Genomic DNA, 143,236 nt, shown 5'->3' with positions numbered 1-143,236 from the left:
GAAAGAAACAACAACAGTGAAAAGGCCCGCAGTGAAAGAATTGGCTCCCAGTGATGGCCATGTGCAATTCCTGGAACCTGGGGTTTAGCCTATGATAAACAGCAGGGGAAAAGTGAACAGACAGAAAGTTAAAATCGTTCACCAGCTATCATTACAATAGAGTATTTAGGATTCCCCAAGTGAACTCAATATCGTTGCTGTGGGTGACCAGATAGTCTTCGGCATCCATTTGTCTCTCCTTCCCAGCACTGGGGACGGACACAAGCATGTGCCGCCACACCCAGTTGTGCTATGTGAGTTCTGCAAATCAGTCTCAGGTCCTCAGGTGTGTACAGCAAGCCCTTTACCAACTGAGCCACCTCCGCCCACCTGATACCATCAGTAGACCGTGATTTTTTTATGTCCAATTATGAAAGCAAATTGTAGCAGTATCAATGATCAAACCAAGGCCACATCACTGGAGAGCAGGAGTCTCCAACGGTCACACCAAACTACTGCACAAAATTCTGATGTGAACAAAATGACCTGGCGACATCTAAGTTAAACGCACACTTCATACCTGTTACCTCAACCCTTGCTTTTAAGGCTCCGTGGAGCCATTTTACAGGAGAAAACCCATTTGGTTTTTTCATTAAACAATACGTTCTATTAAAAGTATTTATCTACATGATTTTTTTGCCTCTATGTGGATAATAAGCACTCTGTGGGATGGAGATGCTTGCTAAATATTTTCTGGCTAGATGGATTAAATGAACATTGACGCTGGAGAACTGTAATGTTTCCTAACGCTGGCAGAATGAGCAGATTAATTTAAGCCTCTGTAAATTAAATAATGAGTTCTTTATGCACATTCATTTGTCATGCATCTGGAGTCCTGCTTGAATGTCTGGATCTTCTGTAGCTTCTCAGATCATCAGAACCAGCAAGGATTAATACTCAGAGGGATTCTTTAATCAGTGTGTTGCTACCTCCTCCCAGAGTTCCTCTCCTGAAATTCCTGAAAAGTGGTCCACTACCCTAGGTCCAGCAAATGCCATCTCTCTCCTGCAGACGATACCTATCCTCTGAGCCTGACCTCTGATACTAACTGGGCACTAATCAAGGGAAAAGGCTGAGCCAGCAACCATGATTCTCCAAGTCATAATGTGGTATCTTCTAGGCCCTGTACATAATGTATGATGGAGGGATGGTTTGGGCACTTGAGGCAAATTGCTGAGACCAAGGAGAAAAGATATAGTCCCATCACAGTTCCGAGCAAGGAAAAAAACTTCAATATATGCTACCATGTGGCTGGGATCCTCAGCTGAACTTTCAGAGACACAAAAGAGCCTGGAACTAAGATCTGGGAGACTGAGAACGGTCCTGCTGCCTAAGGGGAAGGGTCAGTGACTTCCACGGAAGAAGTGAGAAAAGTGACTAACAGAACATACCACATGCTCCCCTGTCAGTTACAGCACAACAGCTGGAACCGGGCCCAAAGAGCTGCAACAGAAGCCAGACTGTGACGGGTTGATGAAATCCTTACAAAATCTCAGACAAGATGAAAAAGTAGGTCAAGAAGCTAGGAACAACCAGGATAATAAAGGTAGATTTTTTTTTATTTGCTTGTTTCTATTTTAAGGATTAAAAAGAATTGAGTAATTACCTCATCCAAGAAACCCAAAACAGAAAAGAGCACAGTAATAGTAATGGAACAAAGACAGGGATGAGGTGAGGCCAGGTGGGATTAATCAATAAATAGTACCAAGCGCTTATCCTGTGCCAGACACTCTTCTTAGCTCTGGCAACACACCACACAGGCATAGTCCTGATATATAAAGCCTGGGTGTCAGTATAAATTTTGTCTTCCTTAGTTGTGAATAACAGAAAAGCCAACCAGAAAAGAAAAGGAGAACTGGTCAACCCATGCATCTGAAACCCTCCAGGCTTAACTGCCTCCAACAGAAACAGTCAAGATTCTGTTTCTGTCTGCCTTTCCCTCTCCTTCTCTCCTTCCTGCCTTCCTTTCTTCTTTTCCTTCTCTCAGTCTCTTTCTTTCTACTTTGTTTTCTGTTGACTTTGTAACCAGGCAGCTTTGTTCATGGACTTGCAAGGCTACCAGAAAAGGTGCTGAAGAGAAATAAAGAGTGGGTGTCTTTGACCGAAGGTTTAGGTGATACCAGCAAGCCACATCCCAAGTCGCCACACATGGTGGACAGGGAAACCGCTGTCATAAAAATGCTTGGATGAAGAAAATGTGGACGGCACCTCTGGCAGGCGTTCCATAGCGCAGGTCTCTGTGGCTGTCTCCATGTGTTCTGTAGTTCATAAAGAGCTGTCCTGTGGGTTTCCTACTGAATGGGGGCATGTTATGTTTGACAAGCCATTTAGTGCTTTCATTACATTGATAAATGGGTTTCTTGACTCCAGTGTTACAAAGAAGGATGAGGACTTTTAAGATGTTGATAATGTGACCAGAGTGACTCAATGGTGAGGGGCTGATGTGTCAAGGGTTTGCCCTAAGACTCTATTTTATGTCATGGAACCCCTTCTTACAATTGTAGTACTCTTATTAATGACTGGAGGTCCTCAAATATACCACCAAGGTCTTTGGGAACGTTCTTCTGCCTTAAAGTCCCTATACTCACACTTCAGACACTTAGGCCTGGATACCATGCAAGGGACAGTGCCTGCATCCAAGTCTGAGCCAGAGAAAGAAACATTGAAACCAAGTCTGAGCTCACTGTGTATCACAAAGCAGAGGCCTTCTGGCTCGTTTCTGCATCACCTCTTTTGGAAGCATGCTGAAGACCAGAGGAGGTAGTCAAGCAGCCCAGTGTAGGTCAAGGATTGTAGAGGAGGAAAAATGTCACTCAAGTTTAAAGGGTAAGACCCAGGCCTCAGAGTCTCATTATGGCACTAGAGAGGCTCAGACTCAATTCCATTGTGAATGTCACCCACTCTCTTCCTTACCTTTACAACTGAGAACTTGTAAAAATGGGGTCTCAAAAGTGCTGCAAAAAATAATTTTCTAAAACAAAAAAAAAAAACATGGTTACTCCTGTCATAAGCCCTTCCAAGGTGATGTTATTTCTTCTATTTTATAGGGAAGAAGCTGAGTTCCCAGCAACCACAAGGCATGGCAATAGAGTTGGAGAGGCAGAAAACACCTCAGTCTTTGTCAGGGATGATGCTTTTACTGATCCATTTGAAGGCAGTTTCCAGGAAGGAATGGGGGACATCGGTGCAGGGGTCACAGCTCTCTGGAGGTAGCTGAGGGCTTCCCACCAGCATCTGCTGTCATCCCCTTCTGCTGAGGACCAGTCATCAGATGTCTCACAAAGGAATATTTTCGGTGAATGTTGCGTAGTAAGGCAAAGGGTTCAGCATCTCTTTCTGGATAAGAAATTGCCTCCAGTCCCCTACCACCAGGGGAGACCCTTCCTTAAAGGAAGCCGACTATGTCATTTGCTTCCTGAATAAGCACATGCCGGGCCTGTGTGTTTGGCTTTGGTATTATAGGGTGGGAGATGGGACTTGGAAAAGCATCAGATGCGTTGTGGTGACGGGCACAAGGCACACACCCATTAGTAGGTTGTTGTCTGTGCTCTCATTCTTCTGGGCCACACTTCTGTCTCGGGGAGGGGTGGAGACTTGAGAAAGAGCAACCTGGACACTAGGAGTGAGGGGATCTCCCCCGTTTCCCCGCTATAGCATTTTTTTAATGTTAAATTTCTCGCAATTAACATCTGGGAAAGAATGTAAAAGTTGAATTTTTTTAAATCTTCAAATTTAAAAAAAAATGGATTTCTGAGCCAACTCAGCCACAAAAGGCCCAATTAAGAAACAGGCAAGAACATAGGTTACGGTGCCAAGTTTTAAAATCCCCTATTCAAAGAGACCAGCAAAAACTAAATTATAACCTCTTAGAAGTCAATAACTTACCAGCAATTTAAAATCCTATGTAAAGTAATATGTATGTAGAAGATTTATATTTGACTACAAAGAAAAGTCAACAAAGAATCAAAATGATATGTTTCCTTGAAAAATAGCACAGGACTGTAGACCAATCAATATTGGCCATGCACTGTCTCAATATTAGCATGTCCTATGTTCTAAGCAAAGGGCTACCCTCCTGTAAAGTGCCCTACTGGGCCTCATACCATCCACCCTCTGTCTCATCCAGTACCTCATAATCAAAAGTATCACAGATTCCTTCAGGCAGAGCTAAGGACTCCCTGCAATATTGGATGCTTCTCACAGGGGCAGCGGGACTCCCAGGAGCACTGTTGGGTGGAGTACAGACTTTGCAGAGCGGGTTTCAAGACTAGTTTTTGAAACAAGCGGGCAGATCAAAAAATAGAAGAGAAAACAAATAGACAGCATGGACTATGGAGCCAACTATCAGAACAGAGAGCTCTGTACAGGTAGAACCAACAATCCGCAAGTTGACAGAGAAGATCAGAGCCGAACTGGAGGAAAAAGAGTGAATTCTAGATTCCTGAGGTCACTTCCATTTGGACCTCAGAACATAGAGTGCCAGCTCAATAGTCCTACCATCCATGGGTGTAGGGAGTGTCTTCTCTAGGGCTAGCTGTGTCCCTGCAGAGAGGAAAAATAACAAACCTTCCACAGATTCTACCCTGAAATGCATTCCTATAATTTTGGTTCTCTGAAAACCTTTCAAAAAATATCTCATTCACTAGTGACAGCAAAAGAATTTTAAGCAGTCAAAGTCAATATAAAATGTGGACAAGTTTAGCAAATAGAAAATTGTTCCTAAGATTGCTAAATCAACACTTGGTGATGACTAGGAAGTGTTGGTCATTGAGAGCCTGGAAGAATGAGTCTCTTGATTATGGCAGATGGTTAAGAGTCAAAGCAAAGGCTGAATTCGCCCACCTACTTCCTTCTGGCCCTCCACTGGGTTTGCCATGGTTGAATTAGTAATTGAATCTGTGTGGATTGTTTGCTGGGATTGTATATTGAAATGAGGGTTAATTGCCAGCTAATCACATTCTTCACATTTTTTTTGTTATTTTTTTCTATCTGTAGATCTACGACTGCAAGACCAGTTGTGTAGTCTGCTACAAATGGCATAGCTGGAGAGATGGGGCTACCTAAGCCTTTGGAAGCTCGGAAAGCCATGTGTGAGGCCAGACACTGGACACTGAGATATTTACACTATTGGATTCTGTTTTTGCTTTGTTCTAATTGAAAGCAGCATTCCTCCATGGTCTCTGTTTCAGTTCTTGCTTCCAAGTTTCTGACTTGAGTTATTTTCCTGACTTCCCTCAATGATGGGTTGTAACTTGGGAGTTGTAAGCCAAAGTAAATCCTTTATTTCCAAGTTGCTTTCTGTCATGGTGTTTATCACAGCAAGAGAAGCAAACTGAACAATGAAACTGTGTATTTGCATTAGCACTAACAAGTACACCAGTAGGCATCTAAGCACCTACAGGTTACAGTCAGATGAGAGGTTTCATAAGCTTCTTTCTTTCATTAATTTACATCCCATCTAGTTAAAAATTAGAGCAATAAAAAGAACTTTGTGTTAATGTTAAAAATAGGTGAGAAAAAAACTTAGTTGCTGAGCTTGAATTAAATTAATTTTAACTAAGTCCTAATATTTTGATCCCCCAAATAAGAACTAGTAGCTATGTTAAAGCTCATGCTTTAAATAGCAAAGAACTTTCTATCCCCCACCTTGAAGGATGACTGACCCATGCTCAGAGTCTCCCTACCTGCTCCATTAGCCTGGGTAACCATGGCAAAGGTTAGAGTGCAGCCTACTTTCCCCCTCCTAAGTTATATGCAACTGGATCATCAAAGTGACCTTAATCCTCAAGGTCATTTATTAATAATTTTTTGAGTAAGGCTTTTGGGAGATGATTGGTCCACGAAGACATCTGTTCTCAAATTTAATAGATTAGTGAATTCGTGGGTCATTGCTTTTGGGCTAGCAAGGTTGCTCAGTGGGTAAAAGGAATTGCTTCTGAGTCTGGTGACCTACTTTAGGTACTCGGGACTTGCATGGTTGGAGAGAAGCAACTTTTTCAAGTTGTCTTTTGACTCTACATACTCAAGCATATACAATGCATGCATTGGTGTGTAAGTGCTAAACTGACTTTAGAAAATATTCATTTATTGTGGATTAACTTGTAATACCTGAAGAAGTCAGGAACTAGAAAGGAACCTTTAGAGGAAGAGAAAGTTCTTAAGGGAAGGGGGACAGTAGGACCAAAATGCTATGAAGAGACAACGGAAAATAACATGATAGGAAGGTTTAAGTAGGGAAAGGACTGGGAAATGAGGAGAGAGAGAGAAATGTAGAAAAGGAAGGGATAAACAACACAAAAGACCCTTGGAAAATCCATAAGGAACCTACTTTTTCATAAACTTCCTGGGATGTATTGTTTAAGAGTTTGAATGAGTTACTTTACATTTGCGGGAGAGCTGGGGCTGTGCTCCTCCTGGAAGCCATAGATTACCAAACAAAATCCCAGGGCCATGTGTGGGATATCTCTGCCTAATCTGACCAGAGGGGTCCCAAAGATTTCCAATACAATACAAGACTTTGTGATTGCTCTTGGTTGCCCAGAAGAATGTGACAGTAAGGCCCTATTGCCCAGAAGAACATCACAGTAGGACCCTATTGCCCAAGAGAACAGGACAGTAAGACTCATTGCCCAGAAGAACATGACAGTAAGACCCTATTGCCCAGGATAACATGACAGTAAGACCCTATTGTTCTGAAGAACAAGACAGTAAGACCCTATTGCTAAAGATGCCATGTGCTTTTGTCACGGGACACAGAAAAATCAAGCTGGCATTGACCTGGAAGCTCCCACCCCACGGTCTAGCTTTCATGAAGTCAGAAGGTGCCATGCAGGGTACTGGGGGAGAGAATCATCAACATCATCCACAGTCTTAGCTAGCTCTGGATCAAAGAAAGATGAAATATGTAGCAGGAATTCTAATTGTTCTTAATAATAAAACTTGGAGTCAGTTATCAGGGGTTGAAAGCTGAAGGATCAGAGAAGCAGAGCAGCCAGCCACTAGAGTTCTTACCTCTACCAATGCTCAGACCAAAGGGTCAATCCTGTCCCTACGAAACCTCAGACTGCTTCAGATTGACTGCATTGAGCTCCTGTCTCCTCCCACCTTATATTCCTCTCTGTCCAGCCATATCACTCCTGTCTCCACCTCCCTAGTGCTGGGATCAAAGGTGTGGGACCCCAAATGCTAGGATCAAAGGTGTGGGACCCCAAGTGCTGGGATCAACATTGTGTGAGCTGTTTCTTTTTTAGAATGGATTCATTTCTTATAGCCAGGGTGGCCTTGAACTAACAGAGATCTGTCTGCCTCTGTACCCTGAGTGCTGGGATTAAAGGTGTGTGCCACCACTGCCTGGCCTCTATGGCTAACTATTGTGACTAGCTCTGTGTTCTGATCCTCAGGCAAGCTTTATTTGTTAGATCATAAACAATATCACCACGTAATAATAGCTGGCCCAGCAAGACATGCCTATTGATGCAATTGTGGCACGAATATTTTGGGAGTAACCAACTATTTTCTGAGTGGATTTAAGGCCTGTTCAGCAAGATAGAACTCATGCCTGGTACTATAAACCACAGCCAAGAACCCATGGCTGGGACTGTCATGGGTCCTGAGGAAGAATCTATTACTATTACTTTGATACACAACATAGTGTGTCAGACTTCCTTCAGGATGCTTACTTCTATTCCCACAGATTAGTGCAGCTCTCAGCCTGCAGAGAGGCTAGGTGTCTTTTTGCGGTACATGATGGTTAATCCAGAGACTCACAAATTTTCAAACTTCAGAGACTAAGTGACTGTGGAGTGCTCAGCCCTAAATGGAATATCTATGTCATTATACATACTAAAAGAGGAGGGAGGAAGGGAGAGAAAAGAGAGGGAAGACAGAGGAGGGGAGAGAGGAGATACTCAGGGACCATCATAGAATAGGGAGAAGAAAAATTTGAAGCTACAGAAGTTGGTGTCAACTACTGAAAACAAACAAAACAATCTTTTGGCTGTGACAACCAGTTCACCTGTGTGTGATCTCACAGCAGCTGTGGTGACCTGGGCAAGATCAAGCCAGTTAACATCCCAGCATGGCTGGGGCTGGGGTGGGGGATCTCATCAGGCCCCAGCCCTAGCTAAGGAACTATTGGCAGTTTGGTGGCTGTTGGGTGCTAGGGTTATTTTTCTTCAGGTCTATGGCCCCAGTAGGCTTCCTTTGACCCCAGCGGATGACCCTACACCATGCACACACAGGAAACAACAATTTGACTCATTAGTTAAAAAATTAAAATTTTTTTAATGTAAGAGAAAAAAAAAGCTGGGAGAGTAAAGTAGGGTGATACACCATGGAGAGTTGGAAGAGAAGCATGGATGGTGGTATGATTAAAATACATTGCAGATGTATAAACACATACATACATGTATAGGAAAGTCTCCAAGAATAAAAAATAAATGGAGCTTTCTCTGCCATGTGCACCATCTCAGTGCTTTGCAGAGAATCCTCACCAACAAGAAGTCCCACAGCAGAGCCCAGCCCTAGTGGATGCATCTATAAAACACTCCCACATCTGGGGCTCAGGGAACATTGTGGATCAGGGAATGCAAAGATTTTATCAGTTGTGTTGATTGGTCTGTTTGAAAGGCTCCTAGCAGTGAGATCAGGACCTGTCCCTGGCGCTTATTTGGCTTTTGTGAACCTGTGCCCCCCACCTCCCCGTGCGGAATTACCTAGCCCAGCATTTATGCAGGGGGAGGAGCTGTGTCGTACCTCAACTTGATGAGTCATGCTTTATTCAGGCCCATGGGAGGCCTGCCCCTTTCTCAGTGGAGATGGAGGAGGTGTGGATGGGGAGGGGGTAGATGGGAATTGGTGGGGAAGGGAAGGGGATGAGAGGAAGGAGGGGAAACTGGTCATTATATAAAAAAAAAAAAAAAAAAAAAAAAAAAAAAAAAAGTAAGATAAACTTTTAAAAAGCCAGCGGATGAGGGACTCTGCTGTGAGACTGTCTCCTAGTAACACCAGAAGCTATACTCATAAAGTCTCACCAACAGAACCACACAATCCAGAACAAAGAGGACACCAACAGACAAGCCAAAGTGGACCAGGAAAGCCCATGAGGCCTCAACCCTACAAAGAAGTACAGGCAACTGAGGAGAGCTGGGAGAGGAAAGGCAGGCCTCCCCAGGGAAGAGCATGCCAACGGGCTGTCCGGTGCCAAATGGCAGCCCTGGAAACATATATACGGGTAATAGCGTATGAGGTCAACTGGTTATATTTATTAATATATATGTATGCACAAATGCACGCAATAACAACTAATGAAAAAGAGGTTATACTTTGAAGAAGAGCTAGGGAGGGTATGTGGGAGAGTTTGAGGGACTGAGGGAAAAGGAGAAACATTATAATTAAATTACAATCTCCAAAATAAAATGAAAAAAAAATTTAAAAAGCATCTCCAACTGACATAGAAGCTGACAGATAATAAAGTTCAGGCAGAATCTACTGGTGTTGGCTCACTGCAGTGGGACACCAAAATAAGAAGTTCCATATCAAAGGTGGCCTTTTACCTTCTGCCCTCTCAGACTCGAGAACCATTACCTGAGTAAACTTTTGTTCTTCACAAGGCGCACAGCTTGTGGTACTCAATTATAGTAACAGCTAAATAAAGAGCAGACTAAGACAGGTGTTGTGCATGTTCCTGCCTCAGGGAAGACGGAGAAAGGTGCACTGGGTGAACAAGTAAGATTTATGGAGACATCACAAGATCCTGAGGACAGGGAGGAGGAGGAGGAGAAGAGGATGGTCAGCGGACAAGACCACATGGAATGGGAAGTGGAGCTGGCTGTGAAGAGAACCACGGATGGGGCAAGCAGCTTGCTGTGCTCTGAGCTGTATGTGGGCACTAAATCACCCAGCACCTGACGCTGATGGGCCTGCCACTCACTTCCTTTCTTCTCGAGATTTGAGTAGCTCTGTTGCTTGGAAACTCACATAAAACACGAAGGAGAAGCCCTGCAAACCACCCTGTTCTAATACTATGCCCTGCTTTTATTGCCTTTATGGCTTTTCAAGGTGAAAGTCTATATTTATCCACATCTTTTTGCTTCCTCTGAAAAATTGCAGACAGCCTCAGAGAGGCTGTGAAGTTCCTCTTTCCTCTGCGGGGCCCTGTGCTCCCACCTGACCTATCAGAAGCAGCGCTTTGGAGCTGGGGTCCTTGGGACAATGCCCAGCCTAGGATCTGGAGATGATGGTGGCCGTGTCTGCCGTTCCTTTTGCCTCTTATATTCACTGTGCACCCTCAGACAGGAGAACCCTTTAGCGCTGAGTTCCACATAAATAACCAGTTTTCCCAGTGAATATACTGCCATTGTGAGAACCTTCCCTGAGACAAAGGCACGCCAGTCCCTGACTGCTTTCAACCGCCCACTCCTTTCTCTCCTTACTTAGGGGGGAAAAGCCGCTGTGGGAAAACCCACTTTGCAGGAATCCTACGGCTGAAGGGCCTTCTGGCTACTGCAGAGTGCTTTCCTTTGACAGGAAAATGAACAATTTGATAGTCTCTAAGAAAATAAAAGCAGTTCCTCACATTTTTTTTTTTCAGAAAACAGGAAAAACAGGAGAATTCTAGGGGGGAGCATATTTAAGTATTGCCATTGTGTGTGTGTGTGTGTGTGTGTGTGTGTGTGTGTGTGTGTGTGTGTGCTGAGAAGAGGGCATTTGCCTCTTCCGAATATTACAGGTAAGGATTCGTGACTATGCTCCTGTCTCGTGGGTCTGCTCCCCATTTCTCACAGACACAGGCTGATAAAGGGCAGATCCCCCAGAGGAGTGTCTCCACTGCTGTAAATCACGCAGGTGACTGCTCAAAAGGACACAAGGTTTCAGATAAGACATGGAGCTGGGAACTGCAATGATCTCTGCAGTCGTCAGCTCCATCGAAACTGTCCGTAAAGGGGGAAGTTTGCCCATCTCTATTGCTTTGTTTATGTAAAAGAGTAAGACATGCCCAAGGGGATGGTTTGAATGGGAACGGAAGGAAATCCTGCATGGTGTGAAGGGGATAGTGGTCCACAGAGGGGTGGAGAGATAGGATAGAAAGAGAAGAGGGGCAGTCTGAGCCCTATGAAGAAAAGTGAACTGGAAATGCAAGGGTGGAAGGAACAGCCTGATGTGAGAAGACTCTGAAGCTACCCGACAACATGGCGAAGTCCTGACCCCTCTGTCCACGCCATACTTGCACATCATACTGGCTTGTCCTGCGGGTGGACCACACAGTGGGGAGGGGCTCTTCTTCCTGCCCACTCTGCCTGAAGGAGGGCAGGGCCTCTGGGTGTCTTCAAGTGTTTGTCCAGCCCAAATCTTTGGCCAAATTTAGACACAGCATGGTAAAACTGTAGGGCCATGATTGGGACCATGGTCGTACAGCAGCAGAGACATGTGTTTGTATCCATGGCCCATGTCACCACCAAAGGCCACGTAGATGTCCCTGGTCTGGACTGCCCCCTGGGACCATGTTTATACCCAAGGGCTTCACGCAGCTGGCTGCAGCACTCCGGAGAAGAGGCCCTGTACCTCGCCTGGGAAGCACAACAGAGCAGCGCTTGTAGTGTGGCTGCAAGATGAGCATCCCCAGAGTGTGTGAGAGAGGAAGACCTGGCCCCATCCCTTTCTGGCTGCCACAGTGGTGAGCTAGCCAGGACACCGCTGTGTGAGAGTACACAGGTCCTTTGGACAGACACCTCAGTGCTCAGCGTCCTTCCGAGATCTAGTCTAAACACCACTGGTAATCACTGTACCGGAAAGTTCTAGAAATACAACCTTCCAGAATTAGACACCTTAACTTGTTCACTCACATGCCAATTCTGTACTTCTTTTTTAATTCATTCAGTGTTTTCTATCCCTCTAAAACCAGCACCCTGGAGCATCCCCCGCCCCACTAAAACCATCCCATCCACTGAATTGTCCTGACGCTATGGACCTGAACTGAGACCTACTTCCTACCTGCTGCATGACTCCAGTGTTCTTCGTCACTCTTCCCCATGACTAAGCCTCCCAATATCTCCCAGTCTATAAAGAGATTAGGTCTAGATTCTTTGGGCCAGAGTATAACCGTCAGTCGCTCTAGCCCTCTCTTCTCAAGCCAGCTTTATCCTTCGCCCTACAGGACAGCAGCAAGCAACTGCCTGTAAGATGTGACCAGTGATTACTGTCCCTAGTGCTCACCTCTTCGCATGGTCCTGCCTTACAGATTTAGGTTTTGTGACCAATACAACGGCAGAAATGAGAGCATGCCATTTCTGAGGTTAGGTTTAAAACGACTTGTTTCTTTGAAGGGATCGCTCTTTCTCTCAGTCTCTCTCTCTCCTCCTTCCTTTCTTCCTGCCTGCCTCCCTGCTCAGGGAATTCAGGTAGATGCCATGTTATGTAGTTAATGTATGGAAAGGTCCATATTAATGAGAAACAAGAGATAGAGATACCTCAGCCCACAGTAGCATAAGTGAACACAGCCACAACCCAGAACCTAATTATGACTTCACAAAGTCCATATTGTCCAGTCACCTGGTTAAGGCTCTGGGCTCCATGACTCTAGCCCTCTAGATGGTGTGAGTTTTCAAATACACATTACTAGGACTGTTTAATCAGAAACAAATAATGACACCATACATCACAAATGCAAGTGTCATCCTATCCTGTGTCCTTTCCCTACCACATCCACAGAACATCCCTACCAGTCACCATCACCCATGCAAGACTTAGTTAAATTCACACTGTGTGTCTCCTCCACATCCCTTTAGCGTATCTCTGCATGTGTGCAACACCTGACACTTACCTCCACTGTCACATTTGTCACGGTGCCCTGTGAGGCAGGCTGAGTCAGGACTCTGTAATAGAGGAGCATCTTAATCCCCACGCCTGCAAACAACCCTTTATATGGCAAAAGGGACTTTGTGAGGTGATTAAGTTAAGGATCCTGAGGAGATTGTTCTGCAAGATCTGGGTAAGTTCAATGTCATCACAAAGATCCTCAGAAAGAGGCAGAAGAAGAGAAGGCTGCAGAAGCAGTGTTGGAGGAAGAGGAAGCATCTCTAAGCTGGGAATGTAGGTGGCCATCAGAAATTAAAACAAGAAAATGAACGGTCCTTCAGAGTTGGCAGAAGGAGCACAGCTTCCTGGTATGAGGTTTAGTCGAATATGATCCATCTTGGATTTATGATTTCCAAAACTGTAAAAGAATATATAGGTGTTTGTATAAGCTGCTAAATAGGTGACAGTTTGCTCTACTAGGAATAGAAAACCCAAACACCTCTTTTCATTTGTTACCCCCCAAAAAACAAAACCCACAGATGCCACTGTTAACACCTTGAAAACTATGCTATTGGAAGAAATGTTTGCCCTATGTTAGTACTCAGGAGAACTGATCAGTTGGATAAATGAAATAATTTAAATCATCCAAACTGTGTCTTAAAGGCAGTCTCATTATCAGGATGACAGAGTGTTTTGAGGTGATTTCACTGTTGTGGGTTCAGACCTAAAGGTCTACATTGCTAGGCATTGTGAGCTCATGGAGCCACCACCATGATGCCTCATGTACAGAAACATCTTCAGGTGGTGCAGAACTCTATTCCATATTATAATTGGATGTAATTGCTCCCTTCAAGACATTTTGTCCCTGGCAAAATGTGACTCCTTTTCTTAGATCCAGACAGACACAGAAGTTCTGAATAAGAGTAAAAAATTCAAACATCAGTCTTTGAAACAAGAAAGAACATTGCAGGCCTTCCCAGGTGTAACTGCGTGGGCTTCTCTAATCTAGATCTTTCTTCCCTTAATGCCAAAGCTTAAAAACAGATGCTCAAATGCGGGCATCGCCTGAGGAAGAAATAGGGAGAAGAATGAAGGGCTGGGATCCAACTGGTGACCCCTGAATTTGTGGTCACCTGGATCTATTCTTACTAGGGCATGGTTACTCTGTCCTCAATTCATTGTGAGATCTTGGAAAAGCCTCATATTCTCAGCTCCTGAGCATCTTTATCTATATAAACAAGTGTTTGGTTGAGAATCATTCACAATTATATCCAACAAATATTTACTGTGCACCTGGCACATTACAGATAATGATGTAGGTGTTGAGATTAAACTTATAAACAAAAAACCTTGCTATTATGGATCCCAGAGTGGAAGTTAAACAACAAACAGAACAAAGTACAAAGGTATATAGCAAACATGATGGTGAATGCTGTGGGAAACTGTGAAACGATGAAGCTGAGGATTGAGAAGATGGCTCCGTGGTGAAGAATATTCGCTCTAAAGGCACCAGGACCTGAGTTTGAATCCCTAGCAACCACATCACAAGCTTAGTATGACTGTATGTCTATAGCCCAAGACTGGGGGCAGTAACTGGCGGATCCTGAGACGTGGAGAGTAATAGTGAAAGACACCTGATAGTCTGCTCTGGTCTCTACATGGACACTCACACATGGGCATGGGCACCTCCACATGCACCATACACACACACACACACACATACACGCACATATCACAACACACATACAAAAGCAAGGTGGTCTGTGAATATGCAGACAGAAGAAGATATGGAATGCTGTTTTCAGTAAGTGCTCAGAGAATTCATCATGAGGAGGTGAAGTTTGAATGGAGTACAGCGAAGGTAGAAGAACATCCAGGTCATTGGATGGAAGGTTTTCCAGGAGCAGAAGCAGCAATTGCAAATATCCCGAGACAAGAGCATACTTGTTGGGCATGTATACTTGAGGAATAGCAAGGGACCAACATTACTAAAAAGGATGTGAGCAAGAAGAAAGAGGTAAAGGCAAGATCAGAAGTGATTTTAGGGTGGAACTAGAAGCTGTGGACCAGCTCTGTCTGATAGAAATGCAGACCATGGCTGAGAAACACATACTCTATTTGATTCATGTTGCTAGAGAGATGGCTTGGTTCATTGGTTAAGAATATGTGGTGCTTTTGCGTGGGACTCAAGTTCAGATTCCAGTACCCATGTCAGAAGTTCCCAACAGCATCCAGCTCCAGCTCCAGGGGATCTGATGCCCTCCTTTGACTTCTGCAGGCGTATAGTCATGTGCATATAGTTACATACAGATGCGTATACAAACACACTCACATATTTTTTTTTAAATCAAATGAATATTTAAAAAATAAACTTTAAACTTCACACTCTGCTGGGTCACAGAAAAGACACAAAGTCAGGTGTCAGTGTTAGTTAAAATACTGACAATGTCTTATTCAGTAACTACTGGATATAGGGGGAAGGGCTGAGTTCTGCACAGATGGCTGTTGAAAAGAGAGACTGAAGATATGGCCGAGAAGGAGTGGGTGTGGGGGACTCAGCAGTCCAAGTTATTGTCTTAGCTAGGTTTTCTATTGCTGTGAAGAGACACCTTGACCACAACAACTCTTACAAAGGAAAACATCATTTCATTGAAATAACAGCTTACAGTTCAGAAGTTTAGTTCATTATCATCATGGCAGGGAGCATGGTGGCAGGCAGGCAGATATTGTTGGAGAAGGAACTGCTACGTCTTGATTCTGCAGGTGACAGGAAGTTGTCTGTCTTACTGGGTGTAGCTTGAGCATAGGAGACCTCAAAGCCAGCCCCCACAATGACACGTGTCCTCCAAAAAAGCCATACCTAATGTAACAAGGCCACACTTCCCATTAGTGCCACTCCCTTTGGGGACCATTTTCTTTCAAACCACCACAGTTTCAATGTTGGCTAATGTAAATACGACCAAGCCAATGGTGTTCACCAGCTTCAGTCACGGAAGTGAGGACTCGGTTCTGCAGCAGACTGTGAGAACAAGGTTGTACCCTTTCCACTCAGAATGCTGATGCAAGAGAATCAAAAGTTCAAGGCTACATGGAAATCCAGAAGAGGAGGGGGAGAAACAGGAGGCAAATGCCCCTGACTTGTAGAGACCCATATATATCTCAAAGAGTCAGGGGAAGTCCTAATCATAAACATTTAAATCAGAAAAGTGAGGTAAAGGGTTGAGTTTTTCCTGATAACGTTTTAAGGTTCTGACAATTATCAGGGACAAGGCTTGGGCTGCTGTTAATCCCACCAGGCAAAAATAAAACCTCTACCACAAATTTAAGCCACATTTGAAACAAGCTTTAGTTAGACACTTGCCAGGATGATGGACTCTGGCCAGGTCCTTTCCAGGATTCCCAGAAAATAGTCGTGAGCTATATTGGCCATGTGCTTACAAAAGCAAACCAACAAGGCCGTGTACTTCCCATCTTTGTCCAATCAGGGGCAAGCATACATCCTGATACTTATTGCTTACGTATGTCCTGCCTAAGTGTGATCCAGTGTAGTTGGAGCAACCAAACTTGTTTAGGGAAGTAGAAACCTGTGGCCTGTTATCTACAGGAACAACAGCCTCCAGTGTGTTAGGAAGTATCAGTCCTTGACCGAGGGGTTTACAGGTTACAGGCATTTTTGTTTTACAGATCTCTTAGATACAGTAAATAAAACTTAAAAACATAACCTTGGTTCTCACATTGCTAGATGCCACTTCAGAGTATGGTTGGTTCTCACAGTACAGGGCTTCATTATGAGATTCTGTGTGGGTCTCAGCCAGAGGAGACTTTTCCTGTTAATTTTTTATTTATTATTATTATTATTATTTTGGTTTACAAACTCAGTTCATCTCATATATCCTGAAAATGTGGACATCTGGGGCTGTGGAGTTCTGATTTGTCCTGCTATGCTGTGCAGGGGCAGGAACTGCATGAAGATGTTGGCTATACGATGCCTCTTTATGGGTCTAATTTTGTAATCTTATTTTTATTTCTTTTCCTCTGAGGAGGAATTCCCCATTGTAAAATCATCAATAACAATAGAACCTAGAAGCCCCCATAACTAGGAGGAACCTTCCAGCTTAGATCTATTCTGGGAATTAAAAATAACTGACCTGTATAAAAGCCTATAAAAGCGTGGGAGAGGCGTGGACACGCCTGTCTGTAACACATCTGACCAGGGCCAGTCATTTACATGACAGGAAAAGCAGGCCACACCTACCCAGTCACTGCACTTTAGAACAGTGAAGGATTTTGCTAGAAGGTTTGTTTGCTCTTCCCAACCTGACTGATTATAAAACCAGGTGTGTTCCCGTCTTTTAAAATAAGACTTTAGTTTTCAAACTTGTTTTTGCTTCACAGCAAAACTGAGAAGATGCCAGCTTCCCATACATTCTTGGCCCTGTGTGTGCACCCCTCTGTTTCCACATCCCCCCACCACGGTGGTACAGTCATTACAACTGATAAGGCTACACTGACACACCATGCAAAGTCCACATTATATGTGAAGGTTTGCTCTTGGTGCCATACCATCTATGGGTTTGGACGATTGTATAATGCCAAGGAGACACCACTACAGGATTACACGGAAATTTCACCTCTCTAAAAGTCCTCTGAGCTCCACTTATGGCTTTTCTTCCTCCTTATCTCTGTTAGCCATTCATCTGGTTCCTCCTTAGTTTTGCCTTTTCCAGCAGAGTGGGCTCCACACGGTTAGAATCATTCACTATGTTGTCCTTTCAGACAAGCTTCTTTCACTTGGCAGTAGCCATTGTGCAATTTCCCACCACCAGGGGTTGGTGATTCCTTCCTCTTTAGTACGGAGAACTGGGATCCTACCTGGACGTACCACAGCTCGCCCATTTATTTACTGGAAGACATCTTAGTCCTTTCCAAGGCCAAGCAATTTTTTTAATGGCCCTTTATAGCTTATGTTTTACCTTGCCATGACGTCTGATCCATCTAAAATTTATATAGCTAATTCCACCCTCTGTGGATTAATACTAACATGGCATATCTTTCTTCATCCATTTAGTTGTTATAGCTATATGTCCTTATATTTAGTAGGTTTCTCGTAGATAATATACTTATGCCTTGTTTTGCTTCACCCTGATAATGTCTTTTAATAGTGCATTTAAATTGTTAATGTTCAAAATAACTGTTAAGGCAGTTGGATCAGTAATTGTTGCTAGAAATTTTTTTAACAACATGTAGTCTTTTAGTTTAATTAAAAATACAAAGAATAAGCTATATTTGACTTTCATTTTCCTTCTATTATAAATATATATGTATACTACTTGCAAGCCATTTATAGTGGCAATAATTTTCCTCAACTTTTAGATTGAGAAATTTTGTTTCTGCTTCAGATTTGAAGAATTATATGATACAATACAGAATTGTAGTTGAATTTTTTCCTGTAAACTTTCAAGTGTTTCATTATTTTGAGCTCTAGGTTTTAAAGTCTCTATAAAGAAGATTAATATCAGTCTTACTTAGGTATCTACACAGATAAGTGTCTTCCTCTGGCCTCCCTCGGAGTGTTTTCCTCTAACTTAACTTTCTGTCCTCAAGTAGCATGTCTAAACATGATAGTCTTTTGTTTTAGGTTTTGTGGGGGTTTTTGGATTTTATGTGTATTTCCTCGGTTGGTTTGTGGGTGGGTTTTGTAGTTGTTTGTTTTGTTTTTGAATTCATCTTTTTGATCCTCTGAGATCCTCAAGGTCAGTGTAGGCAACAGGAGACACATTCCTAGATGCTGCCGTCAGTGGACTTCACGATGTGAGCAAATCCCTCTCTTTAAAGAATACTTGCAGTTTGTATGCACAGGGACCTGCAGTAGAGTCAGGGCTCTTTAGAGTCTTGACTTCTAGCTCCATACCTGAGGATAGCGAGCTGCCAAACTCAGATAATTAGTTCAGGGTTAAAGAGAAGGTACCTGCTGGATTGATCTTTTATGTCCCTACTCTGAGAGCTGAGCTTGCTTTGCTCTAGGCAAGGAGGCGGCCACGCTATCAGCAGTGCAGAGAAATGAAGGTGAGGACACCATTGGAGTCATGGGATCACTTCTGGGCACCAGTGCAATTTACTGTGTGTCTGAACTGCTGTCAGAGGGATTATTATGACTTGTGGCCAAATGTTCTAAGTAATAAACATAATTCTTAATTATTAAGAAGAGTGACTGATTGGCTAATAAATATGTAGGACATAAAAAATGATCACAATAATTAAGTAAAAGAAAAAGTTCTGTTGTATTTAGTACTTAGGAAGCGTATATTTATGTTTCTAAAATACATTCTGTGATTTTATTTATACTTTATCTTGTGTTATTTGGATTGTTTGTTTTAGTTTTTGGGGTTTTTTTTGTTTTGTTTTGTTTTGTTTTTGTTGTTAGTTGAAGCCTGGAAACCAGATGAAAGGCTATTAGCCATCCCACTAGTCAGATCCAGGGCTGGGCCAGTCTCTAGTTCTGACCAAGTTGTTGATGATGAGTGAGTACTAGTCACTGAATGTGCTTGCCTTCACGCACCTTCTCCCTGATTCTCTTGTCAGGGCATAAAGAGGGAGGCCTAAAGCAGAGCAGTCTCTACCGCTGAGACAACAGATGCTACGCTGTCCTAGACAGTGAGTCAATGAGAAAGAGACTTAACTTAGGACAACCAAAGAGGTTTCACATGGGGTGAATTGCATTGGTAAGGCTTTTGTTGTCCTAATAATTTACCTGACATGAGGGAAAAGGTATTTATGGCTCTGGTGGTATTTGGCCTGTCATAAGGAGAATATCACAGTGGCTTAAAGTAGAGACATCCAAGCATTTGCCCACAAAGATCTATCAAAACGCCATCACCTACCAAAATGGCGCCAACATTTCTAAACCCATACAGTGACAGATATCCCCAGAATTTAACCAATCAGTGAAAAAAAAAAGGCCAAAAATCAAATATTAGTGTCTAAACATCACGGTTTGGTAGTCATTGAAGGAGGATCCTGTTCCAGCCTCTCTGCAGAGGTTTTCAGTGACTCAGTAGAACCAGCGAGCCAGAGAGCAGAGCGAGCTGGCAGGAGTTCAGAATTTAAGATCTTCCAGCCTACAACTTACCACCCCAGAGAGCCCAGTGACTCAGAAAACAGTTCCGTTAAACCGTCACCTTAAAAGAAGCCATCCGTGGGCTCAGACTCAGATCAGGGCACTGCTCAGCCCTGATCAGAGACTCTTCCTCTCGACGCGCACCGCAATCAATACAGACTCAGCAGTAGACAGTGTGCAGAGCGTGAGAGACTTTGGAGCACTCTGTCACAGCCCCTCCTTCCAGGCGGAGGGATTTCTAGGGAAGCAGGCAGGGGCAGAGAGCGTGTAAGATCAGAGTTGGTGGACAACTCCGAGCAACTTTCAGACACAGCAGGACTGACGCACACGTGAACTCACAGGCCATGGCAGCACACGTGTGGCCGTACAGATCAAACATGACATCTCCCAGCCCTGAGAAAAGGAAATGGTCACAAAGTCCCACCCCTAACCAAGAAGCTATTTGCAACTGATACTTTCTGGGAGCCGGAAACCCAATTTTCTCCAGTGGCGTGACACTGGGTAAATCAACCGCACTCCAGGCAGACCCCATGACCAGGAGTAGTTGACTGTAGTTGGATTTTGTTTGTTGGTTTGTTTGTTTGTTTAACTATTTGGGGGCCTGCTACCAGCCCAGAAAGAAATACACAGAAATGGAAACTAATTTTTACTTATGAATGTCTGGCCTTAGCTTGGCTTGTTTCTAGCCAGCTTGTCTAACTTAACTTATCCTGTTTCTCTTTAACTACAGTTTGCCTCTGGCTTTGACCTTTCTTTATTCTATGTGTCTTTCTTTCCTTCTCACTCCATTGCTGGCTGTGTGGCTGACCCCAGCATCCTCCCCTCCTTCTCCTTTATTAGCTCCTCCCTCTTCTTTCTTTTCAGCCTAGATTTCTCCTCCTATTTATTCTCTCTACCTGGCAGCCCTGTCTGCCTCTCTCTCTCTCTCTCTCTCTCTCCAGCCCAGCTATTGGCCATTCAACTCTATTAGACCAATCAGGTGTCTTAGGTAAAGTAACACAGCAGTAGAGAGTGAAACAAATGTAACATAAAAGAATGCAACACATCTTTGCATCTTTAAACAAATATTCCATGGCATAAATGAATATAACACATCTTAAACTAATACTCCACAACAGTTGACCAAAGCAAAAGGGACTCTGCTCTTTTTGTTTTGCTTTGGTCTTTCTTTTCCTCCTTCTTTCCTTCCTTTCTCCCTTCTTTCCTTTCTTCTCTTTCTTTCATCAATTTGTTTTGCCTTTCTGTGTTAAAGAGAAAGAGAAACAGGAAGAGAGAGTACATGAAGTTTGTTGGGTAAAGAGGTGGGGAGGAGCTGGAGAGGGAAAGGAATATGATGAATATATATTTTATGAGAAATTTTTAATTAAAGAAGCTATTCAAGGAGACGGGTTCCTAGGGAGAAAGGAGAGGGTGATCACAGATCCTGCAGGTTAAAGGTTAGCTCACACACAGGACCTCACTGCCCTGGAGGAGGACTACGTGCTAAGGAGATGGATTAATAGGCTGAAATAATAGAACTCTGAGTAACAGAGGCCTTGTGCCTTTCTAGGTCAGAGCGTAAGATGAAAATACGTCTTCACACACCAGCTTCTGGAATTGATAAGAACACTGAAATGTCTTTAAAGATGTGTACATTTCAAAATTACAATAGATACATACACACATATACATACACATTAATGCATGTAGCCAGCAATCATGACAAACTGATTCCTCAACACTGATGGGCCAGAGGGAAAGTAAGATGAAAACAGACTGAACCAGAGTCAGGATGAGGTTTCGTTTTTGGCAAGTGGTGAGCGGGCTTTCACTCTGAAACCAAGGCCCACATCAAGCTCTCTGGTCCCAGCTGCTCACAGAGATAACAAACCACCATCTTCCCATCTGAGCAAGCGATATGCATGTCGCATGACAACGGCGCTACCACAAAGCCGCTGATGCTGACAGGCACATTGCCTCTGCATCAGGAATCTTTCCACAACACTGGCTGGCTGATCTGCAACCCTGATGGCTGACGTGACTCCCTGCCTCCCCCACCCCCTGCTCCAGAAGTCCCTCTGCCATACCCATCACCTCTGGACTTGCTTTTCTCTCTAGGAACTCTCCTGCCTCTGCAGCTAATTAGAGGGAAAGGTGGGATTCCAGCACAAATATAAAATCTGAATTCAAAATCTGACTCTCCCCCAACACACACATTCAAAGTAAGATTTCTTTTAGCTCAGGTTATCCATTCATCCGCATTCATCCGGGTGTATGACAGGCAGGTCTCCCACACAGAGTTGATAAGAGATTATAGATCTGCATGTATGATCTAGCTCTCTAAGCCGCAACTTAAAGTTGTACTGGGAATTAGAAGTAATACATGCAATTGCCTAGAATTGCTCAAAAATCGCAAGACACAAGAACACTAAAGGTTACAATGCTCTGTAGTTAGTGCCATGGTAAAAAATCACAGCCATTAAGGAGGGAAGGAGGCTTTCCTGCTCAGTGTTGAAGACAGAGTCTGTAGCTTTGGAGTCTTGGAACTAACTATTGTAGACCAGGCTGGCCTCGAACTCACAGAGATCCATCCACCTGCCTCTGCCGCCCAAGTGCTAGGATTAAAAGTATGCGCCACCACCACCCCAGCCAAACTTCCAAACTTTTAGGGGTGAATACGATACAATACATCAAGTTAAGTGCACAGACTTATGGGAACTCTGCTCCCGAGATCACACAGAACTGCATTCTTAATGCTTACTTGAGTACTAACACTAACTGTAATGTCTATCAGGCTCTGCTGATTATGTTAAGCACCATAAAACTAAGTCACATTTTGATCACATCTACCTTATTTTATTCTTATCTATTTCTTAAAATTTGAAATAGTAGATACCTCCCAAATTGCACACACACACACACACACACACACACACACACACGCATATTATAAAACAAACAAACAGACCCAGAAAAACCATAACTGCTTCTGTGACTAACCCCTGAGTTTTCTCAGCAAGCTGCACATCCGGCCTCTGCACCAGGGTCAAGCAGCAGTTGAAGGTAGGTTTTCTCATTCTTTTGCTTTTATTATGTCTCTTTAAGAAGCACATCTGGCCTTTAGTCTTCTGAACTTGCGGTAAATGGTATTTTGTCTGCCACTGGCTAAACAGTCAGGTCATCGCGCTGATGCGTGCTCTTGGAGTTCATTGGTTCTCTGCTGGGTGCTCTCCCACCAGACTGAGCAAGCTGTGGCAGCATTCACAAATAGTTTCAGCACTCAGAGACTGAGGCAAGAGGACCTTGGTGAGTTCGAGCCCAGCATGTCTTTTGTTTGTTTGTTTTTAACTCTTTGTGTATGGGTGCTTTGCTTGTATGCACGTCTGGGCATCATGTGCCTGCCCCGTGCAGACCGAGGCCTGAGGAGGAGGTTACATTCCCTGGAACTGGAGTTACAGGCGGTTGTGAGCCATCATGTAGGTACTAGCCATGGAACTCCGGTCCTTTGGAAGAGCGCCTCCGAGCTGCTGAATCATCTCTCCAGCTCCTCTTTGGCTAATTTTAATATGTTATCCTTGTCTCTGGAATTTTGGAGACATTTAATGTGTTTAGGTGTGTATCTTTCAGTTTCACATTGAAGATTATTAGGAGTCTGAGGATTTTAGTTTCTTTCATCAAGTTTTCAAATGCCTTGTTCACTATCTCCCTTTTCCATTTCCACTTGAAACCATAAGTAGCTGTCTACCTGCATCCTCTGCAGCCTCTACACTCGCTGCTCTATTTTCCATCTCTCGAAACCCCGGGCGGCATCCGTTTAATCATCCCACCCACTCCACTTCTTCTCCAGGTGCGGCCTTTTCCGCGGGTAAAGCCTACCAAGTGTTTAATGCTTAAGTTTTTGAAATACATTTTCTTTTTAGTCTCACCTTGAAACATAATATTTGTACTTGTTTATGAAGTGCAATGCTACATAACTCGGTATTTGTAAACAATATGTAAAAACCAGATCACAGCAATTAGTATGTCTGTCACCTCAAACACTCTCTTTTCTGTGTTAAGAGTCCATCTCTCTATTGTGTCAATTCTAGAAATATTGCTGTGTCCCTTTTCAGCTAGAATGAGTATAATTTCCCATTTGTATATAACTTGTTTTTAAACTGTCAAAACACAAGTATGCATGTCACTCGAGTATGGTGTTTCGATCCAGTATAGGTTAACCATTTCTGTTTCCTCAGACACCATGTCCTTGGGGTGAGCTCTTCCTTTTGAAGTGCACAGTGCATTCCTGGTGTCAGTAGTCAACTTTCCGTGCAGTAGCACACACTGGCTTCTTGCTCCTATCTGATGTAACTCGGCAGTCATCAGTCTACTGCTACCTGGCTGGCCTTCCTCCATCTACCCAACCCGCCCACAACCATTCTCTTCCAGCTTCTGAGAGCTCAACCTGTCTGGTCTGCACGTGAATGAGGTCCTGTGACCTTCTCTCTCTGTGCCTGGTTTATTTAACTTACTGTCATTAAGGTGGGACTTTGTAGGGTGTTTTTCCCTCCTTAAACTTGCATTTTCTTTATTTTTTTTAAAAAATTATTTATTTATTTATTATGTGTACGATATTCTGTATGTGTGTATGCCTGAAGGCCAGAAGAGGGCACCAGACCTCATTACAGATGGTTGTGAGCCACCGTGTGGTTGCTGGGAACTGAACTCAGGATCTTTGGAGGAGCAGGGAATGCTCTTAACCGCTGAGCCATCTCTCCAGCCCTAAACGTGCATTTTCTGTATAGTTTATTTCAATATAGCAACTGTAGAGATTTTAGTTTTAGATTCATCCTGACATTTCGGAGATATTTTACTGCTGATTTTAAATACTTCAGAGTAGGTATTAGCCTATGCTTTATATTCCTATCCTTTACAATTATTTAGCTATAAGGAACCTTGTGTTCACTACTTAAAGCCCATGACTGTAAGCAAGCCTCTATCACTCCGCCATAGACAAATAATAAAAACCCAGAGACAGATATTGAGGTTCAAGCTAAAGATCAGAAAAGCAAAGCAGTCCAGCCACTAGAGAGTTCTTACCTCTACGAAAGGCCCAGACAAGGGGCGATCCTGTCCTCACTGTGACTGTAGACTGCAATGCTTTCACCAAACCTCTCCTGCAACTGTCTCCTTCTGCCTTGCCCCTCTCTCCACCCAGCCATATCCCTCCTGTCTCCACCTCCCTAGTGCTGGGATGAAAAGCATGGGATGCCAAGTGCTGGGATCACCTTTGTGTGAGCTCTGTTTCTCTTTTACACAGATTCAATCTTGTGTAGCCTAGGGTGGCCTTGAGTCCTGGGATTAAAGGTGTGCAATACCACTGCCTGGCCTCTAGTGGCTTAGCTCTGCACTCTGATCTTCAGACAAGCTTTATTTATTAAAACACAAATAAAATATGCTGTCCTCCACATACCTGAGTCAGAGTCCAACTCTTGGTCTCCATGTCTTTCTCCTGACAAGGAGTCTGGTGACAATCGGTCATCTTTTGACTACAAACTTCATGCTTTTAAATTAAAAGAGTTTGTCATTATTTTTTACCTTTGAAAATTTTTGCCTATTGCAATAGTTTTTGGAGAATATCCAAAAGTTAAACCTTTGGATAAGGGACAAGACTATAAAAAAGGTTTTCTTCTTGATGCCATCTGCCAGGAAATATAAACACTCCCTACTCGGGAACAGATGGAGTCTTGGGGCAGTTTTGGGGAACTGTGTATGTGAGTACGGACTCTGTCGAGGACATGAGGGGAGACAGCCTGGGTTTCAGTGGCAAGTTTTCAATGATGGAGAAGTTGCGTGGCAATTTCAGTTTGTTCCCTCTCATGGCTAAATCTTGGCTCATTGGCTACTCTCAAACTAGCCTGCATTCCTCACTGACTTGTGGCTAAGAGTCACACATTGTTGTGGGAGCACATTTTGCTCCTTTAGCCAATAGCCTTTAAGACACCAACCCACTGGGGCATGGTCTCTTATACTTTAAAAAACTGTGTGCTCTTTCTTTTGCTTTTGGCTCCCGTTTTGGCTGTTAGACTCCCTGTTTTTTGTTTGTGATGAGAGGACTGTTGTTTGGGATGGTGATCTGTAAGTTCAAAAAAAGGTGGGGGATAATAATAGTGGGTAATAGATTGAATACTTGTGAGCCATTATTTATGGATAATTTACATTGGTATAGTTTTTGTATATTGATGCAAGTTTAAATTATATTTGTTACTTTTGTTTACATTATTTGTACATATATACAAAGTTATTTTGTCAGATTGTATATATGCATGTTTCTACCTCAGTTTAGGACATTTTGTATATTGATACAACTTTTAGGGTACATTTTCTTATTATTATAGGTCAATAGTTGTTCATGTTTGTTTTTTGATCAATTAGGTTCTTTAGATACATAGAGATTGTATTCTGTCTAGATAGGTATTCTTCAACCACTTCAAGGATCTGTGGAACATGGCATTTAAATAACTTAGGGTTCTGTTGACATGAGACATGATTGCTTCTGACAGCACCAATCTATTCCCAAGAGAATGTTGAGCACCGAAGATACTCCACTGGGAGCTTGTTTTCTTCTTGGCAAAACTGGCCTTTGGGCAAGGAACTGACAATGCCTCAACCACTGACAAAATACATGATATGCAGAAATGGATAAGCAGGACTGTCAAATCTTGCCAAGACAGGGTAAAACGGTTTTGAAAATTTTCCTGCCTCTGAAAATGGTCTGTAAGTTACACTAGGCCTTAGCCAAAGTTGGTTGCTTCAACATTGCAAAATAAGACTTTGGGTGATTGCTCAGGTAGCTAATTGTCTCTGTCATATATTGTTTGCTTTGGAAGCTACTTGATTGTACTTCCTGCCTGCTCAAGTAATATTATCTCCCTTCTCAGGCCTTTGATGGGTTTGAAGATTATATAGTCATAGTTACTGTACTTTTATGATCTAGCCAAGCCATTTCCTATACAAGACTTAGACTCCATATGATAGAATGTTTATTAAAACATTTAGCATATGTTCCTTACTCAATATTGTTTATGCTGGATATAATTCTAATTATACTTGATATCTGTTCCTAGTGTATATAGTTTTGTATTGGTTTTGGAATTCTCTTATTTAAACAAAAAGAGGAGGTGCTGCAGAAGCACATTCTGCTCCTTTAGCCAATAGCCCTTAAGATACCAGCCCACTGGGGCATGGTCCCTTACACTTTAAAAAGCAGCAGGAACCATGCGCACTCTCTCTCTTGCTTCCGGCTCCCATTCCAGCTGCTAAACTCTCTGTTTCCTGTTTGTGACGAGAGGGCTGTTTGGGATGGTGACCTGTAAGTTTTTCCCCTTAAATAAACAACCCTTTTTATTATAAGTAATTCTTAACTGGTGTGGGATTGTTTTGCGGCTTCGCCACATCATTGCAACCCTTGCAGTAAAGTGTGGGCCTTCTGTATTCTGTAAACGTTCTAGGCTGAGTCACCTAAGCAGTGCTCATCTATCTCATGTGACAAACCCATCTTGCACTGGGCTTGCTTTCAGACATACAGCTGGCCTTCCCCTCGTGCGGTGTGATGGAGCAGCATCCTAAGCATCCCAGGTATTGCAGTGTTCGCAGGGTCTTAACCGGTATCGGCAAGCTCTTTTGAGTTGGAAGCACAGGGTCCATTTTCAGCTCAGCATTAATCTTGCCTGATGAAACATTCTATTGTCTGATGCATAGTTCTTGGAAGGGCGGACATTTAGGAAACATGGTTGAGCAACTTGCAACCATCTGCATTAGTTTCCAAAGGCTCTTGTCTTAGGGTGACTATTGCCACGTTGGAACACCATGATCAAAGAAACTTGGGGAGGAAAGGGTTTATTTGGGTTATACTTCCACTGCACTGTTCATCATTAGAGGAAGTCAGGACAGGAATTCACACAGGGCAGGATCCTGGAGCCAGGAACTGATGCAGAGGCCATGGAGGGGTACTTGCTTACTGGCTCGCCCAGCCTGCTTTCTTATAGAACTGAGGACTACCAGCCCACAATGGGCTGGGCCCTTTCCCACTGAAGCCCAATTAAGGAAATGCTCTACAGGCTTGCCAATAGCCAGGTCTTGTGGAGGCTTCCTCAATGAAACATCCTCTTCTCCGACAACCGTAACTGTGTCAAGTTGACACAAAGGCAGCCAGTATAGCTGCTTTGTTGAAAACACCTCAACCCGGGTTCCCTAAAATCATGCTTATATCACTTCCCATCTGAAATGAGGCGTTGGCAAAGTCAGGCTCCTCCCGGCCTTTCTAGGAATGGCTCTGTCCTGGTGCCTCTAGCAGGTTCTTGTTGGGGCTGCCAGTCTCTGGTTTGTGGCAGCGACACATCACCTCTACCCCTACTGATGCTCTTTGCCCTCATATTCTCACCCTCCTCTCTATTTCCTTCTGCACTTTGCAAGGACACCAGCACGACTTGGCCAGCTTGACGGCCAATGGTTCTTCTCTCAACTGATTACACCTACAATGACAATATCCAAAAGAACTCATATCCCGTGGTAGTATGGGAGATTTTAATCTTCCAAATAGGTTTGAGTCATACCATTTCAGAAAGTGGAAATTTCTATCTTTGGACCATATTTTGATGTCCCGTTTTAAACTTTCATTAAGCATTACTATAAATAGAAGCTGAATGACTGTCACTGTTCCATATACTAAGCCTGTGATTAAAAACATCACCCCATTTGGTTAAATTTTTTTTCCTAGAATCGAGTGGTTTTTTTTTTAAAAAAAAACTTTTCTCTGAATAACTTGAAAGTTTTATTTTTGAGTTGATGAAAATCATATGTCTAATTACATGTTTCTTATTTTTGTCAGGAAGCTTAAGAATTTGGAGATTCGTTAATTTTAATAACTTTGCACGGTGCCATAACCACATATGTGTGTATTTTTACTTAACTTCCAGTGTTAATGCTTTATTTTCATTCTGCTGTGTGTAAACAGCTTTTAAAATTGGTTCTTATTAAAAGTCACTCCTAATTCTCTGTGTGTGTGTGTGGGGGAAGCTGGCAGTAAGTAAGAGAATGACTGTTTCTCCCTCATTCACAGCCAAGTTTTGTTATCCCAGCAGTTTTGTCAGTGATGACGAACCAAAGATTAGAATCCATCAGGACCGGAGGCAGAACATGTGGGGGACTCGAATAATATAGAGGGCAACGGGGGGTTCATACACTTCATTCTTGAGAAAATCAAATCCATCTACTTCCTTCAATGATGGGGGCGATGAGAAAAATAACAGGGAATCTATGTAATAAAAATAAAAGACACCCAGAAAAGCAGAAAAATAAATAAGAGGGTCACTGAGAAGTGTACTAAAAGTACCAAGAAATGGGAGTGAGACCTGCAGAGCGCTGGGTGGGGAAGAAGCTGTTAAACACGAGGACGATGTGACTCAGTGGATAAAGGTCTTGCTGTAAAGCCTGATTACCCAAGTTCAGTCTCTGGGACGGGAGGTGGAGTTTTTCTTCAGACTGCTGGTCAGCTCTGTCCTACTAGCTGCTCCCAAATAACCACATGGAGACTTCTTATTAATTATGAAACCTCAGGCATACATTCGACCCACCTTGCACTCTGTTTTACCTGAGATAAAGTTCCAATCCCTAGAAGCTGAACATTTGCCTCCTGAAGAGGCCAATTTGGATGCCAAGATTGTGATGCAATTATTGTTCCATGGGACCACGTAATGGGAGGAGAGAGCTGATGTCAGCATCTATGACCTCTGTGTGTGCTCACTAACACTCCCCCTGCATCGCCTTTTCCCTCCTGCCTCCCTAAATGTAAATGTCCCCCTACATCTCTAGTGGGAAACAGTGACATGGAGTGAAAATGACCGCAAAGAAGATGCAAGGCTTGGATCCCAAATGATGAAGACCACCCCGCTTGCTTTTTCAAGATGTAGATGAACAAATGGAAATGAAAAAAAAGTAAGAAAGAAGCTTTATAAAATGCAGGTAGTCTTCAATTTTCATTTTGAAAAGAGCTACGGTCATATTCCTGGGAAATCTAATGGAAACTCTCTCCTAAGACTTTGGGATCCTTAGACATTTCTACGGTTGGCTGACGAGAGAATGAAAATTCTTCATAAAAGAAGAAATGAGATGCAGTTTAAGCAATATTAGGTGTTAGCAGAGCAGTGGCTAACAAACACTGAAAGGAAACGGATGCCTTGCCTAAGTTGTCTCTCCTATGCAGCGGCAAGGAGAGTGCTGCTCACATAAGCAAGAACTGAATAATCGTAGCACTTACGAACTTCTGAAAATGCAACCAGGAAAACATGAAGAAAACGAAGGATGCATTCTGATCGTGGCTGCCTCACTCCTGGCAGAGGTCGTGCATGAATATATGGGTGTTTTGTCTGTATGTACATCTGCACTCCAGATGAGGGCATTGGATCCCATGGGACTACAGTTATAGACAGTTGTGAGCCACCATGTGGATGCTGGGAATTGCACTCAGGACCTCTGGAAGAGCAGACAGGGCTTTTAACTGTTGAGCCATCTCTCCAGCCCTCTCAACATTCTTCTTAAAGTGGACCAACAATCTGCTTGATTCTTAGCCTTCTTCCTGTCCATCTACAGGGTGACAGAGCCCACACATACATCCTCACTCTCCACATCCACAAACTCATTGTCACTGTACTGATTCCTCGGGGATGACTTCACTATCCCCATGTATCCAAACTTACGTCGGTCTTCACAAGAAGTCCAGGATTTTCAGTATGCTCAGAAGTTCTTGGGTTTTCCCCCCACATCTAATCTATTGTTTTTCTTTAAGACTTATTTTACTGGTGTAGGTGTTTTGCCTATATGTATGTTTGTGTACCATACATATGCTTTGTGCCCTTGAAGGCCAGGAACTAGCCTAGATCCCCAGGAACTGAAGTCACAGATGGTGTGAGCCACCATACACGTTCTGGGAATGGAAGCCAGGTCCTCCAGAAGAGCAGCAAGTGTTCTTAACAGCTGAGCTCTCTCTCTCCAGCACCAATGTTTGCTTTAAAAAAATATGTGTGTCATGTGCTAGGGGAACGGAAGCATGACTGGAGCTGAGTTACACAACTGGTTGCAAGCCATCTGCTGTAGGTGCCAGGAACCAAACCCTTTGCAAGGGAAGTGCACACCCTTGATAGTAACCCGTCATTTTTTTTATTGCTACCGCACTGGCTCAAGATTCTACTGCAACTTGCCTGAATTACTGCATTGATTTGATTAGTCTCTCTCCAAATTTGTTCCCTATGATGTATCCTTGAGAGAGTAGCCAAAATCATCCTTTAAAAATATACTAGGTCATATTACTCATCTGCTCAAAATTCTCCAACAGTTGCCCACTTCAGAATGAAAGCGAAGGCCGTGCAGAGCCTACAAACCCTACGTCATCTGTCCCTAGTTCCAGGGTCATCTTCAGCCTTCCCCCTAGTAATCCTCTAGTGTTTAATCCAGCCACACCAGCATCCTTGCTACTTCTTCCATCAGAAATCCACAGATTAGTGCTTAGCAGGTGCTGAGGAGATTAAGAGGGATGGAGGAATGAGAAAAAGCTTGCCAGTGGCTGCTGTATCAATCAGGGTTATTACCGTGCAGAGCTGACAGGATGAATACGTTATGAAGAGGGGGTGCATTGGAATGGCTTTTATGGTAGGGTTAGGTAGTCCCACAATGGCTGTATGCATGCTGGGCAGGCTGAGCACAGGCTGTTTGTTAGGATAAGTGCATTGGCTCTGATGGTCTTCACTCGAGCGGCTCTTCCTGCCACTTGACCAGCCCTGCCTGCTGTCATCAGAGGACTCCTCACCTCCTCCTATCCACCCCTGCTGCCCTTCCCTTTGTCTCTACACAGGCTTTCCAACTTCCCCTCCTACACCAATGGCTCCTAAGATTCTGTATCACCACGTAATATTCAAAGTAGCATTTCCAACTCTATGTTGTCATTCACGCCTAGAAAGCCTCGTGTTTGGCTCCAAACCAAACTATCTTTCTCACTGGAAAACTTTGTATTCCAGTGGTTGCGTCTGTGTTTGAAACAACCACCACCACATCTTTAATCCAGGAAGTGATAACTGCCTTGGGCTCCCTCCTCTTCCTCCTCCGCATGCAACTGTTTGCCTCGCTTTGCCTATTTTCTCTCCCAAGACTCTTCAGCTGCTTCCTGTCTCATTTAAGACGCTGCCCCCAGCTTCGAACATAGTCACAGACTCTTAACACAGCTTCCACTCAAATTCATTTCTTGATAACTTCCACAAAAGGAATTTCTGTAGATAATAATAGTAGCTAACATTAGCTCCGTGCTTATAATAGGACACATACTATTCTGAGTGTCTCCTGCCTATTTTAATCTGGGCTGCCACTCACACGCATTGTTACACAACTGGTATTTCTTAAATTTTAATGCCGAGGTCAAAGAGATTCGGAGAGGTTAAATAACTTTGCAGTTCATAGACCTAACTCGGAAGCGGTAATGCCGGGACTCTGGGTCTCTGTGACTTCTGAGGTCCTGCCTTCCATTTGTCTCCTTTGCGACAATGAATTTATCATATTCCGTCTTACAATCTTTACCTCTCTCCCATTGCCTTTTCCTTCCCACCCCACTCTCCAATTGTTGGGTGACTCTCTATGGACCTATCACCCATGCACCCATTTATGTATTTTCTTTTATTAAAAACATATTTTTTCATAAAATATATTCTGCTCCCCCCTCCCCCAACTCCTCCCAGAGTCTTCCCACTTTCCCACTTACCCAAATCATATCCTTTCTTTTTATTTTGTTTCATTAGAAAACAAACAGGCAACTAAAAAAAATAATAACAGGATAAAATAAAAAAGAAGAATAAGACAAAACAAATAAATAGGGGAAAAAAAAGAAGCAAAGAAAAAAACACAAGAAATACATACAAATGCTGGGAAAAATACATAGAAATCCCATAAAGACACAAGACACAAGGACAGAAACCAAAATATCTTAGCAAAAGACCTGTAGGTGAAAAAAAAAAAAAAAAAAACAACACTCCAAAAATAGCAGTGAGTTCCTTTTGTGTTGTCAGTCTCCCGCCAGGGCACGGGCCTGCCCTTAACCGTGGTTTGTAAACCCAAGTGAGACTGTGGGAGGAAACTAATTTCCCTTTGCACGTGGTTATCAATTGGAGATTGCCCTGGGGTTGGGGATTGGGAGTTTGTATCTGCCAGCACCCACTTGGCTTAGACCTAGAGCACCATTTATTAATCTATTTACCAGCTGCTTCTAATGGGCATTTGCGGACCTGTGTGCAACTGTCTTCGGTGTGACCGTGTGGGGAGGCCAAAGGTCTACAGGTGCCCTGCCCACATTTTTGTTTGTCACAGTCTCTCTTTGGCCTGGAACTAGCAAAGGAGCCCAAGCTAAGCTGGCCAGCAAGCTTTAGGGATACTTCTAGCTCTACCTTCTGAGTTAGGGCTGAACCTGATGCCACTATGCCTGGCTTTTTTTTTTTTTTTTTTTTTTTTTTTCTGCTGGTGAGAAATCTGTTGTCATCTTTGTGGTTCATTTTTCTTAAAATGGGACTAATTTCTAGAACATTTTCTGAGATTTTTACAGTTCACAATCAAGCACTTTCCTGCTTGAGCTATCTGGAGAAAATGCTCCATAAAGGTCCTTCTTCTTCAGCTCTCTGTACTACAGTTGTTCTCAGCCCCCTTCTCCTACTAGGTCCCCCTAACAGCTAAGAGAAGGGTGGGAGGAGGAAGTGACTGAGTAGGGCTGACACCAACCTCCTCAGGTGCAGACACACAAAACTGTCTTTAGCTTTTCTTTGCTAAAATCCCATAGTTGCTTTATGGATCTAACAGAAAGAAGCGAAGGCTAAACAGCGCTTTGTAGAGTATACAGTGGTCGGTACACGGAGAGGCCAGTGACCCTCCGATGGAGTTAGGCTCTTTTTCCAACAAGAAAACAGGAGCCCCTAAGCAAAGTACACCACACAAATGTTCACAGTGAAGAGGAAGCGGAGCCCTACAAAATAGGAACTTGGCCTGGGAAATCTCCTGAAATCATTGTTGCTAACGGCCGGCTCACGCACTTCAGCGGGGCTATCCACAAGAAAATGGTGTGAGGTCTAAAACCTCCACTGTACTGATTTTCCCGGGAGGGGCCCCTCCTTTCTGCTCCCGGGAAGTTTTGAGCCATTGGCAACCGTTCTCCTCGGAATCCCAGCGGATTCGGTCCTTTTCTTCTCGGTCTCTGCCTCTCCACCCCCCTGCGCCCCCATCTCCCGAGACCCCTGGGGCCACGGTGGACTACAACTCCCGGCGTGCCGCGCGCGCCCGGCGTTTCTCTGGGCTCCGCGCGTGGCGGCCACCGAGCGGCTGGGCGGGAGGTAAGTGATGGGCTCACAGGCCGTCTTGGGAACACGCCCGCCCTCCCTCCTCTCCAGGATGAAAGGAACCAGTGAGCACCAGGATAAGGACAAAAACAAAACAAAACAAAACCATCCAAATTACCCTCAGACGCCCGCCCCGCGGTCCCTGTGTGTTCGGCGCCCCGCGGGCGTGCACTTTGTCACCTGGAGTGGAGCGGGGCAGAGCTGGCGGGACGGGACGGGGTGCTAGGCTCGGCGCCACACCCCTAGGAGCTCCCACCCAAGGCAGACCGCCCGGCTCTCCCTCCGAATCTCAGCAGAAACTTTCCCCTCTGTCCCCCGCGCCACCGCGAGTTGCTTAGCCGACCGCTGGCCAGGAGGACGCCCGTCCTTTGCCCTGGAGACGCCCTTCGGGACGCGTGCAGCCCTGCCCTCGGGGACGTCGGTGCAGCACGGGACCAGGCAGAAGGTTCCTACAGTACAGCCTGGCTTTCCTGGGCCGCCTGTGCTTCCTGGAGGTGGGTGCCGGTCAGTATAGAAGCCGTCTCTCAAAGTACCTAGTCGCCCGTCCTTCCTGACTGGCCTCCCCTCCCCCACCCGAGGGCGCTTTCAAGTGGCCCCCAAAGTTGTCGGTTCCAGAATCCTGAGGCCAGGCTATCAAAAGTTACCTTAGTACAGATGTACTGCCTTAGAAAGTCTCGTTTGGGCGCCCCCCCCACACACACACATACACACACCACACCACAACACGTTTTATAATCACAAAACACACCACTTGCAAACAGCACACAACTCACGCGTGCTTCCCCTCACACAAAAACAATGTTAACATACAGGTCCTTATCAGAGCAAATGGCTAACGTGCTTGTTAGAGTGTGCAAAGATGAGAGGGTGAAACACACACGCACACACACACTCACAAATGTCAACTTATTTCCAAAGTTATAAAGTAACTGGTCGGTGAAACCTTTTACCATCAGTTAGGACACCTTTGTGGCTCACTCTTGATGAAGTGGGACCAATTTCCTGTAACACTTCCAGAAAGACATCTATTTAACAGGCAGACGTTTGATCACATCAGGCAGGAAGAGGAGGATGGCCTTGTTTATGTGAAGGGGAAGGGGCTTGGAGAAACTTCAGAGAGCCTTCCTCCTGCGAGTGTACCTGGGGAAGACTCAGGGTTCCTCCATCTTTCCCTTGGAGAGTGGCTCAGACAGAGCTGCCATGAGAACTGTTTTTGAGCTGTGCCCCTGGCTCCCCTGCCCACCAGACTTGCAATTCAAATTCAGTCCCTTTGGCTATAGTGGAAAGTAGGTTTCACATCAAGTCCCAAAGTGTGGATCTGTTGGTGAGTTAGCGCTCCATCGCCTTGGTTTTGGCCTATCGTGATGAGACACACACAGAGAAATACTGAGCACTTACAATTCGCCCTTGAAAATTTATGGCCGCTTTTGTAGTGAGGCAGTGGCAAAGTCCAGGAAAGAGAGCCTTTGAAATACTTCTCAGTTGTGATCCTTTGGGAAGCTGAAAACTTCTAAAGCCACTCCTGAAACCAGGTGTGTGTGGGGGTGGGGTGACTTAGGAATTCAGGACCCAAGTTTATATCATACATGTTGACCTTTGATCTCTGAATGTCCTTATGAGTTAGTAAAGCAGAGGCAGACCGCTTTCTCCTCACTTCTGCCTAAAATCGACATATCACATATGACCAAGGATTCTCAGGGTCCTTGGAAGGAACTTGAATTCTCCCTCTTTTGAGTGGATTTTGTTAGTTTGTTTTGTCCTTGTCTTTTGGCTTGGGTTTTTGTTGCGGGGAGGGTGTTGAAGATTGGTGATTATCTTGAACTAAAAGTGTCGAAATGTTGATTGGCGTGTGTTTACCACTCATGTACAAATGCTTATGAGTCTTATGGGACAGGAATACCCCCACCCCACCATCCCAGCAGCAGTTCCCAGACAATCCAGGACCCTGTAAGATTGGCCAGGTAACAATTGGAAACTCGCCCTTTGCTCTACCACTAATTTCCCTCCTGAGTTGGAATGATGGTGGTAGGTTGGAATATCTTTATTATATGTGACTTGGGCAATACCAAGTGCTCATGGGCTAGAAGTGTTGGCTGAGTTGGGGGGGAGGGTGGGTAAGCTTTATTTTTATGCAGCTGAGCTAAACCATTAAAATTAAACCTTGCTGGAGTGTGTTTTCTTTTGTAGAATAAGATTCGGTTTGGGTTGGCTTGGGTTGCCTTCCTCGGGTGGACTGTGAACGTTATTTTCAGGAACGCTGGTGTTCTGTTATATGTGCTCTTGGAAAGATGCTGCTTCCTACGTCGTGGAGTGAAGGGATTTGCTGCCCGCCAGAGCTTTCCTTAGCCTCACAAAGAGATTACTTAAAAGCCAGCTCTGGGAACTTTGTCCACGCCTCTGTTAGGAAAAAAAGACTAACGCAGGACGGCAGCTTCTGAGTGTTCACTGTGTGCAGCCCGTAAGCCCTGGGTTTTCTCTGATTTTTCCCACAGGGAGAAAATGAAACAGTTTTCAACATGGCATGGCTACGCAGAACAACAGTCAAGATCTGTGTGGCAACAGGGAAAGGGAGGGAGAAAACAACAGGCTACGTAGACTGCTTCTTTTTCCTTGTGCAAGATGTGTGCAAAGAGAGTTCTGCCTGTTTGGAAGTGGTGGTCATTCTCTTGCACTAATTGTGCTGAAGGTAGTTGGCCAAAGTGAACAGGCACGCTGTAGCTTTAAAAAGTCAGCCATGAACCAGAAAGCAGTTGCGGCTTGTGTGTGATTCCTAACGTCATGTTGGCTGAGAGCCAGCCTGGTTTTATTTCACTGTGTCAAATTGTACCTCCTTATTGAATTCCTTTGCCAGAGAAAACATTGGGGTTTCTTTGGCTGTTCTTGATAAGCCTATAAAAATGATAGGTTTTAGTTGATTCTAGGTAGGTTTTCTTCTTACTCTTTCAGGGGAAAAAGAAAAGAAAAGCAAAATAACAGTAGTGATAATAAGACAATGTAGTGTGCTGTCGCAGAGTGCCGCCGTGAGTTGTTTTGTTTTGTTTCTGGGATGCTTAGCAAATGGTGAATGTACAATAGTTCCCAAGCAAAGTGCCATTCTCATAGCTGGAGCAGCAGCACGCCCTCCCTGTCTACTCTGACTGTGGATGCATGCGATAGCTATGTGTGTATTAAGTGCTGGGTTTCTTTAGCAGCGATCTGAGCGACTTAGCAACTGGAAGTTTGTGTGTGTGTGTGTGTGTGTGTGTGTGTGTGTGTGTGTGTGTGTCGGGAGTGGAGATTATCCCACGCCTGCAATGTTGTTTGCTAATCATCCACTTTGGGAAGAACGATAGCATCTTGTGACTGTATTGAATGATGTTCTTGCCATGTCACAGTAACCCCTGGAGGAGGAGTACCAAAGTCTAAAGTGATTAGAGAGGAAGTGTATTTAATTTATGGCTTCAGCTGAATAAGAAGAAACTCTGGACCAGGCTTTTTGTTTTGATTTTTCTTTTTTTTAAAACAGCCCTCTCCCCCATTTTGCTAATTGCATGTGAGTTGTGAGGGCTTTTATTTTTTCACATGTTCCTCATCCGATAAATGTAAAGACAGTCATGGGTGTTACTGTATCTCAAATGTTTTGATGATTGTATGTAAATCTGATGGGCTGCCTCCCCTCCCCTCCCATCACCCTTTCTGTGCTAAGCTATCTGATTTGGGGTGTGTGTGTGTGTGTGTGTGTGTGTGTGTGTGTGAGAGAGAGAGAGAGAGAGAGAGAGAGAGAGAGAGAGAGAGAAAGCACTCTCTGCTTTAAATCAGTATGGCCATCTCCCAGAGTTTTGATGAGAATATGAGGAAGCAAAACACTTTCTGACAAAAGCTTGAATTAATTCTTTTCTGCATTTCATTGATAGCTAGAAGCAAGGGGACTGAACAAACAAAAAACAAAAAAGAAGAAAGGAAGGAAGGAAGGAAGGAAGGAAGGAAGGAAGGAAGGAAGGAAGGAAGGAAGGAAAAAACACAGCCCACACTGGGAGGGGGCCAGAAAGAGAGGATGGTTTTCCCCAGTTTGAGTCCGAGTTGCAGTGTCTTCAGGAACCTGGGCGCCTTCAGGATCCCAGCCCCAGTTTGGAAGGAGGCTTCAGTTCCATTTGCACCTTCTTGCTGTCAAGATGGGGAGGGCACTGAAAATGAAAGCACCCAGCCCATCACCCAGTCCTTCGAGCTCTCTCTCCAGTCACTGGGGACTGGAGATTTAAACAAGCATCAGGGGACCGGTGTGAAGCTGTAAAAGGGACCATTCGGTTTCTAGTTGAGAATATGTATTCTCTCACTTTCTAAGAATTAAACCCAAGCTTTTCTCCCGTATTGATTAGTTGCGGAAGTAAAGGAACCCTGCAAGCCTTCCCATGCTCTCTGTTGACATGGACAACAAGGAACATGGCTGTGTCGGTGTCAAAAAGTAAGTGAGGCCCGCATCTGAGTTCTGCTTCTGCCAACAACACAGGGACCTGGTTCTGGTGTTGTTCTTATCTACTGTAGTACAGCATTTGGGGGGGGGGGGTCCGTTCGTCTACAGTGGCCACCAGCTACCTGTCCCCCTTTAACTCCAGTCTGTAGTCCAGCTCTCTGACAAATGGGAGCTTTTGGAGTCAAGGCGTGTGGAAGGCTGATGGTGTCAAGCTCTGGATCAGAGGCTTGAGGAGTTAAAGCGCAGGTGGGGGCAGAAAGTAGAGCCTGAGGTTTGTGTTTGTTTTAATACCGCCACCTCCAACTTCAAAGCTAACAGTGACAGTGTGTGTCGGGGGAGGGGGTGTTGCTTTGGTCAGGTGCTAAGATTAACAACTTCTCTGCCTGATTGTTTAATTTTTCCTTGAAGGTGGACTACTTCGGTGCATATAGAGGAGGTCTCTTTGAATACTCTCCTCACAGTGGCACTCCGATTATGTTTGCTGTCTAAGGGTTATGTGTCCTATTCTTCTTAGGAACATATAGGGGATTGTGTGACTCACCATTTCCAGAACATAGGAAAAGCTAACTTGCAGGACATCTGTGGCTCCATTGTGCTCCTTGGGGAATTATATTGAAACGGTAACCATCTTGGTTACAAGGGGACAGAAGCTTCCAGGAGGGTGTCAACCATATCCTTTCTGTCCTTTTGTTCAACATCTTGTCCACAGAAGCCATGATAGACGAACACGGAGGTGTGTGCTGTAGTTTTATGAGTAGAATGTATGTTTCAATTCACAGCAACATTAGATTAAAATTAACTTAATAAAATCTCTTTAAAAAAAAAAAAAACAATTCCAGAAACTGAGGCATCCCTGGAGTGCTGACATCTTTCCCGTTAGGTGTGAGCCAGAGAAGTGGGCGGGCCACGGGGGCACCTGCTCTTTAGGGGTGGGACTTGTGAGAAGTGAGCTATAGTATCAGCTGTGGTGGGAACATTCTCGACTCGCTTGTCCAAAAGGGTAGCCATCAGTTCAGTGTGGCTGCTAATGACTTGGAATATGACTAGTGTACCCGATGAAACTCTTCTCACTTCATCTCTGTCGCTGTAAAGGGGACAACCGTAGTCAAACCTAGTAGTGAAAGCCTGGAGAGGCAGCTGCTCGGGAGGCTGACACAGATAGAAGACCCAACATGGGTTCTAGAGCGAGTCTGAGGCCAGCTTGAGCTACTTAGTGTGGCCCTGTCTCAAAAACAGAAGGGAAAAGAAGAAGGCAGAGGCAGCCCAGTGGTAGAGTGCTCACCTAGCAAGTGTGAAGCCCTAGATTTGATCCCCATCAATAATAAGAAAAAAACTTCATTGAAATATAATGTATGTATATAGCAAATTGCCTGTGCTTAAGAGATAAATTTGGGTAAGTTTTAGCATTTTTTGTACCTGTCAAGCTACTGCTACCATTGACATAATGAACAGACGCCTCATCTCCACTCTCCTCTTACCCTTAGCAGTTTCCCCTTTCTGTTTCCTGCGTCCATATCCCCAGGCAACCATGGATAAGATAGCAGTCATTGTAAACTCGTTTGACTTTGCTAGAATTTTGCGTCAGTGAGTGTACTTTGTACATATATAATATGCATATAAAACACCTACTTATCTAGATTGGTATCACAATATAGTCTGTAGTTTATGCGTATTACTGTATTACTGGCTCATTATCTTTTTTTTGATTCAGTGTCTCACTATGACACCATTGCTTGCTGGAACTTGTGTAAACTCGCCTCTTTCTCCCAAGTGCTGGGATTAAAGGCATGCACTACCGTACTCAGCTTAGTTCATTGCTTTTTACTACAGAGTATTATTTTATTACCTAGGCACACAAATATTTATCCAACTACATGGTGACAGAGAATGGAGTTGTTTCCATTTTTGTAGGTAGTATCCAAAATGAAGTTGCTTTGATTGTTCATGTTCAGGTCTTTATGTGAATAGGTGCTTTATTCCATTTTGTATGTACGTAGGAAGGGATTAGAGTGCTTGGATATATGATAGGTATATGTTAAACTTTGTAGCAAGTCTTTTCCAAATCCATTACTACCAACAGTGCATACCTCAGCCGTCGCATTTCCCCCATGAAATCTTCCCTATTAGAGACAGTGATGAGGGTTTCACTCTCGTTTCCCTAATGCCTTTTGATGTCTTCTCTGATGTTGATTTGATATCCGTGTATCTTCTTGGGTGAACTGTTGTTGAAATCTTTCACCTCAATTTTTATTGGCTTTTGTTCATATTTGTTGTGTAGAATTTCTGTGTACTCTGAATACATATTTTATTGGATTAGTATTTTTTTCAAATTTGCACCACAAAATTTCTATGTATTATAAACACAACAAGTTCTTTATTATGACATGTTTGTGGCTTGTTTTATTATTTTCCTTTAAAGTGTTTGAAATTGAAAAAAGTCTTTAATTTTGCTGTAGTCCTACTTATTTCTTTCTTTTGTGGATAGTGCTTTGGGTGTCATAGTTAAAAATTCATAGACCAAAGTCTTGGCAACTTTCTTCTAAAAGTTTGATAATTTTAGCCTTAGGGATTTAGAACTATGATGTTTAAGTTAGTTGGGTTTTTTAAAAAAATGATTTATTTTATATGTATGTACATGAATGTATGGGTATGTGAACGTGCATGCAGGTGCCTGTGGAGACCAAAAGAAGGTGTGGGATCCCCTGCAGCTGGAGTTCCAGGCTGTTGAGAGTTGCCCAATGTGGGTGCTGGGAACCAAACCCAGGTCCTCTGTAAGAACAGTAAACACTCTTAATCACTGAGGCATCTCTAAAACCGCTCAAATTCATTTTCATTTGGATAGTGAAATAAATATTAACATGTTTTGTTTGTGTGTATGTGCGTGTATGTGACTGTGATGGTGATTTTTTTTTAACTATAGATAGCCAAATTATCTAGCACCGTTTGTTCAAATGCTTCTAATTGATTCTGTGTGTGGGTCTATCACTATCTATTCGCTGATTGTTTACATATATGTGTACCAATGTAGAACCGCATTGAAAACTGGAGCTTTGATAACTATGGCCTCAGATTAGGTAGTGTTAACTAACTTTGCTCTTCGTTTCCATGGTTTCTTTATATTTCCTTCTGATTTTAGAATTGTCTATCTACCCCCCAGAGGGCGGGAAGAAAGCAAGGAAGGAAGGGAGGGAGTGAGGGAAGAAAGAAGGAAAGAAACCTAGTGGTATTTACATTGGGAAAACCTGGTGATGTTTTAATTAGTACTTGCACAAACTGGTTTGGGGAGGACTGATACCGTGAGCACAGTGTGTCTCTCCATTCACCTGGCTCTTTAACTTCTCCTCAATGCTGCATAGACTTGGGAATGTCCGTCTTTTTGCCTGGTGTGTCCCTAGATCTTTCTTGTTTTTATGATACAATGGTTGTTGTTGCTGTACAAATTGTCAGCGCTTTGTTGTTAGTCTGTAGAGCTAGAGTTGATTCTGTGTGGTCTTATTTTCTACAACTTCACTGAACTTATTTCTAATCACTTTTTTTAGTAGAGTCCGCAACATTTTAGAATCTGGGCTGTCATTCCTTGTCCTTAAATACGGTTTTACTTACTGTCCTCGAGCTTCATGTTTTGTTTATATTTCCTTCCATTTTGTTAAGTAAATTCTCTGGCAGATGATTAAAACGTGATAATGGTAGACACTCTTGTTTTATCCTTTATTTTACTGTGTCTCTTATCCTTTTTATCCCATAGACAAGTGTTTTTTATCCTGTCACCTGCTTTTAAGATTTTTTTTTTTAATTTGTGTTCTACTTTGATTATGAGGCTTGAGTGACGTTTTGTTTCTTGTTCTTGGGGCTTGTTTTCTTTTTTAGGTCTGTGAGTCTAGTTTTCATTACATTTGGAGCAATATTTAACCATTATTATTCCAAAAAATGCCCCTTTTCCCATTTCTGTATGTGTTTGACTACTTGATATTTTTCATAATTCCCTGATATGCTGCTCATTTTTCAGTGTTTCCCCTGTTTGCTTTAAGCAGCTTCTGCTGCTGCATATTTAATTTTTCTCAATTTTATCTCTTAAAATTCTAATCTCTTGTTTAAAATATTTAGGTATATTTTTATTCATAAAATATATTCATCATCCCTAAAAATTAATGTTGAAGTTGTGTGTGTTTATGTTCCATGTCTTAACATATTTAACCTTTTCTCTAGCTTGCTGATATGCAGAATATGGACATAAAACTTTAATTATTTGAATTAATTACTCAATTTTAACTGGCTAGTATTTGGTAAATTTTTGATTAGATGGTAGGCGGTGTGGATTTTACTCTGGTCAGTGCTGGATTTTTCCTAAATTTATGTAATTATTTGATGTAGATTCCTGGGTGCTGTTTTCTTGAAAACCGTTTATCCTTTCAAGTCTCTCCTTCTCAGTTTTCTGAGCCAGGACCAAAGCTGCATTTGATCTAGGTCTGTTTCCTGGCCTTTTACTGAAGCAAGACCCTCCTTTGTACTATTCCGGTGCTCCTGAGTCATGATATCTTCCTAGCTGACAGGTTAGAAAAGGCACTATTTTGCCCATACATGCTCTCCGATTATTTTTTTTCCTCTAGTCCTGGGTGAATTTTTTGCCTCAGCCTCAGAAAGTTCTACAGAAATACTGATGAGAATTTTGCTGAACACTCCAGGGAAACCCTCTGCAAGTCTTTTGAGTTAGTCTCTACATGTCTTTCTCTCCTAACTGTCCAGAATGCTTACTGAAAACCCTCTTCAGAATCTAAGTCAATGGTCTTACCTTTCTTCTTTCCCTTCTTTCAGGGCATGATTCTTTAGGGACTGTGGCCAATTTTTTGAGTGACATATTACTTTATATTGTCTGCTTGTTCAGTTGTCTTATAAGAGAAGAAGAATGAATGTGGCCTTCATTGTCCACTTGGACTGGAAGTAGGCATTTCATTCAACCCGCATGGCCACAGACGACCATCTGTAACACTCGAGACGGAAGACTTAGGGTATCATGTAGACTCTCTAAAGTCATGAAACATCAAGTCTTAAGGATGTAGCTGTGCACTATAAGACGTCTGTAGCATCTGCAGCCTCTGCTAGTGGTATCTATTATACCTAATCTCCATCATGGCAATCAAGCGTGCCTCTGGATACTGTCAAAAGTTTGCCAAAGCACAAACTCATCCCTTACTGGTAGCTGAAGTCATTCTAAGCAAACCTGTACTTTAGAGATATGTGATGTTTGCTGGTGCACAGACTCATTCCTTATGGGGAGTTGAAGTCATTTTAAGCAAGCCTGTACTTGAGGGTATGTGATGCTGTAAATTCTAGGCATCGCTACTCATTTACATTTTGGATACTGGTCCTTTCTACTTAAAACTGTAAAAGGACCATACATTTTAAAACTATTTCAACCTGGTGAGTTCTTTGTCTTCTTTCTTTTGCTTCTTGCTTTATATATTACAGAAGAAAGAGAGACGGAAGAAGAAAGTAAATGTTGTAAAATATTAACAAATTGGAGAATCTCGGTAAAAGATATATGAGATATTTGCACTGTTCTTCAGTTTTCTTGAAGTCTGAAATTACTTTTTAAAAACCACGTTGTGAGAAGGAAGAAAGTCAGGAAAGAAGATATGTCTCCCTTAGGAAAAAGCAGCCCTCAACCCATGGCAAGAAGCCAGAGGCCAGCAAGCCTGACACTGCAGGTTGTGCCTGAGACTTTGAATCGAGTCAATATGTTCAGGACACTTGGATGGCTCCTTGATTTTGCTTCTTAGCTATCAGAAGAATAACGCTCACTTAATTTATTCCCGCTTTGATTGTCTTGACAATAAAGGAAAGGTTGGAGTTGCAAGGTTCAAAAGAAAGCATGTGTGTAATGAATTACTCAGCGAATTGCGATGGCATTGTGTTCCAAGTCAGACAGCATCACAGTACCTACTGTGAGTCATGCCTTGTGCTGTCTTCACAAATATTGTTCCATCTAATTACTGCAGTGTTTGATATTTAAATATGTTACAGCGTTTAACATGACTAACCAGGGGCCAGAAAAGTAACTACGTGAAATAGTTTTTATTTGAAAGTCACTTGGGAAAGTGGCAGATCTGAGATCTGAACTCAGCTGTTTGACATCCAGGATAGCTCCTTTTCCTCCCAGGCAGGTGCTGAGCTACAACACTCCCATAGGCTGGAGTGAGTCCGGTTGTAGGCATTTTGAACCGGGTTCTTTGTCTTGGCTAGAAGAGGGGAGGGTTGAAACTCCAATTTCAGGTCTTTGGTTTTTTAGGCATATTGACCTAAAAGAGAAAGGATACACACTAAAACATATTCTTGATATTTTAAGACATTTTCCTTCTGCTTATTCATTATTCACTATGTGTGGTACTGTTTCACACAAGGACGTTTTCATGTGATACCCTAATAGTTTTAAACAAACACCATAGAAGAGTTCTCTTCCTTGCTTGCTTCTTGCATTCACTCCTACTAAAATCTGTCATAGTTCACATTTTGGGGTGACTTCTGTTGTGGTTCAGCCACAAGGGGTTCGTACGTTCCAGGTTAGGGTGTGTGCGGGTTAGAAATGTTAGGTAGGAGAAATAGAGATATGAAAGAAACAGAAACGTAGGCTAGAACCAAGAGGGCAACTCAGTGAGGACTGAATTTGCCTGCATTTAATTTTCATATGCTCTTATATCCCAGAACAAAAGTTGGGGGGGGGGAGCAGAAGGCAAAAGGCTGCTTTAACATAACACGAAGGACAACCAGAACAGTTACTAGCTCCAGTACTTGGGATATCAAGCCACTATTTCCTGAGTAAAGTACTTGGTGTTTTGGGTAGGATATGCAGTGAACCCACCCTAGACCAAGTATCCTGTAGGCAGCCACTCCCTACGTCAAACCTCCTATTTTAAAATAAAGGAGAATAGACCTGAATTCTCTGACCTTTGGTCAGGGTGGAGGGGATCCACCTCTATCTTAACATCTAAAACACCAAGTAACCACACCTGGGTCAGGGTGTACAGCCACGCCTGTTGTCAACAACTTTGAAAGAGCAAAAATCAGCTCAAACTCTGTGACCTCCAGTCAAGGAGGAGCAGGACTCACGTCTGTGGGTCCCCACAAAAAATCTCTCAAACTTGATCCACAGAACTGTTTGATTTCTAATATGGACCCTTGTTAAGACTTTGGTGATTTCGTGTCTGTGCCAATTAGATGTTGGCATGACAACAACCAAAGCTTCGATCCCACTTGAACGCTCTCTGAAGGGCAAGAGGAAATGGGTTTTATGTTTGAGATCTTCAACAGTAAAAACACAGAGCTGTATGATAAACAAACAGAAAACTAGCCCCAGCAGAGCACTCACTCCCCAGAATATGATGTTTATATGGCTCGTTAGCATGGGAGGAGGTACTCAGGATGATCTGTGACCAAGAAAATGCAAATCAAGTCACAATCACAAACTCATTCACTTGGCAAATGTTTAAAAATATGAAACTATCAGTCATTATGAAGGGTATGGATCGCTCAGACAGTGGTGCTCCAGAGTGGAGGTGTCTTTGGAAGAGAATTCTTCATTATTTTCTAGCAAATACTGTATATCTCAGCAGTTGTGTGTCTGTGTGTGTGTGTATGTATATATGTATGTATGTATGTGTGTATGTATGTTGTCCTGTAGGAATAAATTTTGAGCCACTCAAGTACTTTAAAATTTTTCTAGAGGACATTTGTGAAACAGATGAAAAAAATTTTAGTAATGTATTTTATTTAACTATGTTATCAACATAACATTATTGAGGTATTTTACGTTTTTGGCTTGTGTTTTATAAACCTATTATGTAACTTTTACTTTTTGTATCTCCAGTTGAACACAAGTTTTTCTTGTTTGGTCTGCATTTGGAGTTCACATAATTTACAGTTGGGAATGCTGTAATCGCATTTCCAACTCCGGAAGTACTGGTGTGCTATTGTTCTTCCGCCAGGCTGTGGGCTTCCCGTGTCTGTCAGTGTCTGCCCCATCACAGAGTTAAAAATACCTCATCCTAGTTAAGATTTATTCACTGATAATTGTAATTAAACATTTGCTGAAGATATTCAGAAGGGGGCATTTAGCTGCTCCTTTAGAAACAGGTGAGTAGGGTCCTTAAAGTCTGTAAGAAAGAGGAAAGGATTTGAGTGACATAAGCAAAAGCCTGGGCGGAGGAAATCGAGGCTGTTGTTTGCTTGGGTTTCAGTACAAATCAGGGCTGCTGGGATCAAACCTCTGGATGCTAAGCTAAAAGAATTCAGAACAGACAGGAAGTTTAATGAGTTATTTGCTTCCCAGCACTCTTAGTCACGTGACCGTGCCGCAGCTAAGTGCATTCAGCCCTAGTTTTACTGGAATATTTTTAAACTAAAACTGTCTTGTCAACCTTTGAGGCATTCTTTCCTTTCCTCTAGCCAGATGTCTGCTTGTTGATATGATGGGGGAGAGGGGAAATGGAGAGGAAGCTACAGCTCCTTTAGTGGCTTCCTTCTTAGGTTTCTCATAAGCAAGGAGATCAATATTAATTTATTAGAACCAAAGTTAAATTACTTTTAGCCGAAGGCTATTTTAAAACATGGGCATGGAGTAGGGTAATTTGATTTAAAAATAAGTCATAAAAATAAAGTCAGTACAAAATAAGAGTACATTTCTGAGTGCAAAAATAAGTAACGTTTAGAAATAGTTTCACAAAAAGCAATGTGACAGATATATTGTCATAATCACTAGCCAGGATCTAAAGTGCCTTTTTTTTTCCCTCCTAAACTGAAGGATAGATGTGATGGTTTGAAAAACTTGTGAGATTCATATAGACTATATTTATCCAAAGTGTCCTTGGCAAGCCTTTCACTTGTGTGCCAAATACCTGAGAAATACAAGCTCACAAACAAGAGGGGTTTATCTGGAGTCATGTAGCCGAGAGGTTTCGGTCACAGTCACCTGTCTCCGTGAGGGAAGACACAGCATCGTGGTGATGAGCGTGCTCAATGGCGAAGTCTGTCAACACCTGGTGACTAAGTAGAGTCAGGAAGAGTGCAGGACAAGATTTAACTTTCCGTGACACCCCCTCACTGACCAGCTTCCCCTGACTAGGCCCACTCCTTAATGCAATCATGCCAGCAATGCCATCAAATTATGGACCCATCAACAGATTATTTCAGTGGCTGCTCTCAGCAGCCAGTCACTTTGTATGGTTCATCACATGAGCCTCTGGGAAATGGTGTCCTTCACCTCAAATCAAAGTCCTCCACCTCTACTCCCCAGAGGCTCACAGCCATCCCATAATAAAAGATGCACCCAGTCAAATTCAGGGAAGACCGAAGTCTTGACAGTTTCAACACTGTTCAAAAGTTTAAGTCCAAAATTTCCTGAGACTTGATGTAACCCTTAACCTGTGAGCCCCCATGAACATAACTTGAAAATTGTATTCTTATAATAAGCAGTGGCCCAGGAGAGAGTCGTAGTTAAAGAATGAGGTATTTGGAGACTAGAGATAAATGAAACCAAAGTAAAACCAAAGCTTGGTAGGGCAGATGTCAAGTCTGTAATTTGTTCAAGGTAGAAGGATGCTGAGATCCGAAGAGCTCAGGCAGTCTTGCCCCGTTCTCCTGCCAACACAGGCCACATGGCCCATCTCTTGACCTTGTACCACTTGCTACCACAGCTCTTCTGGAAGACATTCATCAACTTCTTGGGATGTCCCTTGTACCTTCTTCATGCATTTCCCTCTCTGGAGCTGCCCACAGGGGGTCCAGTCCAGCCATGCACTTCCTGTTCCCCAGAAGGCTCTATGGTTCTACGGTCCTACTTGTCTGCCAAACCAATGAGGCACAGTGACATGAGAGTCAGTCTCCTGTTCAGGAAGCAGCCAGCTGTCTTGGACTGTGATGGCTGTGGCCTTTGAACCTCAGGAAACTGTACCCTACATCCACTGGTGCAGAAAGGATGCCCTCGGGTTAATCACTTCTCAAGGGAAAGTCTGTCAGACGAATCTACATCTTGTACCAGTGACCGTGCTTTCTCCTCACCTAGTGTCCGCAAGGCTTCTTTCTTACTGCTCCGGACAATGTACTTGGTTTCTTTTTAGCGCCTGATCTCTAACAACTACCATTTCTTGGGTCCCAACACTAAATGCACGCCTTTTCTGGGCAATCTACAGGCATTTCAAATCCATCCACTCTGCTTTTGCTCCCAATTTTCAATGTGGCCCTTCCTAGTAAATCGTAGCCTTGTAACAGCATTGGTGCTAAATGGCTGTAAGATATCCTTCCCTGGATTAGTTAGTCCATTGTCTTTAAATTCAGCCTCCTGTAAAGTCTCAAGGCACAAACAAGATGCAGACAATTCTTTGCTAGAAAATAGCCTGAAGGTAACTAATCTAAGTAGTTACTCCCCTAGTCTGAGACCACGATTTCCTCAGATGATTGCAGTAAGTTCACACTCCCATTCTTTCTCCCCTCCTCGTTCCTCTTCCACTCTCCTCAAAATGTGGCTCTGATAGCTCACCCCTTCCTAGATGGTTTGCTGACTTCCTAGTATGGAATCCTCAGTGTGGTCTCCAGGATATCGTCCAGGATATTGCCATGGCTCCTTGGCTGACTGCATCCCTACCACAGAGCTTGGAATGAATAATCTTCTCCTGAATTCTTTATACATTTAATGGCCTTTTAAACTCCCTAGGACTACTGTGTCACAGCACAGCATTCATGTCTTCCTTAGCTGTTGTATAATCTGCGGCTTCCGTCTGCAGCATGCTGTTGATCTGTGACCGCCCTGAAACGCTGCAGGGTACGTAAGGCTTGCTATGCCTTTTACTCCCAAATGCATTTCTAGTTGGAGAATGGAGGCCTTTGTCCCATAGGGTGTCTGTTAAACTCATGGGAATTTGCCACAGGAGCAGGAAGCCTTTGAAGGGTTTGATCAGGGAAACAGTGTGATCCGCTGGACCCTCTGGGAACTGCCGTGGATGAGGTTTAGACGGTGCTCCTGAAACAAGTATGAATGAGGGAGAGTCCCCGAAACTGCAGAGCCTTGCTTCTCCCTGAACCCAGGGGAAGGGCTACCCAGGCCTCTCAACATGCCTGATTTTCATCTCTTTAGTCGCTGTCATTCATTCTGAACAGTGCTGACTGACTTCCTTCAGCGCAGGCTTGACACTGAGAATAATACGGTGAGGACTGGCTACGTTCAGATGTGTGTCTCTGCCCCACAACTCCTTAACCCAGCATGGAGGGCGCTACAATGAATGAAGTATTGGGTTTGGGAGCAGATTATAAATTAGGTACTTCCTGGTGTCAGGAAGTGCCTTAACACAGAGGCAGCCCCTGAATTGCATGGAGTGGCACGGATTCGTCAGGCAGAGAGAGTCAGAAGGGGTCAGGACAGAATGCAGCAGAGAAGCATGCTCTATGAGAAATGGCCTTTTCTCTGTGTTAGAGACACATTGTAAAGTAAATATTCACACTGAATTGCAGAAGGAATATTAAACAATAGCCCACCAAAAGTGACTGGGCCACTCTAAATGTCTCTAAGTTAAACAATGTTTGTGGGAACCATTTTCATTAAAAGTCAAATACTTTACTGAGAAATCATTGGCTACTCCAGTATGAGTAATGATCACAAGAAACTAAGACACAGAAGAAGCATCATGAGTCCTTCTGTGGGTAGATTGGGATAGGCCCTGAGGGAAGTGAGTAGCAGGGTCCTAGTGAGCTGGCTCAGATGGGTCCTAGAGGGCTAAGCAGTGTAGCCTGTCGATCCCTGCATTTGTGCCACACTCTGACACCTTGGATCTGTGTTTTGCAGTTCCATGGAAAATGGAAGGCCTCCCGATCCTGCAGACTGGGCTGTGATGGACGTCGTCAATTATTTCCGAACAGCAGGATTTGAGGAGCAAGCCAGTGCTTTCCAGGAACAGGTAACTGAGACTGCAGAAACACAGGATGTCAGTTCCCTCTGTTCACACTGAGCAGGGAATGAAGAGGGAGCCCAGAGAGCAGTGAGGGGGCCGAGAGGCGCCTAGACAGCAAGGAGGAGGGCGAGAGTGGCAGCTGGTGGTTCCTCCTCCAAGAGGAAAGTCAGCAGCTGAAGCACAGCTGCAGAGAGGCAGCCTTAGCTCATCTCCCTCTGAGCCCTCCGAAGGACTGGTCATGTTCACGGTAGAAGGTTCAGTCGTGTCTTTGCTGGAAACTCTGGAGGAAGCAGGCAGCAGGGAGGGAGGGAGGCAGGCTCTGGAGAGACACAGCACTCTCCACCACAACCGGCTCCAGTTCCCAAGGGACTGCTCAGCACGTGATTTGCTTTACAGGTGCTCATCAAGGTAGAGCGTAGGGTACAGAGTCCAGTTCAGGTTCATGAAGGGGGGGCAAGTTACTGGAGTTCTTTGAGGCTTTGCTTCCCATCTTCAGCATGAGATTGTCCATAGCTGGTTGTCAGAAATGTTGTTCTGACAGTTTAAAGGAAAGAGGTACAAATTGCCCCCCCCCCCTTTAGCACAGCGTTGATGTTAAAAATGTTAATTTCTCTCTCTTGGGCCAGGGGTTGAGATTAGAGACAGGGAGAGCAGGTGTCTCTTCCCTCAGTGATTGAAGACTATCGAGCAGGCTGAGCCAGCATTGCAGGAATGGCCCTTGTAGAGGCAGATGGGGGAGAACTTGTCCACCCATCAGAACACAAAGCTCCTATCCCTCTTGCGACAGAAGCTGTAGTTTTCTAGGTATTAACTTCATTGTCCCATAATCCAGTTGAGAAAATTAGAAACTGAAGAGTGCGTCTGGCTACCTAGTCTGCACCCCTTCATCAGTGCACAGCAAATTCAGATAAAGGAACCTTTTAAATGCCACCTTCGCCTGTCTCTTCAGGCAATATTTCCTTCAAACTTGATCCTCATACATATGTCATTTTTCGCTAGTTTGGAAAAATTGCCGAAGTAGAGCTTAAATGACTTTACACCCACTAGGCTAATTAAAATTAGAAAGAGAGTCGGTGCCAAGTGTGCCTGTGTAGCAAAGTAGGGTGCCCTGCACTGCTGGGGAGAGTGTACAATCAACACATCCACCAAGATCCAGTGTACAATCAACACATCCACCAAGATCCAGTATTCAATCAACATATCCACCAAGATCCAGCGCTTTCACCCCTGGGTATACCAAAGGAAAATGAGAGCATGTCTGTAAGAAGATTCGCCTAAAACTGTTGTTAGCAGCTTTTTCCAAAGTTTGCAAAAATTGGAAACCTGGGTTTGCAATTATATACAAAAGGAGTATGCACACTGAGGTTCATACATAATGGAATATCACACGGTAATGCAAACAAATGAGTTCCTGATGCATACAGAAGTGTAGATGAGTCCCAGTAAAACTACCCTAAATGAGAAGAGCATTACATAACCGAGTTCTTGCTGAGTGGGGCCATGTTAGATTTTTCAGACTGCTCAAACAGATCAGTAGTTGAATTAAAAAAAAAATCAGTGCTTGAGTGTGAATAGGTAGAGGTGGGGAATGATTTGTGAAGGGATCTGAGGGGAACTTTTGGCGATGCCAACATTCAGTATGCTGATAAAGTCTAGATAAAGTGTGTATGCATGTGTGCATGTGAGGGTGTGTGTGTGTGTGTATACATATGTGAGTGCATGCTGATAAAGTCTAGAATTATAGGCAGTGTGTGCACATGTGTGAGTGTGAATGTGTGTGTGTACATATGTGAGTGCATGCTGCTAAAGTCTAGAATTATAGGCAGTGTGTGTATGTGCGTGTGTATGCATACGTGTGTGTGTGTGTGTGTGTGTGTGTGTGTGTATCTCAAGGGTTAGTGTATTGGTTACTTTCATGATACTATGATAAGACACAATGACCGAGACAGCTTACAGAAGGAAGAATTTATTGGGCTATGGTTCCAAAGGGGTAAAAGGGTAAGAGTCCACCATGGTGAATCCGCATGTCAGCATGGATCAGACATGGTGGCAGGAACAGGTACCTAATACTTCCCATCCTGAACCACACACACAAAGCAGAGAGAGAGCAAAATGGAAGCAGGAAGAGACTATAAGCTTGCAAAGCTTGCCCACAGTGGCATGCTTCGTCCAACAAGGCCACATCTCCTAACCCTCCCCAAACAGCACTACAAACCAGGGATCAAGTGTCTAAACACCTGGGCCTATGGGAGACATTCCCACTCAGACCGCCCCAGCTAGGACAGGAGGGATGTATAGCACCGTGTCATGATCCGGCTGTGGGCTCTAGGTATCTGCATTGGTCTCTGCATATACTCTGGCTGGTGAAAAGTGTTCATATTTTCATGTTCCATGACCTATACATTTTATATCAGAAAGAAAAGAACTGTAAGAATACTAAACAGTGACATAAAACTCAAGTGCCTGGGGAGGATGTATTTTTAATGAAGTTAAGTTTAGAAAGTTTAAATTATAGGCTTTAAGAGGTAGTAGATATTCACAGAAGATATTTTCCTCATGTCTGAAAATGTTTATATTAAAAACCTAGTGGAAAACAACAGCTTGAGTTGGAAAGTAGAAGCTAATCAACTAGAGCATATTTTATTTTGCTTTTTAATAGTATAATGTCCATTTGTGTCATTGAAATTGAGTAGCTCGCTTCTAAAATTAAATTTAAGTAATATTGTAAAAGGTTCACAAAAAAAAGGGCTCAGTTAAAAGGTCTCCTGGCCAGGTTCCCAGAGGACCAGAAGCCTTTCCAGGTTGCATTTTTGCTCAGATTCCTCCCAGACATTCCATGTGAGGAGACGGCATGGTCCCCGGGCCTTACATGTGAGGACACGGCATGGTCCCCAGGCCTTACAGATTCCATACACAGCCTTGCAAAGGAGAGTGGCCACCACAGAGCTTGGCCAGGCAGTGGCATTTTCTCTCAGGGATGACCTCATTCTGGCACTGGAGACACTGAGATGTAAATTGGAACATTTCATTGAGACGTCCCCACACCATCACTGTATCTAGTCTGCCAACTGTGGAGCTTCATAAACGAATTCCCAGAAGATAGAGCAAGTCCTGAAATTCAAGCTCCTTCATCCATGGGAAGGTAGTGCAGTGGGTAAGGAGAGGCCCTTGAACTGGACTCTGGAGGTGACTTTCTTTTCTGGAGCTCTTTCTCCTGTTCTGACATTTTCATTCCCATTGAAGGAATTACACTTCACTGAGTAATATTCACTGAATAAGCCAGGATGGTCTGTCATGCCATGCTGTGATATGTTCCTGGGCACTGAGGCAGGCCCTCTAATGGATTTACCTGCTTCTTCCACCCACATCCCACGTCCAGCCTCTCCCAGACACTTACCCCCAAGTCAGCACTCACTAGTTACATCCTGAAGTGAACACTGAAGGTCGTCTCCAGACTAAAGCTATGTCTTTTTCAGGTACATGGCCAGATCACAGCAGCCAAGAAAACCATGTTAAAATAGCTTTAAAGTCTCCCCAGGGCGAGGCTTGTCTTGCCATTTGACAGGAGCCGTGTAAGACAAAGAGCAACCACTAACCGGCCCTTGAAAAGAGCAGATCCAGGATGGGCAACCCAGTTGCCGATGATTAGGAGATCATTGTTTCAGGGCCGATTCCTACAGTTGGATGTTAGAGTTCCCCGTCACACCTGCAGTGAATGAAAACCTAGCGCGGTTTGGGATGATGTTAGGAGTCAAGGCCGCTGGGAGGAAACCAGGCATAGATGAGATCCTAAGGGCAGAGCCTTTAGTGCATCTCGTAGAGCTGAGGAGATGCACTAGGCTGCTCTGTCCACCCTCACAGAAGGCTTTACACAAAGGTGGCTGGTCACCTCTTCTCCTCATTCTATATCCCCTGCTGCCACTTAGCACTTAGAGCTATTAAGTTTCCCTGTGGTTCGGTATTTCCATCAGGTTCTCTGACAAGCCTAGCTTGAGCCAGAGGCACTAGAAGGGAGTCTAAGTCACTGTCCGCTCCACCATCGTGACCAAGTGTGTCTAAGCCACTGCCTCATCTACCATCATGACTGACTGTGTTTAAGCCACTGCTTGCCCCACCATTATGACCGAGTGTGTCTAAGCCACTGCCCACACCACCATCATGACCTAGTGTGGGTTCAGGCTGCATTGGTAGCTTCTGTGTGACTAGGAATGTTGTTCTCCCTGGGGCCAGCTTGTGACTTCTGTCATTAGGCTGACGCTCTTCAACACCTGGGGACTTCAGCTGGACTCATTAGCATGGGTCCGCAAGGGAATCCATTGGTTAGTGACAGTGGGATAGAAGGCAGTGATGACTGCATGCCAGCGCCGTCTCGCCCATAGACAGATAAAGAGCCTGTTTTCCCAAGTATCTTAGTAACAGACGTGAGTGGGGGGTCGTGACCCCTGGTTTATTTTCTCCTGATTTCTTCATGCTCACTGTTGATCCTGGGACACTTGCTTTGGTAGGACTCAGATCTAAATAGAGTGTTGAGTTCAACAGTAGAACATTGCCTAAGCTCCTACTTGGAGTCCGAGGTACCGTCTTGAGACAGGTCCTCCTGAACTGGACTTCCAATGGCATAGAACAAGATGAGAAAGACACTTTTGGCATAGTGATTTTTTTTGAAATTAGTGTTTAAAAAAATAACTGATGCTTACCCACCATGGGCATGGGTTGCATGGTTTTTTAAATCCAAGTATGTCAAGAATTTTACTTTCTTCAGAGCCTTTCAGAGACTGTGTTGACTAATCTCAGCAAAAATACCTCCACCTACCTCAGAACGTTATGATGGGATTCACTTTGTCAAACGCTAAAGGCAACACTGTCTGGTTCAAGCAATGCCTTCTGTCTTGACAGTGGCATTGTCTGAGGCTCTTCACCACTCAAGCTGGAGCTAGTCACAGGTCACAAAGACAGTCCCTCCAAGGGTGCTCAGTTACGTCGCTTCTGTCTCTGTCTCTCTGACTCAAGTGTACTCATAGTATGGAAGGAGAAGATGCAAGAGCCTTGACATTCAGTCACTGCCATGTGGTGCAGAGTCCCCGTTCTTATGAGTAAGTGAGTGATGTCAGGGATTTTATTTCAGGAACACTGTGTATCTCTGAGATCACTTTCCCCCTCAGAATATCAGGACACAATAACGTGCAACTCAAGAGTGGCTAATTGGCTATCCTCCGTTACCTTCCCCTTAGCCACAAAAACAGCCTCTTATCTGAAATACCCATCCGGTGAAGTCGATTTGAAACCTGAAGACTGGACTTTCTTTTCAGCTGGCTCATTGTTGCTAGCATGGATCAAATTTTTGAGGGTGCCATCTCAATAAAGATGAACAGAACTTGGTATTGCTGCATGTTGTCAGATACACTTCCCACCTAGAAAGGGGTAGCTAAGTGGGAAACCCATCATAGCAACACTGAGCTCAGTGCCCAGAGGCATGCAAATGCAGTGCCTCTGGATTCAGGATTCTCAGCAAACCAGGGACAAGGCCAGCTTTCGTGGAGCTTCAAGCATTGCCAGCCCTGGAGCCCCGCTGTGAAATGTGTCAGAAAACCATGAGTGCCAGAGTGTCTGAGTGAAACGTGAGCTTCTCCAGCTCCTTGACAAAGTCAGCTCTGCATCAGCCCAATTAAAACCTCACACCTTAGAAAAGACTTTATTCACCTTAGCATTTTGTAATAATAGCACTGAAAATACTCAAGGTACTCTGGTGCTTGGTATTTCTTAGCAGTTGGGGGAACTCTGGAATGCTTAAAATATTCTATGGTATGATCAATTTATAGGGGATACGGCAACTCCCTTCAGTTCATAAAACATGGTTTTTTGGTTTTTTTTGTTTTTTTTTTTTTTTTAGGACAGAGTTTCTCTGTGTGGCCCTGGATGTCCTGGAACTCACACTGTAGACCAGGCTGGCCTTGAACTCACAGAGATCCACCTGCCTCTGTCTCCCCTCCCTGAGTGCTGGGATTAATTTTTTAAAAGTTAAAATGCAAGCAAAAGAGTAATGCTAATAGAAGTAGCCAAAGGGAATTAATTGAAGGCAAAACTGGTCATGAAAACTACTTAAAGTGCATTTATTAACGTAGAATAAACCAAAGCACCCCGGTCAGCTGTTTGAGACAAAACAGCTGGAAAACGGTGGAGGGGCATTGAGTTACTTGTTTGGTGATTTCCAGTGTTGTGACAACACCCACTAAAATAAGGATAAAAGTATTAAAGCAATAGTTACAGCAAGCATTACTTTAACAAAGCCACTAAAAACCATCACAGTCAGGAGAACCTCCTGAAGAAAGTCCATAATATTCTGTGCAGAAGAAAGACCAAACACAAAGGCAGAGGGGATTATGAAACAATATTCTTCGTCTTGGCAACTCCAAGACACTTGTATTAAGGGGTGTTGAGCAGATTGGCAAGAGATGGGACTGAAAAGCAAGCAGTGGATGGGAAAAACTTTGGTTCCCCTAGCAAAAAGAGGCACTAGGGATCCACTGAGGGGCACAAATCCCACATGGAAGGATAGATGAGTGTAAGGGTTGGGATTGGGTGCCCGACCCCACCTGTATGCTTGAACACTTAGACCTAAGCTGTTTGGTGGCACTGTTTGGGGAATTGTGGCACCTTTGGGAAGCAGCTGAGAAAAGTCACCATTAGGAATGGGGGGAGGAGACCAGCGATGAGAGGTTTTCTAGAGTCTCGGAAGGGGATGGCTTTATGAAGAACGAGCTAATCAACAAATTCAAAATCTCTCAAAAAGTCATGTCCTGGTGAGGTCTGAAGTTGCCCAGTGGGTTTCAGGGGTGCAGGTGAGGAGAGCGTGGAGAACCCTTCCTACTGAGTGGTGAGAGGCATGCAGACAGTGTGGGGAGAAGCAGACACTGGAAGGTCATGTAGGGTGTGTGCTCTCTTCTGAGACAGGAAATCTAGACTAATATTCAGGAAGTGGCTGAAAGAATTCGATGGATTAAAATGGCAGGGAAAGGAGAACAGTTAAATGAAGCTGAGCTCCCCAGGCTGTGGGAAGGGAGGATTTCAGCACTGCTCGTGGAGAAGCCAGTATGTGGAGAGACTGGCACTTTGCGTCCAATGATAGGAATAGAAAATGGTACAGCCGCTCTGGAAACCTGGTGGCTCTCCAGGAAATTAGGCATAGAGTTGTCATGACTTGGCAGTTTTTCAAAATTAAATTAAGGGAAGAGCTCAGATGCCTGCACTTGTGCAAGGCTATGGCCACATCATTCACAGCGACCAGGCAGAAATGACCCAAAAGCCATGAACGCATAAACAGATAAATAAAACATGGTATGTGCATAAAATGGACTACTATTCATCAATAAAAAGGGCTGAAGGTCAGATACAACACGAATGAATTTTGAGAACTTGCTAAGTAATATTTATATAATTCATCTATATGAAACATCTGAAGTAGGCATTCATAGATCCACAGGCAGATTAGTGGTCACCAGGAGCTGAGTCTCCTCTAATGAATATAAAGTTTATGGCTGGAATGACAGAAAACATTTAAAAGTAGGTAGTGATGATTACTGAACAACCTGGTAAGATGGTTAACGTTGCATATTTTAAATGATATAAAACTTAATTTAAAAATTAAACATTTGCGCTTTTAGGTATTATTAATTGGGGAGTGTATTGTATATGATATGGGGGGCACATGCCAGAGCACATATGTGGAGGTTAATGATAACCTTAGGGAGTCAATTGTCTCCACCCACCTTTACTGGATTCCAGGGATGAAACTCACTCACCAAGGTCTGGGGAAAGTGCATTTACCTGCCAAGTCATCTACCAGCCTATAACAGATATTTTAATACAATACAAATTTCTAATGTAATCTTAACCATATGTGATGGCTCAGTTGGTTAACATTTTCAAAAATTTTATTTTAAAAATATGAAGGAATGATCAAGACAGGGCTGTTCTGAACTGCGTTTGAGACATTGGTGATGGTTAATTTTCTGTGTTAACTTGACCAAACTAAGGGATGCCCAGATAGCTAAAGCAGCGTGACGGTCTGGGTGTATCTACAGGAGCGTTCGTGGAGGAGATTACATTTGAATCAGTGCGCTAGAGAACCGTAATCTCCCCAGTGTGGGCAGGCGTCATCTGAGCCCAGGGTGGCACTAGTAGACCAGTAGTCGAGTGTCCTAGTTATACCCTCAGCTGTCAACCTTCCAGAGTCTGAAGTCCGCTGAGAAATAAGTCTCACTTGATTGTCCTTATCAGGTTGGTCTGTGGGCTTGTCTACCAGGGCTGTCTTGATCCGTAATTGCTTTAGGAGGCCCCAGCCATGTGGGCAGCATCGTTCTCTGCACAGGTAGTCTTGGACTATTCAAGGAAAGCAGCTGAGCCGCACCTGTGAGCAAGTCCCCAGCAGCCTTCCCCCAGGGTCTCTGCTTCAAGCTCTACTGCCTCGGTTCCGGCCTTGACTTCTTTAGTGATGAACCCTGCTCTGGAATTGTAAGCCACATACACTTTCCTGTCCTACGTTGTTGCTATTCGTCAGAAAGTTTTATCACAGCAACGGAAAGGAAACCAGAGCATGGAGGAAGAATGAGTTTACCCTGTGTGGTCTGAGGTATCTGTCTTCTCCATCAAACACTGCAGCTGTTAGTTCTCAGGCGTTAGGAGGCTGACCATGACTTGCATCAGCACCCCCACCTAACCACCTCCCACCTCAACCATTTTCAGGTCCCCAGACTTTTGAATTAATGCCACAGGTTTCCTTGGCAACCCAGGTACATATTAGACCTAACTTATCAGCCCACATTTGGCTCATTTCCTTGGAGGATCCAATGCAGTCTGTCTTTGGGAGACATTTAGAAACTTCCGGACAGTTTCTCTTTTTGTTTGTTTTGTTTAACTAAGCAGGAAACAGATTCTGCTTGAAGTGAAATGGAAGGGGCAGAGGTTCAGTCCGAAACTAGAGAACAGCAGGAATGGTTAAGAATGAGCACCAAGGAGCATGGGAAGGAGATGATGAAAACTGAATCCTCTCTCTCCACTGGTCCAGCCTGGCTGAGGCTGTGCAGTGGGTCGTCTTCATGGTTCTGTCCTGTTATTGTCAGCAGCACTGGTCTAGGAGTCACAGGTGCAGCATTGCCAGCTTCTCCTGGCTTGGGCGCTTGTGGCATGGGCCGTAAGAAGGCTGTAAGCCTCCGAAGGCTACTTTAGAGGGTTAGTGAAAGAATGGCTCCCAATCAGCCGTAGGCTTCACAGAGACGGCTGTGGAAGGGACCAAGAAGAGTGCAGCACATGGAGTTGAAATGAAAGGTTGATTTATGAGTGCTTAGTTATTGTGTGTGTGTGTGTGTGTGTGTGTGTGTGTGTGTGTGTCTCCAGGTTTTGTAGTGCCCATCTCAGATTCCCACCTCTCTGACACGAAGGCAGGCCCAGCATCCGCTGAGAGTCACTGGCTGGAAGTGATGACCTCATAGTCACCCCACAGTGAGCAGCAGAGGCAGGGTGTGGGCGTGGTGGCATGAGAAGGACCCACACACTGAGGAGGAATTTCCCCACCAAAAGAGGTTTCACTTCAAGAACCATGTGAGGAAATTCAAAGCTGTAAACTTGAAAGATTGACCATCTTCCTTTCTGAAGTTGTATGGAAAGTCTACAAAAATCTCAACCCTTGGTGGGGCAAGGCTGTCTGAAGGAACATGGTGAACTATTACAAAGTACTGGGGGTACCTATGAATGCCTCCTCCTCTGATATCAAAAGGGCTTTCCACAACTTGGCTCTGCAAGTACATCCAGACAAGAACCCAGGAGACAAGGAAGCAGCAGAGGAGAAATTCAAGCAAATAGCAGAAGCCTATCGCGTCTTGTCTGATGCCAAGAGTAGAAAGGACTACGACAGGTCTAGATGGAGCCGTACCAAAGTAGAAATCAGGGGCAGTGGCCATACCAAAGGGGAAATCAGAGGTGATGCCAGAGACAAGACCCATTTGGAGGATGAAGTGTGCTTGCGGAGGGCACGCCGCGCCTTCCAGAAGGTCACTGAAGATGAAGACCTCTTCTCAGGAGACCATTTGTTCTCTCGTCCCATGGCTCGGTCCAGAAGAGCCTCGTCCCCGTTCTTCAGTGTCACCCCCATCATGGACACGGGATTTTCTACTTTTGTGCCCCTAGGATCGAGACTTGGTTCTGCTGCCTCCGAGACATTTGTACCATATGTAAGCCATGGAATGGGGAAGTTCAGGCTGGTCACCACTTGTAGCCAGATAGTGAACGGTAAGAGAGTTGTCACAAAGAAAGTCGTAGAGAACGTGAGAGGACCAATGAGAAGAGAAAATGACCGCCTACTTCGACAGACCCCTTCACGTGGTTGGTAAGAACTGCCATTGTATTCTTCACCATGAATTGCAAAGGAGATTGGTGTGTCTTGACACCCATCAAAGATGGTTGGGATCTGAGGTCGAATGGCACAGACAGAGGTCTGCCTAGCCCAAAGCCCTCCTCCCCGTGGAGGGGAGTCTTGGGCCAGATGTTAATACAGCCAGGAGCAGAGCTGACCTTGCAGCCTGTCTTCTCACTCAGTAAGGGGTGGGGGACAGACACACTGCACTGGAAGGCAGAATCCCAGGGCTCTTCCACTGTTGTCCCTCTGCCCCTCGCTGTTTGCCACCCAGTGACCTTCTTGGTGACTCTTCCTTTTCTTTCCCTAGCCTTTTTTTTCCTCTCTCTCTGTCTCTCCATCTCTCTGTCTCTGTCTCTGTCTCTGTCTCTGTCTCTGTCTCTGTCTCTCTCTCTCTCTCGTCGCATGTCACCTCCCTCCCTATGCATTTCCCATGGTTCATATGATCAAGTTCAACTCAAGGAGTTATCTACCCACAGATCAATGCTGACAGAGAGTCAAGGGTTAAGGGTTTTACATCCGTGTCATACATTGGCTGCTGAGCACATGTCTGGAATCGTGTTCTCTGAGTCCTTCAGCAGTGCAGTTCAGTCGCTGCTTCCCTCATCTTACGGACAAGGAGATGAGGCTTAAAGAGATAGCGGCGTGTCCCATCCCTGCCTAATACCCAGTAAAGTAATTGGCTCTGTCCCCCTTGATCTATAAATCTGGGGCCTCAGTTCAATTGGAAATTAAGACCTATCATCTCTATACCGTGTTTCAATGCATCAGGACTTGCTAGAACTTATTAAGTAGACAGACTTTTTAACGTTCTGGCCCAACAGGAATTTGGAGTTTGCTTGTGTGTGAAGACAGGAAAGAAACACTGTAGCCAGTTAAGCTAGAAAATGCTCGCCCATTAACACAGAAATCCCAGGGTGTGAATTATATCTTTGTTCTCGCTTTAATTGTGATATATTTACAAACTCTCGTTTGTTGGTTGGGTCTGCTGAGCCAGAGTCTGCTGGTTGCATTGCACCCTTCCAGTCTATATTAATAAACTGCTGGGATCTGGGTGAGTTCCTCCTCAGAAACACTTCTGATGAAGTCTACAGTTTCCAGTCAGTGCTGATTAGCAAAAATTGGGTTTCATGCAATTATAATCTATTATGGAAGTTAAATAACAAATTATTAGCTCTTTTAATCAAGGGACTTTCTCATTGGTGGGATTTTGATGAAGCAAATGTTCTTATGCAGGTCTTGAAAATTTTAATCTTGGTGAATTTTCTCACTCTAAGTGGAATACGCTTGCATCCTTCTGGCAAAGACGCAGAAAGGAAGCAAAGGTGGACATGAATTCAGAAGGCACTAGTGCCATCATCTGCTAAGAAACCACCCACTGTTTGGAGTGGGGTGTATGAGACTCTGTGCAGCTGAGGGTCCAAGGTTGCTAACGTGTTGCTAGGTTCATTATTCAGAAAAGGGCCTGTGTGCATATAAGGGTGTCAAGCTGCCAAATGTACACTAGAAGGATGTGGACAGAGATCAACCAAATAGAATCCCTGGTTGCTAAATTATTGCCTGCCCCCTAAGTTGTGGTAGGATTCAGATTGCTGCCTGTCCGACCAGAAGCTCACAGTCGCCCAGTACTGCATTCTGCCCTCGGAGCAGCTGGCGTCAGGGTTAAAGGGGAAACCCTGTGAGCAGGGGACAGTACATTTCAGCACTTGCCCAGTGACTGTCTCCAGATGGGTCCTTCTACCCGCTGCTCTGAGGTGAACTGCACTGTGCCTGGGGAACAGAGGGGAAATCATCAAATTGGAACATAAAACATGATCTTCCGTTTTGTCTGAAGGAAAATCCAGATCTCAGCATTTTCATAGACACTTGGCAGAAACGCTGAGTCGCAGGGGGATTCTGGCCAGCACTGATTCCTTCTTTCCACAATTCACGCTCGGTTAGTAAAGGAAGCTTGCTTGTGTAGACATGAAAACAGGCTCTGAGCGCAGAGGTGCCTGTTGGAAGCAGAGGGTTCTGTCGATGGAGCAGGGCTCAGTGCCCTCTCATCCGGGGCAGAGGCTGAGCTCTGAGGTCACCAGATATTAGAGAGACGTGGTCACATAGTGTCCTGGGTCCTGCTGGGCTCACATACTGCCCTCTGCTCTGCTCCTGGGGTTTCTTTGGCGACCACAACTCCTCTCAAGCAAGTTCACCTCAAAATAGTTAACAGGCAACTTGAACTCTTACAGGTGTTGTTGATGGGTAATCTCTCACTGAAGCAGTGACGGGAGGGGGTAGAGAGAGACTTCAAGGTCTAAGCTTTAGGATTGGTCAATTCCCATGTTTGTAATTTCCAACTGCCCTGAAGCAGCTGCTTTTTCATGCGCGGTGAAATCAGCATGAGACGTTTAGTAGCTGAAAAATAAATGATCCCCAAAGTCAACGTCGCTGTGAGACAGCCAGAAGCAGTTCCTTGTTCTGCTGTTTCATGAACGTGGCTGACAGTGAAATGAGTGCGGAGAGCACAGGAAGTGAGAAAGACAAGGAAGCGTGTCCTGCGTAGCTCAAGGAGTGCATACAGGAAGTGGAGTTGCGTTCCCACATCTCCCAGGAGGAGGCAGGCGCAAGGGCTGCAGAGTGGGAAATTCTCTAGCCCGTTTGACCTGCTGCTGTTTCTCTACACTCTTAGAGTTCAACACGTTTTCTCCACAGCCTGGCAAGGTCCAGGAGAGTAGGGAGCAATGGCTTCCCTAGAGGGTGGCGTAAAGAGGGTCACAGTTTTATGTGGTCACTGCAGTGTCCCCTTGTCTCACCAACCCAGGTGAACAAAACTCTTAAGCACAGACACACAGTTTCTTCTATGAGCAATAACAAAAGCAGGGCCACAGCTAACATTCTTGGAGCTTCCTTTCCATAAATTGAAAGCGCCCTCTCCATTCAGACCATTCTCATCTCTTTTGTGAGAAGCCCATTTTAATTTCCTCCTTTGTTGTCTCCAAAATACCTGAAGGACCCAAGGGATGGGCTGTAAAGCACCAGGGGAAGGGGATTGGCAGCTGGAAGGGTTCTAACCTTCACAGCGGTGTTCCTGATCTGTTGAGCAGCAGTGTGGTGGAGAGCCTCAGTGTGGGAAGACAGTGCTTTTCAGATTGAGGGAGGACCAAAAGAGAGACTCTCCCAAAGGGCGAGCCCTGTTTACTATTGCCTGCTATTGTAACTAGCAAGATTTCCAGAAACCTTTGAGTCTAGACTTCATTAGGCCATCTCGATAACAAACATTTAATTATGACATTAAGCAGAGGGGGCTGGGACTAGGGTTTGGGGGTAGAGTGCTGGCCCCTATGCTAATGCCCTTAAAGCCCTGGTTTCCTTCAGAGGGGAGATGGGGAGACAGAAGGAAAGTGGACAAAGACTGTGAACAGACAAGATTTCAAATTCCGTGTCCCTCTTCCCTAATTCTGTGTCAAGCAGTAAACTTTTGCTCAGTCCTTGCTTCGCCTATAGATTAAGATGATAATCCCTGGCTGTTGTAGTCTATAGGGTTGTTTGGGAACTTAAGTATTTAGGGAACTCTGGAAAATTTTGATATATTTTATGGATGGCACACGTCCTTCTCCCTTTCAGAAGGAACCTCTCTGATCTTCTCTGATCCGTGCGGTGGGTACGTACTATTACAATCTTGCCCCTGAGTTTCTTAAGATTTGTGATAGGATCTTGAAAACAAGATCAGCTGTAGATTGTGTTTAATCTCAAAACAGACGGTGTTTTGAAGGAGAAGATGGAAGACATGATAGCAGATGCTATTTTGGTACGATTGCAGTAGTTTCCAGCTGGAGACAAGTGTGTAACTCCTGCCTTCGCCCTTCCCTGTATCTTCACTACCAAGAGCTCTGGGCCTACTCACACACTGGCTTTCCTCTCTGTTTCCATTCTAGGAAATTGATGGAAAATCCCTGCTCTTGATGACAAGAAATGACGTGTTGACAGGACTTCAGTTAAAATTGGGGCCCGCTCTGAAAATCTATGAGTATCATGTTAAACCTCTTCAGACCAAGCATTTAAAGAACAGCTCTTCATAGTAAAGTGAAACTGAGGTCTCAGTCCTCAAAACAAAATACACAATGATGTCATTTAGTTTCATGTTGTGAGACTTCACAAACAGAATACATACATACATGTGTATATGTAAAGAATTTCGATCCAACAAAGTGTTATCCTATTGGATAGACTAGGCAGTCCATCAGCTGGCTGGCTCAGCCCGGAGGAGCAAAGACAGAATGTATGTAAGATGGTTGTCCTTGTCAAGCCAAGACATCATTGGCTCTGAGGTACCCTTCCCCTGGGGAGCTTTGAAATCACAAGAATTTTCTTTGTTTCATAATAGATTGTTTTCCACCAACTCCTTAAAAACAAGGATGGCTGTAGAATGAGTGGTTTGGGTTGTAGACTTAGAAATGAGAGCAAACAAAACTCCATGGGGAGGGGAGGAGAGGGAGGGAGTGCTGCCTCCCTTGAGTTGCTCTGCTCCTAGACGTCTGTTCCATGGATGGAATTGCCAACACCCTTTTTTTGTAGAGGGTTCTCCACTTGACCTTCTTAAAGTTTCACAGAAACGTTCTGTGCTGTGTGTGAAGCGAACATGCACCAGGCTCCCTTTCGGAGTAGAACTCTCTCTGAGAAGAGAGACATGCTATGCACTGGAGACATCCTTGTAATCTACTCACTGTCACGGGGGCGGGGGAGGGGGGCTGGGGTGTGTATTTCCTGCTTACGTTGGTTGCTGAAGAAAACATTTAGGGGCTTTGGATTTTTTTTTGTTTGTTTGTTTGGTTTTGCTTTTTACTTTATGGTTTGTATTTATAATTTCTTTCTGAAGCGATTTGCCAAGAGTTAATAGATCCCAAAGCTTTGTTAATAGTACAGAATATTTTTATATATACATATATATTCCTCCATGATTCTGTAATATTTTTTTAATTGTCCTATACTGTGTTTGGTCCCTGGTTTGAGTACTTGTCTTTCAGAACTTGAAAAAGTGAGCTTGCTACATCTCTGTTCAAAGAGACACTTATTGAGTGATGTTTGTCCATACTTGTTGAGTTGATGCTTTGTGATTGCAATAAAACACTGCTTCAGTTCACCAATACGTCCTTGGTTTCTTCTCATTTGGTCCCTTCCTTGAGGATTAAAGATTAACAATGTCTCCTTGAAAACACAGAGAGGAAGTTAAGTTTTAAAAAGAAAACTTGGAGTGAATGAAATAGCTTGGTGGGTAAAGTTCTTGCCATCAAACCTGAGAACTTGAGTTCAAGCCCTGGGATGCACACACACACACACACACACACACACACACACACACAAATAATAAATTTAATTTTTTAAATAAAGTTAAATTATGTAGACTATTATATAAGTTGAACCTCATATAAGCTAAATCACCCCAACAGATCTCATTCTTTCTTATAGTCCATCCAGTAATCAATTTTAGGTGGTATTTTAGCCAAGGATTGCTTACTTGCCTATCACAATCATGATTTGACATACAGCTTAGCAGGGAGTCCCTGGACCTCTGAGTTTGCTTGCTCTTCCTATTTTAAAGACTAGCCATAAGGACCATTTCTCTGAAGAACATAACATCTATTTATTTTTAATTTTATATGTAAATTTATGTTTTGTCTACATGTGTATCTGGGTATTGTGTGTACGCCTGGTTCCCACAGAAGCCAAAAGATCACATGGAGTTACAGATTGTTGTGAGCCATGTGAGTCCCAGGAATCAGACCCCAGTACTCCAGAAGAGCAGCCTGTGATCTTAACTGCTGAGCCGTCTCTCCAGCGCTAAGAACATAAAATCTAAAGATGAGCATGACGGGACCTAGACAATGGAATAGTTCAAAATTAAAGATGCATCCGAGACCTAGACAACGGGATAGTTCCAAATTCAAAGACACATACAAGACCTAGACAGTAGGATAGTTCCAAGTTCAAAGGTGCATCTGAGACCTAGTCAATTGGATAGTTCCAAATTCAAAGACGCATCCAGGCTGCAGTGCAGCTCAGTTGGTTGAGTGCCTGGTGCCTGCCTGGATTCCCAGAACCACCTAATCTGGGCGTGGGAGCACATACTTGTAATCCTAGCCCTTGGAGGCAGACAGATCAAGAGATTGAGCCAGTCTGAGATACACAATGAGTTTGAGGCTGATCTGGATTGAGGACACCTTATCTCAAATAAACAAACAAAAAAAATCACATTTTAAATTGCTGCAATTAAAGGGGTTATGGGGTATGTAGAACTTAAATGTTTTGGTTTGCACTATTAACAGGAAAAGCGAGGACAAAAGGCACATTTTCTAGTCCCAGACTCTCACCCAAGACAGGGGTATGATAGGCACTGGGGAAGGTGACAGAGGCAGGTCAGACACAGCCTGCAGGGACCTGGATGAGAGGTGGGAGAATGGGAGGAAGAGCTCTGTTACGGCTTTTATGAAGGGTTAGCTCGAGGAATGTGCAGACCTCCTCTGTTCCAACACCTCTGGGTTAGCTGGAAACAGGTCCCTTGGGAGTGCTGAGGACTGCCCACCTCCCCCTCGTTACCGTTGGGGCAGTAAGATGCACGTCTACTCTGTGCAGAGACTAACTGTGTGACTAACTGTGCAGAGAAGGGAGGCGGGGGTGACGCCGCGCTGTTGGCGAGTCCAGGTGCATAGCTTCTCCTGTCTCTTAGCTCCATCACTGTTAGGGCAAAATTGTTTTCTGAGACATTGTCGTCACCACACGACCTCCAAACGGCAGAGGGAAAGAGGAAGCAAAGGAGCAGGACAGAGGTTCTCAACCTTCCTAATGCTGCGATTCTTTAATACGGTTCCACATGTTGTGGTGACCCCAACTATAAAATTATTTTGATGCTACTTCATAACTGTAACTTTGCTACTCTTAGGACTCCTAATGTCAATATCTGATCTGTGACCCACAGGCTGAGAACCTCTGTTCTAGGGCATTTCTCCTGCCTCGTCTTACATCTTGCTGACCAGAACCCACTCTCATGGCCCATTCATAAGCTGCAAAAACACTAAATATTCTTTTCCTGAGAGCCTGTGAGGCGAGTTAAGAGCCCACGCCTCATTACTGTTACAGAACTGAAATCGAGTTTTTATGTAATCAATAAAATCTGACCCCGGGTGGTCTCTCTATATAATGAACTACACCTTAACTCTGTTTATGGGCAAATTGTAACCTAGACCAAAGAAGCCCATAGTAACTAAGCAACTGAGCCCCAGCCACTCCCAAACTGAAGGTCAAATCCCTGACAAAGCGTCACACCAAACTGGAGCAACTGGGTAGCCTCTGTATGCGATTTCCTTTCTGGTTATGAAAATGGTTCCTCATCGTAAGAAGTCATGGCTTCATGACTTCATTGATGCATTGATGCCAGTTTCGAGAACCTGTTTCTTGCTCAAGCTTCGTTAAATTTCAGGGATTGTTCTCCTTTTAATGCATATGAGGAATAAGGGGCATGTGGGAACAACATGCAGTTACTACCATCAGTGGGTCACTAAACACTCAAAGCAAATGATACAACATATGGGCTTTTAACTCTGTTTGTCTCCGGGTTGAACTTGGCATACACTAACTCAGCCTCAGCATAGAATTTCCCTGTGTGTGTTGAGGGCAGGGGGGTGGTTGAAAGGGAAATAGAAAAATATGAAAAGCACCCCTCAGCTGATAACAACTTTCACACAAAATCAGTAAGTTAAAGCTTGCCTGCTGTTCTCACGCACTGAAGGAAGGACCCGTAGCAGGCAGACTGATGAAGGAACACTGCAGCAATAACAGCTCAGGTGTTCTGTGCCTCTCCACCTAGCGGCGATCACCATCACTGAAATGGGTTAGCAGACATTCCGCCAGTGGGAGCTTTGGTTCCTCACTCTGGATCTCCATGAGAGTGGCCTTGATCTACAAGGAGTCACAAACGTGTTTGCTGTACGGAAGCACGTACCATGTATTCGGTGGGAAAGTGCTTGCCTGGATGCCAGTAGAGTTTATGGTAAAAACGCGTGAGATCAGATGCATGGGGATTAATTTGAACCACACAGGCAGACAGGATACCAGAATCGGGGATTCAAGGAAGTCCCTGTGGTTTTGCTCCCACCTCACCCCCAACACGACATTTGAATGTTGAGTTCAAGCCCTACAAATTAGATGTAGTGGGCTGATTTAAAGTCTAGGTCCCAGGCTGGCCACTGTTCAGTGGAATCTAAACTGACACATACTTTTCTTTAGCCAAAGCATGTGTACAGTGCGTGTGTGTGTGTGTATGTGTGTGTGTGTAAATGATATTGGGACACTTCCAATGGGGCTGGAATTTCCAGTGTGTTAATACCTTCCATTTTAGCTCGACACTTTGGCAGTAATTGTCTGGATTCCAAAGGCATTTGAGTTTTAGACACTAACTCTCTCCCAACACTATTTTAATAACACAAAAAGCACAGAACCTTTTTTGATTAAGTTAATTTAGGAGTTAGAGATAGCAAGCCAATTTAATTGAAAAGAAGCACCCTGGCATATTGCACCAGAGCATGCAGCAGGCATGGGCCTTATTTTAAAAGAAATTTTAATTAAAGCATAATTATATAATTTCCCTATTCCCTTTCCTCCCCAAGCCCTCATGAGAATCAGTTTTGGTAGTGGACATGGATGTAGAGAAAAAGAGGGCAATTGCTGACATGGTCTTCATTTTATTTTTAGCAAACACCTTACATGAATATAGTTTTGTTTTGTTTGTTTGTTTTTTTCTTTGTGCTTGGAGTCTAGTATATGTTGTCAGGAATGCAAATAATCCTTTTACTGCGTTAGTGAAATTTATTTTTGGGGAAATTTAATTTGCAAAAGTCTAATAAGCCACTGCTGCCCAACCCACTCCCAGATTTGGAAGCCGAATGAGAAAAGTACTCACTGGTGGTGATTCACAGTCATTGCAAGTGGGATCTGCAGGGGCCAGACCTGGGCCCGGAGCCATGAAGCGATTTTTCTATAATGATGTGGGGGATGAAGTTAAATGTTCAAAGAGCTGACTGATTCAGGACCGAAATGCCTCATAGGAAAAACTTGTTCATTCTGCTTCTAAACGGGGAAGAGGAACCCCAGGAAGGGGAGAAGGCACATTGCACACAACTAGCAAACAGCTTGTTAGCTTCATACAGGAGTTCCATAGACAATTAGAAAACCCGAGGATCATTTCTGGCCTATTGTGGCACTGTGATGTTGAAAAATAATGAAATCCAAGTCCATTTGGTGATCGCGCCAATTTGCCTCTCAGAATCACACGGAGGCAACGACCCCAGGGGAGAGTTGGGTATAGACTAGTGGTGACGTCCAGAGATGAAGCACCCTGCACGTAAGGTCACCGAAGTCTTTGGCTACCCACCAGGAGGTAACTAAACTCTTCACCTCACTCAGGCAAGGGTTTTACAGTTTTCCTTAGGGAAGAATCAGGAAAGCTTGGGATAGGAAGCCTTCTCCAGTTAGAAAATGCTCCCTCTTCTGCAGAGTATGATCACAGGCCGGTCCATCTCCTTGGCAGGAGCCGACAGGTGAGGTTGGTAAGGAAGTTTGGGCAGAAGCCAGGATTGTGCTGGGCAGGCTTGAGCCGGAATCCAGCCCCACCACTCACTTGACACAGGTCACGAGTACATGGTGAATAATGCTAAATGCACCTCTCACTGGCCGGGAAGCCAGACAGATCTGTGCACCCACAGAGAAGGGAGAATGGGCAGTGAGGTGGGGATGCTCTATCTCAGGCACCACCCATGGGGCACCGTGGCTTGGAGACGTTAAGCTTCCAGAGAAGTGAGATTAAGCAATGAAAATAAACTTTCTACAGGGACCCCAGGTCTAGCAAGGCGACCACATTAAACATCATCTTTGTCAATCAAAGGCAGCAGAGACCTTTGGTAAACTGCGATTCAGATACTTTTCTCAATGGATTGCACTCAGCTTTTACAAACTGGAAGCCAACTGTTTTGGAAATCAATACTACAGGCCTTGTGGGATCATTTTGAGGAGCAGCCGGGGAAGTTCAGCAAATAGGCAGCAAATTCCTGCCTTGAAGAGTTGGTGTTTGGGGTGGCATTCTCTCTACCGTGCCCAAGCCCAGTGACTTCAGGTAAGACCCCTGTATGCTGTGGAGGGAAAGTACAGGAACTGTAACAGGAAGACTTGAGCTTCCACTGGCGTCCTCAGGCAGCCTTTCAGCTGGAGCTGAGGCACCATACCATGCTAAGGACATGCAGAACCCTAGTCCTTACTGCAGGCAGCCATGGGTCCAACCAATCAGGATCACCAGGACAGCCACTGGGGAACCTGGCAGTCCTAACAAGGCTCTCATGAGGTCAGTGGGGAGGTGCAGGAGATCACCCTAAGCAGTCTTTGGAACCAGACACAAAGGTGCACTCAAAATAACAGTTTTCTTACTAAGATTCCCCCTCACTTCAGGCCTAAAACCATCACAGAATTAGCAAGCAGGTGCTTAGCCCGGCCACTGCCTCTTTGGTGCACACCAACATTGCTGAGAATTCAAATAGTTTTCCTCCTTTTAGACTGTTGGGATAGTTGTGTTTCAGTCTTCATGGGGCACATAAACCAAAAACAAACGAAACCAAGCCAAAAATGCATCATTTAAGTTCCTTCTCAGAGTGTTGCAGCCAGTTAAAGGAAACATGGAGAAGAAAGCTGCGCATCAGTTTGTGCTAGGCTCCAGGATCTGGGGGAGGTCATTTGAGGCCCTGGGAAATTGAAGGGTATCTCGTCTCCAGTCTGAAGTGAGCCTTTAAAATGCATTCGTGAAGTTAATGAAAGAGAGGCTTTGTGAGACCTTTCTGATCTTAATGAAGATGAAGGGGTGTGGGTCAACAGCAAACAGCCAGAACATTGTGAAAATTGAACAGCCGGATGAAATGTTTTCATTAATTTGAGCCAATTTGTTTGACATTGGCCTGCTTAATTATCTGTTTGGGTAGACTTCTGTAAAGAGATGTTGATGCTGAGGTAATGTCTCCCAGCCATCAAAAAGTCTGTGTATTTTCCGTTTTCTATGGTGTATGCAGAATGAAGACTTAATGAACACAGGCTTAACCCACCCACAGCTTAAAAAGGCAGACTTTTAGAGATGCAAGTTCCCAATAGAAAAGAGATAGTGAATTAAAATTGGAGACCTGGCTTCTGGCCTCGGGTCCACTTCTAACTTGTTTACGAGTTTGCTTGTACAGGTCTCTGAGCTCCCCCTCCCCCAACATATCTAAAATAAATAACTACAAGTCTGCTTCTAGGCCCAAATTCTATTCTGTTCTAAGGATGCGATGATCCGGGCGTTGTGGATCCCTGCTCTCCACCAGTCAGCTGTCACTCAATGGTACATCACATTCCACAGAATAAGAGTTCTAAGAATTTGCTTTGATTATGGCTCTCCGTGTACCATGCTAGGAACAATTGCTTCCCTTGAAAAGTGCCAACTTTGCTGATTGCACGATCCTGTAACTTAAAGTCTAAATCATTCCCATTGTGCTCTCTGGCCAAGGGTTCCCCTGGGCGTTTACAATCTAGACTTTTCTAAGGGGCAAGGTAAATAGAGCCTTCTCATTATCAGTTAGGTTACCAAACCCAAGTGCTCTGCCTACTTGGAGGAAAACCTCACATAAGTCAGGGGTTTGGAGGCCATGTTTATCCCAGGACAGCACCCTGTCTTCACAGGGTGTCAGCTCCAGATTGGTACCCCATTTGCACCTCTATCAGGGTCCTTCCATCACTATTGCACATGCAGCATTGTGATGGCATCAAGGTGACAGAGCTGATAGGTCATATGGTCACTTATAAACAGCCTCATTGCCTTTCAGTGGGACCCTTCTGGAAGCCCCTGAACTGTGGTGCCAGCTGAGTCCCTGTGACCAGGAAATGCTCATGTATCTCATGTATCCATTTTAGTCAAGATAAATCACTGCCCCCTTTTAAATGAGAAGAGTTTGGTCTGTTTGACTTGCCACCAAATTACTATTAGCCAACATAGAGTCCCACTCAATGTTAATCTCTCCTGCTGGGAGGTAGTATTTTTATTACTGACAGTTACTGGTCATGGAAAGCCAGAGTCCATGCTGTTGAACTCAAATGTAGCTAGATATTGACTGTGAAATGCTCCCAGAAAATACACAGAGACTTGGGTGAGGCCACTTCCTTTGGCCACAGGCAATTTCTATAGAGGGTTTTGATGATTAGACACCAGGGACCAAAAGTTCCAGTACTGGAGAGAATAAGTTCTTTGGTCTCAACTAGGTAGTCGTTCCATCATCTTTAGCAGGCTTTTTCTTTCCATTTCATGACCATGGGACCTTATCACACCCTAAGGATGAAGATGGCAGAGCAGGGGTCATAGACCTGAGTTTTGGCATCATATCTAAGTTGCCAGTCAGTCTGGGACAGCCTATCTCTGTGCTTCTTAAGGAAACAAAATGTCCTTTCTCCTGAACGCACTCAGAGCTATCCATCTGCGTGGAATCAAAGTCGTTCTAACTCAGGAACCAGCACAGATAACCCTGTTCCCAGGTGTCCTATGAAATAAGTACAGTTATCAGTCCCATCTCGCTTAATACAGGGTAGAAAAAAAGGGGGAAGTCAGTTTATGAAAATAAAGGATGACATGAAGTTACTCGGAGAAGGAAGGGAGTTACTTTTCCAAGTCTTTCGCCACGGATGGGATTTAGATGGTATAGATGGTAGAGATCAAGCCTCAGCAGGAACCCCAAGCCTCGAGTGTTGGCTGCTGCACTGACCACCTTCCCAAACACCACCATCATCTTCCCTGGTCCTGCGTGGAAGCCCTTGAGATGGGGCCAGTGAAGGATATGGAGAGAAAATGGGGGTGTGTGGGTAGCTTTGCTCAGAGGAACGTATCTGTATCCTTCCAGAGCAACCCAATCGACAGTACGATACAGTTGACTTCACTGATGCTTACAGTTCAGGTCTGCCCACTTGATTACAACTGAAAGGACTAGGCAATACAACAAGCCGGTTTGTAATATCCTCCATTGCTGTGGCTGTGTGGCATCCAAGGGAAGGGAAATGCAATTATGTTTGAAACAGGCAAAGACTTCTTTCTCGGGGGGCCTTCTGCCCTGACATGGGCTTCCGCTTCTGAAATCCCTCCTTGTTTGGTTGTGAAGGTCCCATGAGCGTTCAGTGTGGCATGGCACTCTCCCTGTCCATCCGTTTGATCTGTGCTCTTTCGGAGGGGGCACAGAACAGCTGGTCGCCAGCTCCCAGCGTCTTATAAGTTACTACTCCGGAGACCTTTCACCTCTCACCTGACCCGCCCAGACTGCTGAAGACTTCACACTTGGGTCTCACAACTGTAGAAAGAAGGCTGGCATTGATTACATTCAGTAAATACTTACATTGAAATTTCTATATGTCAGACACAAATATTACCATCATCTTTATAAACCTCAATTTATCTAATCCTCAAAAGACTTATGGAGTAGGCTCTATTGTCAACCCTATTTCACAGGTGAGAATTGCTTCAGTGGTTGTCACCCTTCCTAATGCTGAGACCCTTTAATACAGTTCCTTATGCCGTGGTGACCCCAAGCATAAAATTATTTTTGTAGCCACTTCATAGCTGTAATTTTGCTACTGTTATGAATTGTAATATGACTATCTGTGCATCCCAGTGGTCTTAGGGGACCCCTGTGAAAATGTCATTCAATTTCAAAGGATTCGTGACCCACAGGTTGAGAACCACTGGGCTATCACAAGGCAGAAGCAGGATTTTACTGAGTTATCTTAACCAGTAACCACCCTGGCTATGATTTGGATAAGTGTCTCCAAAGGAGTTTGGTCCCAGGATGGTGTATTGGAAGCAGTGGAGCCTTGCAGAGCGGGGACCCTGTGGGACAGTCCTAGGTTACTAGGCCATACCCTCCAAACAGATTACAGAGGCACATTTTTTCCTCTTTCTCTTTGCTTCTGGGCTGTGGCATAATATCCTCTGTGTGCTCCCCCTTGTTAGGATGCATCATCCCCACAAGAGGCCCAAAGGAAAGCGGCCCCCTGGGCTCTCTTAAACCTTTAGCTGGAATAAATCTTCGTCCTTTAAAGTTAATTGCCTCAAGTGTTTCTTTACAGTGATCGAAATCTAACACCAGCAGCACCCAAGGCACAAGAGGGACAAAGGTGGATGAAGCAATTTATCAACAATACTGAGAGTTACACAGAAACATTTCTAAAAGCTGTAGAGTTTAAAGGGATTGCTGGAGAGATGGCTCAGTGGGGAAGAGCCCAGGCTGTTCTTCCAGAGGACCCAGGTTCGGTTCCCAGGACAGCTTACAACTGTAACTCCAGTCCCATGGATCCAGTGCCCTTTTCTGGCCTCTGTGGAAACCAAGTATACGCATGGTGCACAGATAGGCATTTGGGCAAAGCCTTCATGCACATAAAATAAAACTAAAAAAAAATTAAAAAACTAAAGGGACATTTAAAAAGAGAGGAAAGCATTGGGAAATATTTGTGTACACCCTAAAGATGTGTCTCAGCCTAAGGAGTCTTCTGACTTGTTTAATAAAGAGCCGAATGGCCGATATTTAGGCAGCAGAGAAGGGGGATTTCTGGGAATACAGAGGAAGAGGAGGAGGAATCTAGGCACTCGGGATTCACCAGTCAGACACAGGGAGAGCAGGATGTGTAAGACAGAGACAGGTAACAAGCCGCCTGGCAGAACGTAGATTAAAAATCATGGGTTAATTAAGTTATAAGAGCTAGGGGAAAGCGTAAGCTAAAGGCCAAGCTTTCATAATTAATAAGTCTCTGTCATTATGTGCAGGCTGGTGGCCCCGACAAGAAAGCACCACTGCAGGGGAGTGGTGTAGACTGTTCATTACACGGGTTTTACCTCTGGGTTTCCAAAGCTGTCATTTGTAAGCTTCGTGGAATATGTGCAATGGTAGTGTAAGCCGACCGATGGGAAGCTAACCCGTCAAGTCTGTATCCATGCCTAAGCCATCACTTACATGTCTGTTCCTCTGATCATGAGAGCAATAGGTACGTACACAGTGGGAAGAATCAGAAGAGCACACCTCCCAAAGCCGATCTCATCCCTGAGTCCCGCTACCCAGAAGTCTCGTGTGTTCTATCTGTCTTCCCATGTGCATATCCATCCATCTGTCTGTTGACTGGCTTATAAAAAGTGGCTCTTCACATCAGAGGGAGACACATTATTCACGGAAAAACAATATATGATGGAGGTGGGTCTTGTATCTTATCTGTTGCTTTCATTGGTTAATAATAAAGAAACTGCCTTGGCCCTCATAGGACAGAAAATTAGGTAGGCGGAGTAGACAGAAGAGAATGCTGGGAAAAAGAAGCTGAGTCAGGGAGTCGCCATGATTCTCCCACTCCAGACAGACGCAGGTTAAGATCCTCCCTGGTAAGCCAGCTCGTGGGCTACATAGAATATTAGAAATGGGTTAGAACAATATGTAAGAGCTAGCCAATAAGAAGCTGGAACTTAGCCGGGCCAGGCAGTGTTTAATAGAATACAGTTTCCATGTAATTATTTCAGGGCATAACCTAGCCATGCGGGCGGCCGGGTGCCAGGGATGCAGCCCCGCTGCTCCTAATTCAACAAATATATACTTATTTTAATGCCCCAGTATGTGCTAAGTGTTCTCCTAGGGTTGTAAAAATCATAAAAGCAATACAGCATTGTTATAAAAACATTATTAGGCCAGAAATAAATCATCAATAATATATACCAGAGGGTTTTTTTTTTTTTTAGTTTTTCGAGACAGGGTTTCTCTGTAGCTTTTGGAGCCTGTCCTGGCACTAGCTCTTGTAGACCAGGCTGGCCTAGAACTCACAGAGATCTGCCTGCCTCTGCCTCCTGAGTGCTGGGATTAAAGGCGTGCGCCACCACGGCCCAGCTCAGAGGGTTTTTTTTTTTAAAGAATGCAGAAATGTTCTTGTCTTTATTCATGCTAAATGGTAGAGGAACTTAAAAGCATAATTTTTATTTTCAATAATTTTTATTAATTATTTGAGAATTTTATACAATATATTTTGATCATATTCATCTCCCATCCAAATTCATCTCGGAATCCCAGGTCTTCCTCACTTGCCCAACTTCATGTTCTCTCTCTCTCTCTCTCTCTCTCTCTCTCTCTCTCTCTCTCTCTCTCTCTTTCTCTCTCTCTCTCCCTTTCTCTCATTGGGGCCAGTTTGGGTTTATCTGATTACTTCTAGGCACGGAAACTGTCCTATTGACGTAGTAGGTGCCACACCCTTAAACAAAGTTTAATGTCCCTCTTCCAGCAGCAACTGAAAGCCAGAACCTCCTCAGCTAGGGTAGGAGCTTCATTCTGTCTGCCTGCCAGAGTTCCTAAGACCACAAACGTTCAGTCAGTTGAAGTCACCATGGTGTCCTCTCATGTGACTGTGTTATATTTTCTGTACTACCCAGACTCAGTAGGCTGACAACAGCGTTTGCTCCTCGAGTCAATCAAGGTGGTGCCACCACTGTTTCATGATTACTTTATTAGTGATCTGATTCTAAAGACCGACTCTAAGGCAGACAGAACAAAGAACAGAAAGGATAATTATCACTGTGATTCTTCCAACACTGCCCAGAGAGTTTTCAGGAAACTTGCCACAGCCATGGAGCGTGCTGTACCTGGAACACGGAGATCCACAAAATGCCTTGTTTAACTAGGAACAAAGAAAGAATTGTTTCACACAGAAGAAAGCAATCAGTCCTCAGTTGAATTTTCTTGTAGGTCAGCACACAGTGATCTCCAGCATCACAACTGACTGGATCCACAATGTCACAGCCTTGAAGACAGCTTCCTCTTGACTGTCCCAGTAATTTTGCCGTAGGGATTGTCGAGTGGCAGCAAAACCTGTAAAAGAACCACAGAGAAACTTCAGGGATTTGAGGACAGCGTTCCCCTTTCTAAGATCCAGGATTAAAGCAAGGATGTTATGGGTTGTCATGGACGAAACTGAGTACTGGGCAGTAAAATTACCTCAAGTCCAGCAGTGCCAGGTTTCCCTTCAATAGTCAATGAGTTGATGTTTCGAAAAATATAGGAATTTTGAGAGTGTTCTATGCTGTTTTGGGCTATCATATATATGTATCAATGTGTATATGTGTATGATATTCATGTATTTGTTCGTGTGTGTGTGTGTGTGCGCACACGCGCTTGCACATGCATGTAAGAACTGGGAAGGGGGTTGTGTGTGTCACACTACTCTTGTGGGGGTCAGAAGGACATTTTGTGTAGTTGCATCTCTCTTGTACCTTTATATGGGTCCCAGGGTTCTAACTCAGGTCACCAGGGCCTGTGTATCCAGTGCTTTTCCTGCCAAGCCATCTTCCAGACCTCCACCTTGTTTTTTGAGACAGCGTCTCTCACTGAACTTAGAGCTCATCAATTTAGCAAGGCTGGCTGGCCAGTGAGCTCCAGGGGTCCTATGGCCCCCACTTCCTCAGTGCTGGAATTATTGACGCATGTCACAGCTGACGCATGTCACAGCTGGCACGTGTTACAGCATGTGGCTGTTTACATGGGTGCTGGGGAACCAAGCTTGGGTCCCCATGCTTACTCAGCAAGTGGTTTACTAACCAAGCCACTTCACCTGCCCCCAAGAAGCATGTTGTTTGTGTGTTAGCCATTATGATATAGTTCTAAATGCACTATACAGTCCTGCCTTTTAAAAGGCAGTGAACAAATTTGACCTTTTTAGACTACTCACTTTGGATATCATTGGTTTTAGCTCTAAAGCAGCAGCCATTCCCTGCACATCACCTGAGGGCCACAGGGCTGGCAGTGTAATACTAAACAGATCCAGACAGCTGGGTGACTGAAGCCAGCCCCCTCAGTGTGAGCACACTGCTCAGGCACAGGTTGTTTTATTATTATTATTATTATTATTATTATTATTATTATTATTATTATTATTATTATTACTGCAGAGAACTCAGGGCTTCCTATTTCCCGGTCCTGCTGGGATCTAGGAAGGGTCATCTTCTGCAGCTTCTTTTTATATTCCTCACTGCAACTTCCGAGCCCCTCCACAAAGACTCATCCACGTCCAGCTCTGGTGGGGATGCATACAGTCCTAAGACTCAGGGGACCCCTCAGAAACCCTCTCGACTTCACTGGGAGCCATTCATCAGATCCTTTTCTGTTTGGAACTCATTGTTTGCCTCTGGCAGACATGGTCCAGACTGTTTTCTATCCCCACCTTTTAGCGAGTAATCACACCAAAAAGTGTTCTGTCCTCGTTCACAAGTGAGGCTCATTGCCATTTTCCCTTCCTTAAGGTAAATAGAGCTGTCTGTCCTTTCAGCTCAATGAACTTGGGGCCAGACTTTCCCTCTCCTGTCATCCAGGGCCCTCTACCATTTCTTATAAGGTACGTAAGCCTCATGCCTGTTTTCCAGCGCCCGGGCAAGCATCCGCCGCCGCGGCTGGTGGTGCAGAGCCAGCGGAGCCCACCAGCACTGTTTGCAAAAGAGAAATCAGGTGTCTGGTCAGAGGGGTTGAAAGTCTCCTGGGTCAGAAGCCCCAGAGTGTAAGAGCTCCTCTTCTGTTAACCTTGTGCGTCCACGCATGTGGGGTGCATTAGCAGGGACGGTCTCTTCGCTACCCCCGCACATACAGTAAACGCAGTTCCCCAAAATGATGCTGCAGATGACTCAAAGTGCCAATCACTGAAAATGTCCATGGTGCAGGGTCAGTTCTGATCTCCCAGGAAGTGACCGCGGAGGCCACCAATCAGAGCTCCTGGCTGCCTCGCAGGACAATCTGATTGTCACGGCTAAAAAGAAGTCAGAGCGGTGTATCTCCTGAAACAAGGGTTCCCTTTGAAAAACACGAATTTCTTAGTCTTGCCATCTGTAGCACAAACACACTTTCATCTCTCCCAAGTGTATTGTGCGCTCCCGAATTGGCTATTTAATCAAAAGGTGGGCGCAATAAAAGAGAATGAAAATACAATCTTGCCTTCTCCTCATCGCCTGGCGGTGGAAGAATAAAGCAGCTGCGACCTTCCATGCCACTTCCCAAGGAGATCTCAGAGCTGTTTCCTTGGGCACACCCTGTTCCTTCTCTTTGTTCCCCCTGCAACTTACAGCTCTCCTCTATAATCACTCATCCACTTCTAGAGTGCTCAGCCTCGGGCCCTGAAAGACCCGGCGCTGAAGAGGGTTCTAATCAGTGCCGGCTATAAATACTCCCCACAGCCAGCAGCTGCTACAGGTTTTAGGCGGTGATATTGTCCCCAGTTGACGAGGAAACTGAAAGACGATGAGGCAGAAATATGCTTCCGGTGTTTTGAAAGCCCTCTTACCTCTTCCTTGTTGATCAGTCCCATTTTGGACATGTCGATGTTAAAGTAGTGGATGTTGGGGAGGCTGATTTCCATCTCCTCTATCTGGAATCCACAAGAGCATATGTTATGCTTGGCACTGGAGAGTCCCTCCCTTCCTCCGTCTTCCTGTGACCATGGTTGTATCTTTAAGGTGCTCTCCCATGCTCCTCTGCTGCCCGTCACTGTATCACCATCCCCCACTAGTCTTCTTATGAGACAGGTGGCAGGCCTGTTCTTCTCCCCTCAGTATAAAAACTCGGAAAAGCTCAGGCTCCCAGGATTATCCCTAACATTGATAGGCCCTAGGATAAGTGTAAAACTGCAAACCCATATACATGGCAAAGGTTGAGTGAACTCTGCCTTTCTGATTTACAAAAATACTTTTGCTAAGCCTATAAGGCCAGGTTGTGATTTAATATTCTGACCCTTTGTGGTACTGTGCCAGGACTTGGGAAAAGCCAGCCCCAGGCCTTGGGCCAAACTATCTTCTTTCATGGATCATACGGATGGATATTCTCCTGGTACGACAAGCCACATCCATTTCTCTTGCCCCTAAGAATATGCACCTCAGTGGCAGAAGCCTCCAAGGACAAAGTGGGTCTCTAGGAGAGATGTGCCCAAGCCTCCAGGCTATTGGGTAAAAAAAAAAAATCCTGGGGCAGCCATGAGCCCGTTAAGAGCTCGCTGCCTTAGCTTTTCCAGCTCTGCCCGGAGCAGGCAGCAGAAGGCATGAAGTACTAGGCCAAGGTAGAGAAGTCCCTCTGGTTCAGGCGATGCTTCTTTCCCTTCATTCCACATGGCCTTAGCCATACTTCTATAACTTCATTCCACGGGACTCCTGGCCTGTGGTCTGTCATGCTTTCTATCGTACTGCTACCAGTGATGACTCCAGAATGCAAATCCTGCCATGCTGTACTTTGCTGTAACAACCCAGTGACCTTCGGTGGCTCTCCAAATAAAGCATAGACTATAAATAAGCCTAGAAATGTCCTCTTGACTCATTGCCACCGTATGCCTGCACACAGGAAAATACTTCCTTCCTAGCATGCCACAGATGGCTGGCCCTTGACAGTAAATGTCTATGTCGTACTATCTCCTGTCTCTGCATTGGTGCTGCTGCTCCTGCACCCTTGAGTATAAACCCAGATTACTCTTGCTTGTTTCTGAAGACTTAGCACACCCCTTTCCTTCTAGAAAATCTGTCTGGTACTGCCCCTTATACCTGAGTTAGACTCTCTTCCCCCATATGTCCATACTAGCCTATTGCCAATATATTTTTAAACTTCCTTGTTTTCTTTGTTCAATTAATGATGGATTCTTAGAGTATAGGGACAATGTCTAGCTTATCCTTGTATCCCTTGAGTCCTGCTAGAGGCACAATGTCGAGAGATATCAATAGATAGATAGATGGATGGGTGGGTGGATAGATGGATGGGTGGGTGGGTGGGTGTATAGATGGATGGGTGGGTGGGTGTATAGATGGATAGGTGGGGTGGGTGGGTGTATAGATGGATAGGTGGGGTGGGTGGGTGTATAGATGGATAGGTGGGTGGGTAGATAAATGGATGGGTGGGTGGGTGGATGGATGGGTGGGTGGGTGGGTGTATAGATGGATGGGTGGGTGGGTGGATGGGTGGGAGGAAGGAAGGAAGGAAGGAAGGAAGGAAGGAAGGAAGGAGTAAATCTCTCTACATCTATCACTCATATCTTGAAACGTAAAACCTCTGTCTAGTTATCTCTCCCTCAAGGCATGGAAGTGGCCTGAATTTGAAGTTTAAGTCTGCGGTAGGCTGAGGAAGCTCAAAGAATTTTCAGCAGACCTGAAGCCCTGTGGCAGCGGCCTGTGTTTTTAGGCTGAACAGATTTTTCCATTTTCTGCTCTTCTCACTTGCTATAACAAGCTTTTGAACAACAACAGATGTCACTTCTCATGTGTCTTCCACTTTCCTATTTTAACACTCCACTCTTCCTCGGAGCTGACAGGAGACACAGTTTCTCTCCATCCTCAGAAGGGCAAGTGACAAAGCATACCTCAGGAACCTGGTTCAGGGACAGCACTTGTATGTCATAGAGTGTCTTCTGCACGGAAGGTGAGTATTCGCCTTTGTCGTAGGGCCCAGCAAATTTCTGCAGGACGATGTCCCGGACAGTGCCCCTAGAACACAGGGTGGGAGAAGACTGAAGGAGCTGGTTGAATCTGTTAGGAATGCATTATACAGCTAAGAAGTAGAAAACCCAAAGTAGAAGTACCCAAAAACCATTGAATGGATGGTTTTAGAAAGGATTATTCTTCTGTAATGCCAAAATGAAAATAAGCAAAATTCACTTCACATCTCCCTCTTGTGTGCTCTCGCTCTCTCTCTCTCTCTCTCTCTCTCTCTCTCTCTCTCTCTCTCTCACACACACACACACACACACACACATGCACACTAAGCACCTAACTGTTCTCACAGAGTGATACCAATGCCAAATAGCATTTCAGCATCAATCATCTACCATGTATGCAGACTGTGTATGAAGGAACACACATCCAAACTCACAGCCTCTCCAGGCTTTGCAGGGCTATATCCTTGAACTATTGCCTCAGGGGTCTTAGTGTCATCCTATAAGCCAAACACCGATGTGATTAAAATCCACAAATCTCTAATGCAGTTGAGGGGTGATTATCCCCCATTTAGAGATGATGACTCTGAGCTCACAACTTAAACCATCTCCTCTGAGTCCTTTGTCTTTAGTGGGAGGCCTGGAGCTCTCCCCTGCTTGGCACCTTCAATCCGAGTATCTTCTCAGCATTGATACAGAAGGCTCCAGCTACCCAGGGAGAGCTCTAGAGCGAAAAGAGGACTAGGGTGAGGCTCTTCTTCAAGCACTTAAAAGCCTGTCGCATAATAAAAAGAGCAGATAAGAACTCCAGTGGGAGGATGCTCTGTGCAGAAGGAACAGATTCCAGCTCATCTAGGGGTAGAAGTGTCTAAGGATTAGCGGTTCAGCAAAGAAATGAGGTCTGAGTGTTCAGAAGCCTACAATCCCTTGTCAGAGACAGCATAAAACTCACACATTTACACGGTCTGTGTGTGTGTATATCTGTCTTCCTGTGTATGTGTCTGTGTGCCTGTGTGTGTGTGCCTGTGTGTGTGTCTGTGTGCCTGCATGTATGTCTGTCTATGTGCCTGTGTGTGTGTCTGTGTGCCTGCATGTATGTCTGTCTATGTGCCTGTGTGTGAGGCTGTGTGTGTCTGTGTGCCTGTGTATGTGCCTCTGTGTGAGTGTCTGTCTGTGTGCCTGTGTGAGACTGTGTGTATCTCTGTGTGTGTTTGTGTGTGTGTGTGTCTGTGTGCCTGTGTGTGTGAGGCTGTGTCTCTGTGTACCTGTGTGTGTCTGTGTGTCTGTCTGTATGCCTGTGTCTGTGTGTGTCTCTGTGTGTTTGTGTGTATGTGTCTGTGTGCATATCCATGTATGCAGACGCATATATACGTGTAAGCATCCATCTGGAGCACAGAGGTCAGCCTCAGGTGCCTTTGTCAGACACTCACCATTTTTTTTTCCTTTAAGACCAGGTCTTTGATATTTACCTGGAATTTTCCACTTATTCAGTCAGGCTGGATGTCCCGCGAGCTGCATGGATGCGCCTGGCTCCATCTCCCCACCGCTGGGTTACAACTACACACCTTGATGCCAGCCTTTTACGTGTGAGTTCTGATGCTCAGATGCAGATCCCCATGCTTGCCGTACAAATACTTTACTGAATGAGCTCTCTCCTTAACCCCATTAACAAAACACTTATAGGAATATCAGAGAACTTGGAGCTTAGCCTGTGAGTGACCAGTTGTCACCATTTCCCCAAAACCAAGGGGTTTCCTGGAACATACAAGTTTCAGTATTGAAACCAAGAAAGTCTCTGGCAAGCTGGAAGGGATTGAAAGCTTGGGTCAGGGCTTCTGTATTGCTGGAAGGCTGGAGGTCATCTTCATTGATGGAGTGCAGCAGCAGAAATGTCACTTGGGATGTTGTTAGCAATGCAAATCCTCCCAGGGGCCCAGGGGTGAGCCCAGTGACCTTTATTCTAATAATGTCTGGAGTAATTCCACGGCACACTAATGACTGAGAGCCTCTGATACAATCTGACAAAGGGAGCCTGGGAAGATAGCTTGCCATATGCGCATAGGGATCTAAGTCCCATCTCCGGCACCCACATTAAAAGCTGCAAATTATGCTGCATGCTTAACTCCAGCCCTGAGGAGAACACAGGAAGATCCTGGGCTAGCCAGCAAGCCCAGCCTAACAAGCAAGTCCGAGGCCCTGTAAGAGACGGTCACAAACACTGAGGTGAATAACGCCTGGGAAAAGCCACCTCAAGTTGTTGTCTGGCCTCCACATGCGCATGCATACAGGTGCATGCACACTTACACACACACACACACAAACACACACACACACGGGGGTGGGGTTTCAGAAGAACTAGGAAGTTGAGTTGACAAGCTGCTAAGTTTCTTCTTTGACCCAAGACTCCATTAACCTGGCCCAGTCCTAGCTCCCAGTGCTGGCTTCTCATACCACGTAGCCTCAAAGTCCACGTCCCTTCTCTGGTAGCGCCACTTGCAGTAGACTTGAGTGGCAAAACATCGGTCCTTCACCTCGGGGAGCGTGGTAAACTGGTCCTTGATGAATCCTTCAAATCCCGACTGGGTTGTTTTCAAGACCTTGAGGTCTTTGATCCCAGAGTGGATGACTGGAGGTCCTGTTTCAGACAGAAGGGGAGGGAGGGTGAGCACCAGCAGAACGGTGTCGCTACCGATAACTACAACAGCCGTGAAGATCCTGGCTGTAGAAACACACACACTGTCTCTCCATCTTCTCGTGTCCTGGGATTCCTTCCCTATGGATTTCCAGGCTCTCAGCCCTCTCCTGCCCGAGGAGAAGAGAAGATCCAAGGATATACCCATCCATGTTGGACTGGTTTCCTCCCGGGGACCTGTGAGGACATCTCAGCCAAATCACCTTACAAATCACAAGGTGCCTGCCATTCCAACATCAGTGGCTCTGACATGAGTTGGTGGGATCCTCAGGAGTCTGTCTGTCTTTCCTGCAATGTGTCCTCCTGGTTGATCTACAGTGCCTGGTGACAGGCTTCACTACACCCTGAGAACACTTGATGCCCTGGGGGATATAAGCTCAGCAAAGACCAGACAGCTTTAGGAGTGAACAATAGTGTGGACCTGACTGAGATCAAAGAGAGGAAAAATAAGGTTGCTGATGCAGGCATTGACCTGTATCGTCAATGATATCCATTGTTATCAGTTGATACCCATGGAGACTTCTGGCTTTAGGCTGAAGCTGCTTCGTGGGTATCAGGGGTTGGAGAAAGGATAAAAATGATGAAAGGGATGGCTTGCCACCTTCCCTCAAAGGGGCTGGATGGTGGATAAGCACATTTGGAGGATGCAGCTTACTGCGTGCCAAGTAGTGCTAGCTCAGGACCTGTGGCAGCATCCTATTACAGAAGCATCTAGGGCCTTCTAAGAGACTGGAACTTTTGCTGGGCCTCATCATGGCCAGAGTGCAGAATGCACACTGATGTCACTCAAGACTTACGACTGCTGCCCTACTGGGTACTCAGCCCGTTTGTTTAACCTGCTTCTCACAAAAACAGCATAACAACCAACCTTACTTGCCTTGAATTTCCCAGGTAATCTACTTTTACAACCTAGGCTGATGTATAGCTTTAATCTGAAACTGGACCCACGCCCTGAGCAGAGAGCAATCGATGTGTGTTATAACTCTCACTTGCTGAAAATAGTAAATAGAGCAAAAGCAGCCCTATGAAATAGCAATCAGCCATAAAGAGTGAGCGCAGCACACAGATACGGCTTGATAACACTGTTTGTTGTCTGGGTCAGCTGGGGTCAGTAGAGCCTCATTCCTTCCAGAACTCTGTTGAAGATTTCTGAAAAGCATCCTTCATCCCTTCCCCATGCCATTCCTTCCAAATCATCAATAAACACAGAGTAAAAGCCCTTTGTTAGGGACACATGGTCAGCTGGGTTGACAAGACAGGCAGGCAGGCAGGCAGATTCAGATTTATACAACAGACAGAAGAGACAAGGAGAGAGAAGTAGAGAATTCAGATCTGGCTTTGCTCCTGGTCAGACTACACCCAGAGGAAGCCTTGGATTCCTTTTCCTTGATGCCACAGTGACTGACCTTGGGTTCTCACGAATGCATTTAAGCCATGCAAGGACCCAGATGACAGAGGCTTTGCACAGAGTGAGGGAGGGGGCGTTCTTCATCTTTACATATAGAAAAGAACTGTAGGTCTAGCAGTGTAGTGGGACCTAGATAGCACACGGCACTGACACACTGGGAAGGAAGATTTCCTCCCAGGAGAAGTCGTGGCTGGCAACAGAAGCCAGGCAGAGCAGCCTTCTTCCTGAGCAAGCTCTCAGAAGGTGAGGGAGTTTGGATGGACAGCCGGAAGTTCATTACTGAGAAATCTGCAGAACTGCAAACTCCATAGTGAATACCAGCATGACTTTATTTGTGTGTGTAGCTGGTGAGGACAGAGGACATTTAGGGAGCATTTGAAAACCCCTGAAGTCCCATAGCACGATTTATTTATTTATTTATTTTGGTTTTCCAAGACAGGGTTTCTCTGTGGCTTTGGAGCTTGTCCTGGAACTAGCTCTTGTAGACCAGGCTGGCCTCAAACTCACAGAGATCTGCCTGCCTCTGCCTCCTTAGTGCTGGGATTAAAGGCGTGCGCCACACCACCGCCCAGCTCCATAACATGATTCTTAAGGCTACTTCTTTTCAGTCTCTAAGTTGGTCCTGACAGATGGCTATCCTTCATGGCCTGTCTAGTCAAAAAGTCAAAAGTCAGAGTTTCTGGGCATCACTATATGTTCTTAGTAAAGGGAGAAGAAAATTCATAGTCCACAATTAAGTCTAGAAGCCCCACGTCTATAATTTCAATGCTTGGAAGGCTGAGGCAGGACAATTGCCACAAGTTAGAAGCCAGCCTGAGCTACAACTGGAGTTATATAGCAAGAAGGGTCGGAGACACCAACCAAGCTCTCCAAAACTGCCCTGGTTTTCCTTACCACCTGTGTGGCTTCAATCGCTGTGACTCACTCCGGAGCCAGACAAGCACTGCCTATACCGATATTTTCAAAGCTGCACGCGTCCTGCCATCAGGAAGCAATGGCCGGAAGATTAGTGGTAGATCAGCTGATTCTCCCTCCGATGTTCTGATTAAATAGAGCGTTCTGTATAGCATGTCCTAGGATAAACCGGCTTGACAGAAAACTTCAACTTTTACAAGTTCTGATCGGATGCTGTCCTTGAAGACAGACCAAGAGGAAGCTGCGCCTTCAGCTGCCCAGGTTTGTCTGATTTCATTTTTTTTTTTTTGTTCTTTTTCTTTGGTTCTTGTTACTGAAGCACCCAGGGTCTTTTGCATGGTAGGCAGGTGCTCCACCCCCACACTGCGTCCCCAGCCCAGATTCTCAACCTATAAAGACACTGGTCCCACACAGACAGTGTCTAACTGTAGTTTGTCTGCCTCAAACCCTGGAGAACCACACCTGTGTCAAGGAGCGAGAACACAACAATGGACTCTCTTTCTTGCCTAGACAGTGGACTTCCTCCAGTGTTGCCGTGAGCCTTCTCTACACCCTTCATTTCTCACACTCCAGGTAGCAAAGGAGAGGAAAAAAGGCCTCGACTTTGGCCCAACCCATCCAGTTTCTAAGCTTTTGGTTGATGCCTTCCCAAGGTGTTTTCTCACTGTGTCCTCAGAAGTCTACAGAGTAAATGTTTCTATGCGGCAGACTTCCCTTTCTGTGCTCACCATCGCACACTAAGAAGTGGGCAGAGGTGAGGTTTAAATTCAGCAGCACGCCATGAGATTCCGTGTGTTATCCCCCGCCCCCCAGCTCATTCTCCATCTGTGCCGTGTTTCTCCTTCCGGAAGCTCTCTTTGCCTCCTTTCAGTACTTCAAGCGGGTTTCCCAGGAGACCAGAGGGTACCCTGCTCCCATCCACAGAGGCTTTGGAGGCCTCCGCCTCTGAAAAACATCTCCATCATCCGTTGAATGTTAAAGCATCACTTTCTGAAATGGCTCCTTGCATCTTGATAGGATTTTTATCCCTTAAACTTTTACAGGGACTACAGAGATGACTTGGCCGCTAAGAATGATTATTGCCCCAGCAGAGGACCCGTTCAGTCCCCAGCCCCCATGTGGTTGGCTCACAACTACCTCTAACTCCAGCTCCAGAGGGGTTTGATGCTTCTGGCCTCAGTGGGTACCTGTGCTTGTGTGTACATGCTCAACAGAGACACATACAGTATCCGTAATTTTAAGGATAAAGAGATAAATCTTTCAAAGGACAAATTTCCTGTGAGTTTCCATGAAATAGCGACTCTGGTCATTACAAATATCCAGACTGCATCCCACGGCCACTCCTCTGAGAAACTCAAAGAAATGAAACAGAATATGGCGGCCTGGAGTGAAAACAAATAGTAGAAGCCTTTGAAGGAGGATGAAGAGGTGAAGGGAGAGATGGACTAATGGTCACTCTCCCTATCTTCCAGGGCAGCTGCCTTTCATCCCCAGCATCTACTTTGGCTCCTCCCATAATCTTACTCAGAAAAGGGTGGTGCTGGGTTGTGTGCAGGGTGGTATCGCACGTCTAGAATCCCCAGTCTTGGCATTCAAATTCCCTACATTTAGTCCTAGCAACTCCCTACCATGGCACTCTCCCTCTGCATGAAAACTGTGCCCCTGGAGGAAGCACATCACCCCTCCATATCTTAATTTCCTCATCTGTGAAATGGAGACGGCAGCCATCCTTGGGCTTTGGAGTTGACATGCACCTCAGGTAGAGAACAGGAGGCCCCACAGAGCAGCCACTGTGTACAAAACACACTGTGAAAGGCAACGCGGTGGTCTTTTCACCGCTGGCTTTTCCACGCCCGCGTTAACCACCTGTCTAAGTCCTGCACCCTACGGGCTCCCCGGACTCTGAAAGCAAAGACCTCCATCCTTGTTCCACTAGCCCTGTGACAGCCCTGGCTAGCTACCTTGAAATGGTTTCTTTTCTTAGCAGACTCTGGAAACAGAGAAAGCCCTTGCATTTTCAAATGTGGTTTGGCATCGGATTCCTTACAGAATAGACGTCTTCTGTTCTCATGGACAATGAACCGCTCCCAGTTTGGTCAGAGCGGAAGCCAGTTCCTCCGATGCCCTCCACCACTGGGTGAACACCATCAACAAAAACTACCGTCTTTGAGGTTTGAAAGAATCTTTCCTCCTTGGCCCATGTTAGACATGCTGGATGAAATCAGGGCGCTTATTTTATCTTCTCTGTTGGCAGTGCCCCAGCCCGCTGAGCACTGGGAAAAACCTGAGGCTTTCAAATTCATGGGGCCATCAACTAAAAATACACTTCCACACACACTCTAAAAGGATCCCAATTTAGAGCCACAAGAAGTAATTCCACCAGAAGCAGTGTCCTTCTCTGGGTACCATCCGAGGAGAGGACTTAACCAGCCCACACTTCCCCGCCTCGGTCGTGGGTAACGCCACAAGAAGAGTTCACGTTGCACAAGGGCTACAACAAAATCTCTTTAGCTCCCAGTGTCCTCCTACACACTCAGCAAATGGTGTTTTTTTTTTTTCTCGGAGAAGCATGCGCCAACCCTTTAAGCTCTCTAAGGGAAAGGAACTCACTGTGAGTTAATAGAAAACAAGCCCAATTCCTTACCTACGCATCGGGTGTCAAAAGTCACAAAGCTTTACTGATTCTGAGGGGGGAGAATTCCTGTCATGAAGAAGATAATTGCTTCCACAGTTAACGCCTCCAAAAATGGACAAAAATAGCTGAAAGGGAGATATTTTAAAACTATATTAAATCATTCTACTATGAAACCGCAAACTTGAAAAGGGCTGAGGAAAAGCAAAGATCAACTAAATAATGTTTGCCTCTGTAGAGCCTTCTGCTCTCCCAAGAATCTTCAAAACCCCGGCTGTGCAATTCCAGCAGGGTTGGGGTGCTACAGAAGAGAGAGAGGATGTCACCAGCAGAGGGCTAACTTGACTTTAGTTTGACTGGGTGATGAGGAAGGCGACTTTAGGACCTTGTGTCTACTAAGAACTTCTCCTATGGAAGGACCGGAGGAAAGACTTCAACCCAAGGGTCAAAGGATGAAAGCAGGTGTCTCAGTGCTTCTCACTTGACCTGCTTACCTCTCCGGCTGACTCTCACTTGACCGCTTGTCTAACTTCTCAGAGAAGGAAGAATATAATTAATTTTCCAGCAACACCAGATCTAAGGCATCCAAGACTCAGCAGGCTTCTCAGACTGTTCAGGTCAGCAGGAGGGAGTGCAGTCGACCAGGTGAAACCCATTAGTTCTCTTGGGGAGGATCCCTTTGGAGTCACGTGGATGAGTGTGTGTCTGAGCACCTGTGCTGGGGGAGGGAGGATTCTTATCGTCCTAGCAAGCCCACACACCATAGGGGTTTGTAACACTGGCCTTCACTGGGGAAGTTGGAGCATATGAGTTAATGATAATTTTCTCAGTTAAACCTACACAAGGCCATGGCTTCTTTTTTTTCTTTTTAGTGTGTGTATGTATGTGTGTGTTTATGTGTGTGTGTGTGCATGTGAGTGGGTGAGTGTATGCCCCTCTGTGCATGTGTACAATGTCCAGAATAGGATGTCATGTGTCTGTTTCTAACATTCTCCACGTAATTGCCTTGAGACAGGCTCTCTCTGGAAGCTCTCCATTTTGACTGGGCTGCCTGACCTGCGAAAGCTCTCGGGATCAGAATATCTTTCCCTCCAAGTACTGAAGTCCCATGCACAAGCATCCACGCAATGGGCACTATGGATTCAAACCAAGTCTTTTTTTTTTTTTTTTTTTTTTTTTTTTTTTGATTTTTTGAGACAGGGTTTCTCCGTAGCTTTTGATTCCTGTCCTGGAACTAGCTCTTATAGACCAGGCTGGTCTCGAACTCACAGAGATCCGCCTGCCTCTGCCTCCCGAGTGCTGGGATTAAAGGCGTGCGCCACCACCGCCCAGCTCAAACCAAGTCTTCATGCCTTTACAGCAGGAGTTCTTAGCCACGGAGTCATCTCTCCTTGGGTGTTGCTTATGAAGATGATTATAACAGAAATTCCTGCCATAATTTCTTCCATTTTAATACTTAGATAATAAGCAAATTAGGAGTTGGACTTTCCCACAAAAAGATCATACACCTCTAGTCTCAAAGGAGAGACTCAAATAGTTTCACCTGAAGAACCCTGTGTGGACACACAGCTGCGTCCATGCACGTGGGGACTTGAACTCATTTACTGCATAGCTGTCCCTTTACTCCAGCCCTGCCAGTCCTGCAGGATATCGGAGCGGCATGAGCTCCAGATCAGTCGATTGGAACTTCTGGGCAGACTGCCACAGGGTTATCTGTTCCCAGAAGCGCTGTCGCCATCTACAAAGACAAAAGACTTGAACTGCTTCTGAGGCTGCTCTTTCTGCTGTGTGGTGAGAGCCACAGCGTTAGAACATGGGCAGCAGCGGCGGCCTTCTGATCAGAACTCAGGCAGGTTCTGACTCCCGGCCTGCAGCTGGTAAGAGAACGCGGCTTTCCCTAATCACAGTAGCGTCCTGGACTCAGCTACTGGTACCTTCCGCATCCACTCTCCTGCCCGAGAATATCTTTGTAGAAATCACCAAGGATGTTTACCAACTCCCGAATTCCTCTTTTGCTATCTTTTAACCTAGATTTCTTAACCTTTCTGTGGCAGATAGCACATCTATTTCATCTTCTGCTTGAACACTCAGTGAGACCACACATGGCCTCCCTCCTTGAGGCATGACTGTCAGAGTCTTGCAAGAGGAAATGTTGGGGCCCTTTATGACCTGGTTCTTATGTCTGAGGGGTCTTGCCTCTTTTTCTCTTCCAGTGTCTTTACATCTCCTACTTATCCAAATAGCTATTTATTATCAAGGTGACCTCCCCCCCCCCTCCAAATAGGAAGTAACAAAATAAGGTTACCTAGGATTCTGTCTGAGTTGTATCACCTCTAGCCCAATAACAAACCAGGCGTGGAGGAGGAAGCCGTGTGCTGAGCTGTTACATATCGTTACATATCGGTCTCTTTGCAGCACTTCTTGCTACCCCGTAACTAGCCTAATAAAAATGAGGTTCTCTTCTACTTCTACGACACCACCTTCTCCAGACACCCCCTTCCTCTGTCTCTCAGACCAGCCTTCTGCCCTAGTCTTAAATTAAGGAATCTTCCCTGGGCCCTCTTACCTCCTCTTTTTTTTTTTTTTTTTTTTTTTTTTTTTTTTTTTTTTTTTTTTACAGCTGAACTGCATCTGGGACCAAGCCACCAGGCACTCCTGTGTGGGACTATCTTCATCAGATTATTTGAAGCCGGAAGACCCATCCTAAATGTGGGCAGCGCATACTGGTGGCAGCTCACATAAAAGGACATGGAAGAAGGAAACCTCTGCCCTTGGCTTGCTTGCCTTCGCTCTTGTTGGCAAGCGCACCGATGCCGTGAACTTAGGCACTCTTACAGCGGTATTTGAACGAGGTTCTTGGGGCTTCCAACCAGTGGCTCTCTGGGAGCCCTCCAGGTCTTCAGAGCCAGTCTAAACAGCCGAGACATCCAACCTTACAGGCTCAGCAACTAACTACAAGATTCTTGGGCTCTTCGGTGTGAGACCACAACCGCTGGACTACCTGGACTGTAATCTGTAAGTCAATCTACTAAATTACCATTTGATATATACATATTTATCCTACCAGTTTTGTTCCTTTACAGAACCTGGTCAATATGCTTTATATGATATCTCTATTTTCTGGAACTATTTCCTTTGCTGGGTTTCATATATCTATTGTCCACCCGTTGATGGTCCCCAAATCTATGTCCCTCTTCGCAATCTAAAACAGACCATCTTTATCCTCCACACTTTATTCATGGGTATATTCTCTCTAGTGCCGGTCCTTCCATTGTAAATCCGACTTTGATAACGCCTTCCATTCAGCCTCCACCTCCACTCAACCCCTGGCACACTGGTTACATTGCATAAAGGCCTCACACAGGGACTGACAATAAGCTGCCGGCCTGCACATCTCCTCCTGCCTCTCCTGCCTCATTCATCTCTATAACAAACCCCCAGGCGTCTCACGACAGGCTGCCTTTCCAGCCTGCTCAGCACACTCTGGTCAAAACTGCTGAGCAAAGCGAATCCACAATGTAAGGGAGGAAAGCTTTGTGTGGCTCAGTGTATCACGGGGTTTCAGCCCATGATGGCTGAGAGAGCATAGCAGAACAGAGACATTGCGGGGTAGAGGGAGCGTGGAGCAGAAGCTGCATGTGTGGCAGCTGCCCCGGAATCAAAGAGCAGGTCAGAATCAAGAGCTGGTCGCCTACTTCTGCCAGCGAAGTCCTACTTCTTAAATATGCCAGAGGCTCCCAAAATAGCCCCAGCAGCTGGGAAACAAACAAACATTCAAAATGAACATCTGACAAAGACCTTACAGATTTACACACACACACACTCATTTACTCATTTGACTATGAGAGACCTCTACTTTTCTGTCGTCAAGCTAAATAATAATAATTATGGCTACTATTTAAGAAGTTCCTATATGCCAGATACTATACCTACAGCTTTAATAAAGTCAATATAGTAACCATCTCCTTTATTTCTCTGGACGACTGTAGAGGTGGACCTCAGATTGTTATACTGCAAGTAAAAACCCACTGAAGACCCGTGACTCACTGGCTCACAATCATACTATTAACTAGTGGAGCTCAACTTCGAACACAGCCTATCCTGACTCTAAGACCTCTCTGGCCTTAACTAGAGATTCAGTTGATAGGAATTAGAATGTGTTCTATGTTTTATCATGCAAACTGCCTTTAAGTTAGACTATATATGTCATTCCAGCACAGGAGACCCCCTCAGCGACCCCCAAGGAATCAGACTCACTGGACTTAGTTCTGTTCTACAATTGTTTTGCTTGTTCAACAATGAAATCACTATCTGTCCTATGTGAGCGTCAGGAGCTCAGCATACCCTAGCCCCCTCTTTCGCTCCTCTCTGGAGCCTGCTTCTCTAAGAACCTCTGCTTCTCAGGCAGACCCTTCCTCTTTCATGGCCAGCAAAATGCAAATCATTTTTGCAAAGTCAGTGGAAACATTTCCTCTCTTCTGCCAAAGCCTTCTACATTACCCTGGGAAGAGCTGAGTTATGGAATGTGTCTGCTCCATTGCGATGCCTCTAATCCCTCAACCGTGGATTTTAGCCTTTCAGGGTGTGATGAATTTGTTTACAGGTGTATCTCCAATAGTGAAATCTGCCACAGGTTCTCTGAGGTCAGGAAAAGTCCTGCACATCCCCTCACCTTTTGTGCAGGTAATACGTCTTCACAGTCTCCTTGCTTAGTAGATAGTGCATGAGTGAGGGACCCAATGCTCTTGAATGAATGACATCTCCGCGAGTACATTTAGTTTTAATCAGCCTGCTCAAGTCTACTTCTGGTTGTTTCTAGTCTCTGAAAGTGAGGTGAAGAAGGGGATAAAGAGTGTGCTAAGTTCCCAAAGGCCTCTGAAAAGCAGCCGAGAGTTATGCCGACCAATCGAGTGGCCTCCAGCCACCTGTTGTCAGTCAGCACTTGTAATCTAGCAAACGTGACCCAGGCTGTATTGCTAACACCACTGTGTACATGACTTTGGAGGCTTGCTATTTCAACGAGTGAATAACATTTGGAATTAAGCTAAATTTATTATTAAAAATATTTCTCCTTGTTTTCTCTTCGGTTTCCTAAAGTGAAGATTAAAAGACTTTAAAACTATTTAAAAAAAAAAAGAAAAGTTAAGCAGAGCTGGCTTAGACTTTAAAATTTCATGAGAGTTGTCAGTGTGGCTTAGGAAGAAAATGTTGGGCGTGAGTTAGGATATGTTTCGCGTTTTTGCTTCTAAATTCACACATCAGAAAGGAAGGAGGAAAGCGACTCAGAATGAGGGAAAAGAAAAGAAGACAGGGAGGAAAGACAAGACGGAGGGCAAGTTGTTTTGGATAACAGCTCCGAGAGAGAGTTTTGCCACATGACTAAGCTTTTGGTGATCAAGTCATCTTTTCAGTTAACACAATGTTTCAAATTTTTCTATAAATAATTTTAGAGATAATATCCAAATGTTGAGTCAGACTTAGCTGTATCTAGTCTTAACTCAAATAGTTAGAAATTTTAAGGGATAAAGAAGATAAAAAATGAAATAGAAACATGTAGCTATAAATATTCTCCATTCCGCTGGTCTCCCTGGACCGGTTTCTCTCCACCCACCAGGTCCTGCTCACTAGCTCCTGCAGTCGCTTATAAAATAACAATTCTGAGGCTTAATATTAATTAAATACTCTTTGATCTATTAGCTCAGGCTTATTATTAACTAACTCTTACATCTTAAATGAACCCATTTCTATTATTTTGTATTTTACCACGAGGCTTCATGGTACTTACCTCTTGCTTCATGGGCAGCTACATGGCAACTCTGACTCTGCCTTCTTTCCTCCTCTATCTCTGTTTACATTTCCTGAATTGCTATATTCTGCCCTGCCATAGGCCAAATCAGCTTCTTTATTAACCAATGGCAATAAAACATATTCACAGTATACAGAGGGGACTCTCATATCAGAAACAGGAAAGTTCAAAGTCAACACTGAATCCTTAATGACTACTATGGCTCCTGTTGAGATAGCTGTTTCTTCCAGCTTTGGTGCTATGCTTCAAAGTTCTCATGTTTTGAAGAGATTAAATAATCTGAATTGATTATCTAATTCTGCTTCTGACAACCTCAACAAATCAATAGAATACCAGTTTTGGGACCCTTATTCGCTCAGATTAATTATTGGTACTAATAAGGACTATGTTATAAGAATGTTTCATAGTTAGATTTAAATTTTAAATTTCTTGCTAAATACAATTATGTAATAGTCATTGCAATTTTAAATGAGACTCATTGTAAGAAGATTATGATACTATTAGGGTTTTATTATGCAAATAAAATGTCAGGGAAACATTAGTAATTTCAAATATTGGTTACTATCACTATTTCATGATACTGTACCAAAAATAGTAGTCAGAAAATTTGGAAATTTGCATCCTTGTCATTTCCAGCCTTTACTCCCCCCCACCCCATGTTTCACTTCAAAACTGGGTCATGCGAAATTTCTGCCACTCAAACTCCAACCTTTGTAGCAGAAAGACTCACTTTCTTCGCTACCTTTCAGCAAAAGGCAGATAACCTTGTAAAGTACAATCCAAAGGCACAATGTTCGGTCCAGTGTCAGATTTAAACAGTTTACAAACCTCTACCATTTTCCTCTGTGTCAGTAAAGAGAATTGCTATGGGCCAGAGAAGCAAAGCCATCAACAAAAGACGCCTGATGTCTCTTGCACAATAAAACCACAGAAACTGGCTCCTTACCATTCCTCATCTGCTCCACCTCGCAAAAGTGTGTTCCTGTGGGAGTGTGGATGAACGCGTGGACATGCTTGACTCCATTCTGAAAGGGAGGACAAAGTGGTTCCCAGTCACACTCCAGCACAAACCACCATAGCAATTTCTTTCAATACACTGGAAACATATGTGACGGAACCTTTTCCAAACGCTTCCAGGGGACCTCTTCTACATAGACGTGGGCTCGGGTGACATGGTTAAAAGAAGAAAGGAAGTGTTCACAGATGTTCATAGCAAAGGCCTCTATGCTCTTTATCTGTACAAAGGAACAAACAAAAGAAACACTGGTAATGTCCATTTAAAAATGTCCCGTTTAAAAGACCTGGGCTGATTTAATTGTTTCGCTAATTTTTGAGGTAGCCGCTCACTGACAACATAACTAGGTACCTTGAACGCATGATCTTTCTGCCTATGCCTCATTCTGAGATTATAAACCTCTATATCTGGCTTACAGCATATTTTGTTTCATTTGTTTAAGGTACGGCTTCTCTGTGTAGCCCAGGCAAGGATCAAGCTCATGGTGGTCCTCCCAAAGGCTGGGATTACAGGCATCCACTGGCAAACCCAGCCAAAAGTAATTGCCAAATGCTCACAGGGGGCTTTTTCCTGATCAGTGATTTCTTCCAATGAGAGAAACACAGAATTAGAATCTCAGGAGATGAAATAGTCCGGTCCTGTTTTTCCTCCACTATTCCTGGGTGTGCTCATGGATTCTGATCACCTAGGAGACTCTATCTTGTCATTTTTTATTTTTAAATATTTTTGTTATTTTTATTATATATGTCTTGCCTGCATACACGTGTGTGCACTATGTTCATGGCTGGTGCCACAGAGACTGGAAGGGGGTGTTAGAGCCCCTGGAACTGGCGTTCCAGGTGTTGTGAGCCATGTGGGCGCTAGAAGTGGAGCCAGTGTTCTCTGGAAGATCACCCAGTCTTTTGGCAGATGAGCCACCTCCCCAGAACGGTTCTGTGTTTAAAAGAAGCCTGCTTTGCATGCCAGGAGACACTGGAAGATAAACAAAAAGCAACTTACATCCAGAATCTTCTCTCAATGTGTTTGTAATGCTGGAGCTTATCATGAGGTTTGCAAATGGGCTCCAGTGTTCCCTAAGAAGGTCTTTAGGAGTGTCTGTGTGAGCATTTCCATAAGGGGAAGAAGACCCACCCTGAATGTGGGTGAGCCCATCCCATCTCCTGGGATCCCAGAATAAATGAAAAGGTAAAAGCAAACTGAATGCCAGTTTCCCCTCTCTGCTTCCTGACCACACAGAGGATGCCTAACTGCATATACACCTGTTACCAAGACTTCCTACAGTGATGGGCTATCAGCAGTTCTCAACCTGTGGGTCGAGACCCTTTGGGGGTCACCTAAGACCATTGAAAACCATAGATATTTACCTTACAATTCATAACAGTAGCAGAATAACAGTTATAAGGTGGCAACAGAAATTAATTTCATGGCTGGGATCAACACGACATAAGGAACTTTATTAAAGGGTCGCAGCATCAGGAAGGTTGAGAACCTCTGAATTATACAAGCTAAAATAAGCCCTTTGTCTTTCAGCTGCTCCCCCCGCGCCCTGGAGCATGGGGTATTTTGTTGCAGCAATCGGGAAACTAAAACAGGAAGCACAAACTTTTGGACAGTAGATTCTGCTGTTAAATATTGATCTTATGATCAATATTCTCTTTTACTGTACCACAATGCCCTTTCTGCTACAAACGCACAGTCTAAAAGTGATAGGACTCAAAGAAAAGCACACAAAAAAAAAATGCTAAATTTAGTCTGAAATTCTCCCACGGCCTTGGCTCGCCCATAGCTCCAATGTGAGGTTAATTTGCCCAGGAGCTTTCTTCCTACCTAATGAGATAAATCAAAAGAATAAAATGAAACAAGCTTTTCTGTAAGCCTGAGAATTTTAGGGCAGAAAGGAAAAATTTAAAAATGGCATATATGTAAAAATAGGTTAAAAGGAAATGAGAGCTTAAAATAAGCAAGTTCCACCCCTGTGCGAGCTTGCACTGAATTTGCACCAAGAAGCAGCAAGTGTTGAAGCACGATTGTACCCCTTTGAGCTTCGCCAGGACATGCACTGTGTTCTTGATGGTGTCTGTAGGGATGATGTCAGAGTTATCACCACGTAGGTAATCCTTTTTGGATCTCAGGGTCAACTGCACCGAAGTGGCCACCTCTTTGATGCTGTGGTATTTTCCATCCCTGTGAATATGGAGAACTTTGACCATGTCCTTCCCATAGCCAGTTCTGACAAATTCCACTTCGTCATTCTGTAACGAAAATATAATTATCTGATTGAAGAAGGCTAATAAGGTTAAAGATGTCCCTTTAGTTTTTCATTTTATCAGACAAAACACTCGTGAAAGCGAAATCACATTCAGCCTTGGCAGACTGGCGTTTTGTAGGGAGAAAGAGGTTCCTGAGAAACAGAACATACCTGGTTACCCCGAGGACAGACAGGCACATGGTTCTCTTGATAACTATTTTAAGCATTTACTTTGTTTTGACTCTGTGCATGTGGGAGAGTTTGTGCAGGTGCCCGTGGAATCCAGAGGTGTCCGATCCCCTGAAGCCAGAGTTACAGGCAGTTAGGAACCACCTACTGTGGATGCTAGCGATTAAACTCTAGTCCTCTGCAAGAGCAGTATGTACCCTTAACCACTCTGCCTCTCTCCAGACCCTCTTGAAAATATTTTTTAAAACAGTAATAACAGAAGTTCCCAGGTCACAGCCCCCCACTTCTCTGCAATGCAACCTCTCCTTGTAACAGCTTTGGATACTGATATCTTACAGACGGTGGACCAAAATGAAGTGTCTCGCCCCCTTCCCAGGGTTAGTAAAGGCAGAGTTTGTACACGTACTCAGACCTGTTGACTCTAAACTATGTAGTGGGCCCCATGGAAACCAGCTTTTTTCTAGAGCATTCCATGGCTGTGTTACCTGGAAATAATCCCATGCCCACCCCATCCATTTTTAAAAACAGTGATATTTCTGAGAAAATGCTCTGTGATAATGGAAACAATTTGAGCACTGCTTTTTCTGTTTGTGGCCAGGAAGGAGCAGGGTAATCAGTAATAGCACCCAGAATGCCTCCAGGACGCAGAGCCAGGGCCACCTGACTGCGAGCAGAGCTCAGCCTCTGGTGGAGAGACGTGCAACCAAAGGCGGGCGACGCAGTCATGAAGGCCTGCGTTTGAGGCTTAGCTAGTGAAGACGTCCTTTTCTGTGGCTGGCGTGCACCAAACCTGCTGCTGGGTGTTTGTGAGGAGAGGCAGCAGGGAGTGATGGGTCAGAAAACCCTAGAGTTACGAGTATGGATACTGAATATGAATGTGGTAATGAAAGTGGTAAGAACAAATGCAAAGAACAAAAACAGGCAAGAAACCCCTCCTGTTTGTCTAATTTAGGATGCCAAGCACTGCCAAGAGTCACCGCATGAGGAGTCACCAGTCCCTCTGAAGAGATTGTAGAAATAGCGGCCAACATCAAACATAGCTCTTGCTTCCTTAATGGACATGAAGAACAAGAGGCCATCTCAGATCTTGGAGATGTAGCCAGATGGGGCAAGCTCTTGTTCACTTAACATATACAAAAGTTCAGGGTGTCTGGATTGAATCCTGCCTATCCAGGAGGATGGGGGACTCTTAGAGATGCACCCCTAAAATCTATGAACCAACTTTGGGAAAACATCTTCAAAACAAGGGTCCGTAAGGTGCTGGGGGAGGTGGCTCGTTTGACAGACTGCTCTAGGCTTCATCCTCAGCACCCCGTAAGTGGGCAGGGTAGTGCACGTCTGCAATCATAGCACTTGGGAAGTGGAAGCAGCAGGATGGGGAGTTCAAGGTCATGCTAGGCTCGTTAGGCAGGTCAAGCTCAGCCTGAGAAGCAGGAGAGAATGTTAAAGAAGTATTCACATGGAGAAGAGGAAGCCAGTAAGAAACGTAAAGAACTCGGGGTTCTTCAAAAGACTGCAGTAGTGGCAGAGAGGAAGCTGTTGTGTTGTTACAGAAGCATTGGGCTCTGTCCAGACCCCAGCTCCACCTTGCCACTTGTAGCTTGGTGGCTTGTGACAAGTGATTGAATGTCACTGAGCTTCCCTGTCTCCATCTGCACCAATGGGGATAACCACTGCACCCTACAGGGGGCGCTGGTGACTCTGCCAGCTCCAGCTCTGTTTCCAGTGGAAACAGTACCCATGGCAGGCAGTTGGATGCAGCTGCAGCAGGGATGATGTTGGTTAAGTCTACTGACTTGGGAAGGAGAGCACTTTTGACACCAGAGTGTCTTGAGTCTCAGGAATTCTATCTAGGGGAAGAAAGAACATGGCTGCTTGAGCCCTTGTGATAGATAGCACTATGGTGGCTGCCCAGGACCAAAATCCCTGAGCTGATTAATCATCTCTATTAGGGACCTCCTACACTTCCTACACCTCCTAGTCCTTGGCCTCATCTTCTGCCCTTGCATATCCAAGACTCGGTAGCTTAGCTTGTGAGGACGCGGGGAGTCTAGCAGACACGCAGTGGTCCTGCGACACTCCTGCCTGTACCACCAAACCCTGCTTACACTCTTCTTCTGCTATTCTGAACTCAGTGTGGACCGGATGCTTCCTCTGCCTGTAAACCTCGCCTCTTTTCCAAACCGCCCCTTTCTTCTCACTCCCTGACTACGCCAACCTCTTCACCTGCCTTATTTCTTCCTGGCATCCTCCATGTCTTCGCTGTTATTTCCTCCAGATAATCTGTCTTAGTCCTTCAAACACAGAGTAGGTGGCTCCTTTGATGTATTCTTAAGACCCTAGATATGGTCTCTGAATCTTTATCAAATTGTATTGCAAGTGCCTCTTTTTGTATGATTCATTCCAAAGCCATAAACTATGAAAGCAGGAGAAAGTTCTATCTTGGTTACCATGGCAACTCCAGCACTCAGCACATTGCTTGGATCTTAAATAGGAACTTGATAAATGTGTCATGAATGAATGGATAGTGCTACTAACCACCTCCGCTGCTTGCATGATGACATAGAATAGTTAATGAAAACACACAAAAGATTCCAATACAGGAAGAGTGGGCTCAGTTCTGATGCCACCATCAAAAAATAGTCCCCTTCCTGAGAAAACAGGAAGAGAAGCATGAACCTTAGATTCAGACGGCCCATGCCAACTGCCAGCTACAGGGACGTGGGCAAGTACTTGTCTGTTTCATCCCTCCCCTTTTCCATCTATAAAATGGGATAACGGCAGCACCTGTTACGTGTCATTGTGAGGTTGAAAGTGGCTGCTCAAAACAGCTGGCATGTAGTATTCAGTGAATGTCAGTTATCGGGCAGCCAGTGTGTCCAGAAGGAATAGCTGCAATGTTCTGATATCTGTTTCACCCTTGTTCCTTTTTTTTAATATAAAGACAATGATGAGAATCAGGTCACATAGGTACTCACCAATCTGAGCTGTTTATATCTACAGATAAAACCATACCCCACCAATATAAATTGAACTTTGGGTGAATCCTAATTGAATAGACACATGAAGGAACATGTCTAAATGAGGTGTGTATTTCCCTTTACCCATGTATGAGCATTCTCCGCCATACACATTTCTCCGTGCCTTCTTTTGATATCAACATTGACACACGAGTGCCAACATGTACCAGATACGGAGTGAATGCTCCCTACTTTCTGGATTTGGAACAAGGTGAAAACAGGTTTATTTCTCTAGCTACACGGCTAAGAATTAACTTCAAGTCTCTGTGGTTTTAAATGCCAATCAGTACCAGTCCTCACTCCCTAGAATGCCCTGTCTTTATAAATCTCTGTTCTGTTCACACCGGTCCTTGCCCTAAAACATGGGCTCTCCTCTGTAAACTCACAAGCACTAACACTGAGCTTCCTCATTGCACGCTCGTTCTTCCTCGTTCACATATGCACATGTCTTAGTGTTCCCAGCGCCAGCATCTTGAAGGTTAGCGTGGACCACCTCTCTGTGTGGCACGGCACTGAATAATGACCTATACACTGCCATGAATGACTTGTCCAAGAAACAAGATTCGTCATTTTGCAGACTATTTTGGAAATTTGGGTCATTTTTAGTTCAATAAGGGAAAATCTGTTTTCACTTACTTCCAAGAAACTTAACAAGGCAACTTCAAGTTCTTCTCAAGTTCCGGAGGAGGAAGAAGGTAGTGCGCAAGCTTACCACACGAGTCTATGTTTTCCTCAGAGGAATTTGTAGCCAGGACTGGAGATGTGGCTGAGCAGTTATAGCACTGGCTACTCTTTCAGAAGACCCAGGTGCGAGTCTCAGCACCCACGTGGTGGCTCACAACTATCTGTAACTCTAATTTCAGGTGATCTGATGCCCTCTTCTGACTTCTGTAAGTACCAGGCACACACACTGTGCACATAAATGCAAACAAACAAACAAAAGAGTCATATACACAAAACAAAAATAAATTTTACAAAAAATAAGAATTCTTTTTTTTTCTTTGTTCTTNTCATTTCTTGATGGTTAGGCAGAATTTTTATTATTTTCCTGAAATTTACAGGGTAGTTTGTTTTTTGGTTTTTCGAGACAGGGTTTCTCTGTGGTTTTGGAGCCTGTCCTGGAACTAGCTCTTGTAGACCAGGCTGGTCTCGAACTCACAGAGATCCGCCTGCCTCTGCCTCCCAAGTGCTGGGATTAAAGGCATGTGCCACCACCGCCCGGCTAAAAATAAGAATTCTTACATGGGAAAATGAGATTGCCTTATGGAACTTAGGAGGTCAAATCATTTTCAGACAATAAAGTAAGACAGACCCTTGTGGAACCACACATGAACCTTCTTATTGGATATTATCTGGAGTTATAATAGTCCAGCAAAATTTATAACAACAAAACCCTTCTCTCTCTCTCTCTCTCTCTCTCTCTCTCTCTCTCTCTCTCTCTCTCTCTCTCCTTTTCAGAGCCCGATTTTTCGCAGTTCCTTTCAGCTTTCTTCAGGCTTCTATGCTTTATTCTACTCTGCCGCGCTTCAGTCACTGGAATTCTTTATTCTGTTGCCACGGGAAGACACTTTAATTGAGGTTGTTGCTACTGTTGTTGTGAATTTTAGCTCTTTACAATATCCAAAAGTAAAGGTTGATGTAGCACGCACGTCTGTTTACATCTTCATAGGATTAGATTTAATGACAGGAAAGCAACTGTGAGAACGGTAGGCAAAGCAAGAAGAGATTTTCATCAATTTAAATCAACTAGAGCTTTCTCTTGAGTCTCAGAGTTAGTATAAGGACCCTCTCTACCTTTCACAAGAGAGAGAGAAAAAATGTTTGCTATTTTGCATCTAAATACTATAATTCAGTTATGCTGTGGCACATAAGAATTATAGATAAGAAAATCAATCTCTATCTCTCCTCTCTTTCCCCCCTTTTCCTCCCACTCTCCCTCCTCCCACTCTCTCTCCTCCCATTCCCCCTCCTCCTCTATCCCTCTTTTCCTCTCTGCCTATTTCCTTGAAATCTGCCAAGGAGAGTCTTCAAATCCTCTAGGTTTCTCTTTCCTTGAATGTTTTCGTGGGCATTTGCGAATATAAAATCTTCAAGGAGCGGAAGGAATGCTGGCCTAATATGAGAAAAACAAGCACTCATATGAACTGTGCTAGTGTCCCCTTCGTGGGCCTCAATACATACAAATGATAAGACCAATAATACCAAGTGATGGTCTTAGAAGCAGCCGGTGTGGCAGTGGCGGGGAATGTACGTGTCTGTGTGTTTGCTTTATGTTTGTTTTGTCTTGCTGCATGGAATTTACTAAATGCATGACGAGACTGTACCGCTTGACCCTGAAGAGTGATTTAGCGATCATGAGGGAGGCGTGCAGCCCGTTCAGAGCTGACCCTCGTGGATGTTTCAATAGGAGAATACAGTCTCACTGCATATTCATGGTGAAAAGGAAGGGTAACTGACCCATGACTCACTGCAACTCCAATGCGGGTGCTCAGTTACTTTCATTCTTTTGCCCGGCACGAAAAGTACCAAGAGAAATGTCTCGGGGGAGGAAACCTGGAAGAAGGGGTCCAGGAACTTCTAGAATAGGGGTGAGAACCATCGCAATACAGAATTGGTAGCGGTATCTGATACAGACTGGAAGGAGATGTGTTGAACCTTATACACTGAAAGTACCAGGACGAGGCTTGCAACAACCATGTGCTGTGGGCCTGATACATGGCAGGAAGTGTGTGCGTGTGGTTCCCTCTAATTCTCCACTAGAGCCCCAGGAATACATATTGGAGTCCATTATTGAATAAGGAAGCCACCGGGACCAGTCAGGTAACCTCAGGATACACCGTCAGGGGATAGAGAGACAAACTAAGAGCCATATGTCATCAAAGGACAGGTTTTTTTTTTTTTAACCCTTTATCACAATCCCTTAGTCTGCTTGGCAGTCCTCTTTGGAGGTGAACTCATGAGTGAGAGGAAGAACACACTAATCTTGACAGGGAGAGAACTGGCCATGCTATCAGACGCCCACAGCGGCGTAGCATTTTATCCTCTAACTCTCCACCCGCTGCACCTGACATCTTTCCTCAGCCTCACAACAAACAGCTCCGCGAGCTGGCAGCCAGGAATCCGTCCTGTAAAATAAATGGGCTCCTAGATGTGAAAAAGCTGCCCGAGAGGCACGGGGGCAGACTGGGAATGGAGACTGGACCGTCCTAAGCAGAAGCTCACCAATCTCAAGATGTGTCCCTTCCCACAACATCCTTTTAACTGCCAGAGACTCTGAACTCAGCTGGATTCTGTTGGCACGGGTGTGTGGATGCATGAGGAGAATTCAGTGGTACCAAGCACTCTCTGGAGCAGTCAGCGGGCTGTGCCTTCAGCACCAGGCACTGGCCATTCGAGGCGAATGTTGACTTTCACCTGAGTTGGGACCAGGAAAAGCAGCAATGATGCAAGCCTACTAGCAGCCATTTAAACACCATCGTCCCCAGGAGCTGCTGGCTTTAGTCTATATGGAAGAGAGAGGAAATACCTGTGCTGGAAAGAAAGTGGGAAGGGACCAGAAGTCACTGTCACCGTCCCTCTGGTCTCTGAGAGGCCTCTGTGAGGGGACAGGTGAGTCCCAGTTTCCAGAAAGACAGCAGATGCTCATGAGGTGAAAACCACACAGCTGCTGAGATGCAGAAGCCATGTGGGATGCAGACAGCCGGGTTCTCTTCCCTCCAGCTGCCTCCCAGACTTGCAAACATGGGTAGTGAGATTCTGAGGGCGGAGTTTTCCCTGCTACTTTATTGGTTTCTTTCATTAGCTTTAATTCATTGTTTCTTTTAAAGTATTTTTCAGATTTATTTATGTTTATTTTGTGCATATGAATGTTTTGCCTGCGTGTATATATGTTCAGCACATGCACTCCTGTTACAGAGGTCATGGGATCCCCTACAACTGCAGTTACGGAGAGTTGTGAGCCACCATGTGGATGCTGGGAACTGTAGCCAGGTCCTCTGTAAGAGCAGCATGTGCTCTTAGCCACTGAGCTGCCTTTCTGTCCCAACACTTCAAGTTTGCCCATTCATTTCCATCCACTTTGTGTGTTCACAGAGCTATACTGACTTAGATTTGTGTAGGTGGAAAACCGTGTGACACGCTTAGGAACACAAGGGTGGACAAGGCAGACAGTGTTCCACCCTTGTAGGAACGCTGTGGAAGAGCATTCTCCTATGAAAAATCAAAAAGCCAACACTCTGGGCTTTTTAGGTGGTGTTCAGCGACTCGGTTCTGTCGTTATTGCATAAGAGAAACTTCATACAATCCATACAGCAATGGGTACAGCTGTGTGACAGTAAACCTTTATAAAAACAGTCAGTGGACCAGATTTAGGAGTTTCCCGCCTGTATCCAGGAACTTCTAGAATGGGGAAGACGCAAAAAAGAAGCAAGCAGGTAGTCATACAGTGTGTTAATCATGCTTTTTTTTTTGGGGGGGGGGGTTCAAGACAGGGTTTCTCTGTGGTTTTGGAGCCTGTCCTGGAACTAGCTCTTGTAGACCAGGCTGGTCTCGAACTCCCAGAGATCCGCCTGCCTCTGCCTCCCGAGTGCTGGGATTAAAGGCGTGCACCACCGCCACCACCGCCCAGCTTAATCATGCTTAAAGGAAGCTGTAGAGTGAGCTCTGCTGACCTGTTGTGGGGACGCCAAAGCCAGAGTGGGGGAAGCTTCCGGTAGAAACTGGCATTCCAAAGCAGCATGGAGGGTGATTGGAACTAGCCTGATCCACATATCAACTCTGCCACTGAAGATGCTCTCCTTAACCACGCCCTTCATAAGCTTTTCTTGGCCTGTGTTTTCTTGACTTGTCTCTTTTTATCAACAATTCAAAGCCTCTTCCTTTACTCACACTGCAAGCATCGACTTTCCTCCTGTCTGCCACACTCTAGACTCCTCTCAGTCTGTCAGCAGACTTCAAAACTCTGTTCAGAGAGAAAGCTATCCTTAAACAGACACATCTCATGGGATGTAGCTCATACTTCAAAACATAAATAAAGCCAGCAGCTTGACTCACGGGAGCCCTAGCAGATGGCTGTATTGCCACCAAGTCTGCAGCTGCCAGAGGCTGAAAAGCCCCAACTTTATTCTTGTACCTTAAATTTTTTGTCACAGACAAATTTGCAAGAAATGTGAAGTACAGCCCAAAGGGAAAAGTATACACCGGTAGGACAGTATCAACAATGAGCGGCAAAGTCAGCCCCAATGCCTAACCTGCCCATACAAACGAGTAGAATTAGATGCAAGGTGCAAGATGATACACTTAATGTTTTGACAGAAATGGACAGAAATAGCATGGAGAAAATAAAATAAATATTAAAAACTTCATTTGAAAGAAATAAAACTAGGGAGCCAAAGGAGATTCAGCAGGCAAAGGCCTTATCACACAAGCCTGAGGACTGCAATCACATCTCCTCCACCTGCACACACACACACAGACACACACACACACACACACACACGCATGCACACTACAACAGACATGGAAAAAATGAAAGAGTCTAACCATTAACAATCAGGTAAGAATCTGCTAAACACAGTTCAAGAAATAATCGGTTACTTTGGAGAGATAGAATAAGTGACAGATTAATTTTCTAAAGAGATGTAGAGATGGAAAACCTAGAATGGGAAAGAGCCAAATAAAGAATCAAATGCTGGCACTGGAAAACGACTCCATGTATAAGAGCTCTTGAAGCGTTTGCAGGAGAGCTGAATTCACTTAGCGGCCCCCATATCTAGTTGGCCATTGCCACCTGTCGTCTCCAGCTACAAGGAGATCAAAGCCTCTGTCCTCTGAAGGTGCTGTGCCCGTGTGCACACACAGATGCACACAATTAAAAATAAAAATACAGCATGTCTACAAATCACCAAGGGCTAATGCAGACACACAGGAGCTAAAATTCCTGAAAGATGAGAAACATGAAGGGCTGAGAAAGATGGGGTGAAAAAGGCAACTTTTCAAAAAAAAAAAAATCGGGACTACAGCTTTCCAGCGTTCTTGGGAGAATGAATGCAAAGTCAGCCCACTTCCAGGCAATGAGCTCCTCCCTGTTTAGTCCACTTGGTCGAGTTGAAAAGGAAGCAGTCTCTACCGTTTTGACAAATCCTCAGGCTGTGAAAGACTGTGATGGTTCCATGCTACAATGTGCCTTCCAAAGCAAGCGGTATTGTGAAAGGCCTTCTGTCCTGTTTGTATTTTCCTCATTCTCCCAACCTATAGGTTTCTTTCCATAGTAACACTTTATTAGTTTTAGTAAAAAGAAAAAAAAATGGGGGAGGGGAGATATATTGGAGTCTAGGAATTGGGACCACGCTGGAATCCCTGGAAACCCTCGAAGCTGGTTACAGCGTTCGATCATGAAACGTTTGCATAAGGACGGTTGTTTGCTGAAGGACAACCACATGGTCGAGTCAGTGACACCAGCAAAGAAAGTTTATTAAAAGCGTCTTTCCAGACCTTGAACTGAAATTGGATTTAGCAAATGCCACCCAAATACAGCTGTCCTTCGGCCTACTCGCAAGAAGGTAGGAACAGGCTTGGCTAAAACTTAAGGATCCCTCATTCATATATCACCACCTTCCTGCCCTGTATATGACAAGGAGGAAAAAAAAGCAGGAACTCTTCTCTAGCCTATTCGGCAAAGCTGCCTTTAAGTCACATAAATGAAAGTGATTTGCTCATGTTAGCTAAGTGATTCAACAAATCCTATACTCGATTGCATAAGTTTCATAAAATAGAAGATTTAAATTATAGTAATTTTTTTAAAATAAAATCACGCCACGAATATGTTTATTGTTTGCAGCTACTGAAATCATTTTCTGCACACAATTATAACCTACAAAGCAAAATGCAGAAATGGTGAAAAAAATGTTTCTTGGTCTAGTTGATTCACTGCCCCCTTTTAGAAAGCTGTTGGTCTCTGGATGTCACATCTGCTAGGCCTCAGGGCAGGGGGCTTAAATTTTAAATACACCTGCACTAACAATAAACTTATTTAAACTGTAGGCTCTAGGAGCCTAGAGAAGTGGCTCAGGCCGTCAGTGCTTGCCACACAGCATAAGGATCTGAGTTTGATATCCTGGAGCCCACATTTTTTTGTTGTTGTTTTGTTTTGTTTTTTAAGGTTTTCAAAAACAGTCATGTTTGGTTTTATTTATAACTTTTGGTTCAGAGTCTGCTTAAAATGTTTTCCAGATTTTTTTAAATTTATTTATTTCTTTATTAATTAATTAAAGATTTCTGTCTCTTCCCCACTGCCGCCTCCCCTTTCTCTCCCCCTCCCTCAGTCAAGTCCCCCTCCCAGCCCACATTTTTAAAAGATGTTTGCCATGGTGGCAAACATCTGTAATCCCAGCACTGGCAAGGATTCCTGGGGCTTGCTGGCTAACCAGCCTCACCAAATTAGAGAACTCCAGGCCACTGAGAAACCTTACCTTTAAAAATTAAGATGGAATGATTGAGGCAAATACCCAACATGGACTTTCAACTGCCACCCAGAAGCTCACATCCATACACACATCACAGGTTCCTGGTCCAGCTTCAGGAACTCTGATTCTAAGATAAAGCCCAGAATTCTTCCCTTTTACTGGTACCCCGGATCATGTGAGTTTTGTCAGTGGCTCCATAGCGCTCCTCAATCCTCTGCCTTGGGATAAATAGATCTACAAGCCCTCCCTTCCCTACAAACTGAAGAACACCTGCTAGGCTAGTCCATAGAAGCGACCTGACTGTCAAGGTATTGTATGGGCTGGCTCTCCAAAATGACTCTGGTGTGAATCCATAATCAAGGAGAGGGACGGAGCAGAGTCACCACAATTTCCAGGCATAAAGTGACAGCTAAACAGGAATTCATGGGTAGGCAAAGACATTCCTTGCAGATGTCTGTATGTCTGTCTATTCTCCCCCCTCTCAGGACAGGGCAGCTCACCTTTTCATAGTTGTCATGGTAATGGGCCATTTTCCTTCCGTCTTCAACTCTAACCTCAGTTTCAGGAGTGAGAAAGAATGGCAAGAGTTGATGAGAGGTTGGTAAAGTTTTTATTTATCCCCAAAGAGTAGGCGGTTAATATTGACCTGATTGCACAGCAGACCTGTGGCCTTTTTAAAGCCAAGCTCCTTGCTGAGTGGTCAGAACCAGGGGTGTGGGGAAGATATGTCAATATGTTTTGCTAAAATGCAATTGAATTTGCTCTTCGTTTAAAGTGACCTTCAGAGCACTGTTTCAGAAATTACTCCCTTAAGGCAGGGATTATTGTAGGTGACAGATCCTAATTATTAACAAGGCATGAGGGTTTGTCATTTCTAATGTACGAATCACATGCATTTACGCTCACGGATAGTCAATCAGAAGAGAAAAGAAACACACAATATACCTCACTCAACATCTGCTTGTCAAGAATTCTTGTTCCTGTGCACTCCACACTCTCTAATTCACTCCGGAGTTAACTACATAGGTTAGCAGGTTAAATGCCCCCTTTCCCTCCAGACTTTTCTATGACTTTGCAAACTAGTCAATAATCGAGCACAAAGGCACCCGGAGTCACACTGGAATGTTGTGACAGAACCATCAGGTGACATGGGACTCAGCCTCTTCTGTTTATGTCTGAACAGTGAACCACGAAAGAGAATAGAGCCCACATCTGAGCCAGCACGGCCTGAGAAAGACTTGACAGAGTCCCTGGCAACAGATAGAAAATGACAGCAAACCCTCTAAGAACAGCTCTTGCTTTGCTCCTCTTTGCCCTCTCTGGGGTCCCAGCCATGGCAGAAATCTCTTGCAGAGGTGAAAATGGTGAACCTGTGGACTGGTAGGTAAATACAATGGGATGGTGGGTGTGTGAAAATAGAAAGTTGGGGCATGTATGTGGTGAGCCTAAGGAAAACTTCCACCTGCCTTCCTTCCTTTAAAGAGCCGCAGGCTGGAGCTGGGGATATGGCTGAGCTGACAGAATGCTTGCCTAGCATGCATGAAGCTCTCAGTCCCCAGCACCGCGTAAACTGGATAGGATGGGACACACTGTAATCCCAGCAGAAGCATCAGGAGTTCAAGGCCATCCTCAGCAGCAAAGCGAGTTTTAGGCTAGTTTGGCTTAGATGAGAGCTTGTTTTAAATAAATAGATACTTCTAATTGATTCTAATTGGATACTGGATATTACTGTTTTAGATTCTAATTGGATACTGGACTTTATTGTTTCCGTTTCTAATTGGATACTGGATGTTACTGTTTCAGTTTCTAATTGTCTGGATACTGGATGTTACTGTTTCAGTTTCTAATTGGATACTAGATGTTACTGTTTCAGTTTCTAATTGGATACTGGATGTTACTGTTTCAGTTTCTAATTGGATACTGGATGTTACTGTTTCAGTTTCTAATTGTCTGGATACTGGACCTGAACAGTACTTTTTCAGCTTTATTCACCTCTTAAATAAATCAAGAATATTTTTGATGCTTTTAAATAATAAGTAAATAGATAGATAGATAGATAGATAGATAGATAGATAGATAGATAGATAGATAGATACATAAATTAATTAATTAGAAAGAAAAGGACTTGATGTGTGCCACTGGGTTCAATCCCCAGGTAGCGTTGGTTGCTGAGTGGGTGAGTTGCCCCTGAGAAAACTCCAAACAGTTCTCTGGAGACTCAGTCAGTGCTCTTGGGGGCGTGGCAGAAATAGACTGAGTGACCATTAGGTAGCACACAGCCCAGAAGGCCTCTTGGAGCCTCTTTAACATTGGGCTATGTTTTGAAAATAATTAAGAAGTTGTTTTTAAAATGCTATGGAGATGCTATGGCCTCTCAGGCCAATGGAGGAACAAAGGATTAGTGTATTGTGTTTGGCTCGCTGAGTCTCTTGGGGTTAATTACAGGGTCTCATGTTGTTATTATGCATTTGGTTAGAACAATAGTTTTAAAAGTATGGCAAATTTGCTCTTGGGGGACTTTTGACAAGGTCTAGCGACAGTTTTGATGGCCACAACGTTGGATTACTATTGGCATCTAAAAGGAGGATGCCTACAGGACACAGGCCAGCTCAGTAAAAATAGACTTTGGTCACAATGGGACTAGAGCACTCGAGAAAGCCTGGCTTTCTTGGGGTGACCCAAGGCTGGCTGAACATTACATAGGCCTAACCACTTGTTCTCATGGTGAGCTAAGCAAAGGAAAGAACAAATGGAATGACCACAGACATAGGAAAAGGCCTGCTTCAAACCCTTAATGAGCAAATTTCCATCTAGAACATTCTGATAAACTGAGCTGTAGGAAGTTGCTCAGGACCAAGCTGCAGGAAAGGCTCCACCCAAGATAAATCTCACAATTAGAGCTTATATTCAACTGACTAACCCTCAAGAGACCAGGGGCTAAGCACTGTGGCAAGAGTGACCCCAAGAAATGCAGAGTGAATCGCAGACCCAGACCTTAGCCTTCTCTCCTCTGTGACCACTGGGGCCATTGGGGCTATGTGGACACAAGAGAAACAGACTTACTCTCAACACATATGAGCTTTGATTCCAGGGGCCTCAGTCACTAGGCCAGCTGATATCTTAGATTCTAAGACTTAGAACTTACTGCCCACACCAACCTTGCCTTCCTGGGGAGAAAGGTAAAAACAGGGACAGAGAAATGGACAGAAGCCTTGAGTAGTCCCTTTGCTCAGAGGCCTCCTATGAAACACAGTGAATGGTTTATTGATGTGGGTAACATAGCCTGCCAGCAGGAAATCAGACAAATGCTAACAACTCTGAACTATTTGCTGTGTTAGGGTTATCTTTTATAAGGTGCCCAAAGTGTTTCATAAGAACAGGACAGGGCTGGAGTACCTGTACCTAGACTCCTTAACAAGAAAATGGAAGAAGAGCAACCATCTGATCAACAACAACAAAAGTATTTTGGGAAGGACCCTGGAGCCACTGTATGAAGCATACAACTCCAAGGTAGGGTACAGTCTATCATTTGTGAAGATCATAGAAGGATATAAACAATCTAAATCATCATCTGAAATCATCTTTGAAATATAAATATATATATTGAACACACCCCCCTAACCCCTAACTGTAGAAACTTGAGATAAACTCGCGCAGAACTAGGCCAGGACAACCAAATCAACCTGACTAAGGCTTTAAGAAATACATCATCCTACTCTATACCAATGCTAAGTTGTCAATTTACTTTGTTAAAAACAAAGAATCATCTCAGTAACATATGAAGGAATACACAGACTAAGCAAAAGCAGCCTGGCATAGCAATCCTTTTAAGGAAAAGGGTGTGCTGAGACCCAAACTGGGCTAGCCAGCATACTTAGACAAGGTGGCTTCCATCTTATATCCGTGATGAGATAGCAACCATGTCTCATCCTATTGGTGGGAATTCAACTTCACAACCTGATGCAATTAGTTAATCAGTGCAAAGGGAACCAGGGAACCAGGAAGATTCAGGAAATATAAATCCTTGCTAAGCTAACTACCTTTGATTAAAACAAACAAACAAAAATTCTCACAATGTGGCAGCAAGTGTAATAGCACCACTAGGCAAGAAGTGAAATGATGGCTTCCCGAAGTCTTCAGGCTGTCAGATCTCGGCCAACTCGTTCAGCACGTCCTCTCTTATGCATGGGGTAAGAGCCCTGTCCAGCAGCCAGGGGTCTGTGAGCATCAGGCCTTGAGTTTGGGCTGTTTGGATCATGGTGTTGATGAGTACTAGTGATCCAAGGAAAAACTCCTCTGGGTTTTCCTTTGAATTAATTATTTTCAAAACAGTAGTAGGATGCCACCTAAGGCTTTAGCTTCAGGGTCCTAGACCTGACTTATCTGAGTGGAGATGAAGCCAGCAACCTGGACTTCAAGGTAATGAATTGACTAAAGACAGATTAGATTAGCAGGCAGGCCTACTGCGTCAGTGTGGCCAGCTCCACGGTGTTGCAGGATCCATCCATTCCATGCTTTCCAGACATGGAAGGCAGGTAATACCAAGCAGTAACCCACCCATAGTTCTACTCCACGAAGACATTCCCTGACAGTAGTTTATGGGTGTGTTTAAAATGACTTCACTGAGTAGTGGTGGTACACACCTTTAATCCCAGCACTTGGGAGGCAGGGGCAGGAAGATCTCTGAGTTAGAGGCCAGCCTGGTCTGCAAGAGTTAGTTCTAGGACAGGCTCCAAAGTTACAGAGAAACCCTGTCTTTAAAAACAAACAAAAAAATAAATAAAAATAAAATTAAATTAAATCAATCTCTCTATCCTATGCTAGGTCCCCTCCATGAATGCATTCCCTGAAAACACTTTATGAGCATGTTTAAAATGACTGTGTCTACACTATGGTAGGTTCTTGGCTTTTCACCTGTCAAATAGTTTAACATTCACCACAACAAGACTGTGGTCTTGTTCTGTGGGTTAGCTTCTAGTACTGCCACCCCAGTCTACCTGAGTCTACCTGAACATTCTCTCAGGAGACATCACTGTGTGTGGTGGTGGTGGGGGTGTGTGTGCTTGTTTTATTCGTCTGCTATTAAAAGCAACCTTGAAGCAAAACTGCACAGTTAAAACGACTCCAATCCCTGATTGAGTACATGTAATGAGCCAAGCCCTGTGGCGGGTGCTTTTCAAAATAATTTCATCTCAATAGCAACCCAGTTTTGAATAAACAGGCTGTCATGTAAAATGAAGAAGAAATCCAGTATCACACATTGAATTTCACCACCTTTTCTAAGTGTCAATGTGGCACTAAGAAATGGTTTGGGAGAAAACGACGCTCACATGAGAGAGGAAGGGGAGCGAATAGTGAGGAGTGTCCTGATTAAATACAAAGCTACATGAAGGCAGTGAGGCACGACCCAGGCAGAGGCAATGAGATCCCAGCGACCCGCTCCACTCCGCACCTATAACATCTGTGGGAAAAACCCCAGGTGTAACCTTTGGCTGGTTGTCCCAGCTTTACTTCCTGAACAAACAATTCTGCACCCTTTGATCATCCACTGCTTGCTTAATCAGATCCCTGCTTCCAAAACAACCAAGGGAAATGGAAGTGTCATCCTCACACACAGACCACATAGGGCTCCTGTCACACGAGGCTAAAAGAGCCAGGCAGTGGCACGTGCCTATAATCCGGGAGCTGAGGAAGTGGAGTCAGGTGGCTCCCTGAGGTTTGCTGGCCAGTCAACCACTCTACTGAGCTAGGCTAGTTCTAGGCCAGGAATAATACCCAAGGTTGTTGTCTAGCTCACACACACACACACACACACACACACACACACACACTGCACACAAATACGCATGTACACATATACACATAAAATCTGTATGAGTGAAAACGGGCTTCTCTCCTCTGTCTTGCATGTCACAGACTTCATGTTCTTGTGGATGATTTCTTATGTGTCCTAATGAAAGCTCGCTGCTGCAGCCTGGGAAGCTGATAGAAATAGTGAGAGTATTTGAAAATAGAGGACTCATGCCATTATAATCCTCATGTATTCCCACAGAGCAATAACACAGCCTATCTAATATACAATGACGGTGTCCCTAAGTCTATGAATTACAGCAGAAAGTATGGACATACCAAAGGTAAGTCAGGGGTTCTTGGCTTTCCTTTCCTACTGGGAATCAACATTTTCTTAAGCCTTTCCTCTTTAATTTCCTCATATTCCACATTAAAAAGACAGCTTTTGTTTTTATGATTCATCCCGACTTACTGAGGTATGATTTCTTTATAGCGTTTTACAAAATAATTAGATGACTTGACATCCCAAAGCCCTTTTCATTTCTTACCATTTAAAAAAAATGTGCTTTAAAGTAATCACGCCAAGTACTGGTCATTCAAATACATATGTACATACATAAGTCATATATACATATATTCACATGCATGTGTGTATATATATGTGTGTGTTTATATATTCATATGTATATATACATGGACACACACCAGCAAGGATATAATGGGGGTGGGAGGGTGTGTATGAGAGAGAGAAGTATATATACACACTTTTTAGTTACATTTTGTTGATTTTTATTTGTTTCATTTTTGCAGGCCAATCAATCTACCACTGAGTTATACCCCCAGACCATTGTATAGAATCTGCCCAAATTGCTCAAGCTAGCCTTGAACTTCTGATCTTCTTGTCTGAAATTCCCATGTTGCTAGAATTATAGGCTTATGCCAGGCTTATGGAAGTTTACCAAGCTATATTTGCTTTGAATAAAATTCATTCTATTAAATGTGCAACTCCATTTAAAATAAACACTTAAAAACATATCCTTAAAGTTTCTCTTGCTAGTAACATAGTGCTTGGCTACATATTGTTTCTTGATCCAGGAATTCTTAACATAGTAACCTTTGTTATTTTTCATTCACAGACTATCCATAAGTGTATGTGTCAGAGAAAAATTTAAATGTAGATAAACAAAAACAAGTAATCCTAATACTCGGGAGCTTGTCAGGTACTATGTATGGTTAACAAGAGCTCTCCTCTTCACAAAGTATCCTCCCTGGCTCCCCTTTTCAATAAGGGGACACCATGATGTGTACCTGGCTTGTTATTGAAGTCCTTGAAATAGGAGTAAGATCATTCTCAAGAGCCTAAGAAACCCTTAGGTAGGCTTCAGTGTCACAGTTTTGAAATGTATTTTGAGAGAAGATCTGCTTTCTAACTTCTCCAAATCAAATGTGTCTTTTTTTTTTTTGGTAGGTCTACTTGTATGGAACAGAATCCAGGGCATCTGGCTGATTCATTCTGTTCCCAGGTTTCCTCCACTTCCGAAAGATGGCTATGATTATCCATCCTCAGGGAGACTTTATGGACAAAGTGGCATCTGCATAACTTTCAAATACAGCCAGTATAAAAAAATAGGTAACCCTGGAGCTTATGTAAAGGGGCAATGTGTTGACGAAGGAAGCAGGAGCCATATAAACAAGGGTGCCACTTCTTCTATTAATCTGTTCATAGACCTTCTGGTGCCTAGATTCTCCTACTGCCTCTGCTGGGTGAAACCTTGAGCAGGATCCTTTACCCAGCCTCAGTTCCTGGTCTGTAAGTGACATTGTTGAACTCTACCAGGGAAAGAATTTCAAATTAATTTGGGGGCTAGGTAAGTAACAAAAAAAAAAATGGGTGAGGCAGACCGATGTTGCACAATTACTGGAGACAGTGACAAACTTAGGTATTGACTTTCCGTTGGATGCCTTCAGAGGCCTCAGTGCTATCATAAACACACAGAAACAGGAAATTACTGATTAGAGATCTCTGTACTTTACATGAGGAACCAGATAGCATGCGTGCGTGTGTGCATGTGTGTATGTCGTGTTGCATAAGAGACAAACCCCTGTTTTTAGATATAGACTCAATGTCAGTTTTTTAAATATTTCTTCAGAACAAATATTGCCTTCATATTCCCAAGATCACACCTCAGCCATAGATAAACGTCTTCTAAGATCTCGTGCTCAAATAGCCCAAAATACTTTTATTTGGCAAATGGCTGTATGGAGGTTAGAAAAGACGTAGTGTGTTTGAGCTTCATGTACAGGAAGCTTAGAAATGTTTCTCACCTAGTTCAAACTTGAGCTCTGTATTAGTCTAGACCAACGTCTTAATCTTCTTAATGCGACAACTCTCTAACACAGTTCCTCAGGTTGTGGTGACCCCAACCATAAAATTGTTTTAGGTGCTACCTCTTAACTGTAGTTTTGCTACTCTTATGAATCATAATGTCAAAATATGAGATGCATAATATCTGATATGCAACCCTGTGAAAGGGCCATTTGATCCCAAAAGGTTGCTCTCCAAGGGTGGAGAACCACTGGTCTAGACTCTAGGCTAGATTCTTGAGGGACAAAAGTGGCAGAATGAATACATATCTACGTGATATTTAGTACAGTAAATACATATCTATATAATATTTAGTACAATGAATACATATCTACGTGATATTTAGTATAGTGATTTATAGCTAATCCGACATTGGCTGTTTACCAATGGGAAGGCTAAGAATCCAGTAGTTGTAGGCTGGTTTTCTTTGCTTTATGTTTAAAAAACACTTATGAGTGAGTACATGTGATAATTGTCTTTCTGTGTCTGGGTTACCTCACTCAAAATGATGTTTTCTAGCTCCATCCATTTTTCTGCAAAATTCAAGAAGACCAGCCTACAAATCACAATCCCAGAGAACTTAGACAACAATGAGGACCCTAAGAGAGACTTACATAGATCTAATCTACATGGGAAATAGAAAAAGACAAGATGTCCTGAGTAAATTGAGAGCATGGGACCTTGGGAGAGGGTTGAAGCGGGGAGGCGAGAGGCAGGGAGGAGAGCAGAGGAAAAAATGTAGAGCTCAGTAAAAATCAATAAAATAAAATAAAAAGAATCCAGTAGTTGTTCAGACCATAAGGCTGAATGTCTCAGTTAGTCTTCAGTACATGCCTGAACTCCAAAGAACTAACCTATAATTTCAGTGAAAGACTGAACTGGACATTGAGAGTTAATGCAAGCAGGCAAAGAGCAGACGCTTCTTTCTTTCACGTCCTTTAGATAGGTTGCCACCAGAAGGTGTGGCCCAGATTAAAAGTAGATCTTCCCGCCCTCAAAAGATCCAAGTTAAAGGTTGGGTGTTCCCACTTCAAATGACTTAATTAAGAAAAATCCCTCACAGGTGGACACAGCCCCTTGGCTTCTGGTCGATTCCAGAGGTAGTGGAGCTGCCAATCGAGCCCAGCCATCACGGCTCTCATCTGACTCGTCATAAGGCAGAGTGCAGAGCTCTACGGGGATGGGGCGTACAAGGAGCTGATTATTCTTCAAGCCGAATGTTCGGCACTGGGAGTTCTTTACCTTCATATAGCACACATAGGAAAGAAAGCAGGTGGGCAACAAGGCAGGGTTATGTAGGAATGAATTTCAGCTCTGCATCGGCAAGCTTTATAATCCCGGGTATGTGGCAGAGTCTCAGTTAATTCATCTCAAAAATGGGAATGGTGGTAGCAACAGAATTTACCTAATAATTACATGAGTTAGATAATTATTAGGTAAATTAGAATTTACCTAATGATTAGATGGGAACGACATAAAACAGCCTGGGGAGAGGGTTTGGATAAACTGATTGCCAGGCCCTGAATTTAAATCCCCAGAATTCAAATCTAACAGCAATGCACTGTAACCCCAACACCCCTACCACAAGAAGGAAGCAGAGACAGGAAAATCTCCAGAAGCTCATGGGCCAACTAGCCTTGGGTATGCCATGCCAAAATGCAGGGAGACCAAGCCTTAAATAAGGCAGAAAGGAAGGACCGACACCTGAGGCTGTCCTCTGACTGCCATTCGTGTGACATGGCAGGCACATGCATATATGTGCACACATCATGGGTGCATATATGCACACATATAAACATTATATACCCCCGCCCCTCCAAAAGACTAAAAATGACATAAAGCCATAAAAAATATGGAGGGTAGGAAATGTTCAATATGCTTCAATTACTTTAAGCACAAGGCATCTGAAGGCTGTTGCTCTAAAAGGGTGGGAGGAATATATGCTTGGGGAATATTTTGTTTCTGTATTTCAATCCACACAAAAATCCATAATATCAGTTTTATGCTTAAATTCTCAGCCTTTCTTTATTGTCTCTCGATTTAGATTTTCAGCTCTTTGTCTCCCAACCAAACATCTACAGCTGCTCCATCCCAAACATCTTCCATCAAGAAATCGTCCATATGACTCATATGTGTGCTAAGTCCGGCTCCTTAAACATCCCTGACCGGAGGCTCACCTCTCTGCAATCTGCCCAGGGACTGGTGTTCTTCCATTTTGCGAAATCCTCTCTTTATACTGATGGTAGGAAAGGCTGTCGCCTTGTTAGTAGGAATCAGGTGGTTGCTTAGAGAAAATGCTCTGGTTACTCGAGACAGAGAAGTGGGAAAGAAGGGAAGCTAGGAGGCCAAAGGGGAAGAGAGACTTCAGGCATCAGCTCCTGCGTTTCCTTGTTCCCTGTGAATGGCTGTAGTTGCCAGCTCAAACACAGGAGCACGTTAGACACACACAGCTGGGCTTCCAGAGACTCAGTTTTAGTTTCTGCTGGGCATAGAGTCACAGCTATTTCCGGAGTCTGCTAGGCAGTCGCTCTGAGTCCTCCTTGTTTTCAAGCCCTTTATCCAACCCTTTCCTCTTTCCCGTGGTGAGAACGAAGACCCTAAGGGAGCAATCATTTAAGTTTTGTACCCCCTTGCTCTTAACTATCCTCATGTTTTCGTACTTGGGTTTATACACATTCCAGCAGCCACCATGCCCTCTCTATAACCCACTCTCCTCGAAACTCTTCAGTGGTTTTTTTTTTCTACTGAATCTGTTCTTTCAAACCTCCCACTCTCATAGACTCTCTTCTTTGTAGCACACAGGCCTATTTAAAAGCTACTCCTCAAGTTTAAACTGTCCATCTTTCTGGTTTCCCCTTCTCCACCCAAATTTCTTTTGACACAACTTCAGAGACTTCAGCGGCTTGATTCTCTTCACTTTGAGTCTTTCTTTTGTCTGTAAGCAATGTCTCCCAGCCGTGAATGCTTGTCTTACATAGCCTTGTGGTCTCCCGTGCTTTTTGCTTTTTTTCCTTCTTTTCTACTTTATAGGGAATTTACCTACAGCCTATGTCAGACACTAGAGATACAGAAACTAATGGGACAGCAAAAGCTGTTGCCGGCCACGGTGCTAATAAAAACCTTCCCTTCCTTGGATGTTTTCCTTCACTGATTCTGGAAGCATAGCCTCCTGGTCTTCCTTCTGATGTATTAAAGTCCCTTGTGCCGGAGCTGCCTCCTCAGGAGAAGAGATTGCTGTATGGTTTTCTCCCCTTTCCTGTATTGCTCTATGTGCCATGTGACATAATTTCAGAAAGCCCTTGGGTGATTTCCAAGGCTGGGATTTCTGCCCCAGACATCTATTGTAATGGATGCACTCAACAGTGAATGGGCTGTTTCACCAAACGCAAGGTGCCAGACTGGTCTCGCCATCTTCGCCCACATACCCACTCTCTCCTTCAAATTCCACACCGTCTCCAAGACGTCATACATTCCCTCTTTCCCTTTCTCCCAACAAACCACCAAATCCATCCGGTTTCAGGTCCTTAAGAGCTTTCAGTTTCTTCAGATCCTCTCCAGCTCTCCCACTACCATAGTCCACACCAGTGTTTTTGTCACAGTAGTGAAAATCTGATATTCCCTACATCCCCTGAAATCCACCCTTTCAAGTTCATCCTGGACGGTATCCCTCAGTTAACATTTATGACCATACATTAGTTTCTCTTTGTTCTAAACTAACACTTTTCTAAAACTCCTCCCACTGACTTCAAAAAACTCAATCATAATAGTGTGACTTATAAAAATCCTTGAAATTGCCTCTAATTCTCCAGCCTTATTATTTCCAGAAGTTTTTTTTCATGGTTAAAACATATATTACTTTCTTTGTGTGGGAGAGAAGGTGTTTGCAGACTCCGGCATCTTTACATTGTTTTAGGATTTAGAAACTATTTTCCCTCCCACTATGTTACAATGCAGTCATGCTGTTGCAATTGTCAGATGCGCAGAGCAGTGGGGGCTTCTACTCCCCAGGGGCTTTTCAGGGATGACCTGGCCGATCTCATTCACTGTTTCTCTCCTCCTGGCCCCTAGACATCTTTACAGGCTGGATGGCTCAAAGCTTGAAGACACCTTTACTAGTACAAACCTGGCAGCGGAGGAATCATGAGCTTCCTTCCAACTGCTCCCTTCGTTACCACGTCTACAATATCAACTACATTAGACTAGATCGCAAATATTCCTTCAGTTCTTACCATGACCATTCCAAATGGTGCGTTTCCCGCAACTCCAACAATCACTGGACCTGTATTGGAGATCTAAATCGGGACCCACACCAAGCCGTCAGAGGTGGGGGATTCATCTGTACCATGAGTTGGCACATTTATCAGTCATTTTATGGAGCAGCTACTCATTATAAAAAATGTGGCTAAGCTTGGGGCAAGGACCTGTGCACTGCCCTTGAAAATACTGGAAATGGAACTTCTTGCCTTGGATCCATTCTCCACATGTTAAAGGTTTCTGAGTGTGCACAGCGTAGCATCCAATAAAACACGGTGGGTCCCCATTTCCCAATCTGTTTAATCAGTAGAAATTTGTCTCCTTTGTATTTAGGAATTAGAAACCCAAATCAAGATATACAAATAACAATAATGGATGGAATGAAAGAGAATATTCTTGCAGTTTGGTCATCTTCAGTGGCCGATCTTGTAGATTAAATTTGATCTCTTCTACAAAGCTCTCCTGACTGTTCCGTTCGAAGAAAATAAAAAGTCTGCTCTCTCTCTCTCTCTCTCTCTCTCTCTCTCTCTCTCTCTCTCTCTCTGTCTTTCCTCCCCTCTTTCTCCTCCCCACTGGTTTATAGTTTTGTCTCGCCATCTTTGCAAGTGCTATTTACTACTAATATATTCTTGAACTGCTCACTTTAATTCTCCATGTCATTTTTGAGGGAAATCATACCTAAGCATGTTCAGCCACCTAGTACAGAGCTTGTCATGTAGCTGGCTAACAATTAAATCACTGGAGGAAGCCAAGCCTATAATCCCAGCTATTCAGGAAACCGAGACAGAGCTGTTGATCACTAGTTCAAGACCGACTTGAAAACAAAGTGAACGCAAGACTAGCCTGGGCAACCTAGTGAGAACTTATCTGACAAAAAAATTAAAAATGTCTGGGAGGTAGCTCAGTAGTGGAGCCTGTGTACAGCACCTGCAAGACCCTGAGCTCCATCTCACTTCCTCTGTAGTACAGTACAGGATGCAAAATGGTGGTGAGATTTGAATTTGACCTCCACCCAATAAAAAAAAAGACACAAAGAAGTTTTATGAATGGTTTTTAGGAAGGACTAAGTGAAGAGATAGAATGAAAACAGTGTGAGTCTAAGTCCATGAATTTGAAGGAAATGCATGTAAATGAAGAAGCAAAAATCAAGGGTGGTCACCTTAGTGTCCGTGTTTCTTTTTCTGGAGTTCTCACCACGAAATACATGTGATGCAAAAGGATAATAATAAAATCAAAAGACCTAACTGCTTAATAAACTGGTAGATGTGGGTTCCAAGATCAAAAGCTGAGAATCGAGCAGAAGTCCCCACACAGTGACTGCACCCAGCACTGACTGACGGAGCAGCGTAGTGCAGTCAGCGCTCACCGTTCATTCTCTTATTTAATCTTTATGGGAATTCTTTTCAGCAATAACTTCCATTATCCCCATTTTCCTGACAAGGTAATGGAGGCCTTCAGAACTGTTTGACTCTGAAGCTGTGCTCTTAGCTGGGATTCCGGAAGACAGTAAAGGAAGTGAATACATACAGGATTATAATTATCTTGAGATCTCGATCCATAGAGCCCAATGGTTCAATGACAAACCATGAAAGAGTTGCTTGTCTTCTTTTCAAAAACAGTTACAAGGTACGGGTATTTTGGATGCTTTCTGCACACTTGGGAATATTAAAGGGTCAGGGGAAAAATATTTAGGTCTCACAGAAAAGTCCCGCGTATAAATAATCTCCATGAAATGGGGACTGTTAATGGAAATTTTAAAGGTGCAAGATGATGACTCACAGTTGGAGAGGGGCAAAACTTGACCCAATTAGACAAAGAAGAATAAGTGAGACATGAAAGGAAGGTTAAAATGGAGGTATTCTCCGGAGCTAAAAATATACACTAGGTTGAATCATCTCCCAACACATAACTCCAAATAGTCTAGAAAACAATACATCCCACACTCACAAAAATACAAACAAATGCCGGGCGGTGGTGGCGCACGCCTTTAATCCCAGCACTCAGGAGGCAGAGGCAGGCGGATCTCTGTGAGTTCGAGACCAGCCTGGTCTAGAAGAGCTAGTTCCAGGACAGGAACCAAAAGCTACAGAGAAACCCTGTCTCGAAAATAAAAAAAAAAAAAAAAAAAATAAAAAAAAAAAAAATTAAAAAAAAAAAAACAAGCAAATTAGGACGCTAGAACAGAGTCAGATCACACAGAAATAAGAGTGTAGAAGCAGGAGACGAAAAGGAGGGTGCCAGCCTGCTGTAGACACACACCTGAAGGGCTGTCTCTGTGTGATTTCCTGTGGAGCAGTTTAAAGGCAGCCACAATGGAACCCAAGTAACAAACAAGTCCCTCTTTCTCAAGCACACGGGACAGGAAAATAGGAGAGGTGTCCTCAGGGAATGACATCGTTAGCAGGAATTCTGAAATACTTCAGAGTACCAAGCATGTTTTCATTCATTTCACTCTGGAAGAAAGGGGTGAGTATAGGACATAATAATGGATTAAATTTAAGTCCTAAACTATGGTTTAAATACTGGAATGATGGACAGTGGGTGAGGGCTCCTCGGGTAAGAGTGTCTGTCTAGTAAAGTTAGCAACCGGGGTTCAATTCCTGGAATCCGCAGTGGAAGGAAAGAACCAACTCCCTAAAGTTATTGCATGTACACACACACATACACACTAATAAATAAAGTAAAAATTAAAAATAAGGGGCTGGAAAGATAGCTTAAAAATTACGAACACTTGCTGCTCTTATAGAAGATCTGGGTTCACATCCCAGAACCCATATAGTAGCTGCAACTCCAGTTTTAGAGGATCCAATACCCTCGTCTGGCCTCCAAGAACACCAGCCACACACAGTCATATATGCAAGCAAAACACCCTACACATAAAATAAAACTTAATTTTAAAACTAAATGTAAAATATTTTAATTAAAAACTCATATCTAAGCTGGGGGTGTATCTTACCAAAAAAAATTATATAAGCTGGAAAATGACTGTGAGGAAAAGAACTTAGAGACTGATCTATGGTAACAAAGTTCTGAGACGGAGTGCCGAGCCATTTCAGCTCTGCCTTCACACTCTCCTAGAAGAGCTATTATTCTCTGTCTGCTATTCTCAAGGGAACTTTTCCTCTGTAAACCCAGATGATTAGACCAAGTGTGGGCTTGTGGTACCAAAGAAAGTAAACCACTGGAAGTAAATTCAGAGTAATGGTCCCAAACTGAACTTGAAGGCTTAGGCCTTGAGTCTGGAAGGAAGTTCTTGTACAGTGTCACTAAGATGCTTGTTTATTGCTAAAGTAGAAACTGCTGGGCTTTAGAGTTTGAGGAACAGTGTAGACACACTACGAGAAAACATTTCCATCCACTCAGACATCAGCTGAGTTCCTCGTGGAGCTCAGGGAGTCTCCTTGGTCAGATATGTTCTGTGACATTTCCCTACATTTAATTCTTTACTAAATGACCCTTTTTGGCTTAGTACAGGTTGAGTAAGCGTGTCTCAGTTGGAGATACTATGGCTATGATGAAACCGAGTGACCCAAAGTGAGTTGAGTTTATTTAGCTTACACTTTTTTTTTAATATTTATTTATTTATTATGTATACAATATTCTGTCTGTGTGTATGCCTGCAGACCAGAAGAGGGCACTAGACCTCATTACAGATGGCTGTGAGCCACCATGTAGTTGCTGGGAATTGAACTCAGGACCTTTGGAAGAGCAGGCAGTGCTCTTAACCACTGAGCCATCTCTCCAGCCCCCTAGCTTACACTTCTGTATCGTAGTCTATCACGGAAGAAAATCGGGGCAGGAACTCAATCCAAGCAGGCACCTGGAGGCAGGAGTTGATGCAGAGGCCATGGCAGAGTCGCCTCAAAGGCATGCTTATCATGTTTGTTCACCCTGCTCTCCTGCAGCACCCAGGACCACCAGCCCAGGGTGGCCCCACCCACAAGGAACTGAGCCCCCCCCCAACAATCACTAATTATGTCCTACAGGCGCTACAGCCTAATGAAGAATTCTCTCGACTGAAAGCCCCCTCCTCTCCAAAGACTCTAGCTTGTGTCAAGTTTACATAAAACTGTGAACTTGCTTATTTTCATGGAGACAGCCTTTCCCTCGGTATAGAAGCAACAAAGACAAAGTAAGTTTGGTACCAAGTCTTTACAACAGAAATAATAATGGAGACATGAATGATGATGCTAATAGTGTCCCAATGACAAGCACTTTGCATACCAACATAGAAGGTGGATCCGAGGAAATAAGCTTGAGAATGTAGCCTGGGATGGAAAAATTTTCACAAGCAGTAACAGGAAGAAATTGGTGGGATGAGATAAAACAAAGAAGTTGTGTTAGGACTTCAGATATCCAGACGTGTTAAAGTTCATATCCAGCTTTAAAAAAAAATAGTGATTGATTTTTGGCTTAATACACTAACAATTTCAACTCCCAAGGAATAGATGTACTAGCTAGAGGAAATTCCAACTCTGAATCTGACTCATGAAAACAAAGGCTCTTTGGGTGAAATAAAAATGATGGGACCCTCAGCGGCAGGTGTGGCTGAATGACTATGAAGGAAATGATGCTGAGTAGAGTCCAGGGTTATAAGATCTGAGACGGAACCACAGAAGCAAGTTTGGCTCAGAGAATGGAGATGCTCAAAGGGAATCCAGCTCAGGATGTTAAGATGGAACAGTGACTCTGTGAGCTTCCCACTAGGAAGAGAGAGCGCCTGCAGAGAAAGCAAGGCAGCTGCACAGTTGCTGTTTTATGAGCTCACTTATGACTTGAGTGACCTGCAAAGCTACTGTTCACAAGAAGGTGCGATGATTAAAAAAACATTTTATGGAGCTGGGGAGATGGCTCAGCAGGGGAAAGCACTTGCTGCATAGGCCTGAAAACCTTAGTTTAGATCCCAGTTGCTCATGTAAAAGTTGGGCACCATGTTGCATGCAATCCCAGCCGTGCTATGATGAGATCAAGAGATGGAGGTAGACAGTAGAGGCTTGCTGAAGCTTGTAGGCTAGCTAGCCTGGACCACATCTGTCAATGAGGGAAACCCTGCCTCAAACCTAGTAGACATATACCAGAGGTTGTCATCTGGCCTCCATATGGTACCATGGCAGGAATGTACCCTCACACACAAGGACATACATACACAACATACAACTACAAAAATAAGTATCTAGAAATACTTTATATTTTTAGTAGAAACTAACAGTTATGAAATATGGATGCTACACAATCTTTGTCTTTTCTTTCCAGTGAAGTAGGTGATATTTAAGATGTGGAAAAATGATCATAAATAATGTAGTCACGATTGCTGCAAAGCAACAACTTTAAGACAACACAGATCTTTACAGTGAGGTTACATTCGCAGGTCTATAAATGAAAGCAAGGACTTCTAGAAGAGCAATGACCTTTGAGGAGACACAGAATAACACAGATAAACAACATCTGAGTTTTTAAAGTCAACTAGAAGATATGTCTCAAATGTCTACCACAGCTTAAATCTCCAGTGGATCTCTCAAGAACCAGGTCATAAGTATGTAGAAAACTATCATCTAGGTAGCCTACAGCTTGTCTGTGAGTCAGGCATCTCAGACGTGATGGAGAGGGAACCCACAGACTCACATGTGCTAGGTAAGTACCCTACCACTGAACAATATCCAAACCTGAATCAGACGTCTCTGGATACCTCTTCTCCATTTATGACCAGAGGTATAAGACTGACACGTTGTAACATTGTCAAAGGTGTACTGTCTTTGATGGCAACCAAACAAAAGCCTTTCTTGGTATCTTTATGATCAACATGATAACAATGAGTGAATTCCCATCACATGCACAGTTCAGTCCCATGTGCAGCTCAAGAGACTCATGCACTATTCAGATGGGAGGAATAGTGGGCTTCCGTCAATTTAGAAAGAGAGTCCAGACACCTTTCCAGTTAAATCCATTTGGTATATTCTATCTCCAGAACGTTAATGTGCAGGAAGGAAGGCAAACAGCCTCTGCTCTGCTCTGCTCTGCCCTCCCCTGCTCTCGGGGGTCTGACAGCTTTCCTTGTCCTTTGTACGTTTTTGACTAACTTCTTAGATTGAATCTTAAGTGCCCCCCAAATGCTCATGTGCTAAAGGTGTCATCCCCGAAGAAGAAGTCCTGATAGGAACTTCTCAAAGGTGAGGTCTTTGTGTCATTTACAGCCATGTTGTGAAGGTTACTATGGCATGTCATTCTCCATCTGTCTGTCTGTCTGTCTGTCTATCTATCATCTATCATATTCTTGCCATAAGGTGAATAATTTTGTTCTGTAATATGCCCCTATCAAGATATGCATGGCCACAGGATCAAAAGCAATGAGACCAATCATTAACTTACCTAAACTCCCATAACTATGAGCCAGAATAAGCTATTTTCTCAGGTATCTCTTATAATAGTGGAGAGTTGGCACAATGATTTGGGGTAAGCATTTGAAAATACTTTCATTTCCCTGACAAATGGATAAGAGGAATAGCAGATCCAGAAGAAGAGATAATGACCTTGGCTTCCCATGGGATGGCATGCTTGTAGTGGATTACATCAAATAATATGAACTATGTTAAGGGCGGATGCAATATTCTCTCTCGACATCAAAATAGAACACAGTGGTCACCAGAGAGATACAGGATGAAGAGACATGCAATGTAGCTGCAGTAGTACAGAAAATGGTCCAGGGGTTCTGGCAGAGGTCTCAGCAGGACAAGGTAAGAGGCTGGAGAAAAGAAGTAGAAAGAAGAGGCCATCACGAGGAACTAGCCGACCCTCTCCTATGCTGGGTGATCTAAGTGTAGCTTTCATAAGAAAACACAGGGAAAGTGTGGAAAACTTACTAAGAGGAGCCAGCGCCTAAGATGATAGAAAGAACAATGGGAAGAGATGAAAATGTTTGTTTCCAAATAGTCCCCCATGGACAAGATAGAGACCTTGTGTAAATGCTGATGGAATAGAGTCTACACTTGCTCAATGTGTTGCCGAGGAGCAGAGATGGAGAAATGGAAAGGTGAAAAAAGTATACTTAAAACAAAGTGCAAAAAATATTGTCATGCATACCTCTTGCAATAACTGTGATCTCTAGATCTAACCCTGGCTTCCCCAGCCGTTCTTCCCACCTAGTCACGACATGTCACCTACCTTCCTTCTTCCTATATTCCCAACATAGTACATTTAACCACCCCCTCCAAGTCATGACTGCTTTTCCAGATGTCAAATATTTTCCTCCAGATGTACATGCACATGGCTGGACCCTTCTCATCATTAAAATCTTTGGTATTAAAATTAATTTTGCCAGTGATCTAATTACTGAAAAGGGGTATTGATGTATGTAATCTCTCTTTTTTATACCTAATGTTTGCTTCATAAAGCAGAATTCTCCAGTATTAAATACATGTACATTCGCAATTATTGTAACATCTGGATTTATTCCTCAGTCACTATATGATGACCTTTTCTGTCCCTTTCTACAGTCTTGACGACATTGTCTCAGCATATCTGTTGCTGAACGGCCAAGTCTTATCATTGATTTAAACTAAACAATGGCCCTCTGGGTCTACAAAAGTTCATTCTTTTCTAAGTTACTCCATTTTAGGAGACTCTGAAAGGCAATCTTGAGAGAAAGAGAGAGAGAGAGAGAGAGAGAGAGAGAGAGAGAGAGAGAGAGAGAGAGAGAGAAAGATGCCCGGACCCAAAAAAAAAAAAAAAAAAAAAAAAATGAAACAAGACAAGTTTAACATGCAAGGCATTTAAATAAAAGTGTCAAGAATATATGTTCATATTTTTAAAAACACATTTTTATACTAAGAACCCAAGATATGGCAAGTAGTCAAGAAATATTTGTTTATATGCCATAAAGCTCACTGGACACTGGCAAAGTATTTCAAGCCTTTGTGTAGGAATACCATGATGTTTAATTCAGATTCCTCTGCCAGCAGTGTCTGAAAGATGCTGACTGACCACACTGGGGCAGAAAGGATGTCCTGTATGTAAACTTAGAGCCCCTGTGACTTACATGATGAGGTTTATTAGAATCATACTCTACACCAGCCAGTGGACATCTCTTGGTGTAGCCAGACACAGCTTCTGTACAAATTATTCTTAGGCATCCTGCCAGCACTTATGTGAATATGGTTCTTCCCAATGAACCTCTTTTGATACAGATGTGTCCAGGCCTGTGAGTGAAGGCCTAGACAGACTATCAGCTATTCCAGAGGCTGAGGCAGGAAGATCATGAGTCCAAGGCCTGAGTGGATTGCAGGGTGGGTTCCAGGCCAGCCTTGGCAGTTTACTGAAACTCTGTCTCAAACTAAAAATTAAGGAGAGGCTGAAGATGTAACTTAGTGTACAATGCACGGAGTTCAATCCCCGGCACTGCAAAATAAATACATATCCACATATGTATGTATGTCTTCATTTATATATAAAAAAGTAACCAAACGAATGTGCTTTTTTCATTTGAATATTTTAAAACCTATCCCTTCCTCTCTTCCTTCCACCCTTGCTGCCACTTGTCTGTAGAAAATGCTTTCAGAAGCCACACACCAGGCAAAACCACCTCCTCTTCCTGTCGCACTGACCCATGTCCTGTGCCTCTGCCAAATGTCCTTCAAAGCAGCAGCATGACTGCCTGCCTTAGGGTGTCTAGACATCCTAAGAGAACAGCCCAGCCATCTCTAACCCCACACCCCCCTTCCTCAGTAACTCGCGCCTGTCTTCATCCCTTTGCACACAGCCCTTTCCATATGGATTATTTATTTCTTATAATACTTGATTCTGTTGCTGTTGTGGCTTGCCCATATTTTTTCCAAGCTCTTTGGATGAAGCGTTAAGTGTGTGTGTGTGTGTGTGTGTTACTTGAACCAATTAAAAGTGCTTCCCGGGAGACCAGAGGTAAATTTGGGAGAGATCATAGCATAGTGTAACAGTTTTGGAATCACCCGAGCATGTTAGCAAACCTGACTCCAGTGACCCTGAGCAATTACTTGCTGTGTGACTGTGTACGAACTACTTAACCTCTATGCCAACTTCCAAGTGGAAAAGCAAGCATATTCATAAAAGGGATGAGGTAATTAAATAAAATAGTTCAGGGCTTAACATTTAATGCCTTTCCTCTGTCTTCCATTTTCAAATGCCAGGAAAACAATCAATATGAGCTATACTAATTAATCATATTAATGCAGAGATTCAGGGGAGCCAATTCTCTATCTGAGCTGCATTTTAACTACCGACTGCATGAAGAAATCTGTCCAGCAGATTACCTTAAATAGAATAAGGCATTGCAAAAGCTATTTGAATTGCCCCCCACCCCTTGGCATGCGGATGGTGTTTTCTCAATAACAAATAAAGGAAATTCAGTCAGTTCTACTTTGCCTCACACTGGAAGAATTAAGTACAGAAGACGGCAATTAGGGCACATTTGTAAATCTTACAAATACCCATTACGACTCTTTTCAAATGCCTTCAGCATGCCTGTTTCCAACACGGCTTTAACAACCTGGCTGAAGGGCAGGTTGCAATTATTTCCAGAACAAACAAGCATGAGACTGTGAGAGCAAAAGGGACCCTTCGACTCCAGGACTGTCACTTCCGAGCTACGTGAGACTCACAGAAATCCTCAAGGACATGATTTCATATCTGTAAAATGAAGATAATTAAGAGGAAAAGAGTACACACACAGTTCTTTAAGCAGATACTCAAAGTGTATGAAATCCTTCCCTTCTGTAGGAAAAGGTAGCTGGATCAAAGTGCCTATTCTGACTCGGGTTGCTAAGCGACACCATCTCAGGTGTACAAGCACACACTGTTGGAAGACAAAAGGACTTTGTATCTAGATGTTAGGCAGGCAGACGATGGTCAACAAATATCTGTCAGTTTGTTTTGGCTTTGAGAGAAGTACTTTGTGTACCCAGTACCCAGCCTAGGGTCATCTTCATAACCTTTGCAGGTAGGAAGCTCCTGATTGGCTGGGTCTCCAGCATCCTCATCAAATTCCAGAATCCCATCTCATTCAGCACCACTGTGCCTCATTTCCTGCGGCACAGAGCTCTCTGCAGAAAGCGAACTCTTGGGTGCATTTGCTTTTAGGTGAGGTTTTCAGTCTGCCTCACCGTGACTGTGTTTGAGATAGACTTGAAGGAAGAGTAATAGCCCAATGACTATCATAAATTGGAATCAATCCCCTAAGAATGTATTTATACATAATCTGAAAATTGACCTGTGTTTATTTTTTCTGTTTTGTTCAAGAAGATGAGAATAATCTTTAGAGGCCGCTGACTTGTGGGGAAGGGGCAGCTTTGAACTTATGAGACAGAGTTGGTCTAAGAGGATGGGTCATCCAGTTGTTAGGGGCTAGGGTTCAAAGTCACATCAAATCAGGAAATAAAAAGCTCATCTGTGTTTTTTTAAAGACTTACTTTATTTTTATCTGGAGTGTGTGTGTGTGTGTGTGTGTGTGTGTGTGTGTGTGTGTGTACATGTGTATGTGAAGGTTCCCTCTGAGGAGAGGAGTGTATTTTATCCCCTGGAGCTAGAGTCACAGCTGGTTATGAGTTGCCTAACATAAGGACGGGAATTGGCTTCAGCTCCACCAGAAGAGTAACATGTGCTTTGAATCTCTGAGCTGACTCTCCAGTTCCCTCAACTCTGTTGGGCCTGGAGGTTGAGGGAAATGAGACAAACTAAAGGGGGCCTGAAGCAAGTTTTGAAAGATAAGTGTTAGGCTCTTTATTTGGTGGTGGTTACAAATCTATACACATTTAGAAAATTTATTAAATTATATTCTCAAAATGACAATACTTGGCTATATATAAAAACTTAGTTACTTTAAAAACTACTTATTCCGTCACCCAAACAAACCGGTGTTCACTTATGTACATCCTAGCGCACATTTGCCTGTACATTTTGGTGTGTTTATACAAAGAACAACATCTTTTTTAAAAATTAAATGTAACTTAGTTTTGTATTTATTTTTTTATTTTCTATTCCCTTACCTGAAACTATATTTTAACCACACAAACCAACAGCCTCCAACGAAGCTTACTTCATAAAACCCAGAGGGGAAAATAGGCCTGGGGAGGGAGAAACAGGAAACTCCTTTGACTTGTACAGCCTCTGGGATCTCATTATTGAGGTGTTAACAACCATCACACACTTAGTAAGGCCCTGCTCTATAAAGATTGGATTGCAGCATCTGCCATTGGTAATTTAATGGCAACCGATTGCTGAGAAAGCCGCTGGAGGCTCCAGCTGATGCCTGTGAATGCAGCCCACTTGTTTCTGGAAAGGTACCTGGTGCAGAACCCTCTGCATCTGGACTTTTGACCGACTCGTTAAAGGAGACGACTTGGACAAGACAACAACCTCATTACTTCCTCCAGAGGTGAAGCCATGGTTTTCCAGGGTTTAGGATTCTAAATCCCTGAGAACTAGCACAGTCTTGTCTGTACAAGACCTCAGAGAACAAGAAAGGACTCCGGGTACAAAGTCAAACCAGTCCTCCTGTTTCCATGGCTGCCAGCCTGGAGCCCGGACTGTTGGACAGGCGTTACCTGCCTGGCCTCTGCCCTGGGCGGTGCCTGTGGCCGCGTGAACAGGTGACTCTGCAGCCCAGGGAGGTGCTCTCCTGTGAGGGAAGTAAACAAAACTTCTAACCATGACGTAATCTGTCTCTAGGATAGCTGGTTCCTGGAGACCTGGAAAGAAGTTCTGGAAACAGCCAATTTTGGTAGGAACAAAATAATTCCTCTCGACTAGCACAGTAACAACAACAATAGCGAAACACTCAACGTGGTGATTCATTCAGAGCGGGGCCGGGCGCTGAGGACCGTCAGTATACAGGGGTTTAATCAGAGCTTCCTTGAGACTCAGATTGATGCGTCTTTGAGAGGGAGGTCTGGGAACCAGGGACAAGCTGGTCCATGCTGTATGCCCTGCGGGGGGTTTTCCCCCCACACCCAAGAAGTCTGGCCTGTAGCTAACTCTCAGCCCCCTCCTGATCCAAGTGGGCAGGAAGGCCTGGGTTCTTTAGGGTCAGATCGAAAAAAAAAAAAAAAAGACTCACCAAGCAGGACTGACTGTTCCTGGGTTCTTGTACGTTGGGGGTGGATAGAATCACTCACTCTGCAGGTGTGTACAAATGAATGTAATTCGGGAGAAACAGAAGCCGGGCACACTGGCAGCAGCAGAGAGGTGACAAACGACATGACAAAGCAAAGCTCTACAGCACTGCTGTCTGGAGCCATTTAGCTTGGCCCGCGGCCCTGTGCACCCCAGACACTCCGAAGGGCACGGCTGGATTATCCCCCTCTGCACGATGACTGGTGTCCAAAGTGAATCATCAAGAAAAGGTCAAACTGTGTTCAGAACATTTTGTTTAAGAAAGGCAAAGTACTACATAAAGCATCTTAGAGAAACTACTTTCCAAAATGAAAATTTTGAGTTGGCAAATTTAGGTGGCATTATGCTGGCTTTAAACATTATTTTTCCTTAAAATATGGGATGTATTTCAAGTTACAATATTAAAAATCCCATCTAAAGAGAACTGTTTTATTTTTTTATTTATTTTTATTTATTTATTAAAGATTTCTGTCTCTTCCCCACCGCCGCCTCCCCTTTCCTTCCCCCTCCCCTAATCAAGTCACCCTCCCTCGTCAGCCCAAAGAGCAATCAGGGTTCCCTGCCCTGTAGGAAGTCCAAGGACCACCCACCTCCATCCAGGTCTAGTAAGGTGAGCATCCAAACTGCCTAGGCTCCCACAAAGCCGATACATTCAGTAGGATCAAAAACCCATTGCCATTGTTCTTGAGTTCTCAGTAGTCCTCATTGTCCACTATGTTCAGCAAGACCAGTTTTATCCCAGGCTTTTTCAGACCCAGGTCAGCTGGCCTTGGTGAGTTCCCGATAGAACATCCCCCTTGTCTCAGTGTGTGGGTGCACCCCTCGTGGTCCTGAGTTCCTTGCTCGTGCTCTCTCTCCTTCTGCTCCTGATTTGGACCTTGAGATTTCTGTCCGGTGCTCCAATGTGGGTCTCTATCTCTGTCTCCTTTCATCGCCTGATGAAGGTTAATATTCAGGAGGATGCCTATATGTTTTTCTTTGGGTTCTCCTTCTTATTTAGCTTCTCTAAGAACCCGAATTATAAGCTCAATGTCCGTTATTTATGGCTAGAAACCAAAATATGAGTGAGTACATCCCATGTTCTTCTTTTTGGGTCTGGCTTACCTCACTCAGGATAGTGTTTCCTATTTCCATCCATTTGTATGCAAAATTCAAGAAGTCATTGTTTTTTACTGCTGAGTAGTACTCTAATATGTATATACTCCATGCTTTCTTCATCCATTCTTCAATTGAGGGGCATCTAGGTTGTTTCTAGGTTCTGGCTATTACAAACAATGCTGCTATGAACATAGTAGAGCATATATTTTTGTTGTATGATAAGGCCTCTCTTGGGTATATTCCCAAGAGTGGTATTGCTGGGTCCAGGGGTAGGTTGATCCCGAATTTTCTGAGAAACCGCCACACTGCTTTCCAGAGTGGTTGCACAAGTTTGCATTCCCACCAGCAATGGATGAGTGTACCCCTTTCTCCACAACCTCTCCAGCAAAGGTTATCATTGGTGTTTTTGATTTTAGCCATTCTGACAGGTGTAAGATGGTATCTTAAAGTTGTCTTGATTTGCATTTCCCTGATCGCTAAGGAAGTTGAGCATGACCTTAGGTGTCTTTTGGCCATTTGAACTTCTTCTGTTGAGAGATCTCTGTTCAGCTCAGTGCCCCATTTTATAATTGGGTTGATTAGCCTTTTACAGTCTAGTTTCTTGAGTTCTTTATATATTTTGGAGATCAGACCTTTGTCAATTGCGGGGTTGGTGAAGATTTTCTCCCAGTCAGTGGGTTGCCTTTGTGTCTTAGCGACAGTGTCCTTTGCTTTACAGAAGCTTCTCAGTCTCAGGAAGTCCCATTTATTCAATGAGGCCCTTACTGTCTGTGCTGCTGGGGTTATACGTAGGAAGTGGTCTCCTGTGCCCACATGTTGTAGAGTACTTCCCACTTTCTCTTCTATCAGGTTCAGTGTGTTCAGACTGATATTGAGGTCTTTAATCCTCAATTGAGTTTTGTGCATGGTGATAGATATGGATCTATTTTCATTCTTCTATATTTTGTTCCTCTCCTTCCTGTCCATCAGAGCATCCCCTTTTAACTGCCAGGAAGTGAATTGGTTTCCCTTTGCCCCATGAAAGTCTTTATCCAGAAAATCCTCCAGCATCACTCACGTTGGCAAACAGCCTGATGAGACAGATATGAGTTCATCTTGGAAGGGCTCCCTCTTTCTGGGATTTTAGTTGACCTAACCTCTCTACTTCCATGGAAACTCAACACCTTTAAAACATAATTTTTGTTATTTCATTGGGCTAGCTCACTCATTGCACTAGATATCCTGTGGTCAACTACATCTCACCTGGGGTGCACATGCTGTGTTTCCACTCTTAGAGACCCCTGTTACGGGGCTGCAGAGATGGCTTCACAGCTAAGAGAACTCACTGTTCTCACACAGGACCTGGCTTTGGTTCCCAGCACCCCCCTGGCAGTTCACACCCATCTGTACCTTCAGTTCTAGCAGATCCCATGCCCTCTTCTGGCCACCTTGAGCATTACACATACTACACGTCGTGCACATACATATATGCAGGCAAACACTCATACACATATAAGAAAATAAATATATCTTTTTAAAAGCCCTCTTCAGTGTTATCTGAGTATTTTGTACATAGTGTAAAATAACATGTGAAACTTTAAAAAATAAATCGTTTTTGAATGAGGCAGTAATATTTGACATGAGTTTAAGTTGTAATGAATGCAAAATATCTTCAAGAAAAAATGTAGTCTATATTCATATTTATTTAATGCTTATAATATTCATCCATAGGAGTTATAATGACCAGGAAGGAAAAGGCAGCCATGTGTACTGAAGTCCTTACAATGCTAAGTGTCTTGCTCTACAGTGAACACACTATACTAATGAAATCATTTCATGGCTGTGAGGAGCTGGGAGATAGGTACCATGCTCCCCTCTTCTAGGAAGGATAAAGACTGAGAAAGGATGAGGGGAATGGCCTCAATGCTCATAACTGACATGTAGGAAAGCACTATTCAGTTGCTGGGTCTTGCTTCTCATAGGGGCTTCTTTTCAATGCACGTCAGCTTTGGGCTTTTCTGAGAACAGTTTTCCTGGACCAGATATCCCTTCCTCAGCATAAGCCTTCCGCGTTTCCCAAGGATGATATAGACATGCTCCAAAGTAGGCCAGCCGACTTGACGGATGCTGTTTTAGCTTTCTCAGGTGACATTCTTACTGCCTGGGTCTCAGATCTGAACAGCGACAATTTGTAAGATAATCAGGATCAGCAGTGTATCTGCAGCAACAGTAGCAGCGGAGCCTCATGGGACTTAAACGTCTTGCTTTGGCTTCATTAGCATGTCAGCTGAAGCTCTGAGTTCACTGCTCAGAGATTTAAACACACTCTGAAATGGAAGCATATACGCTAGCAATCAAACCTGGCCCATTGCTGTCCTTTGGTTTTCTTGTTGCTGCTTTTAAATTAGAGCCCCTACCGTCGCATGTTAAATTATTTGCTGTCATTTAGAAGCAAACAGAAATGTAGGAGGGAAAAGCCAGTCATTTCACAGATTTAGCGGTGGAGATGTAGGATTTCTTGGTGCCAAACTAGATTCCATTTTCTCCGAGCGTGTTCATGCAGGGTCTAATGGCGGAGCAGGCTGAGTGCTTTGGCATGGCGTCTCATCAGAGATATTACTGAATACGGATGAGTGTATCTTAGAAGATTTTCTTGAGGCATCATCTCTAATTCTTTCTTCATGAAAATGTGCTTGTGCAATAAATGACATAAATTTCTCTTCATAAAATAAGAGTTTTAGGAAGTGAAGTTTTATAAAATCCTTTAGTATTTCTGCCTGAGAGCTATTATTATTCCCAGTGAGAGAGAGGAGCAATTATTCTAAAAGCATAATACTTGGAAAAGGAATTATCTTCATTTTTGTGCCTCCTATAGTTTTGGTTTATATCTAGATATATACACATATATGCTTGCTAAGTAGATAGAAACATATCTTTTTTTTTTTTTTTGAGGCAGGGTTTTTCTGTGTAACAGCCCTAGCCCAGCTAAACATGTCTATGTAGCTGTATGTGTATACATATATTCACATGGTGCACACACTCACTGTGCAAGGTTAGCCTATATTTATTTACGAGCCAAGCTAGGTCCCTCATATGAATTGCTATGCAGATATTTCCTGGCTTGGTTTTCACATTCATTGTGTCTCTTCCTCTTTATAAAAATAAGGAGTGTAGGAAGAACTGAGCAGAACATACAGTAAAATGTTTTTTTCAGAATCAAAGTAGAATCCAGGTAAGAGTAGGGCCTCTTCTCCCTTCCACCCAGACACCCACGGCCCTTCCCTCTGCGTCTGAAAACACCGTGTCCCCATTTCGAGCTCCTTGAACCAATTCAAACAAAAGGTCATTGCAGACAACAATCCAGTCTGGCTGTTTTCCCTTACTGTATTGACCAGCTGGGTTTTTTGTTTTTGTTTTTTGTTTTGTTGTTGTTGTTTCGTTTAATAGCAATCGGAGTGTTTGTTTCTGTGTCAGAAGGGTGCTGCCTAAATCCTGACCAACGCTGAGCGCCAGCCTCCATGACCACTTTTAACACTATGATTAAAACACGCCCCACCCCCTTCCCCTCATTAGAAAGCGACAGGACAGACTGGCGGAAACAACAAAAAGACAGCCACGGACCCCTTCCTACGGAAACATTTTTCGATTATACTGGAAAAAAACAGCAGCCACGAGGGAGAAAATGCATCGATCTTTTCGTTATTTTTTTTTCCCTTGTTGCTAGGACGTAGTCATTATTAAAGGAGACTTGTTGCCTAGGTGAAATCAACACAGAGTAAAGGAATGGTGCGCCCCCTGCTGACCGAGATACACAGGCTGTTGGATTAGATTGCGGGGCGGTTTTCTTATTTTTTTTTCTTGTTTTTGTTTTGCCTTCTCCACCCCCATCCCCCAGTTTAAAACAAAAGAGGCAATTAGACATCTTTCTCAAGCAGCTTTAGATTTCATCTGCAAATTTATATTGCAAGGATATCAGAAATGCATATGAAAAGATCCTGGAGGGTGTGTTTTTGTTTGTTTGCTTTGGGTTTTGTTTTTTTCCCCCTTTTCCGTAGGATGAGACACTCAGGGCCCAGGTCTCCTGCTGCCTTCCTTCTTTACCCCTTGGTTTTGAACTTGTGCTGAGCCTGGCATTGAAAACAGCTCTTGACTTGCTAATTTCCATGTTTGGTCATCTGAACTTATGAAAAATTTCAAGACTTATAAAAAGCACTTATATTAATAACGAGTAACTTTTGATGATCAGTTATTAGTCACAATAAAAGAGAGAATCCCATAGAAATGTTGGTGTCTTTCACCTTGGGGTAATTGGACATTTCTAGCATTAAAACCAAGAAGGTGCAGAGGAGAACCAGTCAGAGTGAAGATATACAAGCGAACACAACTGAGTACAATCCGTGCAAGCAGCTCGTACCTGACTGAGCCCAGCTCAGCTGCCAGGTTAAAGAATTACTAATATATTAACCAGCACACCAGAGTTGAAATTGTGGGCATGGATTTAATCAACCAAAGAAAAAATGTGAAGGGGGCTGAGAAACAGGGACATTTGGGGTACACGACCAAGGCTGTTTAGTGGTATGTTAATGGGGAGTGAGACAGAGCAGCCAAAGAAAAATTATCAGAAGACAAGGGAATTTTACAGGAAAAGTAGTCAGTGTCGAAGACAAGAAGTCAAGAAAGATGAGACCTGATTACTCCAAGAGAATTTTAGTACAGTGGTGAGGGCGAAATCCAACTTCCGTGGGAGTTTAAATGATAAACATGAAGGTAAAGATAATACAGGGAAAAAAAGCAACAAACACTGTAAAAAATATTATAGTGATGTGCACAGAGCAGCAGAACAGCTCTCAGGAAGAAGGGACAGAAGTTCTGTCTCCTAAGATCCCCAGCCTGGAGACTGCGGGTTAATACGGGAGCACCAATGGAGAGAGAGAGACATGAAGGAGCCCCAGAGACTGTGGAGAGAAAGAAACACCAAGCGACCAAGAGAATAGTTATATCCTCAGCAGTTGAAATTCCTGAGCACATTTCAGAAACTTAAAACAAAAGTAAAGTAATAAAGGTAGATAGAAAGAAAAATAAAGCAAAAACTTAGGGTGAAAAAAAATACAGGTCTAGACAGCTCATGCACTTTATACCATGGCCTTGGAAGAGACCCCGGCCAGCTCGATGTGGTAGGCATGGCTCTGGCCCTGCCCTTCTCTCCCATCCTCTGCATTGCTAAAACTCATTAGACTTTATTCCTAAAGCTAGCCACCAAGGTCTGGTCCCTTGTTTGTCCACTTGCTCCTCTTGAGGCCAACTGCCAAGGTCCAACTATCAAAGTATTGAATCCAGCAATCAAGAGCCCCTTTGATTCACCTAATTAGCATGCCCAATTAAAACTAAACACCTCATCCTAACACCGGGTTTCCCCATTTGTTTTTATAAACTGCCATGTTCCTGTGGGCCATTTCTGTCTCCTTTCTACTCACAACCAGTCCTTTGTCTTACGTCAGGACACATACCCCTTCCCCCTCCATCTTATTCCCTTCTTCTTCCCTCTGGTCCTCTACCTCCTGTCTCTGTCTCTTATTCCCTGCCCGCTGTCTGTCTGAGGCAAATAACCCTTCTTTGTGCTGAGAACTTGGTCTTGGGAATCCTGGACCAGTAACAACCAATCTCTCACAGCCTCCTCAGTGGGTGCAGTCTAGTCTGATGACCAAAACCCTAGTTTCTCACTTCAAAACATGAAGGATCCCTTCAATTTTGCCCTTCCTCTTCCTCAACTGCCCAGTGTAGGGTTTTTTTTTTTTTTTTAAGTCTGAGCCTAATCTAAAGTAAGCCTCCTTGGTTACATTCCATCTGCCCTACGTTTACAGAGATGTTCCTCTACACTTTGAACATTCCTTTTTGAGTTAAACAAACAAGCTTGGCTAACTGTAGGCAGAAAATGAATGTTAGAGGACTTTGAGAATGGAAGGGAAGGGTAGATGAAATAGATTCAACTTCCTTCCAAAGATGCAATGAGAATAAAGTCATACTCAAATCCAATGTCAAAACTGAAGCAATGAGTTAGGATTCTTCGGTTTATGTTATAGCACCTAAGGCCAGGGGTAAAGTGCTTGGAAGAAAAGCAGAAACTAAAGTTGATTCACTAGACCGTGCTTGACTCTTCTCCTTCCTATAGGAGCACGCACAAACAAAGGAAGCCCTGGGACTACTGAAGACATTCCTTAGCTTGGGCGACTGCTAGACCTCTGGGAGGTGGGCGGTTGTTCTCCCAAGCTCGCACCAATGGGACATCTTCAGCACCATCACAGGCTTTCAACCTTGAGTTAGGATGTATTTGTGGAAGCATTCTGTAAGGGCGCTCTGCAAGTCTAAAAATACACCAAGCCCCTTACCAACGGCATGCATAGCAACAGCCTGCTTGTCAGTTCCTGGAGAAATACCGTTAAACTCTTCCAGGCGTTGGCTACAAAAATAAGAGGCATTCAGTGTGATCGCAACGTGTTGCCCTCAATGTCGTCCTAGGAAAATCCCAACAGTGCAGTGTGATTTAAGGCTTTTCTGCAGAATAGGACGGGCATGAAATATAGTTGGGTTTCTATAGATGAAAAAAAAGAAAGAAAATAATGTTTTTTTTCTTATCCAAAGCTGTTCCTGATTGAAATCTTGTGGCCCTAGGTTGACACTCAAGGAGGGTCTTCCCTTTCAGCAAACAAACAATTGCTAAATGTTATAAATCTCTTTTAGAGAATTCACATCTTTGTGAAATACCATTTTCTTCTGGGATAATTAATCACAAGGAGGTTTTATTTAGGAAATAAGATCAGATGTGGAAATAGAAAAAGCAAACATGATTCTAATTAATATTTTCTATTGATAGAAAATGACAGACCTTTTTAATGTTGAAAAATATTTCCTGCTGGCCCCACCATATGTGCTACATGATAAATCATTATTAATTGGAAAATTAATCATAACAAATATCCCTATATATTAACCCTATATTTCAACCTTATAAGGGCATGCGTATTCCAAAATAGATAATGAAGTGATTATGAAGAAAAACCCAACCTTCTAGCCAACAACTTTATTTTCTCTCTTTTCTATTCTATGCTTAACACAAAAGCCTATTTAAAAATTCCAGAAAGTTGCAGACTTTTGGCCAAATCTATACAATATTTAAAAATCAAACATTGTGGGCTGGGGAGATGGCTCTGTGAGTGAAGTCCTCCACCTAAGTAGGAGGACTGAGCTCTGATCTCAGCCCACATAAACGCCAGATGAAAATGGCGGTCTCCCTGCAATCCCAGCACTCAGGTAGCAGAGACAGGTGATTAGCCTGGGCAAGCTGTAGTTAGTGAGTTGAACTTGCAAATTGGCAAGTTCTGGGTGAGAGATTTGACTCAGTGAAATAAAATGAAAGGAAGTCAAGGAAGACACCCGACTTCAACCTCTGGCCTCCCTCACATGTGGACACACAAACACGCCTTACACATGGAAAATGAAAACAGAACCCTTGAAAATACAGAGTCTCTAAGATGCTGTGTGGCCTTATTCCCTGTGACTCTGCTCCAACTAAGCTGACCTTCTTGTTGCTCCAGAAATCCTGGCACCTACTTCT

The 143,236-nt window shown here is 44.0% G+C and overlaps 4 protein-coding genes across 17 annotated transcripts; 3 read left to right on the top strand and 1 right to left on the bottom strand.

Moving 5' to 3' along the window:
• Positions 1-34,090: 34,090 nt before the first annotated feature.
• Samd13 (sterile alpha motif domain containing 13) lies at positions 34,091-66,236 on the top strand. Of its 6 annotated transcripts, none has more exons than XM_050160129.1 (4): positions 34,738-34,826; positions 38,688-38,773; positions 50,610-50,721; positions 65,038-66,236. In XM_050160129.1, exons 2-4 carry the CDS (start codon positions 38,721-38,723, stop codon positions 65,179-65,181), a joined length of 309 nt encoding a protein of 102 aa, XP_050016086.1. In that variant the 5' UTR covers positions 34,738-34,826; positions 38,688-38,720; the 3' UTR covers positions 65,182-66,236. The 6 variants fall into 6 exon arrangements, with proteins under 6 accessions (XP_050016089.1, XP_050016088.1, XP_050016091.1 ...); XM_050160130.1 differs by lacking the exon at positions 34,738-34,826 and adding an exon at positions 36,637-36,790; XM_050160132.1 differs by lacking the exons at positions 34,738-34,826; positions 38,688-38,773 and adding an exon at positions 34,091-34,326.
• Positions 50,755-65,031, top strand: LOC126512382 (dnaJ homolog subfamily B member 6-like). The gene has a single exon (XM_050160128.1). The coding sequence runs from the start codon at positions 60,426-60,428 to the stop codon at positions 61,098-61,100; it is 675 nt and encodes a 224-aa protein (XP_050016085.1). The 5' UTR covers positions 50,755-60,425; the 3' UTR covers positions 61,101-65,031.
• An 11,034-nt stretch (positions 66,237-77,270) lies between the features above and the next one.
• On the bottom strand, positions 77,271-110,647 carry LOC126512381 (uricase). Of its 2 annotated transcripts, XM_050160126.1 has the most exons (9): positions 110,504-110,620; positions 99,503-99,631; positions 99,117-99,335; positions 97,187-97,303; positions 97,015-97,093; positions 85,067-85,250; positions 82,544-82,667; positions 80,492-80,575; positions 77,271-78,036 (listed from the first exon to the last, which is right to left on the bottom strand). In XM_050160126.1, exons 3-9 carry the CDS (start codon positions 99,291-99,293, stop codon positions 77,962-77,964), a joined length of 840 nt encoding a protein of 279 aa, XP_050016083.1. In that variant the 5' UTR covers positions 99,294-99,335; positions 99,503-99,631; positions 110,504-110,620; the 3' UTR covers positions 77,271-77,961. The 2 variants fall into 2 exon arrangements, with proteins under 2 accessions (XP_050016083.1, XP_050016082.1); XM_050160125.1 differs by lacking the exon at positions 99,503-99,631 and having other exon boundaries at positions 110,504-110,647.
• Dnase2b (deoxyribonuclease 2 beta) lies at positions 85,269-123,059 on the top strand. 8 transcript variants are annotated; one of them, XM_050160117.1, is made up of 9 exons: positions 85,269-90,907; positions 91,278-92,139; positions 92,883-93,277; positions 111,187-111,383; positions 113,342-113,513; positions 116,056-116,137; positions 117,262-117,423; positions 120,203-120,400; positions 122,227-123,059. In XM_050160117.1, the coding sequence occupies exons 4-9, from the start codon at positions 111,271-111,273 to the stop codon at positions 122,562-122,564; spliced, it is 1,065 nt and encodes a 354-aa protein (XP_050016074.1). In that variant the 5' UTR covers positions 85,269-90,907; positions 91,278-92,139; positions 92,883-93,277; positions 111,187-111,270; the 3' UTR covers positions 122,565-123,059. The 8 variants fall into 8 exon arrangements, with proteins under 8 accessions (XP_050016074.1, XP_050016073.1, XP_050016075.1 ...); XM_050160116.1 differs by having other exon boundaries at positions 85,269-92,139; XM_050160118.1 differs by lacking the exons at positions 85,269-90,907; positions 91,278-92,139; positions 92,883-93,277 and adding an exon at positions 103,642-109,100.
• The last annotated feature ends 20,177 nt before the right edge of the window (positions 123,060-143,236 follow it).

This window comes from Alexandromys fortis, unplaced genomic scaffold, assembly GCF_014885135.2.
Source record: "Alexandromys fortis isolate MF-2015 unplaced genomic scaffold, M_Fortis_MF-2015_v1.1 scaffold_124, whole genome shotgun sequence".
Classification (NCBI taxonomy): domain Eukaryota; kingdom Metazoa; phylum Chordata; class Mammalia; order Rodentia; family Cricetidae; genus Alexandromys; species Alexandromys fortis.
The sequence above is the reverse complement of the archived record's forward strand: the minus strand, read 5'-3'. Positions and strand labels throughout refer to the sequence as shown.

Bases quoted from the DNA above. Each gene is read 5' to 3' on its own strand.
- Dnase2b (XM_050160117.1), top strand. From the start codon at position 111,271: ATGACAGCAAACCCTCTAAGAACAGCTCTTGCTTTGCTCCTCTTTGCC. The intron at 111,384-113,341 runs GTAGGTAAATAC...TTGCTGTGTTAG, and splicing joins AATGGTGAACCTGTGGACTG to GGTTATCTTTTATAAGGTGC. The intron at 117,424-120,202 runs GTAACCCTGGAG...CTCTCGATTTAG, and splicing joins CAGCCAGTATAAAAAAATAG to ATTTTCAGCTCTTTGTCTCC.
- LOC126512381 (XM_050160125.1), bottom strand. From the start codon at position 110,533: ATGGCCCATTACCATGACAACTATGAAAAG. The intron at 97,304-99,116 runs GTACAATCGTGC...TCCTTTGTACAG, and splicing joins TCCTGGCGAAGCTCAAAGGG to ATAAAGAGCATAGAGGCCTT. The intron at 80,576-82,543 runs GTATGCTTTGTC...TGTGGATTCCAG, and splicing joins CCCTGAACCAGGTTCCTGAG to ATAGAGGAGATGGAAATCAG.
- LOC126512382 (XM_050160128.1), top strand. From the start codon at position 60,426: ATGGTGAACTATTACAAAGTACTGGGGGTACCTATGAATGCCTCCTCC.
- Samd13 (XM_050160129.1), top strand. From the start codon at position 38,721: ATGCTCTCTGTTGACATGGACAACAAGGAACATGGCTGTGTCGGTGTC. The intron at 38,774-50,609 runs GTAAGTGAGGCC...TGTGTTTTGCAG, and splicing joins GGCTGTGTCGGTGTCAAAAA to TTCCATGGAAAATGGAAGGC. The intron at 50,722-65,037 runs GTAACTGAGACT...TTTCCATTCTAG, and splicing joins CCAGTGCTTTCCAGGAACAG to GAAATTGATGGAAAATCCCT.